The sequence below is a fragment of the Prinia subflava genome, chromosome 12, assembly GCF_021018805.1.
Source record: "Prinia subflava isolate CZ2003 ecotype Zambia chromosome 12, Cam_Psub_1.2, whole genome shotgun sequence".
Taxonomy (NCBI): Eukaryota; Metazoa; Chordata; class Aves; order Passeriformes; family Cisticolidae; genus Prinia; species Prinia subflava.
Genome location: NC_086258.1, coordinates 2825468 through 2968674, shown reverse-complemented (window position 1 = coordinate 2968674; position 143207 = coordinate 2825468). Strand labels below are relative to the sequence as shown.

At 46.6% G+C, this 143207-nt stretch overlaps 1 protein-coding gene across 6 annotated transcripts; it reads left to right on the top strand.

The window, feature by feature from the left end:
• Positions 1-40434: 40434 nt before the first annotated feature.
• Positions 40435-115477, top strand: TNC (tenascin C). 6 transcript variants are annotated; one of them, XM_063408839.1, is made up of 27 exons: positions 40435-40741; positions 64411-65003; positions 65960-67180; positions 68391-68654; positions 71046-71161; positions 71242-71398; positions 71960-72229; positions 73258-73443; positions 74182-74271; positions 75566-75829; positions 84851-85123; positions 87072-87344; positions 88401-88673; positions 91256-91531; positions 93076-93348; positions 94755-95027; positions 99515-99637; positions 101443-101586; positions 102738-102857; positions 103406-103549; positions 105541-105671; positions 106617-106749; positions 107132-107283; positions 108435-108531; positions 110030-110191; positions 112786-112949; positions 114159-115477. In XM_063408839.1, exons 2-27 carry the CDS (start codon positions 64541-64543, stop codon positions 114267-114269), a joined length of 6153 nt encoding a protein of 2050 aa, XP_063264909.1. In that variant the 5' UTR covers positions 40435-40741; positions 64411-64540; the 3' UTR covers positions 114270-115477. The 6 variants fall into 6 exon arrangements, with proteins under 6 accessions (XP_063264909.1, XP_063264910.1, XP_063264911.1 ...); XM_063408840.1 differs by lacking the exon at positions 88401-88673 and having other exon boundaries at positions 40438-40741; XM_063408841.1 differs by lacking the exons at positions 88401-88673; positions 91256-91531; positions 93076-93348 and having other exon boundaries at positions 40448-40741.
• The last annotated feature ends 27730 nt before the right edge of the window (positions 115478-143207 follow it).

The window sequence follows — 143207 nt, the reverse complement described above, 5'->3', positions numbered from 1 at the left end:
ACAACCAATGAAAACCCAGACCCAAAGGGAAACTATAAGAAAAACTTCTATTAATCTTCAGATGTGGAAATAACCACAGTTGTTCTTTGGCCTCCTGCAATGGGATTTTCCAAGTGGTTTGTTTTGCCTGATGGCTTCTTCCTGTTGGCAGCAAGATTTTCAAAATTTCCCCTTGAAATTCAGCAGGAAGTGTCAGTGCTCAGTTTCCCAGAGTCCAGCTGCAAACACTGCTGGGATTCTCCAATAAACATAAAGCTCACTTTGGTACAAGGAGTCATTTCACCAACAGAAGAAGGCTGAGGGGATGATTGGGAGCTTTCTAAAACCTTGGTAGGTTTCCAAAGCTGTTCTTGGAAATGGAGGAATTTTGATTAAATGTATCTGGAAGAGATCTTTGTCCCTAACGAGAATCAGTGGTGGAAGTCAAGGGAAGGGAAATGTCCCAGGCTAGAGTGGATGAAGTCACTTTCAATCTCTTCTTGGAGAAGTGAACTGTGGTAACTCAGTCCCATTCAGGAGGGTGACCAGGTCAGGTTCAGCTACTTATCTAAAAGTGGTGCAGCTCTGATAAGAAAGATTTGCTGTCTTGCTGATTAAAATGCTCTCCTGAGATGGAGTTTGAGCAGTGAGTTGTTCCCACTTTAGCACAATTCTTGGGAGTGCAATGACCACTAATTTCTTAGTGATGTCTTGGGCTTATATTGCACTGTATGAATGGGATGAAAATTATTTGATTTCATTGTCTGAATGGAGTGAAAATAGTTTGATTTCATCCTGATGTGGCAAGAAAAAGAATCCCTTTGAAGTTTTACCTTTTCTCTGAGATGAATCATTAATTTTATATATATATATGTATTTTTTTTAATGTCATTTTTGTAATGGAATGTTCTGATGAAGCTGCAAGTTCCAGAACATGCCACAGAGCACAGGTGAGCAATTACCTTTTGGCCTCCTGAACCCAGATTTGTGCAGGTCCAGGTCCAAGTGCAGGGATTTGCTGGGCAGTGTGACCTGCACTGGTGGTGTCAGAGCTGCCCCTGCTGCAGGCACACTCTGAAGACCTTCTGAGGAAAGAGAGCTCCATTCCAGCAGCTGCTTTTTGAGCTTTAAAAAGGAAATTAAAACCAAAGGAACCGTCCTACAGAGCAGAGGTGAGGGTGTGAGATATGGTGCATGTGGTGATAAATGCAGGTCAGCCCCCAGCCTGTACTGGTGGGTGGGGTTGTTCCTGCCAGGTGCAGGACCCTGGGTTTGCCCTCGATGAAATTCAGACAGATTTTCTCTCTCTGAGCTTGCTGAGATCCCTCTGAAGGACTGCTCCTCACTGGGGGTATTGGCCACTCTTCCCAGGTTTGTGTCATCACCGAGGTGCTGAGGAGGCACTGACCTCTCATCCAAGCCTTTGATACATTAATTAAACAACACTGGGCCCATCATGGAACCCTGGGGCATTCAAACAGGCCTCCAACCTCACCCTGTGCCACTGACCACAACCCTCTGGGATCTGCTGTTCAGCCACTTCTCAGTCCAAAATAACAGCTCTGACTGTCACTGCACTGATGCAAGGTCACCCTCACAGAATCACGGAAAATCCTGAGCTGGAAGGGACGGCTGGGATCACCCAGCCCAGCCCCTGTCCCTGCACAGACCCCACCAACCCCACCCTGGGCATCCCTGGCAGCGCTGTCCAAAGGCTCCTGGAGCTGTGGCAGCCTCGGGGCTGTGCCCATTCCCTGGGGAGCCTGGGCAGTGCCAGCACCTCTGGGGGAAGAACCTTTCCCTGCTCTGCAGCCTGAGCCTGCCCTGGCCCAGCTCCAGCCATGCCCTGGGTGCTGTCCCTGTCCCAGAGCAGAGCTGGGAGCTGCCCCTCTGGAGAGAGTTGAAGACCTGGGTGAGATGTTCCCCTGATTCTGTCACTGGAACAGCAGGCCTCGTGTTTCACTTTCATCTGTGTCAGGATTGCCTCACATCACTGCTTGGAGCACGGATGGCAGATGTGAATTTCCCTCCTCCCAAGGTCCCACTTGCACTCCCAGAGAAGTTCCCGTCTCCATGGGATCCCTGCCATGTGCAGATGCAGCCCTGACTTGCTTCAGCCCCGATGCTCTCATGTGTTAAACATCCTGGTTTTGGCCTGGGTTTTGCTCTGAGTCGGGCTCTGAGAAATCTGCAGTGACGTTCATTGCCCCTGCAAATCATTCCTGCCTGCCTCGTGTGGAGAAATGGGCCAACACTCTGCTCGGCACCAGAAGGGAGCAGAGCATTTTGGAGAATTAATGCTGGACTAATTTGGTTTACAGATTTGTAAGTTCTGAGGTATTTGGCAGAATATTTTGTGAGTGTTGCAACAGTCTAGTTGGTTTTAACACCATTTTTATGAAATAGGAAAAATTTTCAAGTATCTTACAGAAAGGACGTCAAAAGAAATTAAATCTTTCTGCTCAAAATTTTGCTTCCAGACTACCTCAGTGAACAAGGCAGAAACAGGCTGTAAGGACAAGGAAATGTAGAAGGAGCAGGATTCCTCCAGAAGGCAAAAATAATCATCTGATGCATAGTTTGAGGGAGAAGAGGAACTTTTTAAATATGTGGATCCAATTAAAGTCATGATGGACTGTGCATCATTTACTGGAACACACCTGACTAATACTGGGAATGAGGGTGAATGATTAAGGCAAGACTTTTTTTGTTTGTTTTAACAACCAAGAATATTTCATTTAGGAGAAAAAGATATGTTGCACAGGCACACCAGATCTTCCCTGCATTTTCACTCCTCTATGAAATTAAAACAGGGAGAAGGATTAGCAGCCACATGAACAATATGAGGAAGATGAAACTGTTGTAAAAATACAGAGACAAAAATCTTATTTCAGAAAAGTTTTAGGATTGTCCCCCTCATAGCAGAACATTGCATTGGTTACAGTCACTCTAAATGGCATTGTTCTGTGAGCTCTTGAGTGGGATCATGGCTTGGTTGGGAAAGACAGGTATCTGTCAGGGAAAACTGGAGTTTCCCTTGGAATGGAGAATGTAAAACCCCCTCCCTCCAAATTATTACAATTTTGCAATTAGGAGCTTTCAGGCAAAAATATGGGAATAGGAATAACAGTTCTTTACTAGGAATATTAGAAATAAAAATGCAGTAATAAAAAAAAAAACCAAGAAACAAGCAAGCAAACAGAAGTCCTAGAAAACCCTGATGGAGTCAGGAATACGACCTGACACCCTGTTGGTCAGGGTGTTGGGAGCAGTCCAGATAAATCCTCCTGGAGTGACAGATGTGGTTCTGTTGGAGCAGAGATGATCCTGCAGACAGGTTCAGTGGTGGTGAGATGAGTCCAGTCTTCCTCTGGGAATCCAGTGGAAAAGAGGAAAAGGTCTGGGGTCCCTGTGTCCCCATTTTTATCTGGGTAGGAATGGTTGGCTCCTCCCCCTGGGTGCAGCATCTCCCAATGGATGATGGAATGTGTCAGTCACTGGTGAGCCTCAATGGCCCATGAACAGAAGATATCCCCGAGGGTGGGCAGTGGTGACAGAGATCACAAACACTGCCCCACCTGGTTTAACAGCTGGGCTGTGATCAGAAGGCATCCACCCTCCTCACCCTGGAGTTACAAGAGATAAAGAAAAAAGAAATCATCCCCCAACTGCTTTCAACAGATGAAATAGAATGCGCTTTTTTTTTTGTCTGCTTACATAACCCAAGACAGATCAGCAGTGAAGGAAGATGAGTTCTGCTTTCCTGAGCTCTAATGGGCTCAACCAACAGCAGATGAACCTCAGACTCCTGAAATGACAAAAAGTCATAGTAGGGGCAGCCTTTGAGTAATCCTCACCAAAGTGACTTTGACAACCAGCCGTTAATGGAAAACCTTACTGGAAGTAATTTTTTGCTGTTTCAATGAGAGGAGAAATAAGGCTGAATGTGCACACTGCTGTACCCCTTGAGCTCAGGGTTTAATTTAGGAGTGCTAAAGATCACTTTGTCTCTCTGTTTCCTGAAATCCATGTTTTCCTGCATGTCTTTGCTCCATTCCCTCCAGCAGTTTGTTCTGCCTAATTACCCTGAGTGTCAGAGCAGGAGCAGGTGGTGAGTGCTGCACAGAGCTCTGCTATCCATTTCCCTAACCAGGAGCTGCTCTTGGTGTCATTAGGATTTCCACAAGGTTTGTTCTGCAATGTGCTCGTTCTTTCAGAGCTAACATTTTCTCCCCAAAATGCTGATTTTTCTTTCTGTCAGCCCTTCAGTTCAAGTGCAATAGCAGCTCAGAGGAAACTCAACCCAGTTTTCACAGCCCTTCCAGGGTTGTGCTGAGGCCTTTTGCACAATTTGCAGATTTCCACCTTTAATTTATAAATGACTTGGTTTGGTGCACTCAGCTGCTGAAGGCAGGTGGATGTTTACACCTCATTAGAAACCTTCATGGTATATCTTAAAATCATGGAATGCCAGGCTGGTTTGGGTTGGAAGGGGCTTCAAAGCTCATCTCATTCCAACCCCCTGCCATGGGCAGGGACACCTCCCACTGTCCCAGGCTGCTCCCAGTCCTGTCCTTGGGCACTGCCAGGGATCCAGGGGCAGCCACAGCTGCTCTGGGCACCCTGTGCCAGGGCCTCCCCACTCTCTGACACCTGATCTAAGCCTCTCCTCTTTCAGATTAAAACCATTTTGCATCTTTGTGCAGTTTTGCAGTCCTGCTGCAGCTCAGCCTTGCAGCTGTGCCTGTTCTCAGGCAGCAGGGCCAGAGCCCAGGGAGAAAAGCCTGCGGCAGGTTCTGGATAAGTCACCTTTGCTGCCTGAAGCAGGAGGCTGCTTCCTCTGGGAAACAAGGACTGGTGGCTGACCCCAGGGACTGTGCCTGATGTGGCTGTCACTCCTTTTTTCTCCAACTTTGCAAGCAAGCCTAAGTCTTTGCAGATTTCTGGGGTCTGAGGAGGGGGTGTGGATTAACCCAACAGGCAACGAGCACCATGCAGACATTCACTCCCTCCCCAGAATGGGATGGGGGAGAGAACTGGGGAGAAGAGTAAAACTTACAGGCAAACATAAAGACAGAGGGAAAACGGAGAGGGAGAGGAGAGGAGAGGAGAGGAGAGGAGAGGAGAGGAGAGGAGAGGAGAGGAGAGGAGAGGAGAGGAGAGGAGAGGAGAGGAGAGGAGAGGAGAGGAGAGGAGAGGAGAGGAGAGGAGAGGAGAGGAGAGGAGAGGAGAGGAGAGGAGAGGAGAGGAGAGGAGAGGAGAGGAGAGGAGAGGAGAGGAGAGGAGAGGAGAGGAGAGGAGAGGAGAGGAGAGGAGAGGAGAGGAGAGGAGAGGAGAGGAGAGGAGAGGAGAGGAGAGGAGAGGAGAGGAGAGGAGAGGAGAGGAGAGGAGAGGAGAGGAAAATCAAGCTGCAAAAGAATACACAAAGCAAGTGATGCATTGCAATTGCTCCCTGCTCTCCTGAGGGATGCCCAGCCAGTCCCCAGGAGCAGGCTGGCACACGCAGCAGTTGCCCCAGCTGCAGATGCTGGGCATGGCAGATGGCATGGAACATCCCTGGGGCCAGCTGGGGTCACTGTCCTGGCCATGTCCCCTCCTGACCCCGCGCTGGCGCGGCAGCGTGGGAAGATGAGAAGTGCCTGATTTGGTGTAAGCACTGCTGAGCAGCAACTGAAACAGCAGTGAGATATCAGCATCACTGCCCCCCTAAACCCAAACTAGACCACTGTACCAGCTTCTAGGAAGAAAATGAACTCTGTCCAGCAGAAAGCAGGAGAGTTTTGTGGTTGGTGTGGAACTCGTATGAGTAACACAGCTACCACGGAAAGAACCACCTCTTTGCAGTCCTAAATTCAAACCAGTCCTAAATTCAAACCAAATCTTGGCTTTTTGTTGTGCTGAAATACATATTGTTTGTATTTTATTTGTATGTTCTTGGCACATTTGTGATATGCTGGGACCAAAAACTAAATCCCAATCCTCAGACAAAACAACTTTCTTCTAACTGAGAGAGGATCTCCTCTCCTTGGTAAGTGAGCCACTATTTAATTTTCTCCATTTGAATTTTGACTGATGTATAAAAGGAGGTTACACAACAAACCATGTTCTTGATTTACAAATGAATCAACATCTTGTTAAGAAACAGACCTCGTAAAAATCCAGCCAGTATATTGTTATCCACCAGCTTTTATTGTTGCTTTGCTGCTACTGAAGAAGTGCCCAGGAGTTCACTGCCCTTTTCTAGATTTGAGGAGCAGCATAAAAGTGGGACCTTCACTACAAGAGAATTTTTCTGTTCCTTTTTTACCTGCTCAGTCTTGGATGGTGTCAAGGACACACTTTTCCCACTTAAATTCTCATCTGAAATAAGAATTAAAAATGTGTATGCAGTATTTCTTAGAATCCTGAGATGGTTAAAATTAGACCAGATGATTCTGCAGTTCTCACAATACTGTAATAGAGAAATCATGAGAAAGCTGACTTTGCACACCCAGGAGAACCTGATTTTACAATTCCAGGCAGGAGAGGGAGGTTTCCTGTAGGACTTTGTGTGCCTCTCTGTCCCTCTGAACACAGAAATCTACTGCAGTTATTCTTTATGCTCTCACTGAGCTGCCAGCTTACCCTGATGTACCTCAAATCTCTGAACTTTATTTCTAACTCCTAAAATCAACAGTGATTAAATTTCTGCTAATTTCTGCTCCTCCTTGACCACACTAATGAAGCTGGCAGCTCTTTCACAGGTAAGTTCTGGTATTTTCCACACCAGAGGTTTTGCCTTCTCTTGTGTGTCTGATTCAACAGCTGAACTTAGAGAGGGCTTTGACCTGCTGGGAAAAAGGTTCAGGTGAAAGTTTTCCATTTTACCCAGTGTCTCTGTGGCAAATTCTTCTGCCTGACTTAAAGACTTGGATAGACTCTGGTCTAGCAGCTCATCTGGGGTGAGCTTCCCTCCCATTCCAAATGCTCCACTTGATATGAAATATGATAAAAGTATGGGAACAGCTTCCTGTCTTTGCTCCAATAAATATTTAGCCAGTGACACAAAGCAGAGCAAGTTCATGAGGAGAAGCTGAGAGGCTGCCAGCCAGTAATTAGTGGCTGCTGTGGGAGCTTGGGCTCCAGGGTTCCCATCCTTGCTCCAACAGCAAGGGGTCCTGGTCCTGAGTCTCCTTCACCCTGAATGGCTTTGGCTGTTGGTCTTGAGTGGAAGAGGACAGCACAACTTCTCTCCTCGGATCTGTGGGAGATGGGATTCACCTGCACTGATGGCCTCTGAGAAATAAACATCTCCTTTCAGACCAGAAATTTTTAAAAAAATTGAAATTAGTTTCAGTCCAGAATTAAACACTGGATTTTCTTCAGGCTTCACATCACTCTTGTCGTTTTTAATATCTCAGTGATCTGCTGCTTGATACAGTTGGTGTCCTCCTGCAAAACCTTATGAGAGGCCTCCTTTGTCATGGTGCTAATTAATGGAGTGTTTGCATTACTCACTAATCCCAAATGGCTGGGCATAGGATCAAGAACCTGTCCTTATTTACTCAGTTCTTTGAGGGTTTTTATTCTAAATGTGCAGGTTTTCACCTCAGCTGCAGCATGAGACATGAATAGATTAGGGGTAAATGAGGTGTTGACATGAGTGGAATTGAAAAACTATAGTTGAGACAGAAGTGGAATTTAAAGGGATATTTTTAAGCTGATCCAGAAGTTTGCCTGCTTTTCTTGCTCTGAAATCAGGATATAAATCTCATTAGGTCTGAAATTAAAAGAGCATCTCCTAATGTTGAAAACATTTTTCTTTGTGGCACCTTTGTAAGTCAGGATGGAATTTCAGGGTTTCCAGGTGAGAAAGAGTGGCAGGAAACCACAAGGGGTTTCTAGCTGGGGAGATATTGTTGAATACAGACTTTTAGCTAAATACCCTTATTATTACCCCTTCATTTCTGCACTGAGGTCTCTGTTTGGAAGCAGAGACATAAGTGAAGGTTAAGCAAGGCTGCTAAATGTCCTTCTCAGCTAAAGTTTTCCATCCTTTCTAGGGTCATCTATCGATATTTCAAATTGTTATTGGGTTTAGAGTTGGGTTTTCTTTGCTCTTTAATATTTTGTTAGCAATGGGGGTATCACTGAACTGACGACAAGTATGAAGTGTGCTCAGCAGGAAAGATGTGACCAAGGCTGAAATTAAAATCCCTTTTACTCCTATCCTTGTGAAAGAAGAGAGGGAAAGGTCTCCTTGTGTCTTCAAAAGTGCTTCACTGCAATGAAGTGAGAGACTCTGAGGTGTCCTTGCGGGAAAAGCTCCACCCTGTGCATCGGGGCAGCATTCCTGGCCCAGGCAGGACCAGCCAGGAAGGCTGGGTGGCTCACGGAGGCACAGGGGATGGCAGCACTCCCAGCGCCGTGTGCCACCGGATGTGCAGTTGTAGCAGTGCATTTCCACACCCGAGCAGGTGTCTCTGTGCAAGGGAAAGAGTTTCAGCTTACCTTGGAACATGTAAGGGAGTTAAACTAGAATTTTCTACAGCCTCCTCATTGTAACTGTGCCAGCACAGAGACAGTGACTGGGCTTTGGAAGTGCACCTCAAATCCTGTTGCCAAGTTCATTGGGCAGGGTGCCAAATAGCCCACCTCAACAATCAAGTACTAAAGGGACAGCACAGGGGTGCTCGAGGCTTTTCTGGAACACCTTAGCCCATGGAACAGTGTTTTCTACACTGTGTTGGGCTTGTATTTCTTTGTTCAATAATGTTTTTTATCTTTGTCATTATTAAAACCTTTTATTTTACGAAGCACGTCCAGAGAAGCCGTCTCGCTATTATTAAGCCATTTCTCAGAGGTATTGGGAACCCCAACACACGGTCACACAGAAACATTGTTCAAACGCCGAACAAAACCTCCTCAAGGGCCCAGACTGCCCAGTCCCGGCCTGGCTGGAGCCCCAGCTATGCTGGGGTGTGATTTCCCTGCCCTGCCAGGCCGAGCTCCAGCTGCGTTTCTGGGACAGAGCTGTCCCGTGTTGCCCGCGCGGAGGTGGCGGAGGTGGAGGAAGCCAGCAGAGCACGAGGATCATTTCAGAGCAGGGCTTGGCCAAACCCTGCGGATGTGATTTGGCCTCTGGCCACGCAGCAGCTCGGGATGACCTTAAAAAGCAGTGGAAGCTGTGTTAGCATGTGCTGCTGGAAGGCGGCGGGACGGCTCCGGGTGCTGACTCACGGGCTGGGAGCTGCGGGGGGAAGGTGATGTTGGGTTATTCATCACGGGGTGTCCGTGCCCGCCTGCAGGAATCCACACGTCCCGAGGGGCACTGCGTCAGAGCCGGTGTTTCTGTGGAATAGGGAGCCTTGGCAGAAGGCAAATTCAGCTGGAATCTAGCTCAGGCTCGGGAGGTGCTGCTCAGTGTCTGGGCGGCAGCCTGGAGGTTGTTGCACCCACAGGAAGTGAAAGAAAAGAAGGAAAACAATCTTGTTTTAATGTGGCTCAGCCAAAACTGGAGCTGGTTATGGATTTCTCCAGTAATCATTCTGATAAACAGCAGCACTTGGGTTTGCCCCTCAGGGAAACATGCCAGAAGTGTCTCCAGGTACTTCTCCAGAAGCACCAGGGCTTGACCCTACAGGGGTCACCAAAAGAGAGATGGAGGACTGCATCAAACCTCTTTAAATCATTAGAAAATCACCAATATTTGTAGGCTTATCTCTGCTCTTGGAGCTCAAGGACACTTGAATAAAATTCTCATGGCTGGGACTGAAAAATGAATGAAAAATTTTAATGAGGGATCTCCATGGGCATTTCCATTTGTACAGAATGGTTGTGCTTTGGGGGAAAGACCCAGAACGAAAAAAACAGCTGCATTTAAAATAAAGCCTCTGAAAGTGTGTGTTGGATGCTCAGGGCAGGGTTAAGGTTATGATTTAGGTATGGGGAGAGTGTGGGGGTCTCTGTGGGGACAGGCCAGGGCTGCCCCATGCCAGGCACAGCCTTTTCAGCCTCCTCAGAGCAGGGCACTGCTGGAGCTGGGAGTTACATCAGGGGTGCCTCAGGGAAAAACGGGAGTTGAGAAGAGCCAAAATGTCAGCCAGGCAGTGAGGATGAGGAGAAAGGGGTGAGGAATCAGCCCTGCAAACACCCAGGCCGGCAAAGGAGGAGGAGCAGAGATTTTACTGCAGCCTGGGGAGAGGAGCCCAGCAGAGCAGGGACCCTGCGGGGACCCCAGGCTGCAGCAGGGAAGTGTTTGGTGTTTCCTGGCAGGAACTGTGGCCCGTGCAGGACCCACACTGGAACAGGTGTAACAAGTGGGGAGGGAAGGGTGTCAGGGAGGAGCTGTGCACTGCCCATCACCACCCTCCATCCCCTGGCTGCCGGCCTGTGCAGGGCCCGGGGGGAGCAGAGGAGCCAGGAGTGAAGCTGAGCCTGTGGATCCAGGGGTGGGGTGGGCAAAGATATTTTAATTCTTCTTTCTCAATCTATTTTAATCAGCAATACATTTTTTTTTTAATACTTGTTTTGCCAGTGGCTGCAGTTGCTAAGAGATCTCCCTGCCTTTATCTCAACCTACACATTTTCCATCTCCTGTGTTCTTCCCCTGCCCTGTTGAGGAGGGGGAGGGTTTTTTCAGTTTCCTGCCATGTAACCAGAATCTCTTGAGGAAGAACTGATGCATCAGCATCTTCCTCAGTAGAGCCACCCCTGCCCACGGCCCTGGCAGCTGCTGCACCTCCCCGAGAGCCTGGGAGGTCTGTGGGAAGCACAGCTGGAAGCCTGGTGAGCACCATCACAAACACCAGCTCTGGAGGAGAATATGTTGTTACCTTGGGCTAATAGTTTTAAACCACATCATCAGCATCAGACACCTGCCCAGGTAATCACCATGGTGACATCAAAACAAATAGTAACCTTGAAATGATCAGCCTGAGGAAAACCAGGAGCTGGGCTGCAGCTTTTGGGGAGTGTTTAAGATTATTCCTGTGTGGTTAAATAGGAGCTTGTTCAGCACTGAAGTGACCAAAAGGCACAGAACTGTGTAGGGCTCTGTGCCTGAGCCAGCACATGCCAAATCTCTGCAGACCTCATTAGTTTGGACAAAAGGAGCAGGGATATCAAGATGATCAGAGAGATGGAGAACCTCTCCTGTGGGAAAAGGCTGGGATAATTGGGAATGTTCAGCCTGGAGAAGAGACCAGGGGTGACCTAATTGTGGCCTTCCCATGCCTTAAGGGAGCCAAGAGACAGAAACTATTGACAGCAGCCTGGAGGGACAGGGCACAGGGAATGGCTTCAAACTGGTAGAGAGCACAATTAGATGGGATATTGGGCAGGAATTGTTCCCTGGGAGGGTGGGCAGGCCCTGGCACAGGGTGCCCAGAGCAGCTGTGGCTGCCCCTGGATCCCTGGCAGTGCCCAAGGCCAGGCTGGACATTGGGGCTGGGAGCAGCCTGGGACAGTGGGAGGTGTCCCTGCCCATGGTAGGGGTGGCACTGGATGGGCTTTAAAATTCCTTCCAACCCTTCCAAGCTGTGATTCCATGAACAGTCCATTCCTGCAGAAGCTCTGTCTGACCTGAACACAGGCAGAACAAACTCCTATCACTGTGACAACACATCCACACTAAATCAGGAGCTGTGGTCCACGGGCTATCCATGGATCACCAGTCCCTGAGTCTCCCTGGCATCCTCCCTGCTCAGTGGATGCTCAGCCCTCATGCTGGGCAGGGAACCACTCCCTAACTCTGTGTGTACATACTTTTCCCCCAAACTCATGCAAGCAGCTGACTGAGCTGCTTGAAAGGATCGTTTGGCATAAAGGGGAAAACAATAAACAGGATTAAATGAGTATTAAAAGGAGTCTGGAGGAAGGAAAAGGGCACAGGCACCCATATATCTCACTCTGGGGTATCTGCATCAACAAAGCCAGGAAAGCAGCTGCTGGGATTGTTTTGGGGAGCTCTGGAGTGATGATGTTTCTGCAGGAAAATGTGCAGTTAGATCCTGCTGGGAGAGGATCAGCAGCTGCCGGGAGCTCAGGCTGCACATGCAAACCAGCTGAGCTCTGTCTGCATCGAGGGGGGAACACCAGGCTCTTGGACTGCTCTCACTGCTGGAAGGATCTGGAAGAATTAACGAGTTCACAGTTCAGGAATGCTCCCAAGAAACCACAACAAGGGAATCTGAGCAACTGCAGACATGGAAAGTCTGTGAAGCACAGACCAGAGCTCCCTGTGGGGAAGCAAAGAAGAAAAGGGAGGTGAGGATGACCCAAAGAAAGAAAACCTCTGGGATTTCTGACACAGCTCCCTTGAGGGCTCCTCAAGCAGCTGCTCAAGTTGCTTCCTCTGGAGAAAGTGGGGCTTCCTGGTGGCATCAGTGCCAGGCTGGGCAGGGTCTTGCTCCTCCAGCCCTGCTGTTGCTATCCATGAGCTCTGCTGGGTGTGGATGCAGCTCTGGAATGGCTCTGGTGGCTCCCAGGTGGCCTCCAAACACACATGGCAAGCACAATTGTCACACACCTGTGACTTATGAAAGAAAAAAACCACCACCACCACCAAACCCAACCATAAAACAGAGAGAAAAGAGGAAAACCCTGTCTTTAGAACTGTTGGATGCCAGTTTAATCTGGTTTTAATGGTGTCTCTCCTCCATCCATCTGACAAAGCAGATGGGGGTTATTTTGCATGGGAGAAGATATGAGCTATAAAAGGTAGTTAGGAGAATGTTTCTGATTATGCAGATGCTAAAAATCCTGCTCTGAGTTTTGGTTATAATATTTCACCTATTTTTATTCCAAAATGATGCCCCAAACAGGTACAGTTGGTGCAGGTGCAGGTCTGTACAAAACAAAGCATTCTGTGGTTATGTTTAAATCAGAGAAGAAAAATAAAACAGGGATTTTTATACATAATAGGGATCGTGTAATTTTTCCAATATGTAACAGACAAAAGACCAAACAACAAAAAGTAGCAGCATAAAAGATTTGCAGATATTATTTTAATACCAGCCTCACACAGCTTTGATTATTTTTTTCCAGTCAGACATCCCTAATGGAAAATTACAGTGTAGCATCAAACAGCTCAGAATAAATAAATGTGAGGAGTAATGCTGAAGTGACAAACACATGTTTGTAAAGCATGGTAATGATTAACAATTGTAAAAATTGTGGAAATGCTCCTTCTAATGCTTTTTGGCCTGGTGCTGTAAGTTCCTCTGAAGGACACAATCTTTCAGATGGGTCATGGGGAAAAATTCTCACTTGGCACCAAATATTGCTTTGGGTTATAAAATAGTAAACTCTGGGTTATAAAATAGTGAACTCTGAGTAATAAAATATCAAACTCTCCTTTCATGGAGAGTTGCATTTCCACCGAGGGTTTCAACAAGGGCTGTCCCAGCTTGCACAATCTTCTTTTCAAACCCCTCTTTCCCCAACATTCCCACCTGCTCTGTGAGCTTCCAGAGCAGTTCTGGACCTGCACAGCTTCCTCAGGTTCAATAACCCAGCATTCCCACCTGCTCTGTGACCTTTCCAGAGCAGTTCTGGCTCTGCAGAGCTTCCCCAGGTCTGATAACCCCCCTGGCTCCTGCCTGCAAACCGTGCAGGAGGATGTTGCTCCTGTTCACCAGGTCCTGCTGTGTGCCTGAACACTTTCACAGCCTGGGGTATCTCCACGCCAGTGCCCTCCAAGGCTGATTCTTTTAGGGAAATGCATTCTGCACATTCCTGATTGTCTGACTCACAGCCCTGGTGCCAGCACTCCTCATTTCTATTTATTCACCACGGGAAGCCTGAAGTACAAACACACTGGATGAGAGCCTGGCTGCAGTGGAGTCAAGGACAGATTTGCCATTGATGTCTGATGGCAGAGAACTTCACTTCTGTGCTTTTGGTTGTTCTTTACCATTCCTGGCTCAGGGCTAAAGGGCCATTTGAAAAGGCTCTGTTGCCCAGAGTGATGCCGAGTCCCAGTGGCACTTCCAAACACAGCCCCTGTGCACAAGAAGCATCTGTTTGCATCCTGGAGGCTTTGTAGCTTCTGAACTGAGGCACATTCGAAGGAGGGCACAGCAAAGGTTTTTTCCACACTCTCAGACTCTGAGTCTGTTTGAAGTTGTCCCTCAGGCCAGGCCAGAGCAGGGGATAAAGGCACTTGGGGCTGCTCCAGGTGTTGTTCAGCTTTTGGAAACACACGGAGTTGGGTGACAAGGACAGGATGGAGCTTTTGCCCACCTGTCCCACCAGCCCCAAATCACGATTTTGATGGTTCCCTCAGAGCTAAAACAGCCCCTTGGAGTGTAACCTGTCCAGCACAGAATGACAGAATCGTCTGGGTTGGAAAGGACCTGAAAGATCCTCTAACTGCAACCCTCCCACATGAACAGGGATCCATTTCAGCAGAACTAATGTGACTCTAATTTATGCAGCAGTACCTAATTCTATTTCTTCTCTACAGAAGTGAAAAGAATTATTTTGTATTTTACACTAGTTAGGGAGAGAGGCTTGGCTGTAGCCTTATTAACACATTGTAAGGGCTTAGTGTGTGCTCCATCAAGTACAAATTCTGATAAAGAACCTCTAAGAAAAAAGAAAACACAAAAGTAATCCTAAAAACTAACTAAACCCACAGCATACCATGCTCTTAGGAGCATAAAATTTCCGGAAAAAAAAACCCAAATACCTCCAAGTACTTTGCATTTGTGTTGAGGAAAGTCCGTTAAAAAATAATAATAATACTGACAGCTCCCCGGCGCTCAATTAATCATTTGCTTTTGACAACAGCGACTCAGAGGCAGCCACAGAAGCGGGAGAAATGAAATGGGCCTTTGTCTTGGGGCTGAACTCGGTGCCCTGGCCAGGACACAAACAGTTCATCTGGGGAGAGGAGCCCACTGGCCCACTTGGCACCCCGCAGCTCCTGGCACGCGCTGAACAGGGCCGTAGGTGGTCTGGCACAGCCCTCCTGGACGGGCTTTCTCACCAGGTCCTTTGCCCTGCAGGCAGGGAAAACAGCTCCACAGAAAGGGCTTTTCCACAGGACTCGTAAATTGGTCTGTGGAGCTCTCGATGAAATATGAATTCTGTGAGGCTGTCCTAGTTTTTTCAGCTATTAGAGTGTTTCATGCTACCCCATATAATTCGTTTGGAAACCTGTTTGGTTTGTCTCAGTGATCTATTCAACCATTTAAGCAGAGGAATTACACGGAAAATGCAATTTCTGCATTTGGAAATCATTAAAATTATCAGGTGAAATAACGTGGCTGAAATTTTCAGATGAAGCGATGAAGAATCCCAGTTCTTCTCTCTGCCTTAGGGTCTGACTGTATTTTAGCTCCAAAGGTTATCACATTTTCACTTTCTTACTTCAAATCTATGGGGGAGTTGATTGTGCTGGTAGCTGCAAGTGTCTTTTAATGTTTTACTGTTTGTATATTATTATTATTATTACTACTACTACTATTATTACAGGAGCATATTCACCTTTATATAAAGGATGCCTGACTTGCACTAAACTCTTGGAAAAAACATTCAAGTTTTAATTGGGGAATCAAATGGAAAAAGGAAGAAAGAAGAAGAAAATTCAGAGCATATTGGCTCAATTTGTCAAGGTTTTCTGTCAGTTTAGTGTTATCTCTTAGAGCTCCTGTGTTCAGGGGTTGTGGAGGGGATGCCAGGCCATGATTTCTGAGGTTGAGACAGGGACACATTATTTACTTTATAGCCTCAGCAGAGTTATTGCTTAGCAAAACTTCCCCAGCAAAAAAGAGACCGAAGGTGGAAGATTGTTTTCCACTGGTGTTTATCCCAACAGCTTAAATTGGTGCCTTTTCCATGAAATACAGAGGACTTATATGTGCTGATGGCCTCAGGAATGGGCAACTCCTTATACAGGTGCAGTTTTATTTAGCTTGATAGAATTGTCCCAGGTTTTTTTATTTTAAAAATTCGAATTAATCTCAGTTGGATATAAATCATATAAGTTATGGCCACCCTTCCTCTGTCAACTCAAGAGCTGTTTGGTTCTCTTCTCACAGGGATGGTTCCCATCAGTGCCAAAGCTGAGAAAAGCCCCTTCCAGCACAGGAGCTACATGAACTCTCCTGTAAGACATGAAAAACCTGGATTTTAGACATCAAATGAGTTTTGGTGGGAAAAGTGTCAATGACCACAAAGTTAAAAGGGCTTTTGAAGCTGTTTGAGACCCCCAAATTCAGTCAACATCCCAGTTCAATATTCCTAGACCTTAGTTTTCCTTTGTCTTGTACAATTAGTGAAGGCAAGTTGCCTTCTTCCAGGAGGAATATTGGGAGTTCACTCTCTTGGGAGCTGTCAGTGCAGGAAAGGGATTCCTAAAATATAAATGAACAACAGCTTTCCATTCAGTCTGTTCTGTCTTCCAAATCAAGAAGTTGAATGTGCTGCACAGCAAGACAGAAAAAATTAATTAGATTTCTTTTTTTTTTAGTAGTAGTAAATGCAGAGAGTCAGCTTTTATCTCATTGGCAAGCACAGTTGTCTCCATGAAATATGAAGGCCCTGTCTTTAAAGCATTGAAGATTTCAGGGTTCCACCAGCACATGCAAAGCCAAGTCAGCAGAGTATTTTTGGGAGATGTTCCCACTCTCATTCCAGCTAAGTGTGGCCACGCTGCTGGCTTGGATTGGTCTCCTGAATCACCCAACATCTGCATCCTTTTCCATGTGAATTTCTGCCTGCCTGGTTTTTGTACAAGTCGATAATACACTTTATTCCCTAAGAATCTGTTCCTCTGGAGGGAAAAAAAAAGAAAAAAAAAAAGTGAAAAAAAAAAAGTCACTCTTTTCCAAACAATTGTCAAGAGCTCCTAAGCCTTCTGGAGCATCACACAAAAGCAGCTTAATCCCCCTCTCTACAAATGTCACTTTGCCTTGATCCCTCAGAGCAGGAACTTGTTAGGTTGCTGCTGCAGCACTTGCAGCAGCGGTGCCCTGTGTCACCCCCCGTGGCACAAATCACAGGCAGGGGGTAACAAAAACACACCCAGGATGGAACGGCTTAAGCCCTGTCCGAGGGATGCAGGGCCCTAATTCCAGCTCCTTGGTTTGTCTCTGTTTGCTTCTGCTGGAGCCTTTGAGGCTGAATTAGGTCATGGATCTGTAGGGGGGGTGGAATTTGCTGTGTAGAGCAGAAAAAAAAATAATTTTGAGTTGAGCATAGCTGGGGCTCGATGCCTTCATAAGGATTTACTGGAAGTGGTTTTGTGGTGTGACCTTGTCCAGAGAGGCAGAGCAGGCCCAGGGAAGAGGAGTTTGTGGCTGCCTGGCTGCTGGGGCAGGGAAGGGGACAGAGGAGTCCAGGACTGGTCAGTCAGGGTAGAATTAATGCTGTTCAAGTTAATTTTCCTGTTGTTTCCAGTGAGGACTCCTGTGGACGTTCTGCTGAGTGCCTCCAGAAGTTTCATCTCTGGTGGTTCCCAGCTGGCTGAGGGGGGCCTGGTGGTGGCTGAGCAGGAGGAGGCACACACGGACCCGGCCAGGGTGAGCTCTGAGCTGGCCCTGACAGCCCAAGGCCTGCAGGGCAGGATTTGTCAGCTTGGCTTTAGTGCCAGTCTGCCCCACTGGGGATTTGCTGGGTTGCAGCCTTTGGCTGGCTTTGGAGGTAAATTGTAACAATCATGGGAGGGATATTAAAGCTCATCCCATCTCACCCCTGACATGGCAGGGACACCTCCCACTGTCCCAGGGTAGTACAAATCCTGTCCAGCCTGGCCTTGGGCACTGCCAGGGATCCAGGGGCAGCCACAGCTGCTCTGGGCACCCTGTGCCAGGGCCTGCCCACCCTCCCAGGGAACAATTCCTGCCCAATATCCCATCCATCCATCCCTGCCCTCTGGCAGTGGAAGCCATTCCCTTTTCTTGTCCCCCCAGACCTTTGGAAATTGTCTCTCCAGCACCTCTGTTGTGAGGAAAGGCTGGGAGAGCTGGGGTTGTTCAGCCTGGAGAAGAGAAGCCTTGGGGTGATCAAACTGTGACCTTCCAGTACCTTAAGGAGCCTGCAGGAAAGATGGAGAGAGACTGAAAGACAAAATAGGACTGAAAACTTACCCCAGCCCTCAAGTGAATTTGTTGCAGATCTATTCTCCTAGAAGGAGAACTCGACTGAATGTGTGATCCCTCTGCTACAGCTCTTTTATTCAATAAATTGCTTTTCACATGGGAATTCTCCTCACTTGTCAGTGACTGGGTGACACCAGCTGTGTGACAGTGACAGCACAGAGCCTCTGGAGGGGACACTTGGCACTGGATGGAGAAGGAGGTGCAGGAGCTGGGCAGGAGCGTGGGTTTGTTCATGGAGTTATGGCTCATTAGTTGCCACTCAGTGAGTTTATTTTGGTGGTTTGACTTCTCCAGTGAAAGATACACAAAAGGTGTGAGAGGAGCCTTCATGCCCGTGTCCTGATGGAAGTGTTCTTCATTCCTGGGAGAGTTAGTGGTAAAGGAAGCACGTATTTATGTGGGAAGAGATCCAGTTCTTCTAAGACAGCTTTGACAAAACTGTCAGAGGGGATTTTCCTCTCCATCCTGCCCATTGAGGATTTGCAGAGAGCCTGACTCTTCTGTCAGAGGGATGTGGACTCCTGCAAATTAATAATGTTACTGATGGCCAGATACAACTGCTAGATGCAGCAGCCCACCAGCACTGGGGTGGGAAAAATAATTTGTTTTTAGACAGGATTAAAGGAAAGCAGTTTGTTCTTATGAGGTAACAGCCAATTTACACTTTAAAGAGACCTTTGGAGAGAGGGAATTCCCCATCTGGAGGGAAGATGTGTGTGGATTCAGGTTTGCTGTTGTAAAAACAAGCTGTGGAGGGTTCTAGCTGATTTTTGCAGCTGAATCACTGAGCCAAGGGTTTTGAACTGGGTGAGGGAAGGCTGATCACGAATGGCCCATAATGTTCTTACAAGATTTTCTCAAGGGCTTGCATTACAGATTATTGTGTCATCACAGCGAAAGGGCAGCCTGGAGGTCAGCTCTGGTACGGGAAACCCCAGGCAGGTCTTTTAAAATAGCAAGGGCAACTCAAAATGATGAAATAATGAGGGAAGACCAGCTTGTTACTCAGCATGGCTTCCCCAAAATCTGCTGTGCTGTGTCAGCACAGAGACGTGGCCCTGAATCCCAACACGTGTGCAGTACATTCAGCCTGGAGGATGTCGCATCCTCAAAAAGTTCAAACCCAAGCAGGGGTTTTTTCCTACAGACATAAATAGCCTATAAATACAGGACTTATCAATCTGATCACTCACAGGAGTACAGGTTGATATTTGCCCCACAATCCCACGTCTGATCCATTCCCAGCAGGGCTCTGAGACACGGGAAGGGCGGTTCTGCCCTGAGGGGTTTGGAGGTTGCAGTGCCCGTGGCTGAGGAGCAGCAGATGTTTCTGTGTGCATCTCCACACAGTTTGGGAGCATGGTGTGGCCTCTTCACCCATCCCTGTCCTGTGTGACATTGCAGCAGTGATTCCTCCCCTCCCCACCAGGCCAGGATGTGCCTCCAGCCAGCAGAGCAGGACGAGCAGCATCTGGCGTGGGATGTTTGGAGAAGAGCAGCACAGGACACTTCAAAGCAAACAAAAGGTTGAAACAATCAGGCTCCAGGCAGCTCGAAGGAGAAGGACTGAGGCTGAGGCTGTGGAATCCCAGCCAGCACATGCTCCAAGCCCAGGCTGGTGACGTTTCCCAGCAGCAATGTAAAACAAGAACTCTTTCACACTTCAGTCCCCCCAGCTCTGGGGTGTTGTGCCGGGCTAAGTGTGACTCGACTTTGATGCTCTCCAGGCAGGCCCCATATTTGTCCATGTTTACGTATTTTGACAGGAAAGGAACAGCTCTGCTTAATATCCCCTGGGCTTCCTCACAGCAGAGTTAAACACTGCAGGGCAAAGAACAAACCCTGCAGAAACCAAACTCCCAGGGGCAGGGGTGGTGTGGGGAGGGAGCAGGAACCACTCAGGGGGTTTGGGACCTGTGGTCTCTCCTGCATGCAGGTGTTTGGAGAGCTCCCATTCCCTCCAAACAGGGAGAGGAAGGTGATGGAGAGGCTGTGCTAGGCCAGCCGGGGAGCTGCCTCCTCCTCCTCCTCAGAACACCTCGGGAATTCTCCTCACAGGAGCTCCAACACACCCATGGCAGGGTTAGGCTGGAATTCTGTGTGCAGTCAGCATTCCCTGCCTTTAAACCCATATGTGAATGTGTCACTAAATCCATGGGGGGTTTATAGAGTTGATTCTTTCTTTTTGACACTGAATTTAATTCTGATTTGATCCCTTGTATATGAGAACTGGGATGGAGCACATTTACTGAACAATCTTGGTCTGATTTTTGTCCTCAATTCCACTGGTGTTACTCGCTCCTTGTCTTACTACAGGCCCTGTTTTAATCTGTTGTGTTATGGGCAGAGGACCTCAAAAGTTAGAAGAAATAAAGGACAGATAGCAGTGGATGAGGAAACTCAGGTACACAGAATATGAAATTATTTTTCTGCGTCTTGTGGGTTATCAGGGCATTTATTACTAGACTGCCTCTCCACATCCTTCTGAACTTTGATCATATTTAATATATTCTGTTTTATTGATCTGTTCTGCCTCTTGATTTAACAAGGAAAAGCAACAAAGAAAGCACAAGTAAACCTGCAATGGATAAAATCTGCACACTGAAGATGTAGCATGCCATCCTCTGGAGGACCTTTCATCTAAATCCTGGGAAGCTGGATTACCACTACAGGGAATAACAAAGAAATACTTTTGTCTGAAAGTCAAGGCAAGGCGAGGGGTAGATACACATGAAAATGAGTGACCCCTTTCAGGACAAAGCTTTTTCTTGGAAAAGCAGCAGATTTGGTTCAAGGAATTCCAGCACTACTTTTCTCTTCATCTTTTTGAGAATTCACTCATTTCTTGATTTCTCTCCTCTCTTTCCCTCTCTGAATATTGTGAAACAGAACATTGTGTCACACTTTCAACTGGAATCCAACAAGCTGAAACTTTATTTACATTCAGGATCAATGAGAATAAATACAGCAAGCCAAAACCTTCATTAAAAGGGCAATTTCTGTGTCCAGTGGGCAGAAACACAAAGCAGCAACTGGAGGAGCTGCTGAAATTACATTATTTATATTTAATAGTTGAATTAAAAAAAAATCCAGTCTTATCAGTAATTAGAAATACAGGACAAAACTGAGAAGGGTAGAGTCTCGTTGTCTCTAAACAGATACTGTGGATAAACCTGGCTGCTGCTCCTGCAGTAGAGTCAGCAATGAGACCTCAGGTCTGTTGAATTTTCTGTGAGGAAGATTAAATGAGAGAAGATTCAGAGCCTTCCCCTTCCCATCCCAAAATTCCTTTCCATTTGTACATGATCCAGGGGGAAAGACCTAAAGCCCTGGGCCAAAAAGTTAATCCAGAGCTGTGTTTGAGCTGTGCCCTTGGAGAAAGCTCCAGGTGTGGCACTCAGGAGGGGTGAGAAGCTGGGTGAGAACCCCCCAGATTCAGGAAGGGCTTTGAAACCAAACCATGAGAAAACCTCAGCAACTGCACCAGGCACAGCAGGTCCTGCAGCTCTCACAGGACACCAAGGAAACAAAGCATGTGGTGAGGTCCTAAATGTAAAATACACACAAACCCTGATCTGCAGCTGAGGAAAATTGGCTGAACTCTCTTTGAGCACAGTTGAACTGCGTTGCTTTATATTTGATGGAGTTCTCTGTATTTTGGCAGGGCAATGGTTTAGGCTCTCTGACACACTTAAGTGTGGATGGGTGGATGGAACAAAGTATGATTTCATTCAGCCAGTTGTAAATATTTATGAACACAGCCATCATTGGTAGGGAATGCACGGTTACTTGGCATTAATAATAATGGAAAGGGCAAACGTGGCTGAGGCTCATGAGGCACATCTGGGGCCACTGAAATTTGTACGGCTCCCCAGATTTCTGATACCTTTCTGAAGCTCTGGACAGGTGAGCAGCTTGGCAGTGATGTAGATGCTCATTTTAGGCTGGGGATTATTCCTGTGTTGATATGAGCATATTGAGGAAACAGAGGAAGTGTTTGGGTTTGCTGAGGGCAGGAGTTTGATTTCAGTGATGTGTTTGTTCCCTGCTGGATCTAATAATCCAGAAGATTTGTTCAGTCTTGTACCTGTGGCCCCAGTGGGTCAATGTGAGACCAGTGCAGCAGATTTGGTGGTGTGGTTGTAGCTGAATGTGTGTCTGCAAGCTCAGCTCTGACAGACACCATGAGCTGATGCCTTGGGAAGGCTGGAACAGAGACTGGACAGAGCTGGAGAATAAAGGAGATATTTATTAAAAGGCCTTCAGTGTACACCTTGGGCAGGACAGGGCCTGACCAGGGCTATATCCAAGGTGGACGCAAAATGGTCCAAAATGGACAGCCGGTCACAAGGTCTCACACTTTTATAAGTTTTGTTCTATTTGCATATTGGGGTTTAACTGTCCAATTATAGCTTCAGATTATGAAGTCACACGTTTTTGTTTTCTCTCTTCAGTCCACCATTGTTTGTGCTTTTGGATCTGAAAAGTTTTAACCATTGTCTTTGTCTCCAGCAGGAAAGGATTTTTTTTGTGTCCCTACTCTGTGAAAGGAGCTGAGTGACCCTGACTGTGAGCTCAGAACTGCACCCCTGGGCAGCACAGAACCCGAAATACATGAAAGATAAAACTTAAGGCATCAGAGTCGTTAGGAAAAAGTAACTTTTACCTTAAAATGTGGGAAAGGATTGTTAGTTTGGTTCTTCTCCTTTTTGAAAAGCCGAAATGTTTTTTCCCCAGATATGTCCATTCCAAAGAAAGTTTCCTTCTGGTTCTGCCTTGCCCAGAGGCCACACATCCCAGTGCAGCCTTGGGAATTGGCAAAGGGTTTAGTTTGGCTGAGGATCCTCCTGGGTGCTGGGAGACCTGGCTGCTCCTGGCTCTGTCACAGACACCCCGTGCAGCCTTTTCTGTGTCACAGGGTGGGCACCAGACAGAGGATTTTGAAAAGACAAGGAATAGATTTATACACAATTCATTGTTTTTCAGGTACAACTTTCAAACTCAACCCTGACTTATTGCAGGAATGATTTTATGTTGTTTGCTGCACCAGGAAGAACAAGATTTCACTTATTCTTCAGGTCACTTCTTCTTTCTCCTTTATGAACTACCTCTACGAATATTTCCATCCTTCCCTGCACGACTCCAACACTTTGATATCTTTCTGCAGGAAAAAGCTGCCACAATAACCTGAAGCAGAAGAAGCCCAAAGCAAACATCTTCCCTCACACTGCTCCAGCCTGGCACCTTTGGGGCCAGGTTTGTGGGCACAGCTCCATGTGTCAGGCTCTCCTGACTGCCACCCCTGCAGCTCCAGATGTGTTCAGCTCCTTGCCTCGGTGTCCCCTGCCTTCCAGAACTGATTCTTGCAATGGGAGCCCAGGAATGTCACCCCCCATCACCCTGCCACCTTTTCCACAGCCATCCTTCAGCTCCCAGCCTGTCCTGCAGCACCTTCCTGAGCAGCAGCTGATTCCTGGACTCACTGGATGAAGGCTTGGCCAGAGCCTGGCCTGCGGGAGTCAGGGGTAAACATTCTCACGAAGGGCTCGCTGTCTGTCACAATAATTTGCTAATCTGTTTATAGCTGGGATTCCTACAGAATGAAATCAGTCCCCCACATAGCCTCTGCATCCAAATGTCTGCAAGAACCAGACTTGGTGCCTTTGATGAGATCACTGTGCTTGCTGCTGCTTGACCGCGTGGCATTGAGCAATATCCCGCCAGGATTCATCCTACCTTGGAGAGGTGTGAGGATGATTAAATCCTACATCCTGTTTCCTCACAGCAAGGGAACTCTGAACTGAAGATGGCACAAGGTTCTCTGTCAGACACTGGTTTGCATTAATGCTGGTCAGACAGTGGAAACAGCGGCAAAGTCAAATTTACCAATACATCTGAAATTTGGGAGAGTTGGAGAGTTATGGAGGAGGAACCACTGGGAGAGGAAGGGATGGAGAGCAGCCCTGGAGAGGCACCTGGGGGTGCTGTGGGTGAGAGCTGGACCTGCCCCAGCCCTGAACCCCTGCCCTGGGCTGAGCCCCAGCCTGGGCAGCAGGGGAGGGGATTGTGCCCCTCTGCCCCTGTGCTCAGCTGAGACCCCACCTGCAGAGCTGCCCCAGCCCTGGGCCCAGCACTGCAAGGACCTGGAGCTGCTGCAGAGACCCAGAGGAGGCACAGGGGGATCAGAGGGATGGAGCAGCTCTGCTGGGAGGAAAGGCTGGGAGAGCTGGGAGTGTTCACCTGGACAGGAGAAGCTTTGGGGTGGTGTGGCCTTGCAGGGCCTGAAGGAGCTACAGGAAAGAAGGAGAGAGACAACTGACAAGGGTCTGGAGTGCCAGGACAAGGAGGAATCAAGGAGGCTTCAAACTGACAGAGAATAAGTGTGGATTAAATATATGGAAGAAATTCTTCGCTGTGAGGGTGGGCAGGCCCTGGCACAGGGTGCCCAGAGCAGCTGTGGCTGCCCCTGGATCCCTGGCAGTGCCCAAGGCCAGGCTGGACATTGGGGCTTGAAGCAGCCTGGGACAGTGGGAGGTGTCCCTTCCAGGGAGGGGTGGTATGGGATGGTCTTAAGGGTCCCTTCCAACCCAAACCATCCTGTTATTTTGTGATTCATTACCCACTTAAACAATGGAGGCATTTCTGTCACAAAATCTCAAGGACTCTAAAGGCAGAGTGCCTGTGGATGTCATTTGTGCCCTAACTTTGGGGACCTTCAGCTGCTGCAAAAGGAGCCTGCATTGAACTCATTCAGAGCCCACCTGTCCTGTCTGTCCTCACTTTGGCCAGCAAAAGAGAGAGCTGAAAAAGAAAAACCATCAAAGGGCAGTGTTTCCAAGTGAGCTTCAAAATGGTTGGTTTGAATAGTAAAGACCATTAAAATAAGACCAGATTTTAGCACTGGACAGTCACAGTCTCCAGCAGACCCTCAAAAGCATCTTCAAGTCATAGCCAAATCCCCAGCACCACCTCATCACAGCCTTCATCCGTGTCACTGCTGGGGCAGCAGCACAGGAAGTTTTATCCACGTTTTGCTGTGCAACTGCATCCCAAATTTGTGTTGGTGTGTGTGAACAGGACCCTTTTCAGCAGAGATCACACAGCTGCAGTGCCAAAGATCCCTGTTATTCTATGGCAGGGCTCACCTGGTGATGCCTTGGGCAGGCTGACCTGGAACAGAGACTGGACAGAGCCAGAGAATAAAGCAGAGATTTATTGAAAGGTCTTTAGGGTACACCTTGGGCAGGACAAGAGCCTGGACAGGGCTACACCCAAGGTGGACTAAAAATCACAAAATGAACCCAGAATGGTCACAAAAATGGACAAACGGCCATGAGGTCTCACACTTTGATAAGTTTTGGTCCATTTGCATATTGGGGTTTAATTGTCCGATTTCAGCTCCAGGTTCTGAGGTCCCATCCTTCTTGTTCCTCCCTCCAGCCACCCTTGTTTGTGCTTTTGGGCCTGAAAGTTGTCCTTGGTGTTCAGCAGGAGAAGGATTTGTTTTGTGTCCCTGCTCTGTGCAGAGCTGAGTGACTCTGACTGTGAGCTCAGAGCTGCACCCTGGGCAGCACGGAGTCTGAAAAACATGAAAGATAAAACTGAAGGCATCACTGGGAGATTCTATAAAAGAGTTGGTGCTACAGATCTCAAAACAACACATTAATTGTCAATATAGAGGGTTTCCAGGTTGCTGCAAATTTTTCCACAGCAAAGATTCTTAGAAAACTTCTGCTACTCTGTTATTTATATTCTTCTCTTAGCTGATAAAATCTGTTCAGAACTTTAAAATATCCATATTAATTAGCAGTCCCCAGCTCAGCTGTCATGTTCCTTCCTTTTGTGCTTGAAGTCTGTTTGGAAGTGCTCAGTAACTCGAGGAAGTCACCCCAGCCAGGCAGGAATGCTCCTGGGAAGTGGAAAATCCCTGGAAGTCAGACAGGACTGTGCCCAGTGCAGAGGTGTCCTGCCTGCTCTGGCAGGGACCCACACAGAGCTTAAGGTGCAGCCTGAGCCCCTGGCAAAAGGAGAAAGCACAGCCCAAAAATTCCCTCCCCAAAAATATTTCACTTGCAGAGAGTCTCTGCTATTTGGCAAGTACCTTTAGCTTTTATTTTCTCTTTTTATTTGAAAGAGCCAGACAGTTCTGTGGAGCCTGTGGGGATGTCTGTACTGCAGGTCACTGCTGGGAGAGGGGCTGAACCTTGGCTCAAGTGCAGACAAATAAACTCCCAAATTCTTCAACACTCAAAGAGGGCTTCGAACACTCCTGGGATTCTGAAACACACCTGTGATGTGAGGAAAATGTTACTAAATAATCTGTAAAGACATTTGATTTTCTGTGCCTTCACACCCATTCCCATCCAGACTAAAACCAGTTGGCACCAGGTGTTTTCACAATTTTTAAATTGCATTTTGCCTGCACATCAAACCATGTTACATGTTTTAAAGGGAATGAAGAGGCTGCAGCTGATTGCAAGAGCTCTGTGTGATCACGGTAGTTGGTGAACACCTTTACAAGCTGTTTCTAGCCTTTTCCCTGGATCCCAAATTCAGGTTTGATGAGGAGACAAATAGCTGGGGGAACAAGGTACCAAGGACCTGCTCCTCTACCTCTCATTTCCACTGCAGGCAGGAGGAATCAGAGGGGCTGGACTGCACCAAGAGTGTAAAATGAACGAGGAATGATGTTTCTCTGACCAGATTTTGGCAGCAGTCTGGTGACAGCTGCACATCCTGGACAGGCTTGTCCAGGCCAGGAGAGGGATGGCTGGGAGAGCTGCTGGCCCTCAGGATGACAGAGATGTTGAGCTGATTTCTAAAACCTCCTTCCCTGCTTAATCCTGCTGGTTTGAATGCAGGCCTTTCCTCCTGGAAAACATTATTTCTGTGGATAATGATGCCAGGATCTGGTGAGGGACACTTGAGCCTAATGATATGATAATAATTCTGTGATTACCCAGCATTGGGAAGCCACACTGAGAGCCCAGTGCTTTCTAACGTGGTGTTGTGCACTCAGACACCTTGGGGGTGTCACCTCCTCTCCTTTGCCCACCCTGTCTGCAGGATGGAAATTGTTGGTTTTTCCCAACAAGAATTGACTTCAGGATGGGTCTGTGATCAGGAGCTTTCATCCCTGGAAAAATAAGTCATCGTCAAGTTTATGCAATCCTCAAAACCTCTGGTGCAATTTGCATTTAGCAAGGACAAGAAAACTTTCAAATTATGCTCAGCCAGTCTCCGAGGAGAGCTGGGGGTCCTGCTGTGCCCAGCCTGCCTTCCAAGCCAAACTGACAGGGGGCATTTGGAGAAAGCTTTGTAGAACGGGCCAGACTGTTGACATTTCTCCAAACAGACCCATTAACCTGGGGGGGAATTTGAGAACCCCACGCCCCCAGCCCCGAGGGTCCCCGAGCCACGTTTCCAGCGGTGGCATTATTCATATTCCTGAGGAGGAAAAACACCCCAGCAACGAATTATGTCTGGCCCTGTGTTTCCTCCTCCTGCATGGGGGCTGCACCTCTGCGTGTCTGATGTCAAACCTGACCACACTCAGAAAGTTTCTGTTTCCAGGTGGAATTCAGTCTATTGACACAGTTGGCTTTTTACAGCGCGGTGAAACATTAACCACTTCCTCTCCTCCTCCCAAACTCTTGACCTGTCATTTAGGGGCAAAAACTCATTTACACCAATCAAAACCTGAGTAATGACATGTTTTTTCAGCGAGGCTATTTTTGATTTACACCCCCTTAAGAGCAGAATTTGCTCCTGAGTGCTCTCCTTCCTCTCAGCCTCTTCCTGCCCAGTTAAAACATTGGAGTTATTGTGGCTCCCACATTAAACCACGGCAAGCTGGAGGTCAGGCAGTCCTAGACCACTGTGGTAAATATATCAGCTCACCCTGAAACAGATCTGCCTTTCATCAGATTCTTCTTTAATGAGGTAAGAGATTTAATTTCGTGGTTAAAAAGCAAAATGAAATAACGGACATGTGATACATGAGCAACTCTATTAGACCCCGCAAGGAAATGGGAATTGCCAGACCAGGTCTAGACAGCAGCACAGGCAGCGTCTCTGAAATGGTTAATTATGGAAGAAATAGCTCACTTTGAGTGCTGCCTTGAGAGAACTCCCTCAGCCCAGGGTCTGGACAGAAAATTCCCGTTGTAGTCAGTGCATCCTATTCATTCTCACCTTGGCAAAGTGCACTCCAACAAAACCAAGGTGAAAGGATTGGAACCAGAAAGGGAAACTTCTGTTGGATTTTTCTGGAGGTTTTTTTGTTGTTGTGCTTTCTTTTATTTTTTATACATAGTACAGAAAATATTAATTCCCTGGATTGCTTTCAGAAGAGGGATCCTGAAAGGCTCCTGTTGTTCCTCTCAATATTGCTCTTATACCGACTGCATCCTTTGCAGCCAGCTTCTGGACAGGACATGAGTTAAGCTGGAAAACCCAGGACATTCTGTATGTTCCCTGCTCTCATTACTGGGCTGTTTGCTTTTGTCTGTCAGTCGATGTAAAGAATGTAAAATAATTTTTTCCTCTTTTACTGTGGGTTATTTTATTCATCTGTACCACAGCGCTGGAACAGGCATAGATGCCAAGAGTCACTTCCAAGATTATATTTTAACAACTTCCTCAAGTGTCCATTAGCCTGCAGAGGCAAATTGCTTCACCAAGGCACTGCTTGTTACTCTCTCTGTACTTACGAAATCTCATTTCTGGATCTGAGACCCCCTGAATCCAAGCTTCTGCTGTCTGAGCCAGCTGCTGAAAGGAGTAAATTCTATTATGCCGTCCTTCCTCAATTGTAATGTCTTTAAACAAACACAGCTCACAATTGAGAGTCCTAGGGAATAAATAAAAGGGATATTTTTCCCAATTCCTTGTCTGGCTGCCTCCTGAGGAGCTTCTTATCTGGATGTTTTTCAGTGTTGTAGGACTGTGACACCTCCACTAAACAGGACTTGGGCTTGCTTGTATCTGCTCACACTCCTGACTCATTAAAAACCTCAATTAAACTGTTGGAATTCTGAAAACTTAAAGATTTGGGTATATAGTGGTGTATACGGGACAAGATGGAAGATTCTGGGCCTTGTCTGGGTCCTTCTTCTTCACCTTCTTCTTCCTTTCTCTTCATGGGTTTGGGTGGTTTTCTGTAAGTGGTTGATGGAGTCTGCAGACTTCAAGTGGTTGGTTATTGGGTTTAGAGTAAAAATAATTTAAGTGGAATTTCATAATTGGACAGATTGTCCTTGAAAAGACCTTGTAGAGATAGAGAGGTGCTCCATTTTACCTCATTTCTCTGACTTGCTAGTTAGAGCTCAGGGCTGGTGAGTCTGTAAATAGATGAGAAATAATAAACATCCAAGCCTGAACATGAAACCCGCGTTTCCCGTGTATTAATCCCGACCTTGGCAGGGAAAAAGGAGCCAGAACCATCCCATCAAACCTGCTAACAGTGAGTGCTGGAGTGAGTAATGCTGCACTCACACTGCTGGCTCTGTGCAAGGGTTAACCTGCCCCTGGCAGCCCCGGGAGCGGGGTTGGGATGGGGAACAGGCAGGGGAGCTCCAGCTCCGGGGGGATCCTCTCTGTGCTGCCTCACCTGAGGGAGGAGCAGGGGCTGAACTGGTCCTGTGGCCACTCGGTGGGGCTGAGCATCCTCTGCTCCAGAGGAAAAGGTGATTCCATTGTGGCTGCTCCCAAGGATCTGAGATGCTCCAGGTCACTTCCTCATAATCCCCAGATTTCCGAGTGGGCTCCTAAAGAGGAGAACAGTGCTTTTCCTTGGAAAAGGAAACCCCCCAACCCCATTTGGCAGTTCTCTGAGCACACAGTATCATTGTAATTGCCAAATATTTTCCTCCTGGCTTGCCTTGGGCTGGGCAGGCAGGGGAGCACCTGTGGAAAATTGAGAACAGGGATTTGTCTGCAGGTAACAGGGCCAGGCAGGAGCTCCTCTGCAGAGCCCACACATCCCCAGCAGCCCAGCCAGCCCAACCGGGGTCAGGATGAAATTTTCACACCTGTTTCTCCAAATTCAATCATAATAAAAAAAAAATTCCATGTGAGCTTAAAGAAGGCAACATTCCAGTAACATTCTGCTTTTACTGACTGAAATTTCCCGTAAGATGGGCCTCTGGCTATAGAGTGGAAAATGTGTCCTCACTCTCTTCTTTCCCCCAGTCCTGGGAGGACCCACAGAGGCTCTGCTGGGGTTTTGTCCCTGCCAGGGCTCCCCATGACCATGGTTGTCCCTGGGTCACAGCCACCAGTGTCCCCAGCTGCACTGGCAGTGGGACTCTGCTCCAAGGGGTGTTTCTAAACCCCGGTCACTGCCTTACACAGCAAATTGGGAACAGGCTCTGCTCGTGGAGAGAGAAGAGAGGGGAAAAATGGAAATAGAATAAAAAACAGAAGCCATAATGCTATCAGAGAAATGTGTGTGAAGTCGCCAGGTGCTCCTGAACCTTGGCCAAAAGCCAGCTTGAAATCCCAGACTCCTGATGTGCTGAATTCCGAGTTTCCCACCCCACTGCTCCCTTGTTTTTTGTAGTTTATTTTTATTTAGCAACACGTAGTGAGATACAAACTTTGCTGTTGCCATGCTGAGGTTGTGGAAAACTACAGTAGGAGGCCATGGGCTGAATTTGGCTATAATTGACTGGAATTCATGACATGGGAGTATCTTTTGTTGGCTTTACAGAATGGAATCACTTCCTAACAGTAATGAGCAATCTTGGACAGGATCATTTTGGGATAGTAAAGCCCTGGCTGTGACACGAGAGCTTCTAAAGCTCCTTGCACAACAGGCTCTGTAAAAAGCTTTTAGGAGAGAAATAAAATATTTGAAATTTGATACCTGTGGAGGTTCTGATTTCTCTCTGTTCTCCAGACATCAGTTTGAGCCTTGTGGGAGGCACTGTCTTTGCCAGAATAAATGTAGTTTGAAACAACAGCAGTACTAAAAACCCTCATATGCAGAGATTTGTCCTAAAAATTGTTTTAGATGAAAAAAACTTAACTGCACTCTCACAAATCAGAGCTGTTCTAGAGAGGAAAAAATAAATTAGAGGTCTTATTACAGAAGCAGAAAATCTTTTTTTTTGTTAGACCAATATTTTAGTTACATGCTTACCATTTGTTTAGGACAAAAAAACCCTTTGATTTTACCCATTTATAACAACTATACTTTTCTGCTGTGTCTTGGTCATTATGGAAGCAAAGGTATTGTTAAATTATTGATACTGATGAGCAATATCAGCAGGGAAATTAAAAAAGGAAATGTCAGTTCTTTTGTGACAGAACTTGTGCATTCAGTTAACTTCAATGTTGTAAATTAAATTTAGGAGGAGTATTTGTACAACACTATCACACCACTGGCACTCAAACAAATGGGGATAAAAGGATTGTATTCAGAATAAAAGCAGCTTACATGATGTCTATTGTTGCACTGTCAGAAAATCAACCTTGTTTTAACATGCAATGATTTGGATTATTCTCTCCCGGAGGTTTGCTTTATTTGCTGGCTCTGAAACAAAGACAAACTGAAATCTGGGCTGAGAAAGGTGGTTATGAGTGAGAGAAAGTTCAAACTAAATTTGCTGTCGTGCTGTCGATGTTGAGAGAGCCCCAAGTTTGTGAGGAGGTCACAGGGTGCTGCTGGCGTTTGGAGAATGCAGGGAAGGCAGTTGGTGTAAGAAGTCAGTCAAGCTTTATCCTGGTTTAGTCTGGTGTATATTTTTCTTTTCCTGTGCTGTTTGATGGACTCTGCTCTCGGTTTAAGCTGGATGTGAAGAACAAAGGGATTGCTCTGGGCTCAGTTGCAAACTTACATGTTTTTGCTCAATTCATGACAAAATCATGACAAATTCTCTGTCTCGTTCTTCTTTTTTTTTTCCTTCCCCCTCAAAACTCTTGCTAGGCCTGGATTTCCAAAGGCCCAGCAGTGACGTCAGCAGTGAGCTCACACATCCTAGAAGTCTGGGATTACAGCTGTGTTTAATAAAATCTGAGTTAGCCATAGAGAATGTCAGTAAGCTAAATCCCATCTGCTTTGAGGTTTCCCTTTGGTCCCTGAAGAAGCCAAGAGCAGGATATGAGCAGAGGTGTCCGCGCTCCTTCCGGAAATGCTGGGGGAAAAGGCAAAGGAAAAAAGGGCTCACTCTGCTCCTCTGCTCTGGTCTGGGATGGGACCTCTGCAGAGAGCAGAGAGGGGAGAGCAGAGCCAGCTCCAGCTCCCCTCACTGCCAGGGAAAGGGGCTCAGAGCCCTGGGAATGCACAGCAGCTCCTGTCCCTTTGGAGATTCCACAGAAATCCCAGATAAAGCTCTGGGAATGCACAGCAGCTCCTGTCCCTTTGGAGATTCCACAGAAATCCCAGATAAAGCTCTGGAACACACAGCAACTCCTGTCCCTTTGGAGATTCCACAGAAATCCCAGATAAAGCTCTGGGAATGCACAACAGCTCCTGTCCCTTTGGAGATTCCATGGAAATCCCAGATAAAGCTCTGGAACACACAGCAACTCCTGTCCCTCTGGAGATTCCACAGAAATCCCAGATAAAGCTCTGGAACACACAGCAACTCCTGTCCCTTTGGAGATTCCACAGAAATCCCAGATAAAGCTCTGGAACACACAGCAGCTCCTGCCCCTTTGGTGATTCCATGGAAATCCCAGGTGAATGGGACAGAAGCAGGATCTGGGCTCTGCCCCCCTCTCCTCACACCTGGAGATGTGCAGCTGCTCAGCCCCCACATTTCTGAGGGCTCCTGTGAGCGAGGGGGGACAATCATGAGCTGGCTTTTGCCAGTATTGAACAATTTGGATGTGATGTTCCAGGTGGGCAGGGGAAAATTCAGCTAAAAAACAGAGGAGAGAGAGAGAGAGAAACTGCTTTGAACTTACCTCTCAAAATCAAGATTAAGCTGGGAAATCCAGTGGAAATTCCCACCAGTCTGCATTTCCTTGACCATGTTTTTTGTTGTATTATCAAGCAGTCAGGAAATAATCAGGAAAATTTAGCCTTGAAAACCTCCTTGTTACCAATTGAGGAAGCCAAAATTATGTTCTAATTACAATGCATCTATTGTTCCAGCCAGCCCCCTGCCCCTGCTCCCGGGGTATTGCTCTTGAACACGAGGTTCTGCATCCAGAGTTTAGCTCTTCCTTGGAAAGGAACAGACCAGTCTCAGGGTTGCTGTTCCCTGAGATTCTCCTCGGGGTTGCTGCTCCCTGAGGTGTGTAGGGTTTTCAAGCTTCTCTTGCCTAAAGGTCCCACACCAGAGTCAGAGAAGACAAGCTGAGTCTGCCAGTTTGTGTTTCCAAGGTTCTTTATTCTTCATTATCTCTCAGTTCTGTCTCAGCTCTGCAGGGCATCCCCAGCAGTGCAGGACACGTGGCAGACTGGGCGGGTCAGAGGGTCCCGGACCCTTTGTACCATTCCCTGACCCAACCACTGTCCACAATGAACTTTTTATTGACAGAATCTTACCAATACTCACTACCTATGTTAACATGTCATTTCTACTCTAAACCAATCCTTGTGATACAACTCAGCAGAAAATGGGGGAAAAGAACAAGAACAAGGAGGACAGGACCACTCCCCAATTCCTCCATCTTGCCTCTTCAAGCCCATATACTAAAAATCCTGGATTCTACATTTACACCCTGTGATAAACTAACTCATACTTATTTTGAATTCCCTTGGCTTGTGATTCTTCATACAATGTGGGCATTCACTGCCATGGCAGGGATCAGAGGCAGTGTCCTCCTGGGCTCTGTGTGAGGCTGGCTGAGCCCCTTGGACAGACCCCAGACCCCCTGTCCGGTCTCCAAACCCTCCAGAGTGGCCAGAGGGGTGTTCTAGACTCTGACAGACCAGTTCCAGGTTTCACACAGAACTCTTGTGCCAGTGCTGTGCTCACTCAGCTCTCCTGGCCCCTCCTCTCTGCCATTCCTGGGACCCCTTCCCCTCCTGCTGCCTGCAGAGGTTGAGAATGGCAGAGCAAACACTCATTTCTCCATCAGCCACATTCCTGACTTCCCCTGATGATTTATCTCCTGATGGTGAGCTTAAATATCCTTTTTTTTTTTTTTCTGATCTGTGACCATGATTTAAAACTTAAATTTAAAACTTAATACTTTAAACCAATTCTAGATTATGCTTCGAAGACCTAAGATTTCACATTTAAGGCCAACACAAACAGGTTTTTTATTATTTGGGGATTTTTCTCGTCTTCTCAACCACACCTAGAGATTTTCAGCACTTGGACAGACAGCTTCCTTCTGGGGGAGATTGACTGGTTACTCAAAGGACAGACAGACAGACAGACAGGTCCCTTCTGCTCTTATTGGAGTGAATCGAATAGAAACCATGGGATCCCAGATTGGTTTGGGTTGGGAGGGCCCAGGCTGGATGGAGCTCTGGCCTGGTGGAAGGCAGGGAATGAAATGAGCTTTAAACCCCTCTGGGATTCTGTGGATTCCCATCAGGTTTTCTATCAAATGGATGCTCAGGTGTGCTCAGGTCTGTTTGCACTGGATAATTATCCACTCTTTGGACTTCACTAGCAGCAGGAATCCTCTTCCCTGTGGGGCACGTGCTGGTTTTCATCACATTGGAACAAGTTTCCTCTGGAATGGATAAGAACTACGGATTTTTGCCTTGCTGTTTTCCTTACTTAAGCTTCAGTAGGGAAACTGTGCCTGCAAGACATTTAGGGATATATTTAACATGATTAGCTGCAATTTTGACACCAACAGTCTTAAAAACATGATTGCAGTAAAGTGCATATAAGTATTTTGGGATGTGGAGAAGCACTTGAGCATTTTTATGAACCCAAGAATTTAGAGGGTACAAATTGCTGTGGCACAGGAAAAAAACTTTTCAGCAGCTGAGTTGTTTTCTTTGTGCCATCTCTGGATTAAACACTCAGGAGTGATGATGCTAACGAGCTGATAAAGCTTTGCACCAGCCCACAGAGTGAGTTTCCCTTGTTCCCGCAGTCCTCAGGGATTTGATGTTCTCTTCCTTGTCAGTTTTCATACCTTGGTGCATCGCCAAAGCCATATTCTGCCTCATAAATTTCTAATAAATCTACTGCAAATAAGATAAAAACCAAAGAAGTGACTCTGTCTCCCCAAGTCTGACACCAGCAGTTTGCATGGAAAATATTTATGTACAAGCATAGTCGTCATTGTCTATTTATGCCTTTTATTTTGATTTTTCTCGAGGGAGTTTTGCACAGAGATTATCTTTGTAAATGTTTGTGCTATCACTAACAACACTTTTTATTTTGTGTGGTGATTATCAGTGTGCTGATGCCTGTCTTGCAAAGGACTTTTATTTCCTGGAGCAGGGAGAGAGAGGATCAAGGCCAGATGACACCCAGGTCCCACTCTCAGGTGTCCCACGGCTTTGGGACACTGATGTGATCAGAGAGCTCGAAAGAATTTTATTCAATACCAATATTTGCTCAATTCCTGCTTGTTTATCATTAAGCTGTGGCTTTCCCAGGCTGGCAAACACAGGCAGGACATTCTCAGCTCTTTGGAGAGGCTGAAGGGATTTCTGCCACAACCCCTGACCCTGCACAGCCCTGGTGGAGCTGCTCCCCATCAGCTATTCCTATTTCTCCATTCAGAGAATGAATGCAGCCCCTGGGAAACACCCTGATACAAACAATAAATACAAATAATAGAGGAAATTGCCTTCTCCTTTTTGGAGATCATCCCTTAAAAACTCCAAAATTGTTGAGTATATTTTCTTTTTTTTTTAATATTGTGGGTTTTTTTTTCTTTTTTTAGTGTTTGGTGTGATATTTAATATATCAGTGAACATTATTGAACATTAACAGTTTTTTACTTCTGCAGCAGTTTTAAACTTGCATCTTCAGTCTCTGCATTTTAATTAGCTCAGCCCAGGGTTAAGAATGAGCTTCTGCATTCTCTGATCCCAAACCTTTGGCCAGATTCAAACATGGGCTGCAATTGTCAGCATCAATCCCTCCCCAAATTAATGTTGTCTTCAGCGTGGCAGTCTGACCACTACTCATAGTATTGGAGAAAGCTTTATCAAATATATAATTATATAAATTATAACGGTATAAATTTATAAATTAGTGTTTTCACTGGAAAAGTGGCCAAAAGTCTGCAGTGTTTAGAAGCCCTTCTGAGTCATCCCATCAGAAATAACGTGAATTATTGTAAATAGGTATTTAAAGCAATAATTGAGATGTTTTCTGGGGAAGTAACCTGAAGTGTCTTGTTTAATCTTGTCGAGTGGTTGTAAGGAAATGCTCTCATAAAAATCAGTTTGTTTGCAAATAATTGTCAAAGAAGAAGCAGCAAATGCTTTTCTGCAAATTTCTGGGAAATCAACAGAAAAGTGGCAGATAAGGTGGTAATCCAAGAGCCAGAGTTTTATTGCCAGAATATTGCTCAGTATGAGCCACAATTAACTGAGCTGTATTTGGCTACAGTTGTAAAGGAATGAAGGCAATGCAGGTGGAAAGACAAAAGCATTTTGATCTTGGTTCTGAGCCAGGGAAATCTTGTGAATATGGTCTGGAAAGACAGAAAATTTAGGGAAAGGATACTCAACGAAAAAGGATTAAAGAAATTGATCTAAAATCATCAGTCCTAAGACTGGAGCAAGGAAAAGATTTTAAAGACTCCTTAAGGATCAGCCCTGTGATATCAGTCTGTCTTTAAATCCTGATTTTTGCTCTTCCTCTTGCAGTTAAAGCAATTGTTTGCAGCAGGATGATTTTCTTGGCACTCAGCTGGGGCTGCTCCCAGGCTCCTGGCTGGGCTGTGCTCACATTCCCGAGGCTGCCAGAGCTCCAGGAGCCTCTGGACAGGGATGCCCAGGGTGGGATCGTTGTGGGGTCTGTGCAGGGACAGGAGCTGGACCTGGATAATCTTAAAAAACCTGGATAAACCCTTCCCACTCAGGATATTCTGTGACTGTCTGGTTCCATTCTAACATGAGTTTTCTCTGATAAATACATTTCCTTCCAGCCACACGCAGTGAATGCTCCTAGAATTGTTCAAATCTTGTCATTTCTGTTTCAGATGTTGTATTCCAGTGGCTCACTGCATTCCCATCTGTGTGCCCCTGAAATTGGCTGCATTCTGTGCATGGCAAAAGATTCTTAGGCTCCACTAAAGGTGCTGTTAATTCACATTCAGGGCAGCTTTCACTCTCAAATATGCTGCTATAAAGCAGATTATTCCTAGGGCTGGGTGAACCAGCCCAGGTATTTAATTGGAACTAAATCTAATTCCCTGTGTTGTCAGAATTTTGTCCCAAGGTAATAATGAGGAGGGTTTTTTCCATTTCACTGATATTTCCCCAACAATTAGTTGGTCTCTTTTAGGCTTTCATAAATATCAATCTGTTCCTAGATTTGTTTATAATTTATGACTTTCCATAGATCTTTGAATTTCATCCCTAACACTGACTTACAAGCACATGAAACCACAACAACAAACTCCAGCATATTCAGCTCAGTGTTAATTTAATTTCTCCCTGTTCCTTTCATTTTTTTAAAAAATCAATTTCTATCCACATTCATCTGATGAAAGAGGGCACCGCAGGGCACAGAATCCAGAGCTGGTCCTGCTCGTTAGAGATCACAACCTGGAGCTAACTTTCTGATTAAAATACATTTTCCCTGTTCTTTCATGCTATCATTTGTTTCTGACTCAGTCGATGGTTCAATGCTTGCCACAGACTGTGATTAAGGATGGGTGAGCCCAAAAAAGATAAAACAAGAACAAGCCTGAACTCTTACCTGGAACTTATCTCCTGTGGCATTTTTTTGTTTAAGTCAGGTAAGTGGGTGGTGAATTATTGGAGAAAAAATTAATTTAACTTTTGATTCAGCAGCTGTTGGTGGAAAAAATGGCATTAGCAAATGCTCCCAAAATAAATCCCACAAGTTGCTTCCCACAGTTTGACTGTATCTTGTGTAGACTCGTATGTATTTCCCTCGTATGACAGGGAAATAAAGTGTTTTGTAAATGTTTGTGAAAGAAATAAGAAATACTGAAATAAGAGACAGGGAATGGTTCTTTGCATGAAGAACTGTCATTTCCTGAGTACAGTTCTGATTTTATTGGAAAATTGTGTTACATCTCCCATGCAGGTTTTAGTCTTAAGTGCACACTTCATTGAATTATAAACCATCCTTAAATCACAGAATATTCTGAGCTGGAGGGGACATGCAAGGATTGAGTCCAACTCCTAAGGGAAGGGTCAAACACCCTCAGGGTTATTTCACACCCTGAACTGGGGCAGAGCTGGCACAGGTTGGCTGCAGGACCAGCTGGAGAAGATTCTGAGAATTACACACAAAAACTGGAGATGTCCTCACCACTGGATTCAACAACCCCACACTGCCTCTGAGGCTGGTGGAGATGCCCAGAACAAGATGTTCTTCTAAGAAATCAGTGCTCAAGGAGGGTCCAAAGCCTTTAGCAGGAATTAAATAACATTTCTGACCCTCTTGCCAGCACAGGCTGATTTCTTCTCAGAGGGCATGACTGCCATGAAACACAGCATTTCACAAAATCAATGCAGAAATTGGAAATGAGTGCTCATATTTGGAAAAGACTAAAACTTGTGCCGTGTGCTGGAGAGGGGAGCTTGGGTTGAGCTCAGTGATATAATCAGACACAGGAGAAGGCACACAGAGGTCAGTGTTATACAGGAAAGCCACAGCAAGGGAAATTTAAGTAGTTCAGTGGGCAAAAGAGCTCTGCCTTTTATGGTCTTCTGAAATAGTCAGAAATTCAGGGTCAGGGATTCTCCCATCCTTTTCTAAATGTGTAGCATTGGTAGCGCTGTGGAGGAGCAAAAAGGACAAAAATCCCAAACCACACAATCACAGAATATCCTGAGCTGAAGGGACCCACCAGGATCACCCAGCCCAGCCCCTGTCCCTGCACAGACCCCACCAACCCCACCCTGGGCATCCCTGGCAGCGCTGTCCAAAGGCTCCTGGAGCTGTGGCAGCCTCGGGGCCGTGCCCATTCCCTGGGGAGCCTGGGCAGTGCCAGCACCTCTGGGGGAAGAACCTTTCCCTGCTCTGCAGCCTGAGCCTGCCCTGGCCCAGATTCACACCCTTCCCTCATAGAGTGATGTGCCCGTGGAGCCAGGGAAAGCCCAGTTGGGAGGAGATGTGTTCAGAGGGGAACGTGACCCGAAATTCCCGGGCAATCCGGTTTTATCCTTATGAGCATCTTTGCTCCTGGGGAGGATCCCAGGAGCGGAGGTTTGTGTTGTCATGGCCCTCAGAGAGGTTTGTGTAAGTCTTGCCTTCTAAACCATCCAACAGAAGAGTGATTTCATCTTTTATCCTGGAAGATAGATCTAAAAGTTCAAGATTAATTTTCCTCTTTCCTCCTCTGCCACCACCCCCAAAAACAGAACCCAAAGGAAACAAACCCAGAGCACAGCAGGCTGGGGTAAAGGCGGGGGAGAGCCAGGATTTCAGTGTCAGGAGGGAAATCGGTGCTAATGAGAATCCTTAACCTGAGATCTCTTTTTTTGCCACAAGCCTCGGGTTCAAGGGTACTCAGAGACAACAAAGAGCCCTGGCAGGGTCCCAGCTGAGCGCTCTGTGTGTCAGCGATAGCTCCGGCTTGGGAAGCACTTCTGAGCCTCACAGGAGTGCCTGGGTTATCTGTACACACAGACAGCCACGTAATCTTTTTTTATCTGATCTGAGAAGAAAGGGAATCCCTCCTGTGTTGTCCTCCTTGGGCTTTTATCTCTCCTACTTTAGTTTGGTTTTCTGTTTTTTGTTTTGGTTCAGTTTCTTTTTTTTTACAAAGACTCAGGCTACGACTCTGCTCACTCTCCTCGTGGATTCCCCACTCCTCTGCCTGCAGCTCTTCAGAGCAGGAGGGCAAAAGGATGCAAAAGAGATCACAGGCTTAAAAAGATGGGAATATGCCAGATCCTCTGTTTGTGTGAATCTGAATTTTGCAGTTGATTCCAGTGGAGCGGGGTCTATTTACACCGACATCAAACTTACTAATTTCCGTAGGAGTCGCTAAAATTTAAACCCTGCTTACGATTCCCTGATTTCACGTCAGCTCGCTACTATTTCACAACGTTACAATAATGGGGGTGAGGGGATCAAAACTCCCGATAATGCCCTCCGCTGATGCTGCAGGGAAAATATTCTGCTTTCTGAGTCATTTGCCCTGAGCTGACTTTCTTTTTTTGAATGGTTCAGGGGGTTTCCTTCTTTAGCCATAAATCGCATGCAAATTCTTTTTTGTGTGTGTGAGCGTGAGTGTGCCAGCGTGTGTGCGCGCCTCTCAGAAGCCACGCCAGGCACAGAGAGGCTGTTCCTTTAAAGCAAAACCGAAAAAAAAAAAAAAAATGCCTTCAGGCGTCCTATTACAGCGGAACGAGCCAAGGATGAGGATTTGCAGCTCAGCTATATAAACCCGGCAGAATCTGGCTGCCGGGGCAGTTTTCCTTGCTGTCAAAGCTCGCCGCGCTGCGCTCGCACACGGCTCCGGACGAGGCGGCTCCGCCGAGTTTTGACAGGACGGCAACAAAAGTGCGGAGCGCCCGGCGGGCTTCGAGCGCCGCGTTCGCTGCATGGAGGCTGCTGGCAGCGGGGTCTGAGCCGTGCCCCAGGGCTGAGGTAAGTCCGCTTCTCCCGGGCTGCGGAGCGCCCTCGCACAGGAGCTCGCAGCGCGCCCGAGCCGCGCATCCCCCGCGGGCGGCAGGTGAACGGGCGGGGATCCCGCCGGGGAGCGCATCGGGATCGCAGCCTGCCCGCCTGGCACTCTGTCCGTGTGACAATCCAGAAGTGTCCCTGGGACACCCGTCCCGCCAGTGAATGAATGGAGCAGGAGCTGCCTGCGTGCTGGGCATCCACGGGATGAGCGGATTGACAGGCAGGGTGGGAAGGCAGATTTGGGATTTCCTCTTGGCTCCTGGAGTGCTGGAAATGTTTCCCCCATCCTCACCTCGCAAACCAGACTGAATCCACTCGCAGGGTTTAACCCTCCCAAGCAACTCCTGTGCTCCTGTCTGTGACCTGATGACAGCCGGGCCCTTCCCGCTGGGAATTTGCTGTCCCCACACTTTTTGTTTTTCTTTGCAAAAAGCCTTTGCCACCTTCCTTCCCACCCCCACTGGGCTCCAGTTTCTTTCAAAAGTCCGGTAATATTAGCCTGCAGTGGGGAGCAAAGCACAAAGGGAGATTCAACTGGTATTTTATTACCAGTGCTTTGCTGGGTGGGTTCTGGGAGCAGGAGGGTGAAATTCTCCAGCCTCATGGAAAAACAGAGGCACTGACTCCGTGTCTCAGCCCCTTGCTCCCCGGTGCACTGAGATTTTCTGCATGACTGTGTCTGCACTTACCAGCGAGGCTCAAATTGGCTTAAAAAGGAGAAGCTGGCTGGGAGAAGGTGAACACACTTAGATTCATTTAGGAGCTAAACCCACTCACTCAAGACTTGGTGTTACATCACCTTTGCAGAGTTTTCCCTGCCTGATTTTCTGTCTGGCTACCAGGAAAGAGAGTTTTTGGCAGTTAATCTAAACTTCTGAAAAGTCTGTCTCACACTATGGAAAGGAATGTTCAGGATGAAATGATGGGGATGTGTTTCGTTGCACAGTGGAGACATAAAATTAAAAAGCACAATAAAAATATTTATAGAAGTTTTTTTTCATGGAAAAACAGAAAACAATGAGGTGGATGGGATTCTATGATCTGGGTAAAAGCCTTGCTGTTGAGCTGTTGGGTTTGGTTTTCTCTCCTGGTTTATTTTTTTTAAGACCACATTAAATACTGGGAATTCATTTTACACACTTCCTGATTAATGTTACATGTGGGGGTTGTTTTATTGTGCTGGGTTTGTGCCTTTGCCTTTTAAAGCTGTGAAATCATGGAATGGTTTGGGTTGGATGGGACCTTGGAGATCATCCACCTGCAGCCATGGCCAGGGACACCTTCCACTGGACCTGGTTGCACACTTTAGGGGTGCTGGAGTCCAAAAATGAGGTGGACAAGGAGGATTAGGGACCATCCTTTGAATCCTAGGGAGACGTGCAGAAATGTGAAGTCTTCTGGGTTGTTTCTTACTGATACGGGGAACACAGGGGCAAATCGAATCTGAAGAAGTTTGTCCAGATCCAAGTGTTTTGCCAAGAGAAATAACTGCTCTGTCTGCAGCTCAGCTTCCCTGGCAGGGAATGTGGGAAGCAGCTGGCAGAGCTGCCAGGGTGCTCCCAGTGCAGGGCGTGCACCTGAACTGAGCAGAGGGACAGGAGTGACAAGGGCTGTGCCTCCCATCACCGACCCAGCCACAGCCACTCTCCCAAATACCAAACTGACATTCACTTCCCGTATTTTTTGCTCATTAACTTCATCCTCTGGCTCCTTTCAGCCCAGAGAAATTTCTTTGCAAGTCCCAGCCCTTAATCCTGTCACTACAGGCACTTTATCAGTGTTCCCAGGGCTGTGGAAGAGCCCAAGGATCTCCTGCAAAGCCCTCAGCCCACAGATGAGAATGTCAGGTCTCATCTGGAGAGAAAGCAGAAATCCTGCTAAGAAATCCCTTCCATGGTGGTCATGGGCACATGGAAAAGACAAATAACCAGACCCAAATCTCCTGTTGAAATAGTGATGCTTAATGATGCTAAAACTTACTGGGAAAATCCCTAAATACAGGCTAAAGTGTGCTCCAAAAATTATGAGTAACTGTTAGCTGGAGACTTTCTGAAAGCCATCCTCTTTTATTATCCCAGCTCTTTAAAATGGGATCATTTCTCTTCAGTATTCACTCAAACTTAACTATCATGTTGCTATAACATCATTTCTAAAGATGTTTGACATTCGGCTTATTTTTCATATTCATGCTTTTTATAAAATATCTTTAAAAAGCCAAAGACTATTAATGGGTGAAGATGTTCTGACTTTCTATAAAGAGACTGTCAAAGTTTGTTCTTGAGCATTGTCTCAGTTTTTGATAAGAAAATGAGATTAAATGGCAGGGTCTGTGCTTTTTTGGGACTTTCTCATCATTTTCGAGAGTAAGGCAGAACTAACAAGCAGAAGTGTCTGTGAAACAGCGATGCTGCTTTAGAGCCAGAGCTTTAACCCTTCCATCCCTCCTGGCAAAACCATTTGGAAAACCAGCTTGGCCCATTCTGTGCAGTTTTCCTGGTACAGCACCACGGTGCCTTTGTCCACCCAGCCTTGTGAGAGGTGTCCAAAGGTTTAATTAGTGCTGATAGCATTGAATTGTCCTGAAATGGACATTGGGTGTCTGGTGGAAATGGATGTAAGGGAGAAAGTGTTTCCATCCAGTTCTGTGTCCCTTAGAGAGCCCTAGGATCCCAGGAGGAAAATTACCTTTGGAAGTGAGATTAATGCAAAGAGTGGTGTCTGCTTTGTTATCAGCTGCACGTTTACCTGTGGCACCTCTGTGCCATGAGAGATCCAGAGTGGTTCAATAATTACTCTCATTTGAAGCCTGTCACTTGATAAATTCCTCCTTGGCCTCGTGCCATCACAGTCTGCTAAGCTGAAGGGCCACTGACAGTTTTAAGGTCTAGTGGCTCATAAAACTCCAGGCTTAGGAGTGGATGATTTACATCCCTGGAAAGTTCAAAATCTCAGCTTTCCAATAATAAAAGGAATTTGTTTTGAACTGGGTCACTTTGAGATACAAGGCTTTGAAACTGGGCTCTGATTTACCAACGTGTGCTTTCTCAGACTCAGTTACTGGTGTGAGTTCAGCACACCCTGCTCAGAGACTGAGCTCTGATCTAACCCTGTGGTTATAAACTGCAGAAGTCTGAAACTACTGTAAAATGTAATAGCTGCTCTTAGTGGTTTTAAGGGAGCTGCTGATGTCGTATTGCTGAAAAAATCATTGTTGCTGAAGTGAGAAACTAAAGAAGACAGCAATCTAAGGGAAAGAAGTTAATATTTTGTCATCTACCAGGCTCAGAAATCTTCAAAACTGCAAGCAATTATAGGATTAGTAACTAATGAATTCTGGACAGGAAACATCATAACCTGAGGTCAAGAGCTCAAAATAAGGGATGTGTACAGATTGCTTATGAGTTTTTAAGATGCAATTCAGTTCATTAAACTGCTTGAGATTGAAGAGGGCTTATCCATGGCTTTGGTTGGTTGTTGTTGTAATTATTGCTCCAGCATTTTAGGGCCTCACTGTACTAGGAGGAGAGGTTTAATAAATGATGTTCTCTGCCACAAAGAACCTGCAATTCCTGTTATTAACTATTCCCAGAAAGTTCTTTTTATAGTGAAGAGAAAAAGGAAATAGGAAGGCAGTTCTTTGAGGAAGGTGACTGCTGGAAAGCAGAGAAATGAACAGCCCTGAGGGACGATCTCGCATCGTCGCCGTTTCCACCGAGCTCAGGGTTTCTGAAGGGGTGAAACCTCCCCTCCCTCGGTGCTCACTGTCCACTGTGTGTCTGACCCTCTGGCCAGTCAGAGCTGCAGTTAAAAGCCTTCCACATGTGGGAAAAGTTAGAGACTGGGCATTGTTCCAGCTCCTGAAATCCCTGAGTGCATGATGTAAGCCCACGGTGTGGAATGGGCAGACAGGGAGGAGGAGTCAGTGGCATCCTGCCTGACAAGAGGTGGCTCTGGAGCCTGCAGGAAGTGTCTGGGCATTGAAAGAAGGAATAGATGGGGATCCTTCTGCTAAAAGGGCAAAGTTTGAATAATTTAGTGTCACTTTTTAGCATTGAATCAATGATAGATGTGCCCTCATGACTAGAATTGTCCTTAATGTAAGATTTTGCTGGATTTCTAAATGCATGGTTTCTCTCTCCTATATGCTGCCTGCCCTGTTGCTGACAAAAAAAATCAAAAAACCTCCACCTGAAGCTTCAGAGTATATATCCAGATGTAGAATTTGAATAATACTTATTAATATAAATTATACCTCCCAACACACCCCTCCTAAACCAATGTGAGATTTTGCTGCTCAGGCTGGCTGGAAATAACTCCCCATTTATGTTCTTGTCCGGCTTATGCATGAGCCAACCACCCAAGACAAATCCATCCTGAGCTGATCCCATCGCAAGAAATTTCCCCAAGCTCCCATCCTTAATTGTCTGCAGTTTCAATTAAACTAAGGTGGGATGGTGCCAAGTTTTCGGCACTTCCAACGGGTGCCCGAATAGGCGGTGGCATTCTGTATTCTTTGGGGAGCGGAGGGCGACGTTGCCAAGTTTGCATTCAGTCATCCATCACATATTAGCCCACTGGAGGTCCATTCTTCCCCAGCAATGGGGGAGCTCTGCTTCCTACTTTGAAAGATTACTCCCACAGAAAGCCCTTTCCCCAAACCCAGCAGAAAAGAGGCTTTTCTTCACTCCGTACAAGCGCTCCCTTTCCAAACTCCCCACAGAAATGATATTGTTTCATGCCCAGAAAACATATTCTCTTCAGCAATTCAGGAGAAAGTGCAGGGTGGTAGGACAGAAACCTTAAAGACAGATTTTTTCCAAAAGTGCTTGCCTGAATCCTGGGCTCCACAAAGGTCTATTGTAGTGGCTGCCTCTTCCCATGGCAGGCTGGAGCACTGGCTATGTGTGGATAGATATTGGCCAGGAGCCTCCCAGGAGGCTCAAACTGAGAGCCTGGGGAAATTCCATTATAATGATTTTGGCTTTAACTCTGCCCAACGTGCACCAGAGCTTGCTAAGCTCATAAGCCTAAAACTGCAAATGCTAATTTTGTTATGGTATTAGGATATTTAGCAGAATATTAATCAAAACAGTCTTTATTCTTCTTTAAATTTATCTTCTTTTCCACCATTCTGGCAGCACAAAGCTAAAAGGGAACATAAATTTCTTCTGCTGCTTATACATGAAAATTAAACTGTGAGATCCTTTCCTTGTGTGCCCACTAGAACTGGCTAAAGAGTTATTTCCACCATTAAGGAAAGACTGGAAAAGGGCTAAAAAAAGCTCTATTTCCAAGACATAAGTTCACTTTCCATTGCCAAGGAATCCAAAGGCCTGGCAAGAGGCAGATTTTGTCGGTGAGTTTGGGGTTTATCTCAGGCACAGGTAAGAGAGGCTGTGGGCTGAGGTCTCTGGGGACTGTGGTTTTGTGCCTCTTTGCTGTGATGAAAAGCCTTTATTTGCACTGGAAAGGGTCACTCTCAGTGTGTGCTGAGCACTTCAGCACCGACCCTTGGTGGTTATCTCCCTCCTCAGGATTTCATCTTGTTTGTTGGCCTCTCAAAAGGAGCTCAGTGGCCACTTTGCACTGGTTCTTTGTCTCTCCTGGTTCCTTTGGAAGGCCAGCCTCTTTTGGATATGCTGAATCCTCCTAAATAGCTTCTCTGTGCTGCAGGACAAAGGTCTGTGCCAAGAAAGATATAAAGGTAGCTTGTGATCTGCAGGCAGCCCATTCCTCTTGGCCAGAGCCAGTGTAATGCATATTTTCCCTTTGCTTGTGGCTTGTACTTCCCTCCTGCATTGCTTGTACCACAGTAATTCAGGGCTGACTCCTGATGAATGCTGCACACTGTGGGCCACAAGGCACGGCAGAACGGGATACATATGAAGGGAAAGTTCTCAGATCATTTTTCTTACTGAAGGATTTTGGCCATGTAAACAGTTTCCAGGAAGAAAAAAAAAACCAAAAACCGCTGGCATTTCCCATGGCGAGCACTCCTTATGAATGTCCTATCTATTTTTTCAGTTTGGTGGCCAAGTGGAGTGCTTGGAGGAGGATATACCACCTACAAGCCAGGGAATTTATATTTCCTCTGCCAAGTGTTAATTATGATGTTGACTTAGCCACTTTGCAGGTTAGCAAGTCAATCACGGGGAGCCAGCACTCCTTCTTCAGCTCCAGGCTTGATGGAAAGCCTGCAGCACCCAGAGAGTGCCATTCCCAAACACATCAGCATTATTTGTTGCCTGATTTGTCATTCTCTGGCTGTTACTTCATATATTGTTTATTTGTCTTAGCAAAAGTACATTGGGATTTGCCAGGGTTGCTGTCAGAAAGAGGGAAATTGAGCTTATTACCACCAGCCATGCGGCAGAGGCACCTTTTTGGTTATTCTGATCCCTGGCCCTGAACAATTCCAGGGATGGGGGTTTCACAGCCTATCTGTGTTATATATCTTATATATCCTGTAATCCTGTATCCTAATATCCTAGTAATAAACTGAAAAAGGGGTTCGGGGCTTAATTTAACTAAAAATTAAATTAATTTAACTGAAAATTAAGTCTGTAGTGTCCAGCTCCACCTGGGATAGAGCTTTTCTTGCTGACAGGAGCAATTTGAACTCCCTTTGGTCCGGGGTGTTGGATGACCATGGAACACACATTGCCTTAATGATGTCTTTCTGCACAGGATGCCTTGGGCTGCTCCAGTTTGCTCTGTGCTCATATAGGTCAGGAGCAGCATGGGGACAACCCCAGGCTGCCAGAGGGGAAATCAGAACCCAGGGAGCATCTTGCATGCCCAGAGTGGCCCTTCACTGCCTGCATTGTCCCCTGTCCCCTCCAGCCTGCCCTGCTGAGGGCATGGGCTTCTCCTGGGCAGACATCAGGGGCTGCCAGCCAAATTCTCATGTGACACAATGGCATTGATTTCACTGGGGATCTGGAACTGGATAATTGAGCTCCACGTCCCTCCTTTCATCATCCCATGGCTCAAATTGCTGCCAGCCAAGGCTTCAGCACAGGCAGGGCTCAAGTCACTGTGGGTTAAGAGAACGAGGTCAGAGCTGTGCTGGTGGAGGTCTCTCAAGCCTCCCATTCCTGTGGCACTGCCCAATTTGCTGACATTTGAGGCAGCAGGGCAGATTTCTGTCCGAGTTCAGTCACTAATCACTGCCCAGGGCTGTGTTCACGGCTGTAATTTCCATTACATTACATAAGTGTCTCTGCTTTACATCAGAGCCCTGCAAAACATCCCCAGACTGGACTATTCAGGAGCAGCCTCCTCTCTTTTTCCAAACACCAATTTGCACTCAATTTGTTTCATATCTTGTGCCTCTCGTTTATATTTCATTTTGCCTTGCCAAGCCATGGCTGATTTCATTCCATCTTCTCCTCATGATGTGTTCTGCTCTGCTCTGAGTTTGCTACTCTTCCCTGGGTTGCCAAAGATGCAAATTCTTGATGCTACCACATGTGACAGAACTAGGCCAGGCAGATCTGCAGCCCGGGGGCGATTACTGGAAGTCAGATTTCAAGGAACTCCTTCTGTGGTCTTGTGAGTTACAAAAATGTGCACATTCCTGTGTGTTTGAGGTGCTAGTACCAAGGACAGAGGAGCTCCAGCAGGGAGGAAAAGCTGCCCAGGGAAACGAACAATTGGTTTAAAAGCAAGGAACTGCCTGGTGAAGGGTTACCCATCTGTTTCCTCAGCTCCTTTTAAAACCATGCCCGAAGTCTGCTAATGACAGGAGGCAAGGAATGATAATTCTGGTCCCCAGGAACAGTGCAGGCTTTTATGGCTGAGTCCTGAGTCATTTTTAGGGCTTGAATAAGTATATGGTTAAATGAAAGTAAAATTATAAAGCACATGCAAATATTCAAAATGAATTCTGACAGTATCCCGCTGACCAATATCATCTGCAGCAATCCCTACAATTAAATACTTTCTGTTATTCCAGACCAATATAAATGTAAATTGTTCATGCTCTTGGTTACAGCAGAGCCATTAAAAGAGAAGAACTCTACTTCTCTTGCCTCTGTACGTGACATTCCTCCAGCTAAAATGATTTTAAATATGGAAAAGTGTGGGGCTGGGTGTGTGGAGCAGAATTTTGGCTCATCTCTTGTCCCTGACCTCCAGGAGAAATTTGAAAAACAGCTTCCTCAGAGGTGCTGTACAAAGCAGTGCTGTCTCAGTGCCTTTTCACTGTGTATTTGTTTAGTATGTCAGTAGTTTATGCTTCTTATAAATGATCCTTATTTCTATTGCACACATTTCACCAATATTTTTGGTAAATGTATTAATTTGGCATCCGTTTTTTATAGCAGATTAGCTATTCCTTCACCTATTTTTATTATATCTATCAAGAGTATTAATGGCTTATTTCCTATCTCTCATTATCAGTAAAAAAGGTGATGTTGGATACCTAAATCATGAATTTGTAAGACAAATTACACCAGCCAAGTTCCCGTCTCCAGGCCTGGCTGCTGCTTTGTTCTCAGCAGCTCCTGCTTGGCATGAAAGGAGTGGGAAGAAAATTCAAAAGTTCTTGAATTCCTGCTCTTCCCATCTCATCCTGAAACCACCTAGAACTTGGTGAAATGGAAAATTTATAGGTGGTTTTGGAAGCACCAGTGTGGAGAAGGGCGTGGAAATGAAGTGGAGCTTTGTGTGTGGAAGGAGCACGAGTTGCGGTGATTCATGCGAGCGAGCACACGAGCCTCATGGTCTGAAACTGCACCAGCAAAGCCCTCAAAGTATTTCAAAGCGAAGCCTCCAGCGTCTACCCAGAAAATAATGAGCTCCTGACAAAGTGTAACTTGGCAGAGAAACTTTCCAAAGACAAGTTTAGAAAACCGTCGATCTTTTCCAGCTCCGCGTCTTTGCTGCGAGCAGGGAGAAGCCAAGAGCCCGAGCAAATGCTTTTGCTATTAGCAAAGGCTTTATTAAAAGGTACAGGACGTACTTCAGAGGCAGGAGTGCTTTCTGCTGGGAGATTATGCACAGGAGCTGCTCTTGCTGTGAAAGGGGTTTTTTTTATATTGGGAAAGGCGCTAATTGAGGCTTCTGTGTCAGTGGCAGCTCTGCCATGGCCCGCATTCAGTGCCCCGAGTGCTGCTTGTGTCTTCAGAGAGTGAAGGGTAAAAGTCACTCCTGTGCTGGAAATGCAAACAGGGCTTCGGGCAGAAACAGGCAGAAAAGGAGGGTGTGACCCATCTGTTCTGCTTTCCCCAGGTCCCTGGGACGTGCCCGTTTCTACAGCTCTGCTCCTGTGTTCAGAACTGCACCAGCTTTCTGAATCCATTGCTGTCATTGCTCTTCCCATCTCTGCTGTGCCCGGCTGTTTCTAATCCACACTTTTTGTCCAGGCTGTATCTGCCATGGGCTTTTTCTTCCCCCTCTGACAGCTACAGCAAGAACACAGGTTGCTTTGCAGATGGGAGAAAAAAAAGTATTTAGTAGGGCTTTTCTCTCCCCCTCCCGAGTTTGTAGCAAATTGCTCCACTTGGCTGATTGCTGTGCCCCCTGCCAGGAGCCTGAATGCAGCTCCGGAGCACCCCACTGACCTGCTTGTTTTGTTCCTCTTTTCTGAGCTCCCATTTCCAGAAATTGATGCTCAAGTGTTGGAGACCTTAACAAAAATCCAAACTCCAAGGGCAGACTGAACTCCCTGTGACTTGTGCCTCATCCCAGTCCCTGTGAGTTGGACCAGCTGCGTTTGGTGTGAGCTCTCCCATGGTTACCTCTTGTAATGCTGTTTCTATTTTTTTTTTAGCTTATATACAACACATCTGAATGATCTGCTCTGTGAAATAACCAGGCTGTTTCTTGTGGCTGGTGTAAAATTCCTTCTGTGGTGGGAGCTGGATGAAGGCTTCTCCTGCCTTCATCCCACAGGGGTGAATCACTGGGGTTGTGTGACAGCAGCAAACAGTGGCACACCAGGCTGCAGCAGGACCCTGCACATGTGTGGGAATGAGCCCTCGGATCCCATCAAATGTCTAGAGAGGAGAGGGCCTCCAGTTGATGTAAGAGAATGAGCTGGACCCCTGCATTTTGGGTCAGTTGCAGAGTTTTCTCAAATTCTTTGGTGTCTTTCTCTGTGGGTTTTGGTAACCTTGTAATTTATTTCCATGGATTCATCCTCTCATTCTGGTAATTGGCCTGGCACATCTTCTTGGCTTCAGAGTAAGGCTGCAGCCTTCTGTTGTTACCCCAGAATGTCAGGCAGTCCAGTGTCTGTGCATTTGTGCTGCACATCTGGTCAGAGTTTCTTCTTGAGAGCAAAAGATTTCAGAGAATCAGAGAATGACAGAATGGCTTGGTTTGAAAGGGACCTCAGAACTCATCCCATTCTACCACTTCTACATGGGCAGGGACACCTCCCACTGTCCCAGGCTGCTCCAGCCTGGCCTTGGGCACTGCCAGGGATCCAGGGGCAGCCACAGCTGCTCTGGGCACCCTGTGCCAGGGCCTGCCCACCCTCAAGGGAACAATTCCTGCCCAATCTCCCATCCAGCCCTGCCCTCTGGCAGACTAAACCCATTCCCCCTTGTCCTGGCACTCCACGCCCTTGTAAAAAGTTTCCTTCAGGTCCTGGAAAGCTGCAATTACCCAAAACTTTCTCCCCTCCAGGCTGAGTAATCCCAGCTCTCCCAGCCTTTCCTCCCAGCAGAGCTGCTCCATCCCTCTGATCCCCCTGTGCCTCCTCTGGATCTCTGCAGCAGCTCCAGGTCCTTGCAGTGCTGGGCCCCGGGCTGGGGCAGCTCTGCACATTTCCTTTTCTCTCCTACATTGCAGGGATAACACTCCAGCCCTTCACTTTTTAATGGTGTGTTTCTGACAATTGCACAGCACTCCTCAGGAGGATATTTAATGATGGAAATGAGGATTTGACAGCACCTTTCCTGGGAGGTCCTTGGACACTTAATTCCACAGGGACACACACTGCCCTGTGAGGTTCTACCAGGGGTTAAACAAGGCACAGCAGATGATTCATGAAATCCTTTCAGAGCAGGATGCCTGAGTTTCAGTCCTCAGTCCTAGCCATGGGGCCACACCATCAAGCCCAAGGCTTTGGGTGCTTTCTGGAATCCCTGCTGAGAGCACAAGGTTTTGTGGCAATTCCATAGGTCCAGCTGTATTTAGCTCCATTTGTCTTGGTATAGAAGATTTGGAGATTGCAGACTCTCAGTCAGGAAGGTTTTATCTCAGCCTTTTTTGCTGAGATGTAGTTTTTCCAAGCCTGAGGAATCCATTCATTGGGAGAGCTGTTCATCCCCACTTTGCAATGACACCTTGCTTTGTACCTCACCATTCCACTGCACTCTAAGTCCAAGGTGAACATATTCCTTGGCTCCCCTATTGGTTCACCTCAATCTTTATTCCAGTTTAGATTTCCCCATCATTCAGCAGACTCCTGGTAGGCCAATCTGGCAATTTATATTCCCAGGTTCCATAAAGGGGAATTTGTCCTCTCCAGAAAGTTCCATCCTCACAGCACCGCAAACAGGGCTCTGTGGTAAAGCACAGGTGAGCTCTGTGCCCCCTTCCCTGTCCATCACCTTCCCCAGGTCCCTGTAGGATAAATCCAGAAGGAAAGTCCTCCCTTCCTTATGCTGCACGAGAACCAGGATCAAAATCACACCCACACGTGTGCCACTGTTGGAAATGTTAGCTGAATATATTCTGAAAAAATAAGATTAGTCCAAATGAGCATTTGTTTGGCTTTTCCAGCTCAGCATTCCGAGTTTCACCTCCTCACATCCTAAAGGGAATAAACCTAATTTGTAAGAAAAACCCTTTGCTTTTTATAGATGCAGCTTTTTCATTTCCTGAGCTTTGCACCTCTAAGAAAGAGCAACATAAACAATGAGTGAGACATTACTTCAGCCAACCTACTCCAGGCTGCATTATCCCCTTGAACTCGTTCAGCAGCATCCTTTTTGCATGCTCTTATCCTTTTTTTGCCTCCAATAAAAACAGGATTTTTCACAGCATAATACACAGACATATTTTTAGCTGCTGTGAATCCCTGCAGCGACGTGGGTCAGATCCACCAGCTGGTCTGACATGTTTTGGAGGCAGAGGGGAAGTGGAGTCGTCTAAGACACCAGAGCAGCACCATCAAATCCCAAAGCTGAGAAATCCCAGTGTCTGTCTCCCCAGCTCTGCTCTCTTCCCTTTCCCCACTCTCCCAAGCTGTTTGTTTTACACCTCGAGCCAAGCTGACTCCCAGCCAAACATCCTGGGGGGGCAGGAGAGTGTTATTTATCCGGAGTTACAATCCTTTGGTGGATAACAAGCAGAATTTGCCCAGGGAAATGGAGAATCCCTGTCCTTGGTAACAAGCTGAAGGTAATTGGGCAGAGCAGGCAGCCATAAGGAGCCCTCTGGCTCCTGGATCAGGATTTTTGAAGTGTTTTACTGCCTGAAAATTCAGTTTGGTGTTTGAAAATGAGCTGACATGTTTTACTCCCCAATGGGCACAATTCTGAGCTTTTTGAGGTGGGAGTGAACATGAGATTAATTCTCTTTTTTCTGTCCTGGGGTACAGGAGAGCACAAGCACTGTGGGTTCACTTTCATAAATTTTCACTTGGTAATTGAAGGCCAGGCTGCTCCAGCTTTTATTAGAAAAAGGAGCAGGAATCCTTTGAAGAAATGATTGAGGTGGTTATTCTTTCAAACAGGCCGTTTGGTTCAAAGCAAGCCATTACTGGTTTCAAAGATTCACAAAAAAGATTTGTCAGGGAATTTTTTTTCTCAAGGAGAGGAACTCCTGAAATGCTGCTGACTTAGTTCCCTTCTTGCTGAGTCTTCAGAATCAAATGAAAAATGGCACCTTTCAGTGTGCTGTGAAAAACTTTCAAGCAGTTGTACCTGTTACTTTATCATCACTTGGCTCCAGTTCTTTTATGGAGACAACTTTTAACTTTTACACTTCTTTTTTTTTTTTGACATCCAGTGGAGAGGACATCCATCCATCTATCCATCCATCCATCCATCCATCTATCCATCCATTTCCCTCCATCCAATGGAAGGAAAATACTGAATGAAATTATACAAAATGAGAGAAACAAAGAGAAATATTTTCTTCTAATATAGGGGACCATTGATGCCCCCAATAACTGATTTGAAATACTGTCATTCTTGTAAGTACAGTAGATGTCATTTATAAATATCCTTGAGTGCTTACAGAGAGATCAGTGCAAATCAGCCAAGCCTTTCTTCAAGTCAAATAAAAACTGGAGTCCAATTTTATTTTACCTCCTCCATAATGGAGCAAAAGCCCAGTTCTGGTGTAGGGTTTCACAGCTGAGGGTGGGTCACTCCAGCAGGGAGAGGTGTGAGATGGTTTGTGCTAAATAAATATGTAAAAATAAATGTATTTTTCATATGGGTGCTGCATTGTGCCCTTCCCAGGTGACACTTGCCAGGTGTAACTGGTGTCTGCCACAGGTCTGGCTCTGTAGGAATCTTGAAAGTAGATGAAGATCTTTGTTCTGTCACCTCAGAACAAGGAATCAGTTTCTTGTCACCCTTTCCCATCTTATTCCTCTTCCCTTTGCAAAATGAAAAAAAAAACCCAAAAAACCAAAGAAATCCCCAAACTCAATTTACTTATTCACTTCTCAATCCTGCCTGAGCCTGTATTTTAAAGACCCTTCTTTTGTGAGTTTAATCAGATGCTTGATAAGAGAAAAAGCGTTGCTAACTAGCGGGCTACAAAGCAGCCCCTTCAGGGAGCTCATGACCTCATCCCCAGGATTACTCCAGCACGGGAATTCAGCCTCCAGCACACCCCAAACAAGCCTTTGCAGGGAAGGGCTTTATCCTCCTCCCCTTGGCCGGGCTTTGCCACTGTCCCCCTGCTTGGCTGGGACTAGACACGGATGGAAATCCCGATTTTCCTGCTCCCCAGCAGCCTGCCCTGCTGGATGGGACTGTCTGGACTGTCTTTGGGCCCCTGCCCTGCTGCAGCAGCCAGCCCTGGCACAGGGATGCAGCCACGGAGTCTCAGGGTTGATTTTCCCTGAGGTGTGTGAGTTTTGAGTTTTTCATCCCAAAAACCTCGTGCCCACACCAGAAAAGAAGGACAGAGTGTGCAAGCTCGGGTTTCCAAGGGTGTTTATTCTTCCTGATCTCTCTGTTCTCTCTCTGCCCTGATCAGAGTCCCACTGCAGAGCAGGGCATGAGCAGGCTCCCCCCAGGTCAGGAGGTCCCAGACCTTTTTCTACCAGTTCTCTGACCCAACCACCTTCTATACCGTATTTGTATTATTGTATTATTTACAATTCTATACCAATTAATTCATACCTATTCTAAACACGTCAGTGCTACCTAAACCAATCCTGTGTGCCCTGTCACAGCAGAAGATGGAGTCTGGAGAAGAAGAGGAAGAAGAACAGGACAATGCCCTGATTCCTCCATCTTGGCTTCCCAGCTTCCATTCTAAAAATCCCAAATTCTACATTTTCACCCTGTTACAAACTTAATTACTATTTATCACACTCTTGTGGCTTGTGATTCTTCATGCAATGTTGGTAATTTTTCCGTGGGCTGAGAATCAAAGACGGTCATTTTGGGCTCTGTGCCAGGGTCCCAGACCCCCCTGCCAGGGTCCCAGACCCCTCAGGGCAGCCAGAGGAATGCCCAGGACCCCAACAATGGAGCAGGGCTGGTTTTCCCTCCCAGCTCCCTTTGTGTGCTGGGTTTTGTTGGATGCTGGGGGCCTTGGCAGGCGGGAGCAGCTCTGGGGTCATGCACAGCACTCCCCAAACCCCCCCCCCCTCTGCCAAAAGGTGACACAAATCCCCTCCTGATGGATGGGAAGTGACACCACTGTGTTGTCTTGGTGCTCTCAAGGCCTTTGGCACCCAGTACTGAACAGCACCAACACCCAAGGGTGTCACCCCTGCTCGGGAGGCTGGTGGGTTTCCAGCCAGGAGCTTTGGGATCTCAGCCTGGGTGTCAGTGCTGAGCTCCTGCTGCCCCTGTAGTGAGGAGGAGGACGTGGTGGGCATCTCCCCACCTTGGCACACTTTTGCTGGATGAGGAAATGCAGGAAGGACTGCTGCAATTCTTGAAGTAAAATGAACTAGGAGGCAATATCCTGTCACATCCCAAGCTGGGGGCCTGGTTTCAGCCCCGTTATCCCTAGTCAGGAGCTCATAACCATGCTGGAAGGCAGCACATGTGTGGCTCACACTCAGATGTATCATTTATTTGTTTCTAATTATGCACATTTAGCAGCAAATTACATGAAAGATTAAACACCTCATTACGAGTGTGTTCTGATTAATTCTGCACCATGCTTCTCACTCACTCAGCAATTACCTTCTCTCATTTTTAACATGGATAATTTTATTAAATCTGGTGGTATAAAAAATGAGTCAAGAGCTTTGGATTCCTGTTTTTAGTGTGGTCTCTTCCCGAGGCTGGCTGCCTATATATAATTATTACATAATGCCATGTTGGATGCTTCTCATTTAAACAGCAGCTTAAATAGCTGCAAGGCTCTGACACGAGCCAAGGCAAGCTGGGATGTCACAGATGCCACTTCCTTGGGCTCTGCTCCTGTAAATGTGAATTATTCACCATGCTTGGGATACCTGTTGGAGACAGAGGTTGCAGAGCCACAGGGTTTGAGTTTATTCTACAAATAATTGGCCTGAAGAGTAAGTTCTGCCCTAAACACCTCGGTGGTGGTGTCAGAGCAGCTCTGCTCCAGCCAGGTACCATTTCCAAAGGTTTCCTTTGCCCTTTTCACCACCAATTTTGTCCCCACATGTGACCTATGTAGAGGGTGACTGTGATTAAACCTTATTAAGAGTTGTAGCCACTTAGCCCCTCTTATTTAACCACTTGGGGCTTCCTCTGATCCAGGTGATACATTAAAAGAATTAAAACATTCTAGCATGAAGAGCATAGGGTTTATGCAGAAAAATTGAGAGCAGAGGAAACCTTTCCATAGGTGTAAACTGAAGGATCTTTCCAGAGCAGCTGGAAATGTAGAATTAGGAAGCTTAGTTATTTGTACTTTGTTTAGACTTATTAGAAATCAGGGTGAGAACTGGCTGGGCTGAAATGGCAGAACTGAGGGATGACCTCAGCTCTCCCAAGTCCCAGCTCGGTGCCATTTCCACATTCCTGGCTCTCCCCTGAGCTCCCTCTCCTTTGCTCCTGGTGGAATTGCAATAGCAATGGTATGTTCAGGCAGGATTGCTTTGCTTTTCTCATCATCAGCCAGGTAATTCCTAAGGAACATAAATCAGGACCCAGAGCCTGGAAGGCACCTCTTGGGTGCTGAGTTCCATATCCTGTTATTGCAGGCACCTCGTCACATAATCTGTTTTTCACTTCTGTTTAATTGTTGCAGGGTTTCAGCAGTCATTTTCTCCCAGCTGTTTCTCTGCCAGCTGATTTAATTTTTCATTTAATTCATGAGATTTGCTCAATATAGTCAATATTTCACTGATCAAGGGTGTCACTGATACTGGAATAAGACCTCCTCTGATCCCTGAGTTTTTACTCTGTTTGAAAAAGAGCCAGACTCATTGTTTAGTTTGGAAAGTTCTGTTCTCTCTCTGAGATCCTGAACAAGGATAGACCTGGAGAGATTTTCCATGGCTAAGAGGACAAAACTTCTGAAACAAAAGTGGTCTATAATGGAATAATCATGCTAATTTACCTCAAAATAGTCACTGTTCAACAGAAGGTTTAGTCTCTCATGGGTCTCCTTCTATGCTTATCATTCAGAATTTACCAGAGCTCTTTCACATTTTTATGGATGTTGGCTTCAGTAGGTTATTTCTCCTTCCCCTTTGTGGCACTGTCATGCTGATGGCTTTGAAATATGAGCCTTTGCTCAATTCTAAATTGTACACAAAGCAATTAATTAAAATTCCTTCCAAAACAGCCCTGGCAAAGCCCTGTCAGTGCTGCTTTCCAGCCAAGGTAGGAAGGGTGGAGGCTAAAATGCATCCAAGTTGTTTTATTTCAAGATGGTGCACAGCAGGATCTGTGAACCAGAGACTCTGCACCTTCCCCAGAACAGGAACATCAGCTAAGAGCCAAAGGTGAAAACTGAGCTGGAGTGAAGAGTTCAGGCTTGGCTGATATTTAATGCAGGAACTCAGGGACTGCACAGGGCAAAAAGTACCCATGAATTGTTTTAATTGCAGTTCTGTGAAAGGGTCTGAGGTACAAATGTGATCACAGGACCTCTCATAGGATTTAAGACAATCAAAAATTCCCATTGTTTTTACAATTAATTCCAGTGGCGTGAGCATGGCCCTTGGAATGGATGATGGATGCATCCTGGGCTTGAAAACTCTGATCTGTGACAGCTCAGGAATCAGTTCTGGATTAAGAGAGCAGTTCCCATCCCCGCACTCAGAGTGTTGTGGCTGTGCCTGCCCCCAGCCCCACGGAGTTTCAGTGCTCTGGAACGCTCACTGCCAGCCCCAGAGGGGACACAGGTGGCTCCAGGGGCATCCAGAGCCCTGGGCTGGGGCTGCTCACCCACATCAAACACAAACTGCTGCCTTGCCCTGAAATGAGAAGGATTAAAGTCACAAAGGCAGGCACATCCAGAGGAAAATGTGCTTTTATGTGCTTTAAGAGCTATAAATGCCTTCTGGGAGGTGTTTGAACCACTGTGGTGGGACTCAGCAGGGCTGCATCAGCGTCCTCGGGCTTGCAGTGGGTAAAATACCTCAGCAAAAAGGCAGAGGCTCCTGGGGAGCTGGGGAGTCTCAGTGTCAGCCTCTCCATGCCCCAGTTTTCCATATTTCGAGTGGAGGAGTGTGCTTTGTTTATCCATTCCAATTACAAAAGCTTTGGGAGAAGAGGCTCGGTGCCTTCCTCCAGCACACATGGATGCCATGAGGCTCCTCTTGTGGGGCTGTGGACATCACTGAGTCCCTTTTGTGACAGAAAAAGTGGATTTGTGTCACTTGTATCCCTACATTTCAACTCCTCTAGTTAAACAACTTTTATAATTTCCTTCCCAGTTGTTCCCTCTCTGCCCCTTTCTCCATGGAGTTTTTCCAGAGGATTCGTTCTTGCTTTTTTCCCTCTTTTTCACCCTCAGTGCACTCCCACAGACAGCCAGATCATTTTGGTTAATGCTTATCTCCCTTCAAAGGAAGAGCTTTAGTCTGAAAATCTGGCATAGGTGGGGTGGCAAAGGCTTTTTATTCAGTGCTTTCACATTTTGCTGTTTATTAAAGGGAGGTCACTGAGTGTGAATCCATAGTTTTGTGGGGGTTTCCAGATGTGGGATTTCTTATCTAGAAAACTGTAGAGCATTTGCAGGATGTTTATTTTTTATGACCTGACCATGGAGGTAGAAGTGAAGTTGCCTGAGTATAAATTAAAAGTAAAGTCCTCAAGCTGGAACCTGGAACCTGGATGGATTCCTGCTTATCACTCTGCACTTTATCTGTTAAAACCACTGAAAAAAAGGCAGCCAGCTTCCTTCTGTCCTCTTTGAAAATTCTCATCCTATTTTCACCTCTTCATGCAGCTGATTTAAGACTTTAAAGAGAATTCCTGAATTACGAAAATTTCCCTTTGGAGTTTCACACCCTCAGGGCCTGCTCATATCTGTGGGGTCTAACTGGGGTTGAAACAATTGCCACACCTCTTTCCACACAGTGGATTTATGAATTACCCTAAATTCAGCTGCCTTAAAATTCCTCTCTGTAGGACGGATACATTGTAAATAAAGAAGAGGTGGGGGGGAAAAAGGCGACAATTTGGCTTTGATCATTTCTGCTGTAAAGATTCAGGGCTGATGGCTTAGGACTGTGATGAATTTCTGCTCTCCACTGTAGTTTAATGTAGTTTGACCTACACTGAGTGTCCCTGCTGATTCCTTCCCCCTGTTGGAATTGGGAATGGAAAGAAAGTGACTTTCTGCAGTTATGAATGTGTGGAAACAGCAGTGAAAGGTGATGAAGTCAGAGCTGTTCATGTTTTGGCCCAACACATCAAAGTTCCAGTGTCTCCCCATCCCTGGCTTTGAGAGAATTTCAATTGATTTCAGACTTAATCCCCTTCTGCTGGAGGAGATTCCCTGAGCCTGGGGAGTGACGTCCTCTTGGCAAACCCACCCCAGCCCTCTGGCTTTGGGAGGGTGCATCTTTGGAGGCCTTGCCTTGTGAAAATGCTCTCTGGCAGACGGCCTCAGTTCAGGAGTCCTGTGGGGCAGCACTGCTGGTGTTCCTTGCAGAAAAGGCCCCAATCCCCCATGTCTGCAGAGAGGGAATGGTCCAGGTCAGCTCAAATCTCTGCTGTGGCTCTTTTGTCTTTGTGGCAGCAGATAAGGAGAGGTGGCAGTGATAAGGTGGTGTCAGTGCCTCCACAGTGCCCCGCTGCAGGGAGCACAGGATCACCCCGTGGTGGGAACTCTGGAAACACGAAGTTCCTGCAGTTAACAGATCACAGAAAACTGGTTTTGGGTTAGCAATTTACAAACCTCAAAATGCTCCTTGTTGTGTTCCCCAGAGAGAGCTTTGGCTCTTCTCCAGCCGACTCTTCCTCCCTGTCAGAATCCAGCCCACTGCTATTTTACCCACATTTTAACAAGATGTGCTTGAATCCAGTTTGGCGCTGACAATATTTGATCCCCTCCTGCTGAAATGTTGGAAGTATCTGCTTAGACAGGAATTGCTCCCTCTCCTTCCCCCCCTGCCATTTTTATGTCTAATTTCCAAGTCATGACATGTAGAGGGTGTCTGAGCAAATCTAATCAGCCTTCTGCCTTCGTTAGGAAGGACAGCTGAGATGGGTTTTAACACCTCCATTCCTTCCTTGCTGCAATCTGTTTTGATTAAAATTGCACAGGGCTCTCATCTGCATATTTATCATCCCACATACCCACAAATCCTCTCACAACTCTGCCACTCCTCAACATTCAGGAGAGACTGGAGTGCTACACCAGGACTTTAAAGTATGCAGACATTAATTTAGTTTCTCACACCTGCTGCTTTCCAGCAAATATGGCTTTGGGGAAGGGAAATATTCCTGCATTACTTTTTCTTAGTATTCCCCAGGAGTCAGGATTCCTGGGGGTTTTTTCAAGACTGATTGAAAATTTCCTATTAAGAAACAAATTTCTGATTAAATGGAAAGGTCCTGAAAAAGTTCTAATGCCGGGAGGGGGCGAGGGGAAAGGGTTTCTTCTAAACAAAGAAATAACCCTTTTTAATAACATTTTTCAGCTTTTGACAGCCAGACTGTGACATGCCTTCAGATCTTCAGATGAAAGGGCTGCAGTGGAAATGAAAATTATCCCTTCCCTTTGTGCTATTGACAGTCCATCTTACCTCCACCACATATTATTATGTATATCACCAGAAAACAATCAGGTTTTTAAAGATTGTTTTCTAGAAATAGCCCTTTTCTGCTCTTTGGTTAAACTCTAACTTTTAAAGTTAATGTTCATATAAGAAAATCCTTCTTACCTGAATCTCCTTTTGTCCCAGCTGGTACTGCAGAGATGCTATGATTTGTTTCTCAGTTCTTAATCTCTATTTTTTAAATAGAGATTTAACACCTTTTCTTATTTATTTTGAGATTGTGCCTCAGGGAGCAGGAGAACAGGAGATAACTCTTGCCCAAGACGGGTGGGAAGGTGCCAGTGACCAGATGGGGAGAACACGAGCTCCCAATTTATTGTCCTGCATGACAAGCAGAACATTTTGCAGATCATCCACATCACAGTGTCCAGGATTTTTGTAGTCAGGGTGGCAGAAGGACCTGAGGGCACAGCTCATTAGGATGAGAGGTGTTCCCTATTAGACAAAATATTTGTAAAATTAGACACACCCTGAGTCATACAAACCTCTCAAAGTCCCCGAGAGATGTCAGACATCACCCAGCTCCTCTTACAGACCGCAAGGCCAAGCTCATGCTGGGAAGGATCATTTTTTGCCAACCTTTCCTGCAAGACTTTCAGATGTCCCTAAATAATCCAGCAGCTGATGTCTGCAAAGAACATATCAAGAGGATTTCTCCAAGAGGCAGGTTTAAAATACAATCTACACGAGCTGTTCTGAAGGGTAGAAGAGGGAAAATGAAGGGACAGCAGAGCCTGGCAGTGGCTGTGGCTTCATTTCTCCCCTGCTCCCGGGTGGTCGATTGTGGTCAGAGCTGTTGTTTGGATATGTTTGAGGAACTGGGGTTGGAGGGAAGGATCTCCTCTTTGTTCTCCCAGCCAAGACCATGGCTGATGTATCAACAACTGGAGGAAGGTGTCTTGTTTTGTGGATGTCAGATTCAGGAGTGGAGCTCAGCTAATCATGCTGGGCCCTTGGCAGACGGGATGGAAACACCTGATGGGGGTGAATTAGCTCAGACATCACACGAGGTGTCAAAGCACAGGGGTCACACAGCAGGCATGGAATGCTGCTCCCAGACCACCACGATGTTTCTCCAGAAACCTCAAAAGGATGTCAGCCAAGACACATTAATTCTTCCAGTATCATCTATGAGCTGAGAGGTTTGGCTGCCTCTAATGCAGCAAGTGTCCACTCAGAGTCCTGCTTTTCATGTGGCTTTCATCAGTAGTGAAGGGGACAGTGACAGTGGCTCTTGCCAGAGCAGGTTTTTCATTTTCCAGGCATATTAAAGAAATCACAGTTTGTACCATGATTAAGTGATTTGTCAACTTACACCGGTCAACAGAAAGAAGTGCAATTTCCTTCATTTGAGCAAGGCCCGTATTCCTGTAGGTTGGGATTTACAGAAGCCATAAGGAAATGGATGCTCAACTTTCACTAAAATTCAGTGAGAATGAGATGCAGAGCTGCCTGCAGTTTGTTCCATTTTCCACTGGTGATCCATCTGTCAAGCAGCCTGTCCCTTTAATGAGTACTTGAGGGTTAGGCACCAGTTTTAGCTGTATGACCTTGTCCTGGGGCAAAAAGTGCATAGCAGCACATGGGAAACACTTTGCAAAGCCCAGGTGGGAGTGCTCAAGACTAAAATCCCATTTCAAATACAGCCCTGAACACATTTCATGAACTGGCAACCCAGTTTAGGGATTGAGTCAGAAATGAGACCTGGACCATGTCTGTCTCTGTTATTCTTTATTAACAAGCTTGTGATTTCTTCTGGTGCAAGCAGAAATATTTGAGCAAATGGGGTAAGTGTTAGAAATGCCTTAAAGCTGAATGGTTTTCTGTAACAAGGAAAAAGCCTTCCCTGCTGCTTGTTTACTTCTGATTTATTCCCCAGTAAAAAGGGTTGAAGATTGCCCTTTGTGAGCTCAACATTTCCTACAAAACCCACTAAACTTCAGTGAAGTGTCTCATGTGCTATTGTCATTCCCTCACAAAAGCAGCTGGGATAGCATGGGAAAAACAATCCCTCCACTTTGGGGGAATCAGAAGGGTGGAAGAGGCTGGTCTCTCGTCTGACAAACAAATTAACATCAAAACTATGACGTTTAGAGAATAAATTGCTGTTTCCTCCATTACTGGCATTTCATAGCATGCAACCACTGAAAGCACAGTCACTGATCTAACCATTAAACCAAGCTCATCTGGGAGAGGGAAGGAAAACAAATGCTGAGATGACATTTATTAGGTGTGCTTGTTCAGGGAGTCCATTACTGCTTTGGCTCCTCACCCTACATGCTGAGGGGCTGATCCTGTGTGGAAGTCAATGGATGTCTTTCCACTCCCCTGGCTCACTCCATTGAAAAGGAACTCACAGAGACTGAGGAGGAAGAGGAAATATTGGAGCTAATTGAAAAGAATGAGTTTCAGGAGGAGCTGTAGAGCCCAGCCAGGTGCTTGTAAATGTACATGAGTTACTGTGTTATAGCTGAGGAAAGATCAGTGGGAAATGCTGCCTGATGGAAAGGGATATTGGCTGCTAAATAGGCATTTTTACACATGTGGTTTTATTGCTGTCTCTGTTGTTGGAGTCTCTGCTCCTCTTGTGTCTCACCACTTTCATCCTAAAATATCCCTGTGATACAAGCACTGACACCAGAAACTTCCACCTGCAGGGAGCTCCATTTATCTTCATGCTCTTGATAAACTATCATATAGTGGAACTTCTTATGGAGCTACAAGCCCTGGAGTTCAGATTCCACAGCAATCTTGCAGTCATTTAAAACCTAGAGAAAAGGGATGGAATGAGCTTGGTGGTGTTGATGCACCTCTTGAAATGTCTCGAGTTTCTTACATGGTCCAACCTTGAGCAGCCCTCAAGCAGTGGAGGAGTGAAGGAAATACACATTTTGACATTGCTTAAATCATAACAGAACACATATTTATTTTATCTACCTCTGTTTTCAGTTGAGATGAGACTCAGCAGGCATCTTTGCCCCAGTATTCTGCTTGAGGGAGTTAAACTTTCCACAACCCACTGTATTTGCTCTAACCTGGAAAAAACAGCAGCTTTCTTCATGTCTGGTGACATTTCCTTGAGAATCACACTGAGATCCTGGAAAACCACTGTTATTATACATCAGAGCAAGCTTGGGTGAACTGTGATGGTCGTATTCTCTGAGGATGGAGCACACGAGCAGTGTCACACCTTTGGAGGGTGATGTAGCTGTTAATCCCTCACACTTTATTCTTTCTTTCACACTTTCTTTCTTTCTTCTTTTAGGGAACAAACACACCAGGAAAGAAAAGGATCTCCAGTTTGGTTTGGCTTGGCTCTCCAATTTCTGCTGCAGATTACAAAGGCCAAGCAGACCTAAGACTCTCCCAGCCTCAAAAGGGAACCGGGCACCACAATGGGACTCCCCAGCCAGGTCTTGACCTGTGCCATCCTCGCTTTGCTGTCCCAGCATGTCACTGGGGGACTCATCAAGAGAATTATCCAGCAGAAAAGGGAGACTGGGCTGAACGTGACCTTGCCAGAGGATAACCAGCCTGTGGTTTTCAACCATGTCTACAACATTAAGCTGCCCGTTGGCTCCCTCTGCTCCGTGGACCTGGACTCGGCGAGCGGCGACTCCGACCTGAAGGCGGAAATTGAGCCCGTCAAGAATTACGAGGAGCACACGGTGAACGAGGGGAACCAGATTGTCTTCACTCACAGGATTAACATCCCCCGCCGGGCTTGTGGCTGCGCAGCTGCCCCAGACATTAAGGATCTGCTGAGCAGACTAGAGGAGCTGGAGGGGCTGGTCTCCTCCCTGCGGGAGCAGTGTGCCAGCGGGGCTGGATGCTGTCCTAATTCCCAGGCTGTAGAAGGTAAGGCAGGCTGGGGAGCCGCTCTTGGGGGAAATTCTTGTGCTGGCTGTAGACGTTGTTTAGAGTGATACTCCAGTCTGCTTCAAGAATGAGCACAAGTCAACCTGTTAAATTTGAAATGTAATCAAAACTGGGAATGTGTTTGGCCAGCGTGCAAAGTACATTTATTCACAGTTCCACGGCTTTATGGATCTGTGGGTCAGGAGTCAGCCTTGGGGCTCTTTGTAGCTGTGGAATTGAGCAAGGACAGCACTTGGGCATGGTGATAATCTGTGTCTGAGTTAAGATTAAAACTCACACAGTCCAAGCTCTTGGCTCCACTTTTTGTCCCCTTGAGGAAGCTGCCAATGTAACCATTTTTGCTTCCAAGTTTTCTTTAGTAGAGACCAATAAAAATACAGCAGGACATAAGGCAACAGACAAGCACAAATAGTTATAGAAGAGGGGAAAATGTGTCTGTCTGATTGATTTTTAAATTGAGGGAAGGGGTTGGTCATACAAGAGAAGAAGCACAAGTCTTCTTCAGAGCAATGTGTCCCTCTGAGCTCAGAGCAGCCTCCCGAGTTGCTGATACAGCAATGACACAATGTGCTGCCTGACTTTTTGTGTTCTGGGGTGAATGGATGAATGAGCTGCCATGGTGCATGCCCTAATGAAGCAGTCAGGAAAGCTGCTCAGTCAGTGGAAGAGGATTTTGGGAAAGGAGGAGGAATTCAGCATGCTCAATTACCAAGTCGTTGGCAGGGGCTCTTCCCTGGCATTAGAGCGAATTAAAGCTTTCCCGGTAAAGTAAATCTAACTGCAGAAAGAAAGAGAGATTCTCACATAAAAGTTTTAAAAACCGATGTTCCGTAGAGAACTTGGAAAATCAGAGTCCTTTTGGGTCATATGTGCCACGCTGGCCTAAGGCATCCTAGTGCCATGGCAGTGATGAGTTTTTGGGATCGTTGGTACAGGCCGCCTGGACACCACACCCTACTGCAGCGGGCACGGCAACTACAGCATGGAGATCTGCGGCTGCGTCTGCGAGCCCGGCTGGAAGGGCCCCAACTGCAGCCAGGCCTCGTGCCCCTCCGACTGCAACGACCAGGGCAAGTGCGTGGACGGGCTGTGCGTGTGCTTCGAGGGCTACACGGGCCCCGACTGCGGGCAGGAGCTCTGCGCCCAGGGCTGCGGCGCCCACGGGCGCTGCGTGGGCGGGCGGTGCCTGTGCCACGAGGGCTTTGCGGGCGACGACTGCAGCATGTCCCTGTGCCCCCACAACTGCCACGGCCGCGGGCGCTGCGTGGACAGCGAGTGCGTGTGCGACGAGGGCTACACCGGCGAGGACTGCAGCGAGCTCATCTGCCCCAACGACTGCTTCGACCGCGGGCGCTGCGTGAACGGCACCTGCTTCTGCGAGGAGGGCTTCACCGGCGAGGACTGCGGGGAGCTGGCCTGCCCCAATGACTGCCACGGCAACGGGCGCTGCGAGAACGGGCTGTGCGTGTGCCACCAGGGCTTTGTGGGCGACGACTGCAGCGAGAGGAGGTGCCCCAGCGACTGCCACAACCGGGGGCGCTGCGTGGGCGGGCGCTGCGTGTGCCACGAGGGGTACCTGGGCGAGGACTGCGGGGAGCTGCGGTGCCCCAACGACTGCCTCGGCCGCGGGCGCTGCGAGAACGGGCAGTGCGTGTGCCACGAGGGGTTCATCGGGGAGGACTGCGGGGAGCTGCGCTGCCCCAGTGACTGCCACAACCGCGGGCTGTGCGTCAATGGGCAGTGCGTGTGCCACGAGGGCTTCACCGGGGACGACTGCGGGGAGCTGCGGTGCCCCAACGACTGCCACGGCCAAGGGCTGTGCGTCAATGGGCAGTGTGTGTGCCACGAGGGGTACACAGGCGAGGACTGCGCCGAGCTGCGGTGCCCCCATGACTGCCACAACCGCGGGCGCTGCGTGGAGGGGCGCTGCGAGTGCGACAACGGCTTCATGGGGGATGACTGTGGAGAGCTGGCCTGCCCCAACGACTGCCACGGGCGCGGGCGCTGCGTCGACGGGCGCTGCGTGTGCCACCAGGGCTTCGTGGGTGAGGACTGCCGGGAGCGCTCCTGCCCCAACGACTGCAACAACGCAGGGCGCTGCGTGGACGGGCGCTGTGTCTGCGACGATGGCTACGTCGGGGACGACTGCTCCGATGGTAGGTGCAGGGTGCCTCTGAAGTGCTTCCCCTTGGGCCATCCAACACTCCGTGGAGCTTTTCCATAGAGCTGGGCCCTGTTGCTGCTTTTCCAGCATAGTCCAAACAGCGGGACCAGAGGTGTGACAACACCAACATCTGAAATATCAGGGCTAAGTAGTGTAGGAGTTTGTGGTGACTTTTCGTGGTCACCAAGACAAGTTGGCTGCTGATGGTGTTATAGTGCCTTTGTCAGCTCCATTTCTGCTCCCACCACAATGTCACTGGTGCCATAGCCAGCACTGGCTGGGATTTGTCACCATGACCGTTCAGTTTCTCAGAGTGCCTCTTGATGCTAGGAAAAAAGTCTGAAATAAGCTGTTCTAGCTAAGGAGGAAAGAGAAATGTTCCAGAGTCTTCTTACTACACATATGTGTGTGTATATATCTATCTATCTCATAGAAGCTTAAGAGGAAAATCGTGGGATCAGCTGGAGTGGAAACTTAGCTATAAAGTCATATGCTTGGTTTCCCAGGACCACTGACTCTATGGAAATTGATAGAAAATTTTGGCAGCCTGCTAATGACAGGCAATACACCATAAATGAGGTAGTTTTCTTTAGTAGATCCCAGGGGAGAAACTGTGAAACAAAATTTTGGTAGAGTAATCAAAGAGTACTTTGGGGTTGGGAACATTATAAAAGACAATGGATACCCATTAAAAGAAATTCCCATCTTTCATCTCCTCCTTCTGGAAGGTGCCTAAGCCCCACTTTGTGATCTTGCACAAGCAGATCTGTTGCAAGTATTTACTCAAATAATAATGTTTTATTTTACTTTGGAAAATCTGTGCAAATTCCAGAACTTCTAGCTCTACAATCACTGGCAGTTGAATTAAACATCCGAATCCCTCGGGACCCAGCTATAGCAGTCTTGTGCTGCAGCCATGAGAGGAGCAGTTGGAATGCAGTCAGCCAGAGGTTGTGTGCAAGTGTGAGAGCAGAAATTGGCCCATGGCTTCTGGAAATGTCTGTAGTCTCCATCAGCTGAGCATTCCTTTCCTCAGCAGCTAATTTGTAGGACATGCCTTCCCCATTCCCTGCATGCGAGATGAGCCTTAGGAACCGCTCCTGGGAAAATACGAAACTGGGCAAATCATTATTTCCTCAGCCTTGAGAACTTTTTATAACTTTGGCTTGGCTTTTTTTTTTTTTTTCCCACCCCATTCCCAGTGTCTCCTCCAACTGAGCTGACTGTGACCAACGTGACGGATAAAACTGTCAATCTGGAGTGGAAGCACGAGAACCTCGTCAACGAGTACCTCATCACCTACGTGCCCACCAGCAGTGGGGGCTTGGACATGCAGTTCACCGTGCCAGGAAACCACACAGCTGCCACCATCCATGAGCTGGAGCCGGGCGTGGAGTACTTCATCCGTGTCTTTGCAATCCTTAAAAACAAGAAGAGTATTCCAGTCAGCGCCAGGGTAGCCACATGTGAGTCTTAATATTCCCTGTATTCATCCTTTTGTCTACTCCATTTGCATGACTTTTTGGGGCATTGCTTATTTTGTGTTTTCTATTTTCACTTCGTATGTGTTGATTTGCATCCTTTTTTTGGAAGGCATTTATTCTGCATGTTCTATTTTCAGTTCAGACGCATTGATTTACATTTCTTTTTGTGGGATATTATTTCTTTTGTATTTTCTACTTTCAATTCAAGTGTTGGCCTGGAAAAAACAGCCTTCTTCACTTCCATTTTCTACTTTTTTCCAATACCATGGACTGTGTTAAAAGCACAGTTCACAAGCTCTTCTGCCATCAATGTCTCCCAGTATGAAGTCTTTGTAAATTAAGAACCTTGGCTTCTTTATTAAAATGCACATTTCTTTATTATAATGTACATTTCTTTATATAATGTTCATTTTAAAAATTCTGGCAATTCTTCCTGAGAAAAAAGTTAAAATGTAGCAGCATGTAAAAGAGCAATATGAAATCACTTGAATTCAAACCATTTTGGCTAAAATGGAGGTTATATTTGGTTTGCACCTTTGCTGTGTTTTACTACATCTTACCTTTTATCTGCCTGTCTGTCCTTTTGTTGTTCATCTTCCTTTTAATTTTGTGCACATCACTGTCATATCTAAACATCCCAATATCAAAAGATGCTCTTTGACCTCTGCCACTGAGCTCATTTCTGGAGAGCTGGGGCAGGATTCAGCAGTCCTGACTTCCAAAGTCAACACCAGGCTTCTTCCAAGAGGGCACAAAAAAGAGATTTTGAGGGTAAAATTCATTTTGTTGTAAGGTGACATCTAAACCAGCTCAGGAAAGTCTCTCCAAAGCCACAGTGTCATGGGTTAGCACTGGCCAGATGTTAGTGCACCCATGAATATATGTTTTTTCTCTAACAACTCCTGTGGGATGTGATCAGGAACAGAGCAGAGCAGGCTTAAATCTTGAAAACAAAAAAACCCACCAAAACTTTATTAATTACATAAGAACAGGGACAGAAATACTCTTAAACACACACAGAGACAGAAATAAAAACTTCTTAGAACATTTCTTCTCCCAGTTTCTACCTCCCCACCCATCACTCTTCACAGACCAACCCCTGGGTTTTAGATCAAACAATCACCACTCAAAAACAAACTAATCTTCAATTCAGCAAGGGAGAGAGGAGTCTCTCTCGCACCACAGACTGTTCCTCAGAAAACACGGGTCCACCCCTTATGTGTTTCCATGTCACCCGTGGCACCACCTGGAGAAGTCTGCTAAGGTGACACTCTTTTTCCTATGTCCAGCGCTCTCACCGCTGTCTCATAGGCCAAAACTACATACAGGGCTTTTTAAGGATGCTGCATGCCGAGCTCTCCCCTTTTCACCCAGGGGCCGGGGTTCCAGGAGCAGGTCTGCCCTGAGGGCAGAGGGCACCACCTCACCCTCCCCCTCTTTTTTCTCTGCTCGCTCCAACTCTTCAAGTGCCAGTCACTGTAGCAAAAGCAAGGGGCAGCTGCATCCACCCAAAAATGCAGTTTATGTTTAAAAGAGACTCAAGTTCAGTCCATGGCTGACATTATGCAAGAAAAGTCCAGCTCCAAGGCTACTCCTCTCATTCTTCCATCGAGTTCTTTCCAATCGTGCTTTATCATCTCGGTCCCAGGCCGCTTCCCTCTCTCCGAAAACCACCAGTCATGAGAATCAATGTCTAAGAAAAGTTTCTTTCTGCCAAGCAAGGGTTAACAGTTTCTTCTCAGCAGGGTGCTGCAGGCAAGGCACTCCCAGGCTCGGCAACCCCCACGTGGCTGAGCACCTTCTCTCGGAGTTTGGGGGGGAGGAGGGGGTGAGCACACACAGCAGGCACTTCCACAGTTTTCCACCCCTCCATCCTGGACGGGGCAGCTCAGTTCCAGTTCTGTCCCCTCTCTTCTCCCCCCCCCCCCCCCCCCGGGGGCTCCGGCTTACCTGAGCCGACCACGTGTTTCCCCTCCCCCACCCAGCCTCGTGGCCGGGCAGGGGAAGGAGACTGGAGACGTCTCGCTGCTGAAACCCGGGATCCGAAAAAGAGGCCGAGCCCCTCAGACTCTTGCTTTTAACTCTTTGTGTCCTCAGAGGCATGTCCAAACCTCCGAGTGACCAACCCAGGTGCCAGCAGAAAAGCTGATCACTGATTGGACTGCCCACATCCCCCTGGAGGAATTCACCTCCCCCCCCAACCACGACACACAGTAACTGGATCTGAGGAGAGTTTAACCATGAGAGTTTAACCACCTCAGCTGCAGATCCCCACCTGGTAGATATTTCTAGAGGTGGAAAGATGTCCCACCCCAGTGCCCTATGTATGGGAATTTGCCACTCATGTCAGAATATCCCTTTATTCTGCCACAGATCTGCCTGCTCCAGAAGGTCTGAGATTCAAATCTGTTCGGGAAACGTCCGTCCAGGTGGAGTGGGACCCTCTGAACTTTTCTTTTGATGGCTGGGAGCTGGTCTTCCATAATATGGTGAGGAAACAGTTTAACGTATAGAGTGAAAAATCCTGGATTTTTATGTTTGTACTCACTGATTGTCCCATGTGTTCCAGAAAAAGGATGATAATGGTGACATAACCAGCAGCTTGAAAAGGCCAGAGACATCCTACATGCAGCCAGGTTTGGCACCTGGACAGCAGTACAATGTGTCCATCCATATAGTGAAGAACAACACCAGAGGACCAGGACTGTCCAAAGTCATCACCACGAGTAAGCACAACCTGTATTTAGTGGCCACCAACAAAACATCTGCTGTTCGGGGGTTTTTAAACAAGATAAAGTGAGATTCTACGCTGTGAGTTGATGGGGGGGAAAGGAAATATGGAGTTATTAATGAATACATGAGGAAAAAAGTAATTCCTCTCCACATTACCTATTTGAAGCAGAAAAGAAATTTATGTCCAGCTAGAAGGCAGTGGGGAGTTTGCACTTTTATTCCTTTTGCAAGATGTACCTCAGCAGGAACTAAAATTTCTCACTAGAATTGTTTTCAACTCGGTGATATTTTCATGAAGGGTGTGTGAAGGTGGGAAGCTCTTAGGGTCCCTTGTCTTTCTTTTGGCAGTTTCTGATTTGATGGAGTTTTGATGGATTTGCCTCTGATGGATTGATTCCATTTGTAGTCTCTAGGAACCAAAGGAAGAGAGTAAATGAGGATGCTAATTTTAACTTTGTTCTTAATCACCCATTAAAGGCTTAAGAATATGGGTGTTTTCCTTGGCAATATTTCTTTTTAAAGCCCCTTTGCCCCTCTCTTTTGCTTGGTAACAGAGCTTGATGCCCCCAGCCAGGTGGAGGCCAAAGACGTCACGGACACCACGGCTCTCATCACGTGGTCCAAACCCTTGGCTGAAGTTGAAAGTGTGGAGCTCATTTATGGCCCCAAGGACACTCCAGGGGACAGGACAAGCATTGGCCTCTCTGAAGATGAGAACCAATATTCCATTGGCAACCTGAGGCCACACACGGAGTACGAGGTGACGCTCGTCTCCCGCCGAGGGGACATGGAAAGCGACCCTGTGAAGGAAGTCTTTGTCACAGGTGAGGGGCTGGGAAGGTGCCACAGGGACCTCCCGTCCTCCTGGTCTGTTTGTGTCATGTTGCTGGGGTTGGAAGTTACTGGTCAACACAAAATCAGCCCAGTTTTAGAGGTACAGGAAAGTAGAGCATAATTTCCTGTGCCTTTTATGCTTTGTTGGCTCACCAAAATATTTAGAACCCCAACAAGAATCTAAATGCATTTTAAAATTAGGAATTGGGTTATTGTGTCGCTTACCCTAAATCCCCACTTCAAAAAGCAAATTCCTCTGGATCATTTGTCTGCCTGATGAGCTAAACATCTTCCATAGTCCCTATTCCATTTTCTTTCTCTTTGCCTAATTAGTTTAGAAGCAGAGAACTGTTTTTTTTCTTCTTCAGTTCAGCAAATATTTCCTGCCATTCTTTTTTAAATTTACTGTGCTCCTCGGTGATTCTGGGCATGTTTTTGGAAAGTGTGGGCCCTTTAGCAGGTTATCAAGGCTTGATGCATTAAGAGAGCTGCAAATTACATCCCTTTTCATCCTAAAATACAGTTGTTATTTTGGAACAGGATTTGAGGTTACTGTAGGTGTAAAACATGAAAGCTCATTGAATTTCCCTATAATATTCACTTTTTTTTGCAACTTAGAGTTCCTTCCAGCCATGAATGCAAAATGCTACTTAACAGAAATTCTAGAGATGACCAGTTCTTTGCTCTTTTATCCTTTTGAAAGCTGAAGTATTTCTAAAGGAAAGCAGTATTTTCATTCAAATACGGTTTTCCACAAACAGATTTTGTAATAAAAACTAATTATTAGAACTGAAAATGTTATTTTTGTCTCAGGAGACAGGTTAAATTTCTTGAACTGAAGCTGGTGAACTCTGCTTTTCATGCTGGAAGAACTCTGGTTTTTGTAGTTAAGACATAACAGGATCATGTGAGAGGAAACTTTACGGGTCATTTCACCTTCTAAAAAGCACTGTCACAAGAGACTGCTGTCAGAAGAGAAATATTCCTAATTATTTATTTATGGCCTGGTTGATTCCAGACCTGGATGCTCCAAGGAACCTGAAGCGGGTGTCCCAGACTGACAACAGCATCACCCTGGAGTGGAAGAACAGCCACGCCAACGTCGATAATTACCGAATTAAGTTTGCCCCCATCTCTGGTGGGGACCACATGGAGATCACAGTGCCCAAGGGCAGCCAGGCCACAACCAGGGCTACACTCACAGGTAGGGGAATGAAGAGACTGTCACTAATGTCACCTTGGTTTTTGTCACGCCAGGGCACAGGACATGGAGGAAAAATGTCCTTTTGGTCACTGTACATTAGAGGTACAAACAAATTTTGAGTGATCTCGAGCACATTTTTTTTGGGACAAGAGGTTATGAATTTGAAATAAGTTGTTAGGAAGGAATTGTTCCCTGTGAGGGTGGGCAGGCTCTGGCACAGGGTGCCCAGAGAAGCTGTGGTTGCCCCTGGATCCCTGGAAATGTCCAAGACCAGGCTGGACAGGGCTGGGAGCAGCCTGGGAAGGTGGAGGTGACCCTGCCTATGGCAGGGGGCGGAATAGGATGATCTTTGATGTCCATTCCAACTCAAACTATTCCATGACTGTATGAGTTTGAGTAGACCAAATTGAATTAAAAGCCATGTGAAATGGATTTACACACCTGCCGATGGATAACCAGCCAGCTGAAGGTATGTAACCATTTCCACGTGCATCCCTAAGCAGCTTTGTGGAAATGGTTTCATATCCCGAGTTCAAAAGGCATTTCCGTGTGCTGGGGGCAGAATTCACTGGTGCCAGTCTGCAGCTTGTCAGCTGGAGAGTCAACAGAAACCTCACTTCTCTGTGTAGAGGAAAGCAGATCTCTTACTTTGCATCCATTCATCCTTCCTTATTCCAACAAATGCCTGCAGGCATATCCCATGGACAGGAACTCATATTTCTTCTCCTCATCTCATAGGCCTGAGGCCTGGAACTGAATATGGCATTGGAGTGACAGCAGTGAGGAACGACAGGGAAAGTGCTCCTGCTACCATCAATGCTGGCACTGGTGAGTGTCCTGATCCTGTCTGAGCTCTGGAGGAGGCAGCACCTCAGTTGGAGCCAGTCTTTCATTTCTAAGAGATGTTGGAAGAGATATTTTAGAAAGTTCTTGATTTCATTTTGCTACATTTCTGCTCAAGGAAATGGAAAAAATTCCCACAAAGATCATGACCTCTGAATCTGACTTCTTTTTCCTGCTCCTGTTAATGTTCTGGGAGTTTCATCTCCAGGTGAGCTCCTTAATGCTAATTATCCTACACTGATCACTCTGGCCATCCTTGATCTGTGAGGGTTTCTGGCAGGTGTGGTGATGGCCAAAACGTTGATGTGATGAAGAGTGGTTGCAGTACTCCTGACTGACCTTCCAATCCAGAACTTTTTCACACATACCCCCTTTTCCTAGGCAAATTACCTGAAGGCTTTACTTCTGCCTCTCGAATGTGTGAGAAATTTGTTCTGATTTTGTCTGTTGTCCTGGCTTAGGGCAAATTTGGGAGGAAACCCCCAAATGGGGTCCCTCGGGAGAGCAAACCCAAATGGCCCCACCCCCAATGGGTCTGGGAAAAAAAATCTCCTTAGAGAAAAGTGGAAAAACTCTTTATTTAACAAACCAAGGGCCCACAAGCATAAAAAATGAATAATATGAAACAATAAAACCTCTTGTCATTCCAAAGTGAGATGGTAATTTCAGAGAGGTGTGCTGTGGGTAGCTCAGCTGCTCAGTCTCTTATCAGTCCCTCTGATGCTGGGAAATGCCATCCTGGACCCCAGTGGGCCTCAGGTGTGAGATCCTGGTGTCCCTCTGGGGTTTCAGTCCAGAGCAGGGTTAAACACTTCCAAAAAAAAGGAAAAGATAAAAAAAAAAAAAACAGTCCCAGGGAAATTCTCTGCCTCAGCTAAAAACTAACTGAAAGCACAAGAGATCTCTGTCCTGCTGTCTGTCCATGCTGCAGACAGCACAGTTCAGGAGCAGAATGTGGAGGAGGGAGTGCAGCTTCTGCAAACAAACTCTGCACTTTTTTTTCCCCCTGACTTGCTCTCAGAGCCAGTCTTAATGGTGTAGAACTTAATATACAGGATAAACAGAACAGACAATGGGGGATAGCAGCATCAAAAAGTCACCCAAGGACATCTATAAAAGAGAACATCACCGTCCCCTACACACTTCAACAGGTCCCAAAGGTGGGCAGACCCTCAGCTGCTGCCGGACCGCCAGTGGAGATGTTCCTCTACAGGTGCCTGAAAAACTGTCTCAGGGCAGCTCAGAGACACCTCAACTTTGCTTCTGTTTCCCCCTGTAGATCTTGACAACCCCAAGGACCTGGAAGTGAGCGAGCCCACGGAGACCACCCTGTCCCTTCGCTGGAGACGGCCGGCGGCCAAGTTCGACCGCTACCGCCTCGTGTACTCGGGCCCCGCGGGGAAGAGGGGCGAGCTGGAGATCCCAGTGGACAGCACCTCCTTCCTGCTGCAGGGGCTGGACCCCGGCACGGAGTACACCATCAGCCTGCAGGCAGAGAAGGGCAGGCACAAAAGCAAACCCACCACTGTCAAGGGTTCCACTGGTGAGTGACAGCTTTTGGTGGTCACCAGGCAAGGACAAGCCCAGGGGTAGCTTCACCTGATCTAATCCATGTCTGGGGAGCCTCCTGCAGAGCAGACAGCTCTGCCAGCAGGAGAGAGGGAAAGGTAGCTCTGTATTTCCCTCCCTGCTGTGTTCACCTCCATGTTCCCAATGATTTCATGCTCGTCCTTTGAGAGGCCTCACAAAGAACTCATCCACTGGTGCTGCACAGATGTAGAACTCATTCTTTGTTTTAGGTGAGGGTGGGTATTTTCTTACGTCATGTCTTCTAACATGTTTTGCTTTCTACAGACAAAAAACTAAGAGGAAGAGCAACCGGAATGAGTTTAAAATTGTTTGTTCCTGCCTAATGGATTCTCTTCACAGCAGGCCATCCTCTCTCAGCAGGGCCAGTGGGGCTCTGATGTTGCCCTATTTCACTTTTCTCATCCAAAAGTGGAAAAGGCTCCGGCCCCAATCTGGTTCCAGCCACTGTTTCCACTGGGCACTGTGACTTACATTTGTCTGTTTCTGCCATCTCCATTTGTGCAAATCACTCCCACTGACCAGTATCAGATGACTTACTGAACAAGGTTTTATCCTCTGTGAAACGTTTTGAGCCAAAGCTTGTTGCACAGAGAATTATATCTCAGTACAGAACACAAATAAGTCCTGAATCTTTAGGTTTCTCAGCCTAAATCCTGTGAGGCAAAGCCTTAACTGCTCTAAGCAAGCAGAGGTGGTGAAATCAGAATCAACTACAGTTATTGTCCTTAGCAGATACCAAGGTGTTCATCCTTTTCTCCCCAAAGACTGTCTGTGAGGTGAGCACATGCCAGACATTGCGGATTTTACAAATTAATAACTACACAGCTGAAATTATCAAAGCTGGGTTCATGTTCCCTGGCAGTGTTCACACCAGCACAACCTCTGAGTTCTTTCTAGAGGCAGAATCCATCAGAGAGTTACATGGTCTGGAAACCATCTGTCCTGAGTGAGTTGTTTGATGCCAAAGTCAGGCCTGTGTCCAGTGCAGGGAAAAATTGGGAAGCCTTGGGGCACATACAGAAAAAAGGAAGCTGTAGCTTTGTGTGGCAGGAGTGAGCAGGCTTCAATTTTCTAACTTTCTCTTGGAAAAGTTCTCAGTTGGAAGACTGAGAGGTTTCAAAGAAGTCTGCAGAGATGGTGAAGAGGCAGAAACAATGTGCTGTGGAATCTCACAGCCTGATCTTTTCAGCACCACCTCCCAAAGCTCCGCAAGGTGACCTCTTTTTCCTGGTTTGCCTTTTTTTTCTTCTTTTTCTTTAGAACAACCTTCATCTGGCGGCTGTATTTGTTCTATGTCTTTACTCAGAGCACCAGTAAACAAAGAGGGCTCTGCAGTGGGCTCCTGGGAGCAGCAGTTGACATGACCTGGCTCTGTGACCTTTCTCCTGCTTAGGAATGGACAAATCCAAACACAGCAGAGGGAGCAGAAATTCTCTGGAAGCCTGGGCAGTACAAGACAAGTGGTCTCTTCAATTTGCTTTCCCATCTACCCTCAAGACACTCCTCTTTATCCCTGTTCCAGCACTTGGGAGGTCCCAAGTCCTCAGGCTAGAGCCAAACAATCTTGTTTTGCCCTCTCTGGCAGAGGCAAGCTGAAACACTCAGAGCTCATGAACCTCTAGCAAAGGACATCACAAAATCTTGCAAGTACACGATGGAAGCCACTGTTGCTTCTGTCTCTTTACAGGGAGGAAGTGCAGCTCAAGTGACAAAGTCTTTTTGAACTGATCTCCCTGATCCTGCACTCAAGGGATGGCAAAGATTACAGAGTGTAGTTTGCTAAATTTTGCTGGAAAGGGAGGACTGAATATTTCACATTTCCATTTGCTTGTTTGTCTCTTGTAGTTTCCTGTAGTGTAACCCTAATGCAAGCATTGAGTCCTGACCCAGAGGAGCTCCCTGAAATGAGCATTTTTGCTCCAGAGGCTTCAGAAATACAGGAGAATTCCATGAGGGACCTTGTGGTCCTAGGGGAACAGACAGGGGAACAGCTTTAGGGTCTTGCGGTGTGTGAATACAGAAGCCTGCAGCACTTTGGGGCTGGAGTACATGGAAGTGTCACAGCAGAGCCCTTCCTGCCCAGAGAACCCCTGAGAGCTGGGACTGACAGCCTCCAAACCAGCACTTCCTATAAAATCAAGGTGTGTGGATTGGCTGGAGAGCAGCACTCTGCTCCCCTGGGAGCTGGGCCCACAACAGGAGACTCCTTTCTGTTATTAGTGAAAGTATCACCAGGGTCCCACCTGGCATTGCACCAAGGTTTGACTCAGAAATTAAAGAAAATGAGCCATTTTACTCCTCGGAGGGACCTTGCCTTGAGCATGTCCCAGTAGCTCATCTGTAGGGTGAGCACATAGCCCAGCTCTGAGCAGCCCAGCACTCAGACTGGGCTTTGTTCCCTCCTGCTCTGCTCCTGGAAGCCTGCCTGCAGAGCACAATGTGGGGCCTGGAGCAGGATGGATGGCAATACATCAGCCATGAGAGGCCTGGGGAGATAAATGAGTGAGCATTAGAGAAACCAAGAGCCAGGCTCAAATTCCTCTGCTGGAGGACGCAGATTGGGCAGCAACTGTTGATGAATCGTGGATGTGATACTGTCCTGCCTCTGGAAGTGAGTTTGTACAGCAGAGCGTGGCTTGGAGAAGTAACTTTTCCGTTCTGCTGAATGTTTTTCAGGAGATTTATGCTGTTTACCAAAGGCCCTTGTGCACGTTGTGCGTCAGTCCCTCTTCCTCTCCTGGCTTCTCCAAGGCTCAGATTGCGCCACCCTTTTTTATACAAACCCAAAGAAACATTAGCAAGAATGATTAGGTGAGCCAGTTCCATGGGAAAGTGCAGTGCTGACCACCAGGAAACTGAATTTGCCAGGGAAGGTTATCCATTTGTTCAGCTGAATCCTCCTTGGAGAGCACCTGGCACCGGAGCTCAGGATGAGGATTTTCAGTGGTAACTACTCCAGTATTTCTGGCTTTGTGATGTGCTGCAGTGGTTTCTTCATGAAATTCAGAGGTGCACAGGCACTGCAAGCCCAGTTTAACCAGCTGGTTAGGAGAGGAGAAAGTGGTTTATCCAAAGGGGACTGAAAAGGAAACCTTGCTGGGTCATCATGTCTCACATGAGGGACTGGGAAAGATTGGCTGAGAGCCCGCTTGGGGAATAATATAAAATCCCAGATTCAGAAGGAAGAAGTGATACAGAATACTGCTTGCTCTATCCCAAGAAGCTGGGGAAGTGTCCTGGCAGCACATAAGCATCCTTTTTAGTAAAATCACCAGCAAAACATTTCAGTGGAATTCCTCAAAAGGCCAACACCACACCACAGACATATTCAGGCCAGGCTCAGCCTGCAGATTTTACCAAGAGATACTGAGCTATTTCCTAAGCTGACAGTAAGAAATATTCCAGCCTGGGAAGGAGTGTCTGCTTCTTATCCATCCAGTTTCCCTTTTAAACAGCTTTCATCTCTGTTCATTCATCTCACCACTGTGAGTCATTCTCTGACTGTCACCCACCCACCTAAAGCTCTCAGAGCTCTCTTTTTTCCATGGCCATCTATTCCCCTTCTTCTTAAATCAAGTGTTTAAGCTCCATTGCTCTTGTTATTTTACAGTTTGTTTTCCAGATTTTCCATTATGTGTTACAGCATTCTGCCTGCTAAACAAAGAACACTGATACTGACTGTGGTATCAGAGTATTTTCCATGTACTCATATCATTTGCATTTTTCTATCTCCTGTTTGTACACAAAGCCACATATTCCCCTGATACACATGAATTTAAGGTGGGATATATCTGTGGTAGAGGGAAACCACTCTTTCTCACCCACAAATTCATTTGTGGAGTCATGAAGTCCAAAGTAATATTCAGAATTACATTCCCTCTGTTCCATGGGACAACCTGTACATGGCAACCTCCAGGCAGCTGCCAAAGTTGGCACAATAAAATAAAATAAAATAAAATTCACCTGTGAATCCAGAAAATTTCTGGATTCAAATCTCACACAGGTGGTTGCTCCCTCAGGGTTTTTATCATATACTTGAACTGCTGCTGCATTTTCCATCCAGACTGGAGGAACCAAATCCTTGTGTAGCTGTGCTAGAACTGGCAGGGATCTGGGAGAAATGTGGAGTGCTCAGGTAAAATGAGGGGCAATGAGGGAAAATGAGAGGCCAGTTTTGGCTGATCTTACACAGGGTTCTCACACACCCTCAGTACATCAGGAGTGTAATGCCACCCTAATTTTATTTTGCCTCTTGTAATTTTGAATGTTTTACCTTCAGTTTCCAGTCCAGGGTTCAGGGCAGGGTTTTGTGCTCAGTTTCCCAGGGACCATCCAGGCATGGGGCTGTCTCTGTGGGATGCACTGCTGCCATCTCCTCCCCACTGGGCTGCCCACTCTTGCCTTCAGCAGAAACCCTCCCAGTCAAGCCCACCCACCTCTGTGCCTGTTATCTGGACAATTTTTAGATTAATCAAGTGCCAGTGCTCTCGATGCCATAATTTTTTGCCTGTTGCCAGAGTAGGAAAGACCTGCTTGGCACCTGCTGATGCACAAGCAGCTGGGAGTTGCAGAAGGCTTCCAAACCTTCCTGCTTTGTTCCATGAGCTCAGCTGGAGCAGTCAGATATCAGTTCTGACAGTGGCGTACTGGGGAAGAGGGGATGATGACAGTGGTGACCATTGTAGCTGTGCTGGTGTGATGGAAACATGGTTCTCTCCAGGCTGCAGTATGGATAGGGCTTGTTCAGGTCATGGCTGGCCTGGTTTAAGGGCAGCTATCACCTAAATCAATAATATCAATGACATATGTAAATATAAATATGTATTTTATATATATATATATATATGTAAATCACTCTTTGCCTTACAGCCTTCTCTTCTTCCTAGAGGTGAGCAGAAAACAATGTTTTCACACCTGCATCTGACCCGAGAGAGTATTTACAAGATAGCATTTCTACATCTCTTTGAAAACATTTCTAATTGATTTTGCTCCTCTGAAAATGTATTTCTTTGTGATGGATGTGTGAATTTGGAGTCATGTAATGCATCCCGAGTACATGTTTGAGCTGAGCTGATGGATGGTGCTCCATGACTTGCTCTCTCTTAATTGAATGCAAGTGGAGCATGAAAGCAAGGAAGTCACTGAGGTGTGAAATGATGTGGGTTCCCACTAATGAGGAGATAATTCTGCATGTCAGAGAAATCCCCTGCCTGGGGCCTTGCGGCTGGGATCACAAACACGTTCCCTGTGATCTCCACAGCTCTCACGTTTCCAGAATCTGACTGTTCTACAGGATATATGCATAGATCATTCAGCTGAAAGCCAGGGCTTTCCCCTTTCCATTCCTTGGGATCTCCTATAGGAGATATTTGTTAGGTTCTTTCTATCCTAGTTTCTAGGCAAGAATGTGTGTCCCCTCCACTTTTTTCTGTGTGTATTACAATGGATAGCTCCTCCAAGCCTGTTTTTGGTAGGATGTGAGGAGCCTTAGCATGTTTCTGCTGGGATTTCTCAGCCTGGGTTTGGATGTCTTTGTGATTTTTGGCATGAATTCCCCTCATGGTTTGTGTTAGCAGCATTCACTGATGGGTGTAGGAAAGACAAAGGGCATGTTTTGTTGCCTAGGGTGCCAATGTGATGTAAATGAGCAAAGTTCTTTGGAGGTAATCAAAGAGAAGTGATTTCCACCAGCAGAGGATGTGCCAGCTCCCTGCTGGAGGCGTTCCAGCTCATCTCTGTGTGTGCTGGTCCAGCTCTGGATCTGCTGCTCAGGGTGGCTCTGTGAGAACCAGGCTGTCCGTGCTGCTGCTCCCTCTGCTCGAGGCCTGGATTCAGTCTCCAACACCAGGAGAATTCCTCTGTTTGCTTTGTTTTCAGAGCTCCTAATGCACAGCACACGGAGTGTGTTGGAGCAGCTGTTGGCTGCTGGTTTGGGGCCATTATCAGGAAATTTTATCTCTAAATTTACCTTTATTTAGCACTTCTGGCCACCACACCTGGAGAATCAATCAGTAAACACCATTTGATCCCCCCAGCCCTGCACCTCCCCAGCTCAGCTCTTTAACACCCCCAGCCCTGAGCCTCCTGCTCTGCTCCTGGAGCCCCCTCACCTGCCCAGCTCAGGAGCCACTGGGGCTCTTCGTGACCTTAACGTCACCCACAGGACTTCCAGTGGTTTCACCCTGTCCTGGGCAGCACAGGATGAGGTATTTGATCAGTTCCTTATCATTCTGGAAGGCCTGTCCATTTTAAAAAGAACACAGGAAATATTTATGCTGGGAAATCTCCGAGAAACAGAAATTCCCGATCTCCCAGCTGGCACACAACTCCAGATTAACCTCTGTGGAAGCACCCAAAGCCAGCTCTCTTGGTCCCTGGGAGCTCTAGTGGCTACAGGTATTTCCCATGGATTCACAGCCATGTGTTCCTTTTCTGCTTTGAAATACAGAACTCCATTTCCATATGGCTTTGGTCTCTATTTTAGGCTTTGTGAGAGATGCTTTTCCTCTCCATTGGTTTAGTCTTCCTTTTGCATGGGATGAAACATTTACAGGTATGGAAAGAGAGCCTTGGGTGGTGCAGGACAATGCCCCATGCAGTTTTGAAGGTGCTGCAGCATCAAATTTCTCTTTTCAAATCACATGCACAGAGAGACATGGATGCATCTGCTGCTGCTAAGGAATGTGGGAACAGAGAGATGCTGCAGGTGCTTGTCTGGATTGTGCTTAAACACAGGAGGAGTTTGCAACATTGGCGTGGAAGTGGTGATGTCAGAGAAGAAAAAAGGTTGTGACACCCTGGGAGTTCACCTTTCCAAAAACTCCCACCTCTTGCCCCTATTCCATGAATTTCATGAGGTGACAGGGCTGAGTTCAGTAATGACCAAATGAGCATTAGCAAGAATGATTAGTGTGAGCTCACATCTGGAGACCAAGGACTATTTGAACATCCCTCAAAATCAAATTCCAACATGAGGTAAACTATTTATGTAGAGACACAAAGATTGTTCCACAGAGGCAGAACAGTCTCACCTCTCCATGGTGTGTTCTCTCTGTTTTGGTTTGGATTTTGTCTTAAATAAGAAACATCATCCCTTGATCTTTCCCATGACACTGTGACTGCTTTGTCATCTGTGTTGGGTGCTGGATGGCTGAGGATTTTGGAGGTCCCCAACAATCCTGTTTGGTGCATGGTTCCACGGGAGAATCCCTTGGTCCCTGGAGAGCGTGAGAGGGTTGTTTGCTTTTCTGTCTTGGACGTGCATGAGAAACAAATGGCAGGAAAAGGGGCCCTGCATCTTGGAGGAGACTGAAACAGAGCATTTGTAGAGAAATCAGAATTGCTCTCAAGCTGTGATGGTTCCTGCATTACTCGTTATAACCAGGCTTCTATGTAAAAGATTTAATCTTACTGTAACTTTAGTTTCACTTTCATTTTAAGGAAATTTATTTATTTTATTTGTTTCTGTTGCCACCAACAGATTGTGATCTCTGATACAACCAGTTCCCCTTCTGTCCTACTTTCTCTTTTCTAGATAACAATCTTGTTTTGGCAGAATTCGTATTTTACCTCAATGAATCTCCTTTCTGTTCCTGATAAGGGAAGACAGCTTTGGATTAATGCATTTTTTTTATTGTTGTTGAACATCGTCATCGTGTCATAAACAATCTCTTTCCTTCTAACAGGATGGGAAAAGCTCAGCAGAACTTGTGTTCCTGAATAGTAGTAATTTACTGATTTGTTAATGAATTTCCCTGGAGATCATTATGATCTATGAGTGCTCAACCTCTGAAAATCCAGCCCCAGCTGCCTGCCTAAGGCTTTGAGCAGCCATGCAGTAATCACTCTGGTTTTACAGGGAGAAACTTTATATGAAGGATGCTGCTAAATTCATTCATGCTCCTAAATTTCATTTATTCCAGGCCCCCCTTAACTTCTGTATTACAATATGCATGAAGTTGAAGTTTACAATTGACAAATCAGATCCATTTCCCTTCATGCAGCATCTCCTGTGAATTCTCAGTTGTGCAGAATGGGATTATTCAGAGACACCCTGTTCTTACTGTAGCACGTATGTGTCAGCAATTCAAATAGGTCAGCAGGGTGCTAGAAAATCATCAGAGGCCACAGGTCAGTGACAGAGCACACAGGAATTTCCAGGTAGAAAAATCAGGCATTGCTCTCTCATTTTCCCATCTGACTGTTAATTTTAAGGAATCAGTTGTATCTCCTTTATAACAAAGAACTTTCCATTCTTGCTGAGCAAATTACCTCAACTTTCAGATTTAACAGCATCAGAGTTACCTCTGATGGCTCCCAACTTCCCCCTGTGGGGAATGAACATGTTAATGTCTGTGAATGAACATTCTGATTTTAGATTAATATCAGTAACTCTGGAAGGCCTGTCTCCACCCCCAGGAAGGTTTTGTGGGTAGAATAATATCCTAAAAAAAGACAAATCCATTAAAGACATGCAGACATGGGGGCATTTTCCTCTTCTTTATTGTTTTGTATTGGAAACAGTTTGGAAGCATAAGCAGCATCCTTCAAGTGGATGCAACTAAAAGCATAAATATCTGAATCCTGACTACTCTAAACCCTTACAACACAGTTACTTCAGAATGGCAAACACCGAGTAAAGTTGTCACAGTAATACCTACTTATCTCATGGGGAGCTGGAATTAACGTTGGCAAAACACTCACAGCTGTAAGATCCTCTATGAGCAGATGTCTGTGAGCAGCCTCTAAACATTTATTAATTATTACAGTCCTTCTCTCACTGTTCTGTTTTGCCACATCTCCAAAGTGGCTTTATTGAAGTGTCTGAGCAGCTGATTGTGCAGATATGGGCAGGGGAGGCACCTCAGGGTGCCGATCAAATGTGAAATTCATCAACGCAGACCCTCATCAAATAACCCGACATCAGCACCGCCCTGCAACCCAAGTAACAGCCTGACTCTCTGTCCTTCTCCAGAGGAGGAACCCGAGCTGGGGCAGCTCTCGGTGTCCGAGGCTGGCTGGGATGGTTTCCAGCTCACCTGGAGCGCGGCCGACGGCACCTATGAGAGCTTTGTCCTGCAGGTGCAGGTGTCGGGCAGCGCCGAGGAGCCCCGCGGTGTCACAGTGCCGGGGACACAGAGCTCTGTGAATGTCACCGGCCTCAAGGCCAACACTCCTTACACCATCACCCTCCAGGGGCTCGCTCAGGGCTACAGGAGCACCCCCCTCTCTCTTGAGGCCACCACAGGTATCTCTCTGGCAGCCCCAGGTTCTTTCTGACAGAGATGAGCCGGAGCTCTCGCGAGTGCTGGGCAAATCCTGCTCGCTGCTCAGCCCTGCATGGCATTTCCCTGAGCTCGGGAGAGCTTGGCTGAACATCTCTGCCATGGAAATGTCTCGTGGTCAGGGTTTCCAGCCAGGGCTTCAGTGCCCTGGTGCAGCCCTTCCCTCCCTGCTTTACCCCAAACCCTGCCTCAGAATAGTTTCTTTTTGTTCCCTTCCCTCACTTACCTGGCTGACACTAACAGCAAAACCCAGCTGGATGTTGTACCTGCTAGGGAAAGGCCAGGTTGCCTGGTAAAATTATAAAAATCTCTCCTCTATTAGTCCAGATAATCAAAGCCTGAGAGGGAGTTCAGTTTTTACCCTCTGCCTCTGAAATCCTGCAGCAGCTTCTGTGTGAATTCAGACTCAGCATGGTAAAGTTGTGTGTACCTGACTCAGGGCAAGGACAAACACCTTCTATATGTTCTCATATAGGAAAGGACACAAATTAATTCCTGATATGACTAATAAAATACATTTAGCCATCTAAGATCATGAAACAGTCTGATTGGTCTGAAAAAGATATAATGCAAAAGATTAAATTCGGCAGAACTACCCTGGCGTAAAACTGGCCTGAGAGGAGGCAGGTGAGCTCTGTGCTATCAGGAGCTTGCATGAAACTCATCAAGGGCCCCAAACTCATTTTTTGGCTGATCATGTGAAAGGCAACAGTTTGAAATAAGAGCTTATCACAGGCTTTGACCATGAGAGATAAATGTATATTTACATGTGTGCTGTGAGGCTCTCTGATCCTCCAGGTGTTATGATAACTAATGAGCAATGTGAATTAATTGGCAGTAAAGGGGCACCAGTGGCCTTTCCTTCAGATAATTCCTTGTAGACAATTTCTGCTGCCTCTGGGCTCCCCCCCAGCCCTTTGCAACCTCCTGTCCCTGTGAGATAGCCAGAGCTGGCTCTTGCCAGCTTCCCCCAAGCACACATTACCCAGCACAGAGAGGGATGCAAGTACCTGTGAGAACTAATCAGAATTAAAGCATGAAGTGCAGCAGGGCTTGCTTGTTTCTGTAGTGCTTTGAGCAGCCTGGCTTGGGCAGGAATGTGTCTGTGCTGCGTCCCTGTGAAAGTGCTGAGCTTTGAGAGTCCTCACCAGGAGCTGGGAGCAGATGCCTGTGGAGAACAGAGCCATGTGCAGCACAAAGAGACAAAGCAGGAAACACATCATGGGTGTCCTGCCTAAATATGCAATGTGCTCCCTTTCCTTTGCCCTCATGAAAACAGCAGAAAATGCCCTGCTGAGGTTTTCCCTTCCCTTTCTGGGTCAAGCTCAGCACCCAGCTTTTCAAAATCTTCCCTTCTGGGGACTTCCAATTGTTAGAAATATCTGAACCTTCCTGTAACGCTACGGGGATGTCTGCAGAGAGGAAGAAACCCCAAGGCATCTCACCCTGTTTTGCATTTTGGCTCCAGCTCCAAAATTACAAGCCAGCTTTCATAGACTTAAGCTGAAAGGGAAAGTAGAAGAGTAAACAAAACACAAGATTTTCCTTTGGATAAAGCAACAGCTTTGGTTTTAGCTTCTCCTAAAACTGGAAGCCGTCTTTTCCAAATGCCCCAGGGGCATTGAAAAAAGTCCTTTTGCATCTGCTTTCATGCTCAGACCTCAAAGACATGGCTGCTCCTGCAGGGAAAGGGAGCTAGCCATAGTTTTATATGTTACCTTAATTTTTTTTCCTTATCTAACATTTTGCGACACTTTCATTTGGTTTACTCCCCGTAGTAACTGTCTGCTTGTAGCAAGCTTTTACTCACACCCTCCTCCCCAGCTGGGAGTGCTGCCAGCAGGGCAGAGGAGCCCTGGAGAGCAGGAGGAGCTCAGGGGCCCTTCTGACGGGTGTTGTTTCCCTCCCCAGGAGAGCAGCCCCGCGTTGCTGAGCTGACGGTTTCCGACATTACCCCCGAAAGCTTCAACCTCTCCTGGACAGCCTCCAACGGGGACTTCGACGTCTTTACCATTGAAATTATTGATTCTAACAGGTTGCTGGAGCCCATGGAGTTCAACTTCTCAGGCAACTCAAGGACTGCTCATATCTCAGGGCTTTCTCCCAGCACTGATTTCATTGTCTACCTCTCCGGGATCTCTCGCGGGTTCCGCACACAGGCAGTCAGTGCCGCAGCTACCACAGGTACACAAAACCTACCTCAGTGCTAACTCTGCTTTTCTGAGCTCTTCCTTACAGGTTGTGCCCCCTTCCCTGCCCTCAGCTACCCCACCAGCCCACCCATTTCCCCATCCTCTGCCTCTAGGCCTTCCGAGGAAGAGCAGCCGGGGACATTGTGAGCTGTGCGTGCTGAGCCACCATCCCCTCCGGCAAAGTCAGGCAATCACACCCTGCTGGGATCTCGTTCACACCATGAGTCTGAACATTAGGGCTGGGGCAGCCTCTGAGGCAGATGAGAAGCAAAGCAAATATCCCAAGAACCAAGCAGGAGACAACTCCTTATGTTCAACCTTTCAACCTGTGTGTGCACCTGCCCACAGCACAGAGCAGACAGAGTTTCTCTCAGATCAGCTCATTTCTAGACACAGATTTACCCTGATTCCCCCAAAAGATGTCAGGCATGTTTCAGTCTGTGCCAGCACAATTCTGCAAGGCACATTCACTGCTTCAATGATTTAGGTTATGTTGGGTGAGAGATTGAAAAGTTCATCTGAGTTGATGGCAGAGGATGGAACAGGCAGGCACTGAGTTGTTGGCACATTGCACATTTCAAGGTTTTACAGCTGACAGTTTCCCCAGAAAAGACAGAGAAGTCAAATGTTCAGGATGAGAGTGGGAAGTGAGGACTGGACTACAAAAACAGAACATTGTTATTGTAGGTAGATAATGGCTCACGCTGTGATTGTTTCACACTTCCACCAAATTTTGCCTTTCTAGGAAAAGTTGCCATAGTGATTTGTCATAGGAGTGGAGTAACGTGGTCAGTGAAAGCAAAATATCAAATCTCAGCTATCAGATAATATAAATCAGTTTCCAGCAGCAGCAGACTATGAATATGCTCATTTGATGATGCATGGCAGGGTCAGGGTGATGGCAGGGGTATGGGGAGCATAGGGAAACACAAGGCTGGGTGACCCTTGTGACCTGTGGGCATGCAAATTCAAACTTCTCTATTAATTTATTTTATTGCTTTGGCTTTTAATAACTGTGATATATTTCCATTTGTTTTTCTTCCCGTAGTAGAGGAACTTCTCCTTAGCAAACTCAGTGTATCAAATGCTACCTCAGACAGCCTGTCACTCACCTGGGAGGCACAGGACAAGGCCTTTGACCATTTTATTCTGGAAGTCAGGAACTCTGACTTCCCCTTGGACTCCCTGGTGCGCACAGTGCCGGGGGACTCCCAGCACTCTGTAGTGACCAACCTCAAACCTGCCACTAATTACACAGTCCAGCTCCATGGGGTAATTGATGGGCAAGGTGGGCAGACCTTGACAGCCATGGCAACCACAGGTATTTCACTGTTTCACCTTCCAGGTTTGCTTTTTATTCTCCTCTCTCTTGCTGTCCACCAAACTGCTCTAAAACGTGGCTCCAACTCATCGTCGTTCCCTTGGGGAATTATAGGAAGATCACCTTGAGGGAAGGCTGAGAGGGCTTGGAAAAAGATCTGCAGCAGTGGAAAAGGCTGGAAAAGTGCCCCCAGCATTAAGAGAACCAGCAGTAAACCACAATGGTTTCCTTATATATACACACCTCTCTGAAGTTCAGTGTATATATAATTGCCTTGCTCCAGATGGTTGATGTTTCACTCAGCATCTTTGCACTTGATCTTGAATGAGGTTGTTCATCCCACCCTCACTTGCTTTGCTGGGAGTGGGAGAGAGGCCCCTGGTGTCATTCTCAGCCTGGAGAGCCACCTGCATGTCAGTTTTGTCCTCCTGAAACCCAAGTGTCTCCCAAGGCATCTGCATCTCTGGTGGGCGTTTCGTGCCGCATGTGAAATGACCAACCCAACCTGCATGGAGTGGTCTGGCCACCTTCTACTGGTTCTGATATTTTCTCTGCCCCGGATTTTTATGTTTTCAGCACAGAGCAAGGCTCAAAAAACAAATTCTCCTTTTTCTTGGTGGTCAGCCCACCACTCTGTCCCTTGCATTGCTCCCTTTGAGTCTCCACGGCCTGTCTTGTTTCCCTGGGTGTCAGAGCTTTTCCCATGGTGGTGATTCCAGGATGGCAGGAGATCACTAAGACTTGCCTGAGGATATGATTCCAGCTCATTTTGCATGTAGCATTCCTGAAGTCAGGCTGTCATGATGGGAATGTGCCTGACCATGGATGCAGGTGGCATGTGAAGGAATGTGACCATGCCAGGATGAGGCTGGAAAGGCTCCATTTGCCCTCTCTGAGCTGCATGTGGGGCTGAGGGCTCAGTTTTCCTGGATTTTCCACCCAAGCCTGTTTGCTTTGTGGATATTTTCTCATCTCCTTGCCTGTCTTCAAGAGCACCATGGTGGCACTTTTCACTGCTGGCCATGAAGGCATCCATGGTCACTGGTTGATAGCATGACATCTGTGACATCTGTGACATCTGTGACATCTGTGACATCTGTGATATCTGTGTCCTTAATCGGGGCCACTTCATTCACCTCTTCCCAGACAATTCCAAAGAAGGAGGTGGATTATTATTTAAAAGTCTTACAATGAGGGATGGGACTAAAAGTTGGAGCATCTTGCAGCAGTTCTTGTTTTAGCAAAGAAAAAGGTTTCACTCTCTCACTACTCTCTGTAGGTGGGATGCCTCTCTCTCTCTGACTTTTCTCCCAGCATGGATCACTTTTCCATTGTTATTTTTCTGTGTCTCACTGGCTGCATTTCCCAAGGTGTTATCGGTTCCTACTCAATCGGCAACATAAAAAATGGAAAATCAGCCCAGAGAGCAAACACAGGATTCTCTGACCCTCTGACTGCTGGGTCGTGTTTGTTCTCTCTCTGGGCTTTCATGAAACTTTAATGATTTTTGTACTAAGTGTAAGATGTTTAAAAGAGAATGGGTAAGGAGCTCTCCCTCTCCTGAAGGACAAGTTTCTCTCCTGGCAGGGCAGAGATGTGAATTTGAATTTCCTCCAGCAGAAAAGAAAAGTCTTTGCTTCTTAAGGAGGTGCCCTGACCACAGAACAGTCAGAAAGGAGAGCAAGAGCAGAGTTGTGGGGTTTATTGTTTATTAGATGTTCTCTGATTGTGCCTAATCAGAGGATGAGGAACACCTTATCTGTGAAGACCAGGGAGGTTTTGGCCTGAGATTAGTGCTGAGATAATCCCTGTTAGGCCTGAAATCCCTCATGAACCTCAGGGTCCAAAAATAGAAGTAAATACAACTCCAGGCAACAGAAACAGCAAACACAACCTGGGCTGTGATTTCCAGGATTCCTGCCTGAATCCTACTTTCTCTATTTTGGAATCACTGTGGGTCTGTATTCCCATCAAATTCCCAGTGTGGAATTCCCGCAGTTTGTACATGTGTGTCCTTGGTGCTTTTGTAAACCAGGCCCACGTTTCCTTAGGCAAGCTGAGTTTATTTAAGAAAACTTAATGAAAAAAATATAAATAAATAGTAAAATATATAAATAAATAAAAGTCAGCACTAATTTCAGCAGCTTCTTTCCAAAACCTGAGAAAATACCTCTTGCAGTGCTGGTTTTTCAAAATTTTGTTTTATTTTATTTTATTTTATTTTATTTTATTTTATTTTATTTTATTTTATTTTATTTTATTTTATTTTATTTTAGCTTTATTTTATTTTATTTATTTTATTTTATTTTATTTTGCTTTATTTTATTTTACTTTATTTCATTTTATTTAAAATTTTATTTTATTTTACTTTACTTTATTTTAATTTTTATTTAATTTTATTTTACTTTTTTTTTTAATTTTATTTTATTTTACCTCTTTTTTTAAAATTATTATTTTTATTGAACCACAGCAAAACAAGGTTAAAACAATATTTTAGAGCACCTGCAGCCCCCCAGCTCTGCTGATTCCCTCACCCCCCTTGGAGTAAAGCTGCGTGCTCACCTGTGTTCCTTTCTCCCCAGAGGCTGAGCCACAGCTGGGCACGCTCACCCTCACAAACGTTACCCCCGACAGCTTCGCCCTGTCCTGGAGCGCCCACGGCGGCCCCTTTGCCACGTTTGTGATCCACATCCAAGATTCCCTGGCGGCACACGAGGCGCGGGAGCTGGCGGTGCCGGGGGGCTCCCGCAGCGCCCACATCTCGGGCCTCGCTGACAGCACTGCCTACAGCGTCCGCCTGCAGGGCACCACCAAGGCAGGTGTCCCCACAGAGCCCCTCACTGCTGTGGTCACCACAGGTACCTGCTCCCAGCTTTGGAGCCCTTTCTTGGCTCAGGGAAATGCGTGTCCCAAAAGGCTCTCCCCCAGCAGCGGCTGTCCCGCCAGCAGCGGTGGGTTTGTTTGAAAAGCCGGCGCAAGGAGGGGTCAGAACAGGAATGCTGACCTTCAAAAAGATTCCTAGGAGCAGGATTAGTTTAAAGGGAGTTAAAAGGCCAGGTTGGAGGAGGCTCTGAGCAGCCTGGGATAGTGGAAGTTGTCCCTGCCTGTGGCAGGGTCGGAACTGGATGAGTTTAAGGTCCCTTCCAACCCAAATTATTCTGCGATTCCATGATTCTGTTATTAAGACCCCTCTGGAGCCTTTCTCCCATGTCTAATAATCTTTTATAGCTCCTGAAGTTTGAGGGAGAAATTCGGCTGATGCTCAGCAGTTCATCAGGCAGGACTGGCCCATGGAACACCTCCTGTCCCAGGATGTTCCCTTCCAGAGGCCTACACAAAAGTGAATCTTGGGGATTGCTTGATTAGAAGTAAATAAGATGCAAAATATCTCTGAACTCAGTACTCAAATGTGTAAATATTAATACATAAGGACTTCCAAATTATAACTCTTCAGGGGGGAATTTTTATGCCAAGTTCTACCAAAACCCATTTCAGCGTTCGTGAAACATCAAGAGCAAACCCAAAGCCCTTTTCAGGAGAAGGCTCTGCCTTTAACTAACTGGTGTTTTCTGAAGTGAGTGGAATTTTGAGTGGTTGGAAGATTGGCTGAATCAGCTCCTGAGCCAACAGAGCAAGGTTGAATAAATACTGTGGAGAAACACAAGCAAAGCCTGGGCTTAGCAGAGCCACCTGATCTTCCTATTTGACTTGTACGTTTTGGAGTGAGCAAAAATACACTGAGAATCTTGTGAGACTTTGGCCTTTTTTTTTTTTTTTTTTAACTTCGTGGATAAATTTTGAAGCGTTTTCCACATCTTTTCACTTTGACAAATGTCACACTGATGTGAAAAAGGACCCCTCAGTGGAATTTCTTTAGGTTGTCAGCTGAGTGCAGCAGCAGCTGATTTGCACTGGCTGTGCCCCTGAGTGATTAATGTTCCTGTTCTGGAACCTCTGACCCCTCCAGCACTGAAAACTAAAGCTGGAGATATTCATGTGAAATAGATAAAAAAGCAAAATACAGGAGTTGTGAGTGCCCAAACTGAGGCTTGTCCCTGTCTACTGACAGTAGAGAGAAGTAAAAAATAATTGAAAGCTTTATGTGTAGCATTTCAAAAGCAGTTTTAGTTCTAACTTTCTTGCAGTAGCAGCAGAAATGTGCTTTACACAGGGAGCTTGGGAGGGGTTTCAATGGAGTTTGTGAGAGGAGGGGCTGAGACATCCTCAAGGAAAATTCAAAATTGAGCTCCACTGAAAATCCTCATCTTGTGGTCCTGGCTATTAAATCCACTCTAGGGGTAAAAATGTGATTTTTTTGTTCGGTGGAATCTGTGACACTTCTCTAATTTGCAATGTTTTTTTTGTATGTGTGTGTGTGTTTTTGCACCTTCCCTTCTTTTAGAGGCCATGCCCCCACTGGAAAACCTAACAGTGTCTGATATGAACCCCTATGGGTTCACAGTGTCCTGGATGGCATCGGAGAATGCCTTTGACAACTTTCTAGTAGTCGTGGTGGATTCTGGCAAGCTGCTGGACCCACAGGAGTTCCTCCTTTCGGGAGCCCAGAGAGAGCTGAAGCTTAAAGGCCTAATTACTGGCATTGGCTATGAGGTTTTGCTTTATGGGTTTGCCAAGGGGCACCAAACAAAGCCCCTGAGCGCTCTGGCTGTTACAGGTATTTCAATGTGAGCAAATTGTTCCCTTCCACTCTCTTCTCTCTCACTTTCCTTCTCACACAGAGGTCATTTCATGCAAACTTTGGCTTCTGCATCCTTCTGTGCATCGTGGCTCCACATAACTCCTCGTGACTGATGGGTTCACTGGTGGAATTGTGTTCCCTTTAACTTGATGTTTCCTTCTGAGGGATCCTGTGGAGGAGCATGTGGGGGGCTGAGGGGTGAAAGTTCCTTACGGCCTTGCAGGTACCTCTAACAAAGTCTTGAAAGAAGAATGGCTGCATGCAGAGCTCATCTTGTTAACAGCTGGGCACGTCAGCATTTCCCAACAGCGTCATTCTCCCACGTTCCAGCCATCAGCACCTTCAGGAAGAGCCATGGACTTCTTCCCATGGCCTCCTCTCTTTCCCTCTCCGTGTGGGTTCCACCCACAGTGGGATCACTGCCACCCCGAAGTTGGCACCTCTCTCCTCAAACCAGCTCATGCTTCCAGCCCCATCAGAGCTGCTGTTTTCCAGCAGCACCTGAGCTTTCTTGGGAAATCATTGCAGGCTGATTCTCCAGCCCCAGGACCATCAGTTCTCATCTGCACATTCCTGTCTGGGCAGCAGTGAAGCTGGGAAGGATCTGGTGGGAGGTTTGAGGGGAAATAAATAGGAATGGCTGTGTGTGGAAGGAAGGATTGCATTGGAGGTGCTGTAGGACTTAACCACTCCAGCAGCATTTCTCTAGGTAATGGTGCCTGACCATACTGAGTTAGAGGTGTTTTGCAGGTAATTAATAACTTACAGCCCTTGGGATCCTTCTGAATGGGTTCATTAAGGCAGCAGCTCTTGCATTTAGATTGAAGGGTGCTGTTTAAGAGAGGAATTTTCATGATTCCCCTTTGCTGTTCAAGAACACAGTAAGGGATTCATTGAATCAGAAGCATCACAGATGCCAGAAGTGCATGAAATAAGGGGTTTGCATGGAAAAAAAAGAATTTTCAGTGGCTTGTATGTTGTTCTCTTAGGAGAGGGAGGCCTGACAATGTTCCAGACATGCAGTTCTGTTACAAGAGCTTGTTTTTATTTGCCATAAAGATGTCACACAGGTAGGGAGGGAGAAATGCCCAGGAAACTCACCTTTAGCATGTGTAACTCTGCATGTGGGAGACAAACCTGTGTGTCCATGCAGGGGTTTGCTGTTCAAGAGTGAAAGTTGGAATGGGCCTGCACACACTCACATTCATCCTGTTCTGTATAACACTAATATTTATTTTTTTTTAATAGCTGGCGGATTGTTCCCCTTGCTTTGAACTGTGGTTGGATTCTTGCAGTGTGCTATATCCAGACCTCAGGCAGGTCTCTGATCAACTGATTAAACAATCATTTATTTTCCCCACTGCTATCTTCTCCTTTTTTAGAAGCAGAACCCGAGGTCGACAACCTCCTGGTTTCAGATGCAACTCCAGATGGATTCCGTCTCTCCTGGACTGCAGATGATGGGGTTTTCAACAGCTTTGTTCTAAAAATCAGGGACACCAAGAGGAAATCTGACCCCCTGGAGCTGATAGTGCCGGGCCATGAGCGCACCCAGGATATAACAGGGCTGAAAGAGGGCACTGAATATGAGATTGAGCTCTATGGAATTAGCAGTGGACAACGCTCCCAGCCCGTAAACGCAGTAGCATCCACAGGTATTGTCTTTGCAGTGGGAGGAGTGTGACATTCCCTGCTCCTTTCAGCAGTTCCTTTCCTTTCCAGCTGGTGCTGTTCCAGAGGCGTCCTGAACTGTCCCCTGCATGTCCCCTGTCCGAGTCACTGGTTCAGCATGGTGTGGTTATTTGTAATCAGTCGTGGCTTCCCGAGCTTCATCACTGTCTGTTTAATATGGTTTAATTGAATTACGTTAATGATCAAGAATTAGGCAGCAGAGTGTGGCAATTAAAACACTGTCTTTGAAGGCCAAGAAATATTGTCTGTGCATCAGCCTTTTTCAGTGATTTTCTGTGACTAATTACATCTCAGCTCTGCACAACAATTTACCTCCTTGGGAATGAGTTATGACAAAATGAATTTTGCAGGGCCATTGAGAAGTTTATTTACGGCTTGGCCAGCAAAGGTCTAAGCACCATTAACTTAGACTGATCTTACCAGGAGCAACATGTACTCGAGAATTCAAATTGACTTGAGTTTCTTGGCAAAATTGAAGCAGTGATTCAGGTTCATAATTGAAGCAATTCATTTTGGCAGTTTTGAATGAAGTGTTTCAATCTATTTTTTGCACCAAAATGATGGTTTCATTCTGAAACATATTCAGACCTGAGGCATGTGATGCAATGTCTCATGAGCCGAATTTGGTCTTTAAAAAATGTTGAGCTTGCTGATGTGAACGTGTGGTAATTTGAAATCAAATTGATTATGGGAGGAAAGGAAAAAGATGGGTACAGGAAAGTGAGGGCAGAGCTCCCCGGGGCTGCAGCTCCTCCCCAGGGGCAGCTTCCATCTCTGCTCTGGGACAGGGACAGCACCCAGGGCATGGCTGGAGCTGGGCCAGGGCAGGCTCAGGCTGCAGAGCAGGGAAAGGTTCTTCCCCCAGAGGTGCTGGCACTGCCCAGGCTCCCCAGGGAATGGGCACGGCCCCGAGGCTGCCACAGCTCCAGGAGCCTTTGGACAGCACTGCCAGGGATGCCCAGGGTGGGGTTGGTGGGGTCTGTGCAGGGACAGGGCTGGGCTGGGTGATCCCAGCCGTCCCTTCCAGCTCGGGATTTTCTGTGATTCTGTGAGGATGACCTTGCATCAGTGCAGTGACAGTCAGAGCTGTTATTTTGGACTGAGAAGTGGCTGAACAGAGGGTTGTGGTCAGTGGCACAGGGTGGGGTTTGAAGCCTGTTTGAATCCCCCAGGGTTCCATGCTGGGCCCAGTGTTGTTTAATTAATGTATCAAAGGCTTGGATGAGAGGTCAGTGCCTCCTCAGCAGCTCAGTGATGACACAAACCTGGGTTAGGATATCCTGTGGGTCCCTCCCAGCTCAGGATACGATTCTGAGTTCCATGAGTGAGGAAACCAACAGGAATGCCTAAAAGAGGCATTTGCCAGCCAGCACCCAGGAAAAGGGCAGAAACAACTCAGTGTTGAACAGTTTCTCCTGAAGCAGCCTCATCCTCCCCCCTGCTGCCTGTGGGCTCAGCTGCAAGCACAGAAGGGCCCCAGCTTCACTGCTGCCATCACATCCTGGGATAAGCAGCCAGGCCACCCTCACACTCCCCGGGACACTCCCATGCAGCAGAACATGCATCAGCAGCCCCCCTTGGCCGGGGTCCTCACCTCGACTCCTAAAGGAGAGGGGTGTTTAAAGTCCTCTGCACTTTTAGCAGCATGTCCCCATCCCCTCTGACTCCCAGGATTTATGGGGAGCCACTGAGAGTTATCATTTTCCTCATGGCCATGTCCCTGTGCGGCCCCAGCAGGGAGATTTAGCACATGTCACCTGCTGGAGCCAATGGCCCAGGAGATGTTTGTCAGCTGTAAATAGCCCATGAATAATGGACAATAGAGCCACAAAAACCCAGCTAAATAATTTAGGCTGCAGGTTACACCACAATGGGTGGGTGGCTGCCAAGGCAGCCAACTAATTTCTTTTTTAGGAGTGGATTATTGCACAAACATATGAGTATTTATAGCATTTCTAGTGTGGTTGTAAGGAAATATTTCTATCCCTGAAGAGGAGATTTATCCACTGCTGCTCTCAGAGTTGGTGCCCTTTAGAAATTTATCTGTAAAGTCTCAGTTAAGGTGCAATTTAACTCCCAGTGGGAGATCACAACACATCTATGGACCAATTAATATCTTTGTGGGAAGTGTGAGCCTCAGGTTGCTCCTCTCCCCTTCTTCCAGTGGTGTTTTGCCACTCTGTGACAGCAATTTTTTTTCCTGAGATGATCACAAAACACTTCACATGCTCTTGATATGTGATAAATGCAACCTGCTGCTTCCTGTTGATTGGGAGAAGAAAGCCAGGGAAGATCCTCTTCTAACCTGCTAGGAATGAAAGAACAATTAGCAAAAAAAAAAGGCCCTAAAAAAATAGCTGCTCCAAAATACCATGGGTGATGTAGCAGCCTCTCAGGAAAGTTCCCTGTCTCTCAGACACCTCTTTGGGGATGATGATAAGATAATTTAGATAATTTACCTGTGCCTGCTCAACAGGTGACCTGAGGTCTCTGTGAGTGCCAGGTCAGGAGCACGCTGGCTGCTTTCTATGCCTGCTTAATTCTGGCTTTCAGGTAGCCCAAGAAGATGATTTCATTTGCTTCTTTTTCATTTCCCTGTGCTCAAAGGTGCAAATCTCTCCCATCTCTGGGACTCATTCCAGGACAGATGCTCTGATGGTCCATTATGTTTCTACCAGGTTCTCTCCCAGGAAAGCTGCAGCTGGGGATGTGGAAAACTCACATTAAAACTCTTCTTACTGCTCTTTGTCATGCAGCTCACCTGGTGCAGAAAACAAGCCTGGGGCCCGTGGAAATGTGCACAGCAGAGTCCAAGTGGGATGGATTGGGGATTTTATTTTCTGGGAAAGGCTGAAATTCTTCATGTGTATGAAAACCAAGTGCTGGTCCATCTCTTTGGTCTCCAAAATCACCACTGCTCTTTTTCTTCAGCCACTCAGGGCACCTATAATATAAAGCAAAACCAATGTGAATTTTCTTTCTCTTTCCCACATTTTCTTTATTTTCTCCGATTTCCTTCAGCCTGTATTCAAACTGGCAGCACCTTTTTGTTTCACGTAGCTTTTCCAGCCCCACCTTGCTTCCTTTCTTATCTGCAATTCTTCCCTTGGTTTGTCCATGTGAGCAAACCCCACCAACACAACACTTGTAGTGAGCTCCAGAGACAGAATTTACATTTCTCCTGGGAGCTCAGTTGTTTTTCTTTCCTTGCCTTTCAGTTGATTTAGTGCCCTGCTGCTTTGGGGACACATGGAACAAACAGCCTCTGACTCCTTTCCTGCAGGCACGTTCTTTCCAAGCTATTTCAAGCCCAGGCCCTATTTGTTTTTTTCTTCCTCTTGCCCCCCTTCCCTGCCCTCAGCCTGTCTCCATTCCTTTTCATGTGGCTGGTGTTTGGGATCTCTCCTCTTTGTACTAGAGTTCTGCTTCTCTGTGTGCTGTTCATTTTTTAATACCTCAGTGTTGTTTTGGTTACAGCCAAAAAAGCTGGAAACATTGGAATTGGGATGCTCAATGTAAACCTGGAAGTGGCAGCTCTCTTAGCCATGTCCTTCCAAAGCCTTTTCCATGCTTGTTCTACAGGATCTTAATTAAGCCTCCAACTGGAATGTTTCAGAGACATGTCTGATTTAAGTTTGGGTTATTTTTGGAAAAGTTTGGGCTTTGTTTGCCCAGCTGACTGATTTAATTTACATGGGCAAGTGCAGAGCTCAGGTTTTGACAGGGAAAAGCTGAGTTTTATGAAAAGAGCTGCAGTGGAGCCACAGGTGCCTTGCTCATGATGGTTGTACTTGGATGTTCTCTGGATGGATGTGCTTGAAGGAAAAATCATGGGCTCAGAGAGAGACTCCAGGAGGAACATCTTGTTGCTTCTGGTTTGAAGCCAACAGAAGTTCCAGGAGTGAGTCCTTGAGAGGAGCCTTGATTGACTCCCACACCTGAGTCCAGGTCTCCCTGGAGCATCCTGCTTTAGGAACTTTATGCTCAGGAAGAGAGTTCTGTCTGTGGCTGTCATTGCTGCGTGTCACAGAGGGCTCTGGGACCTGGTGGAAGGTCTAAGAACCCTCCAAGTGAAACTGGGGTAGAAAAAATCTTAAATACAGCATCCCATGGATAGCAGGATGTCATTTCTGTGCATGTTCCTCCCTGCTTTTCTACAGCACTGAAATCTCTGTTATTTCTATATATAGTTAAGTGTTGGGTATTTCTAACATGCACAATACTGGAATGGTCCTGAAAAAAAGGAAAATTTGGACAAAATAGGTTGTTGCTGTAATAAAACCCTTCAGTTTTGTACCCCCTGCATTAATGCTGTTCAGAGCAGAGCACTGACAGCACCAGCTCGTGGTTTAGGGTGATAAAACAAATCAGTTTTCCAGCACTAAGGACTCACAAACAAATGATTTACCTTCTCCTCCCGTGTGGTGTGTTCTCTGCTCTCCCCTGACAGTGGTTGGCTCTCCCAAGGGGATTTCCTTCTCGGACATCACGGAAAATGCAGCCACAGTCAGCTGGATCCCGCCTCGCTCCCGCGTGGAAAACTTCCGCATCTCCTACGTCCCTGTCACGGGAGGTGAGCAGGACAGGGGCTGGCAGGGACAGCAGGGGGGGGTTGCTGGGTTGCCATCCCTCCTTTCAGAGCATCCTCCAGGTGATCTTGCACAGATCGTTGTACTGGTTGGAAAGCAAAACCAGTGAGACTCCAAGTCAGAAATAACAATTTAATAGAGAAGAAACAAACAACAAGAAAGACAAAAATAAAATAAAATAAAAGCAATAGTACAAAGGACCATTGACAGAGTCAGAATGCAAACCTGACACCCTGTTGGGCAGGGTGCTGGAAGCAGCCCTCAGTCAGTCCTCCCAGAGTGACAGCTGTGGCTCCATTGGAGCAGAGATGATCTTTCTAGAGAAAGGGTCCAACCATCCTCTGGGAATCCAGTGGGAACAGCTCCCTTGGTGTTTGGGATTGCTGTTTTATCCTGTGGAAAGGCTTTGGCTCCTCCCACTGGGTGGAGCATCTCCCAATGGGATGAGGTGATGTTATCAGTCCTGTGAGAGCCTTCAATGGCCCATTCACAGGGGATGTCCCTCAGAGGAGGATGGGTGCAGGAAGAGATAAGGAGGCCCTGCCTTATCTGGTGTTATCAGGTGTCCCATTAACAGAAGGCATCGCCCTCTCCCCCCCTAGAGTTACAAGAGATAAAGAACAATATCTCTCAACCGGCTTCAACAGGTGAAAATAGAATACACATTTTTGGTTACATTTTTCAACCGAAGACAGTCACCTCGGTTTTTTTTCTCTGGAATGAGGGTGTGTAGCCAACCTTTGTCTGGACACCGTGTGCACATCCCACAGGCAGGGTTTGTAAGGCAGCCCAGAGGTGGATGCTGGAGTGTTTATACTCCTAATAAGTCTCTGTCTGAACCTCCTCAGCATGGATTCGTTTCCAAACTGTCGTTATTTTGTAGGCACGTCACGAGCTGGGCACACTGGAAAATATGGCCCTTGGAAATAATAATCCTAATCCATAATTATAACAATTTTTCAAAGCTGTGATTTACTCAGTGCTCCCCAACATTGTTTCATTCTTGTTAATGTTCAACTTCAAAAAATTCCTCTATTTCAACACATTTTTAACCTAATTTAGGGACATTTCTGAAGGAAAACAGATAAAGAAGAAACACTAAAAAAATAAAGCCCTACTGTTGACTGACACAAGGAAAGATTTAGGTCTTTAGACAATATAGCCTGGAAGCACACGTGCAACTTTAAATACAGAGGTCCAACAGAAGGAATACAGTCCTAAAGTTAGGCACTTGTCTAAGTACGTCCCTGGAGTAAACCCAGAATTTGGAGCAAATATGGGTGCTAAGTCCTCAGCCACACACAGAGCACCTTTTAAAATAACCTGTGCTATTATCTTTATTATAAATGAGGAGGGTAAAGGAGAATCTTCCAGCCTCACCACAAAAAAAGGCAGATCTAAACTGCAAGCCCTCTCCTCAAGGTGTTTGAACTCCCGTGTAGAGACTGCTGGGGTTTCTGCTTACACCTTGTCTGGGAAATTGTATTTTTCAGGATGGTTTGCATAGGAAAGGACCTTGAAGCTGATCTCATTCCAACTCCCTGTCACAGACAGGGACACCTTCCACTAAAAATGTTAATTTTTCTTACTCAGTACAAACCAGTGATTTAGATTTAGGTGTTAAGGCAACAATATTTAACACCAGTGGTTGTAACTAACTGGGGAAAATTCATCTCCTGCTGTAGAAGCACATCCATGGTGGCCATAATGTCTTTAACTTGAAAAACACCCTTCAAGCATTTCCTGGAGTATTGTGTCACTCACCCCTTGGCGTTTGGCCTCATCCTAGGTACTCCAAACGTTGTCACAGTTGAAGGGAGCAAGACGAGGACCAAGCTGGTGAAGCTGGTCCCAGGTGTGGACTACAATGTCAGCATCATCTCTGTGAAAGGCTTTGAAGAAAGCGAGCCCGTCTCTGGCACCCTGAAAACAGGTAATAATATAAAAGCAGGAAATAGCAGCTTTTTAAATAGATCATCTGGGCTGCAGGAGAGACTCAGGGACTGGAGCTGCAGGCCCCCATGTTTGCTGCCCACACAGACTGTAGGAAACTCTTTTTCCCACTCCTTCTTTTGTCTTTGCCTTTTACGTGAGGATGAAACTTGTAAATTTGGTCAGGCTCCCATTTGCTAAATGCTAAACCTCTAAGACAGAGACATTTCACGTATTTACAATTCTAATTCATCAGAAAAAAACCAGAAGTTTGTTTGGTTCTATTTTTTAATTAATGCTGGTTTTGAGATGAGGGAGCAAAGGAGCAGCTCAGCTGAGCAGTTCAGACCAGTTTCTGTTGTGGATTTCACATGGTTCCAAACTGTTCTAAGCATAAAAACATTCTCTCTCCTGAATTTTTCATCAGTGTTTTCTCAATATTTTTCTCAGTACTCTGTCTCCAGATGTTTTACCTTTAAATATTCCTGCAGGAAAGGAGGGTCCTGCTTGTATTCTTCTTGAGGAACCCTCTTTGTATTCTTTTTGGAGGCTAACAAACGTTCAGAGACATGAGGCAAAGAACAAGATGATGAGTATTGGATAACAATAAAGGAGATTTATAACCCATTCCAGCTGTTCTGGAGGCAGAGATCCATCTTAATTCAGGGAGAGCAGAAACCTGTGTGAAAAGCAGAGTCCTGTGAGGAGGCAAGGCAGGACGTGTGGGGATTTTGGATGCCTGGCTGGCCGTGGGATTGGTTTGTTCCAAACAAGCAGCTGGAAGATCACAGTGGCCATCAGCTGCCGTCACTTTGGTTATTTTTTCCAAGCTCTGTCTCCTGAATTTGCTCTAAAAAAACAACCCAGATTTGAGGGTGTTGAGAGGAATGTCAGAGCTGTTGAGATCGATGGTATCAAGAGTGATCAGAGAACATTGTCAGTTCTGTTTGTTGCCAGACTTTCATCTCTTCCAGCACTGACCTCCCTTTCCAGTTGGTGCTTTTGGTGTCTCTTCATAGGCATTGACGTCTTTCCTGCAGAACTCCACTGCTCCAAAGGGAGTCATGAAAGCTGCACTGAGTTTGGGGAATTTTCTCTCATGAATTTACAGCAGAGCATTTGTCAAATTCCTTCAATCTGTTTTTCTTGCAGCTCTGGACAGCCCGTCAGGCCTGGTGGTGGTGAACATCACAGACTCTGAGGCTCTGGCAACCTGGCAGCCAGCAATTGCTGCTGTGGACAACTACGTGGTGTCCTACTCTTCTGGGGAAGGTGAGGGGAGCAGGGAGTGGGTTGGGGAGCTGAAGGGTTAAAGGTCTCAAGAGGTGCTCATGGTAACTCCAGGAAAATCACAGAATATCCAGAGCTGGAGGCACCCACAGCGATCACCCCAGACACAGACACCCCAACAATGCCACCCTGGGCATCCCTGGCAGCGCTGTCCAAACACTCCTGGAGCCTTGGAACCATCTGGGCTGATACTGGGAGGAGAAGGCTTTGCTGGATCATTTAAAAATGGATCCTTTCAATTCGGTACTTTCGATGCAGACGTGAACAGAGATAAGGGAGATCCCTGGGAAGCGGATTCCTGGCGGTGTTATAATTCCTGTGAACACTAGAGAGAGCTCACACTTTTAGAGAAAGGGCTCTGGTGTAACCCAGACCCAGCAGAGGTGTCAGCACAGGCACGGGCTCCGGGCTTTCATCATTTTGCGCTTACACCAACGGGGAATGAACTAAACCAGTGAGTGGGGCACGGAGCTGAGCACATCACTATGTGTCTGAATGACATCAACACCTCTCCTGTGTTGTGTTCTCAGAGCCAGCAGTGACTCAGATGGTCTCGGGGAACACGGTGGAGTATGACCTGCAGGGGCTGCAGCCTGCCACCGAGTACACGCTGAGCATCCACGCACAGAAGGACGCGCAGAGGAGCGAGAGCCTCTCCACCCGCTTCACCACAGGTGCCACTGCCACCCCACAGCTGCCCTCCCTTCCCGTCCCACCTGCCCTGTGCTCCCCTGGTGCCTTTTTCACTGGAAACCCGAATTTCCACAGTGTTTGGAACCTCCCTGTGGTGGGAGCCTGGTGTGGCTGAGTTGATTTTCAGTCACCAGTTTAGCAGATCCTTGTCGAGATTTTGGCAAGTCTTCATTGCAGACTAAAAGCTGGGTAGTTGTAAAAGCAGAAGTCTTTTATTGCATGGTTAAATCAGCCTCTGTGTCAGTATGCAGGAAGGCTTTGGCAGCATTTTTATCAGTAGTAGTAGCAGTGACAGCACCTGTAATCTGTGTCCCCTGTGTTGGAATTCTGGGAGCTTTGGGCTTTCTGTGCTGAAAGCCCTCAAGCAAGCACTGCATTTAACCTGGGGCTGTGGAACAGGTTCCCAAAATTGAGTGATGGCACTGGGGTTGTGGGTGTGTAGTTTGAATGGTATTGTGTGATCTCACAGGGTGAAAGCTTAGAATTTAAGGTTTTAGTATATATGGGGCAATATGGAGGATTTAAGGCGTTGTCTAAGTCCTTCTTCTGCACCTTCTTCTTCATGGTTTTGGGTGTTTTTTTCTAATTGGGTGGAAAAGGTCTACTTTGTGGACCTTGGGTGGTCAATTATTGGGTTGAAAGTATAAATAATAGAGGTGTCATCTCGTTATTGGGTAATGAGTGCTTCAAATACCGTGGGAAGATTTAGAGGTCCTCCATTTTTCTACCTTGTTAGCCAGGACTCACAACCTGTGAGACTGTGCTATAGATAAGAATTAACAAACACCTGAGTCCAAACATGAAATTTGTCTCTCAGCCGTTCAATCTCTGCTCTGGCAAGGCTGAAAGAAGCCAGAACTGTGACACTGTGAGCATGCTAGCATCCTCAAAGCAGTGCATTTTATTCTATTTTTAGCCAATCAGATAAAAACACAAGGGTTCTACAGTCTTGCTGGACCTATCCTAAGCTAAGATTGATGTGTGACAGTATTTGTATTTTTTTACACAGATTCTACACCTATAACTCTATCTGTTCCATCTAGGAATGTTTAGCAAGGTTACATTGTTTTCCTTATGTCAAGAGCTTAACTAACTTTGCAAAAGGCAATGCTACTGAACTTTAAACTAGGTCTTAGGTCCTTTTCTTACTAACTAGTTCAATCTCTTATTTGCTTAAAAATTCTCTACTTATTTAAAACTAAACTTGCATTTCTACCTCATGCCTGTGTGGATTTATGTATTTTAGTTTCTGTGAAGGTTTTAATTCTTCCCCCACATCTCTGGACACCCCTGGGCCTGTGTGGATGGGGCCCAGGGGGATTTTGTGTCCTTACAGACCCTCACACAGAGCTGGAGCAGGAGCTCTTCTTCGGCGGCTGGTGTCGGCTGCTGAAGGTGCCCAGTTGGTTTCATACTCGTGGCTTTCCATGAGCATCAATGAAATCAGGGATGTTTCTCATTTTCTTGCCTTGGCTTGTCCCAGGGTGTTAATTAGGGAGCCAGTGGCTGAGCCACACCAATCCAGTCCTATAATTACACAGGGGAACGGAAGCTGGAGCTTAGAGCCAGACCGAGCAGGAAAAGTTCTCATGTTGTAAAAAGTTTTCCTATTCTAAAAAAGCATCATTGGAACCAAAGTTTTATTTCCTGGGAATATTTAAATACGAATCTGTCTCCTTGTGAGAAATAATGAAACACACAGTTTTGTCTCAAGACATTTCAGTGCGAAAAATAAAATAAAGTGCCTGGAACAAGCCAATATTTTAACTTAGAGAAAGTTAACACCTTTATTTTAAACTACCAATGGGAAAATTAGTGCTTAACCACAAAATTTAGGTTGAAGTGTTTTTTCATTTCAGATCTCAGTGGAGAGGTTTGTTTTCCTGGCTTGTTTTAATATATGGCCCACAAGATAACTTCTGGAATGAACTTTGTATGGATGTGATTGTAATTGCTGTGGTGCCTCCTGCAGGGCTGGATGCTCCAAGGGATTTGAGTGCCACTGAGGTGCAGTCAGAAGCAGCTGTGATGAGCTGGAGGCCTCCCCGTGCTCCAGTCACTGGATACCTCCTGATCTATGAATCCATTGATGGCAGAGTCAAGGTAAATAAACCTGAGGGGCTGTGCCTCAAATCTGGGCAGTGGAGATGCTCTGAAGTGTCCAGCAATGCAACATAATCATGTGTCTTAATTTAAACACTTGATCTAAAATTACTGACTGCCTCTTTCAGTGCTAGACTGAACACAAATGCATTGGAAACATGCTAAGGCACTTTCTTACATTATACCCTGAAACAGAAGCTCCATTGCAGCCTGAAGGTTGCCTTTCATCCCTCCACAAAACAGATAAAAGCACAAACATTTCCCTTCATTCCAAACAGGTGGCATGGAGTAAGCTCACACCCACAAAGGATGTGATTCACTCTCCTAAACTCAGGGGAATCCCTGTGCAAAGGGATGTCTAAGGAAGAAAGGAGTGCCTGTGGAAGTGCCTCTTCTTCTGCTATAACTTCATTTTGTTCCTACATCATTAGATTACACTAAATGCTTAAATATGAATCTGGGGAATCCCAGCAAAAAGAAAATTTGGGATGCCCACCCTGGCACATCAGAAAAAGTTCTGATTTTCAGGAAAGCAAATTGCCCAAGCACACTGAAAATCAGTCTTTTAATATTACAGCAAAACAGCCTTTTGAAGCCTGGAGAGCAACATTTCCTTGTCCTAAAGGAAGAGTTTCCCAGTTTTTTGTGAAATTCACAATCTGTATGTTCAGGGCATGTAAACATTTATGCTGCCTTGATTTTAAACCCCCCAGTTTGTACATTATCATGGCAAACACTCATTTCCAGGCAGCCTTTACTGAACTTTGAAAGATTAGCTTGTTAAAAATCTTAGAGGAGTAGCTTTCTATTAACTAATCTAGATAGTTAAAGATACCATCAATAGTTATGACAAAGAAATAATGTGACAGACTAAAATATGTGACCATTCTGGTCATTATGATTTATTTCTCTGAGATGTCCCTTTATTATTTCTTTTCTCCACAGGAACTCATCCTAAACCCCGAGACAACTTCCTACAGCCTGACAGAGCTGAGCCCCTCCACGCAGTACACAGTGAAACTGCAGGCCCTGAGTGGGGCCCTGAGGAGCAAAATCATCCAGACCATTTTCACCACCAGTAAGGACATTAGAACACAGCTCTGCTACCAAAACAATTGCAAATAATTTATTTTTGATTGAAATCCTATCTCTGTATCCCCCCCTCCCTTTCCTGTCACGTGATCAGAGATCAATAGATTTGGTTTGCCCACAAAGTTAGTGTAACACAGCTCCTGAATTTCAGTCTTTAGCTGGAAGATGCACTCCCATCCTAGCAGGGAGTAGTTATCTCACATTCCATCACTTCCAGAAGTGCAGACAGATGTGAAAAAAGCACATTCAAAAGAAGAATTCACCTCATCAGCTGTATCCTGAGGATGTTCTGTATGCAGGATGCAATTACAAACCTGTTCCTGGGATCTCATTTCCTAAGGAATGCTTTCTCTTCCCTGTGTGTGCAGCTGGGCTCCTCTATCCCTACCCCAAGGACTGCTCCCAGGCCCTGCTGAATGGAGAAGCCACCTCTGGGCTGTACACAATTTACCTGAATGGGGACAAGGCTCAGCCTCTGCAAGTGTTCTGTGACATGGGCGAGGACGGGGGCGGCTGGATCGTGAGTATGGGGACTGGGGCAGCACATCCATCCCTGCACATCCATCCCTAACATCCCATCCCTGCACATCCCATCTCTGCTCATCCCATCCCTGCTCATCCCATCCCTGCTCATCCCATCCCTGCACATCCCATCCCTGCACATCCCATCCCTGCTCATCCCATCCCTGCTCATCCCATCCCTGCACATCCCATCCCTAACATCCCATCCCTGCTCATCCCATCCCTGCTCATCCATCCCTGCTCATCCCATCCCTGCTCATCCATCCCTGCTCATCCCAACCCTGCTCATCCATCCCTGCTCATCCCATCCCTGCACATCCATCCCATCCCATCCCATCCCTGGATCCCATCCCTGAATCCCATCCCATCCCATCCCATCCCAGGTATCCTCAGGTTGTTATTATCATGGGGCTGTCTTGTCTATACATTTGGGGGGTTTTATCCTGGCCAGGACACCCCAGTGCCCAGAACAGGGTTGCCAGCTCTCTGTGTGTCTCCAAAGGATGGGTCACACCCCTGGTTTCAGCCCTGATCCCTCTCCGCTGGTGTAAGGGCTGCTGAAATGACCATATTGGATAACACAATTTCTAAATAAACAACAGGGAGAGGGGACGGTGAGCTGGTTCTGTGTGACTGAAAGAGGGAGTGAGGGAGGTTAAAGCACAGCCCAGGGGACAGCGTTTGTTCAGCAGCCACACAGGGCAGTGGCTTCCAAAGCCACTGTGCAAGGGACACATCCCACACAGACAACAAAGGAATGGCACCTTTGTTGTCACCTCTCTTCACTGACATCCCCAAATTTCAACATGCCAAAGGGACCCAGGGCACAGAAAGGCAGCAGGAGCCAGAGGAATGCTTGGGTGGGACATGAGACGGGATGGAGAAAGCCTTGGCTGAGAAATCCAGAACTGCTGGATGGGTTTAAAAAGGCAAAGAGCAGGAGCCAAGAGGCCACGTCATGCAGAGGAGCCTGGGAACCCAACAGAGAAATTGGAGACTTCAAAAACACAGGGAGCATCCAACAGCCTGGGTGCAGCTCAGTCCCTGCAGTGAGGGGTGAAGGCAGGGCAGGAGCAAGGCTGAGCTCTGTGTTTGTAAAAGCTCTTTCCTTCTGACCAGGGTAATGTCCATAACATTTCTTGCTTTTAGGTGTTCCTGAGGCGTCAGAATGGAAAGCAAGATTTCTACAAGAACTGGAATATGTACGTAGCAGGGTTTGGAGATCCTAAGGATGAATTCTGGATAGGTAGGTGCTGAGAATTTGTATTTTTGAAAAAAAAAATAGCAAAACAGAAACACAGCCCATAACTCTAGGAGCCACTTGGAGACGTCCGTTTAGTAGGCAGGAGTATTTGTAAAGGGGAACAGGAGAAAAGGGGCTGGGGACACCCTCTGTGAGGGAGACTGAAAGGGCCAGGCCCAGCCTCCCTCCAGCCTCAGTTCAAGGGTGCCGTGCTGGGGGCACCAAATGAACCCACCCAATGCTCCCTGGGGCCCTGGGAGAACTCAGAGGTCAGCTGGGATGCAGGTTCTGCTTCCTGTCCTCCTGGATCACCCCCAGCAGCAAAGGTTTATCATCCAGAGAGGAAAGGCAGGGTGAATAGAAGTCATAAACACACATTTTGGTAAAATAGAAGTAAAACCTCCACTTTTTCAAAGGCTGTACTGCATTTTTCTGATTGTAAATGAAAGATGATGATGATGATGATCACACTGCAGAACTTTGGTATATATGTGTTATAAATACACATAATCATGTGCCTTAATTTAAAAACTTTAAAATTACTGACTGCCTCTTTCAGTGCTAGACTGAACACAAATGCATTTAAAACCTGCTAAAACACTTTCTTACATTCTGAAACAGAAGCTCCATTGCAGCCTGAAGGTTGCCTCTCATCCCTCCACAAAACAGATAAAAGCACAAACATTTCCTTTCGTTCCAAACAGGTGGCATGGAGTAAGCTCACACCCACAAAGGATGTGATTCACTCTCCTAAACTCAGGGGAATCCCTGTGCAAAGGGATGTCTAAGGAAGGAGGGAGTGCCTGTGGAAGTGCCTCTTCTGCTATAACTTCATTTTGTTCCTACATCATTATTATTATATATATTATATATATAATCCTACAGATTACACTAAATGCTTGAATATGAATCTGGGGAATCCCAGCAAAAAGAAAATTTGGGATGCCCACCCTGGCACACCAGAAAAAGTTCTGATTTTCAGGAAGGCAAATTGCCCAAGCACTGTGCCATTAAAAGACCAAAAATCAGTCTTTTAATGTTACAGCAAAACAGCCTTTTGAAGCCTGGAGTGTAACATTTCCTTGTCCTAAAGAAAGAGTTTTCCAGTTTTTTATGAATTTCACAATCTGTATGTTCAGGGCATGTAAACATTTATGCTGCCTTGATTTTAAACCCCCCCCCAAGTTTGTACATTATCATGGTAAACACTCATTTCCAGGCAGGCTTATTGAACTTTGAAAGATTAGCTTGTTAAAAATCTTAGAGGAGTAGCTTTCTATTAATTAATCTATATGGTTAAAGATACCATCAATAGTTATGACAAAGAAATAATGTGACAGACTAAAATATGTGACCATTCTGGCCATTATGATTTATTTCTGTGACATTTGTACTGCCTCGCTTTTAAACCTCCCAGCTTGTACATAAGAGAACACAGAAAAGACAAAAAGGCAAAAAAACCCTTTCGCATCAAGACAATCATTCCTTTCTGCTCATACAGGTCTGGAGAACCTGCACAAAATCACTTCCCAGGGCCAGTATGAGCTGCGGGTGGACCTGAGGGACAAAGGGGACACGGCGTACGCGGTGTACGAGCGCTTCAGCGTGGGCGACGCCAAGAGCCGCTACCGCCTGCGCGTGGACGGCTACAGCGGCACGGCAGGTGAGAGCAAACAAACACCCCTCTGCCCCTCCTGAGCACCACTGCCTCCATGGCACGGCAGGTGAGAGAAACAAACACCCCCTCTGCTCTCCTGAGCACCCACTGCCTCCATGGCACGGCAGCTGAGAGAAACAAACACCCCCTCTGCTCTCCTGAGCACCCACTGCCTCCATGGCACGGCAGCTGAGAGAAACAAACACCCCCTCTGCTCTCCTGAGCACCACTGCCTCCACAGCACGGCAGGTGAGAGCAAACAAACACCCCCTCTGCTCTCCCTGAGCACCACTGCCTCCATGGCACGGCAGGTGAGAGCAAACAAACACCCCCTCTGCCCCTCCTGAGCACCCACTGCCTCCATGGCACGGCAGGTGAGAGAAACAAACACCCCCTCTGCCCCTCCTGAGCACCCACTGCCTCCATGGCACGGCAGGTGAGAGCAAACAAACACCCCCTCTGCTCTCCCTGAGCACCACTGCCTCCATGGCACGGCAGGTGAGAGCAAACAAACACCCCCTCTGCCCCTCCTGAGCACCCACTGCCTCCCCGCTGGCTCAAGGTGGAACACTAGTGAGTACACCTAAAAGAAAGGAATGTTATGGTCAGGCTGCCCTGCTTTTACAAACACAGAGCTCAGCCTTGCTCCTGCCCTGCCTTTACCCCTCACTGTAAGGACTGAGCTGCACCCAGGCTGTTGGATGCTCCCTGTGTTTTTGAAGTCTCCAATTTCTCTGTTGGGTTCCCAGGCTCCTCTGCATGATGTGGCCTCTCAGCTCCTGCCCTCTGCCTTTTTAAACCCATCCAGCAGTTCTGGATTTCTCAGCCAAGGCTTTCTCCATCCCTTCTCATGTCCCAGCTAAGCATTCCTCTGGCTCCTGCTGCTTTCTGTGCCCTGGGTCCCTTTGGTATGTTGAAATTTGGGGATGTCAGTGAGGAGAGGTGGCATTTTACTGCCATTCCTTTGTTGTCTGTGTTGGAATTCTGGAAAATGAGAATTTGGGATTTTAGTGTTTAGTAATACATGTGAGTCAAGATGGAGGACTTTGGGCGTCGTCTGGGTCCTTCTTCTTCACCTTCTTCTTCCTTCCTCTTCATGGGTTTGGGTGGTTTTCTGTAAGTGGTTGATGGAGTCCACATTGCAGACTTCAAGTGGTTGGTTATCAGATTTAAAGTAAAAAAGGTTTAGGGGGCATTTCATAATGGGACAGATTGTCCTTGAAAAGACCTCGCAGAGATAGAGAGGTGCTCCATTTTACCTCATTTCTCTAACTTACTAGTTAGAGCTCAAGGTTTGTGAGTATGTAAATAGATGACAAATAATAAACATCCAAGCCTGAACATGAACGTCGATGCTCATGTATTAATCCTGACTTTGGCAGGGAAAAAGAAGCCAGGACAATCACAGGATGTGTCCCTTGCACAGTGGCTTTGGAAGCACCTCGTGGCTGCTGAACAAACACTTCCCTTTGTGAGGTGTTTGAAAATCAAACATATCAATGTATTTTATGTTTCCATTTTATATCCCCCAGGCATTTTGGTGCCATATTTTATGGCCTGCTTATGGCAGGATTGAAACAAGTGTATTAAACCACAATATATCTCATTTGGCCAATCTTGGCTGTCATTTATACAGCCAATAATAGCCTGGCACAGCTTCTTTTCTTGTCAATAGAGTTTGCAGCAAAGCCCTGCTGTAATGTGATTTATAATTTTGCTGAACAAATCGTCTGCCTTTTGTAATCATACTGGGGCAAACCCTGCAGCCCTTGGTGACTCCTCTTCAGGGCTTCAAAGGATTAAGAGATAAATCCAGTTTAACAATATGTCTTTAAAGGAGATAATTTCACTCTGCTGGGTGCAAACCAGAGCAGAGATGTGGGCTCTACCCTGTGACCAACACAGGAGCTTTTACCCAGACTACAGAGATAAAAAGGAAATGCTGCAGCAGAATTAATGTCTAGTTAATTTAGATGGGATATTAGGAAGGAATTGTTTCCTGGGAGGGTGGGCAGGCCCTGGCACAGGGTGCCCAGAGCAGCTGTGGCTGCCCCTGGATCCCTGGCAGTGCCCAAGGCCAGGCTGGACAGGGCTTGGAGCAGCCTGGGACAGTGGGAGGGGTCCCTGCCATGGCAGGGGTGGAATGAGATGAGTTTTAAGGTCCCTTCCAGCCCAAACCATTCCATGATTCTGTGATTTAAGGCATTCTCTGGTGCAGAGTAGTAGTAGCTATTGCTATGAGTAGAATTCAGTCAGTGAGGAGACTCCCTTGGTCTTGATTCCTTCCATGTGAACGTCTCTTTGGTCTTGGCTTGTCCACACTAAAATCCAGCTTTTAGCAAGAAGTGCATAAATTGAGCTGCATGAAAAGAAACCACTTCATATATTGGGCATTAGAGACCACCTGAAAAGATACTTTGACCTGCTTGCAATAACAAAAACTGTGCATTTCCTTCTGTATTAAAACAAGTAAATTTTTAAAAATTTAGACACAGACAAGGCATGGCACAGTCCAAATATTTTCTGCAGAATGGACACACCCATGGAATCTAAACCAGGCAACCCACTGACCTTGCTCTTTCTTTTGTCCCCCCACTCAGGTGACTCCATGACCTACCACAATGGAAGGTCCTTCTCCACCTTTGACAAGGACCACGACTCTGCCATCACCAACTGTGCCCTGTCATACAAAGGAGCTTTCTGGTACAAGAACTGTCACCGAGTCAACCTGATGGGCAGATATGGTGACAACAGCCACAGTCAGGTGAGTTTGGGTCTGAAGGCTTCTCTGAAGCAAGAGAGGAAGGGGAATTGCAATCATGGGTTTTTCTGATGGTTCAGTCAGCCAAAAATCGCAGCATCCCCTCCTCCCACTCTCAGGGAACATAGGGAAATGTACAGGCAATTGCTCACAAAACAAGAATTTAACATCAGCTGGTGAAATCTTGTTGGCTTTGTCTGATTTTCCAAGACAAGTGTGCAGAGAATAATTGTAGTTTTCAATGTGTGAAACAAAAATGTCCTTCCTACCATGAAAGCCAGGGAAGGAGGCCAGCCACAGTTCTGGGGGACAGAGGTTTAACAAGACCAAGCTCAAGGTGCTGCCCCTGGGTCAGGACAACCCCAGGATCAGTCCAGGCTGGGCTGAGCAGAGGGAGCAGCCCTGGAGAGGCACCTGGGGGTGCTGTGGGTGAGAGCTGGACCTGCCCCAGCCCTGAACCCCTGCCCTGGGCTGAGCCCCAGCCTGGGCAGCAGGGGAGGGGATTCTGCCCCTCTGCCCCTGTGCTCAGCTGAGACCCCACCTGCAGAGCTGCCCCAGCCCTGGGCCCAGCACTGCAAGGACCTGGAGCTGCTGCAGAGACCCAGAGGAGGCACAGGGGGATCAGAGGGATGGAGCAGCTCTGCTGGGAGGAAAGGCTGGGAGAGCTGGGAGTGTTCACCTGGAGAGGAGAAGCTTTGGGGTGACCACAGTGTGACCTTGCAGGGCCTGAAGAAGCTACAGGAAAGATGGAAAGAGACAACTGACAATGGCCTGGAGTGCCAGGACAAGGGGGAATGGTTGCAAACTGCCAGAGATTAGGTTTAGATGAGATACTGGGAGGAAATCCTTTCCTCTGAGGGTGGGCAGGCCCTGGCACAGGGTGTCCAGAGGAGCTGTGGCTGCCCCAGGATCCCTGAAAGTGGCCAAGGCCAGGTTGGAGCACCATGGAATAGCGGGAGGTGTCCCTGCCCACACCAGGGGTGGAATGAGATGATCTTTAAAGTCTCTTCCAGCCCAATCCATTGTATGTTTCCAAGATTCTGTGACCTCATGTGGGTGGGTTTGTACACGTTGGCCATTCCACGGCCCCTGTGCTTCCCAAAGCTTCTCCACCTTGTGGTGCCTCTGTGCCCAAATCAGAAACCTCCCCAGTCTGAACCAGGAGCAGCAGATGGAAGTGTGACCTCCCACCTGTCCCCTTTGCCTTCACAGGGCGTCAACTGGTTCCACTGGAAGGGCCACGAGTATTCCATCCAGTTTGCAGAGATGAAGCTGAGACCCTCCAGCTTCCGGAACCTGGAGGGGCGGCGGAAGCGAGCGTAGAGCCCCGGGGGCTGCGGGCAGGGCTGGGGAGGGCAGGGACGGAGAGGGGCTGTGGGGAGACCCCCTGGCATCGCTGGCCTGGGGTGTGAGGAGCTGGGACTGGTACCAAAGCATCGGTGACCCGTGGCCCGACAGAGGCTTGGCAGCATTCCAAACAAAAAAGCCTTAAAGCATCCCAGAGTTTCCGGCAGAGCAGCTCCAGCTGCCCACCAGGAACGTCCTCCACACCAAAGACAACGATCTCAAGGGTTCTGTGTTGTTCTATTTTTTTTTTTTTTTTTTAATTTTATTTCTGCCAGAAAGCGTCTGGGATAAAGTTCTTCCGATGTCTGAGAATCTCTTGGGTGGCCCAGGGGAGGGGAGGGAGAACAGCTTTGTACATTGGTAGTTTGTTTTAGAACCAGCCATATTTTACACACAGAAATGTGTAAGCTTATCATTATTATCGTTGTTATTATTATTAGTTATAAGTGAAAATAATCAGTGATTTGAATGCCTTTCTTTATATATATATCGAGTACCCCAGAGAAGGAGGAAACAGGAAGGGAAAGCAGTATGTTTTTAAACTTAAGCATAAGATTAATATTATTAATATAAAGACAAAGTAATAATAATAATAATAATAATGATAATAATAATAAGCTCATTTTGTCATTTTTAAGAGAACCATGCTTTTGGAAACACAGCAGGACAGTGTCTGATTGTAAATTTTTTTTTTATAAATAAAAGCACAATTACTTTTAAATAAATTTCTACCTTTTTTTTTCATCCATGTGGAGTTTGTGCATGTCCAGGATATATTTACTTAGATGGGGAAATAAAGACAGACTGAGAATAATTAGGCTGCTGAGCCCCTACTGAAAACTGTTCCTTTTGTCAGTGACTGGTTGTAATTATTCTGGTGGGTTTGTTGCAGTGAAATGCCCGTGAGGATTTGGGTTCCTTCAGAACATTTTATTTTTTTCCCTGCCCAAAAGCTTCACCCATGTTTTTCTAAGTGTTACTGACCAATGCTTGCTCCATCTAGGTGGGAAAAACTAACAAAGCAAAACAAAGAGAACCCAGAGTTGTTGTTAGGTACCATGGGCAGCTTTGAACACTTGTGTAAATAAAGGGCTCTCTTTTTTTTTTTGATATGAATGAAAATCCATGTAGTTCCTCTGTATCAAACTCTGCAGTTCAAGACAATAAACGATCTCTTGTTTTAATCCAGTCTCTCTGCCCTACTTCAAGGTTGCACTTTGCAAATGTTTTGCAAATGTTTTGTAAATGTTTCTTGCCTCCCTCCTGGCTGAAGTTACACTCCTGAACTTTGTTTGTGTTGCACGGGGAACACAAATCTCCTTCGACCCTCCAGAGCACTGGCAGCACTATATTAAATTAATTCTCTGTAATTAATCACCCTTCATGGAGTTTATCACAGTAATTGATAGGCAGCATAAAGGAGAACAAATCCAGTAATGAAGAAATATGCTCTGCTCTCCAGATGCTTTCCAAGCTATTAGGAAATGGCACTGGATCTGTGTTTCTGGGCGCTGGAACGCTCTTGCAGTCTGTTTGCAGACAGTCAGGGGAAGAAGTGACATTTATGGAATGATTTCCTCATTTCTAGTAGCACCCCAGAGCTGCCTGGCTCTGCCTCTGGTGTCATTTACCTTGGCAGCTCCAAAGAGCTACTGGAGACAGGCTCAGGTTTGTGCCTTGCCCCAGAGAAGACTCGAACACCCTGCACAAAAGGAAGATGATATTTCCTGTAATTACTCACTGACAGATGCCCTGCTTGGTATTCTCTGTGATCCCCACTGTGAGAGGCAAGCTGGCAAATCCTCGGAGTCAGACCTGCCAAAACTCCCTTCAGAGCTGACACAAGCTTGATTTGGGACCAGCAGCTCCACCACGGGCTCCTGGAAGGGAAATTCACTGCCTTTCCCTCCTTTCCTGTTTGTAATTCATGAGAAGCATTTAAAAACACGCTCATATTTGAAATCTGTTCATGAACCTGCCAAACCTCAGTGCTGGTGTTCATCCTTAGCGTGATGAAGCAATTTGGGAGCCTCCAGGGGGCAGGAGAGGAAGAGCTTCAAAAAATATTTCCTCAGCCAGATTTAAGGTCCTAAAGGCACTGAAGGAGATGACTGGGGGCATGAGAGGGGTTTATGGGGTTAGGACTGTATCCATGAGGTATTTTTGAGACAAGTGGGTTGAAAACTCCTTTTCCAGTGTCACTGTCCTAACCTTAACTGCAGTCTGAGTAAGAGTTCAGGCTTGGATTTCTGACTTAAGTTTGGGTGAGGTGAAAGCTTCAAGGCAGGTGGGCAAAAGTCAGCTGGATGCACAGTTCAAGGGAGTGAGGCTGAAGCTGATGGCAGCTTTCAAGTTATTAAATCCCCTGGCTTTTGGTGAGACTTGGACTGCTGTGGTTGTTTCTGCCTCCAGGCATGAGTGTGCAGTGATTAGAGCACTCCAGGGTGATGTGGGAGATGACAGATACCTTAAATTCTTCCCTCTGCCAAAGTAATACCTTGGTGTCAGCTCAGCAGGAGCACCCACATCTGCTGCATCACCTCTGGGTGCAGCTCCCTCACCTCCTCTGCTGACGCAATTCCAGCCGAGGGAACTGATCTCACCCATTGCTGGGCTCAATGTCACCACAAAGGCAGGGATCTCACCTGAGCCTGCAGCAGTGAATAAGCAGCCTGCCCAGTGATTTGTGACAGAAAACACAAATTTCCCATCTTTCCTGCCCAAGGATGTCCTTTCAATCAAAATTACAAGTTTGGCTTGGTTTGCTTTAAGAGCAGCTGAGCATAACAGAATCAGAGAGCATGAAAAACAAGAAATTGGGTACACAGTGATCCAGAGGCTGCCCCTGCTACTTATTTAGTCTCATTCTTCACTACCTGAATCCAAAACTGCAGCCTTGAAAAACCTTCTTGCAGCTGCCATGTTAATCCTGGGGCTGTTAAAGGGGCAATACCTATTTTTCTTTTTTTTTCTCTCTCTTCTTTTTCTCCTTCTTCTTCTTCTCAGCCCTCTTTGTGGTTGACCCACTGAACATTCTCTACCAGAACTTGGTTAGAAAAGAAAGCAGAATAGAAATGTTTAGGTGTCATCAACAAGCAGCAGCTTGACCCCAGCAAATGGCAAGGAGAGGGCATCAGTCTCACAGGTACCTTCCACTTCCTATTTCTGACTTCCAGGGATGAGGACAGGATGACCCAGAGCCCTGGAATAGACCTGGGATTGCTGAGATGGTGCTTGGCTGGTTCCTGCTGGTTCTCTGCACTCCATCAGGAGCTCAAGGCAGAGTGGAATTCTTCACAGAGTGTTACAATTAACTATATATATATATATATATATATTTATAATTATATATATATTTATAGTTAGATATATAACTATAATTAACAAAATTATAACATTTATTTAATGGGAAGTGGGGAAAAATAATGTAAAATGAAAATAAAAAAGAGACATGAACCTTCCAGTAGCTTTGGAGCCCCTGTTCAGCACTGTTTTAGCCTTTTCTTTGGAAAACATCTGCTCCCTTTGTCCCTCCACCTTTTCCTAGGTGATTTCCCCAGCAGGTGCAGAAATCTCAGCCTGCAGAGCTCCAGCAGCTCTGTGTGTGTACAACATATGTTGGTCCTGATAAACAAGGAGTGGTTTGTCAGCAGGAGACTGCGAGCAAAGCTCAGCCAGAACTGCACACATGATCTTTATTCTTGGAGGGCCCTGGAAAAACACACATCCTGATAAGCCCTTCAATCTAAAGGTGAAGGAGTTGGTGTAGGTGAGAGGGAAAGACAATTCTTAGCATAAAAAAAGAAAAGGAAAAAACAAAATAAAACCAAAAAACCAAAACCAGAATAAAAGATGATGTAAGAACCGCTCTGGCTTTCTGGGTCACCCTCGCCTGCTTACAAGCTGTTCCTGGCTCCATCCCAAAAGGTTCAGGAGTAGAAACAAACCTGATGATTGTACAGAGAGGTTTTCACTTGACTTGCAGCCTTGGGGAGGAATTTCCACAGGGCTGAGAATGAGTCTCCATCCGGGCTTGCATCAGCCGTGTTCCTGCTGCGGAATGAATCAGGCCTGTCGCACTCTGCAGTGGAAATGAGATCCCGAGTGGAGGCTGGAGCGGGCAAATGTAACCGCACACAGGCATTTCAACAGCTCTGTGAGCTGAGGGAAGGTTTCCTGCAGGGGGTGGGAGTTATTGGACTGGGGAAGCTATTGCATAATAAAGAGGCTGGTGCTGCACCCAGCTAGGCCATCTCTGTATCCCTTGACTCCCACATTTAGGCCCACTCAGCTGAAAAATCCACTTCAGCTTTAGTCACCCATGAAATGTGGGGAGCTCGTGAGATGGTATCTGCAGGGTTACTCACTTGTGCCCTTTCAGCTGTCACTGAGGATAAGGCTTTGGGGTTTTGGGGGACAATAGTCCCCTTTCAAGACCTCTGAAATTTTGGAAGTCTGGGCTGAGCTTTTCCGAGGGGTCCTGCAAGGGAAAGGGCCCAAGTGTCCCTCCTTAGTGCTGCTGTTTGGCTTTCCCAGCTCGGCTTCTTGGCAGCCTGTGGGGAAGGGACAGGTTTGGAACGGCAGCTCAAATGTGCCTGTTCCTCCCTCAGTGCCCTTTGTCCCTCCCTGGGGCCCTTTGTCCCTCAGTGCCCTTTGTCCCTCAGTGCCCTTTGTCCCTCAGTGCCCTTTGTCCCTCCCTCAGTGCTCCCTTTGTCCCTCAGTGTCCTTTGTCCCTCCCTGGGGCCCTTTGTCCCTCAGTGCCCTTTGTCCCTCAGTGCCCTTTGTCCCTCCCTCAGTGCTCCCTTTGTCCCTCAGTGCTCCCTTTGTCCCTCAGTGCTCCCTTTGTCCCTCAGTGCCCTTTGTCCCTCCCCAGGGCCCTTTGTCCCTCAGTGCCCTTTGTCCCTCAGTGCTCCCTTTGTCCCTCAGTGCCCTTTGTCCCTCAGGGCCCTTTGTCCCTCTCCAGGGCCATCCTCCAGCCTCACACTGGATGCACAGAGGGGCATCCACAGCCACTGTGGGCACAGGGGCTGTGGTTTGGAGGCGTTTGGTGCACAATTAGTGCCACTAATAAATAAATATCTAGCTGTTATTCACAAACCACCAACAAACTACGGGCTCTGTTTTCTGGGATGGCCACAGGGGGAAAAGCCAATCCGCCTGTGCCAGCCTGCCTGACCTGGCAGAAGCCTCCTCCGAGGTGTCTGGTTCCACAGCAGCACTGAAACCATCACTGCACGGGCAGGGATGGCGCAAAGCGCCTGCTGATGACTCTGCTCCCTCACCTCTCCATCAGGTACTTTCCTCAGAGGAAATCATTCAGCTTCCTGTGTTTTTACTGTAAATTCTGTGCTGCAAAGAGGAAAGAGAGAAAGAGACCAACACAGATGGAGAGATTTGGCTGGGGGGGAAAACCAACACACAGTGGTTTCAGTGCAGATAATCCCTTTCACTCCCACTTTCGTGGCTCTCTCTGCCAGAGGCATCCCCCTGTTTTAGAGCAGCAGAGAGGGTTAAAAGCAATATCTAACCTGAAAATTGGTCCCCTGCTTAAACTGAAACTACTTTCAGGACTCAAAGTGCTCATTTCCTCCCCACCCTTCCTCTGCCTCTTTACTTTTACTTTATTTCATGCCTTGTCCTTCTGTTTGTGTGATTCTGTGAAAGTGAGAGGAGAAATAATGTGAAAAAGGCTGGGTTTTGTCCAAGTGAAAGAAAAAATGCCTGGCTGTGTCACTAGAGAGCACAAGCACTTAGATTTATCTGAGAGATAATTTCCACTTTGTCATCACACCAGTTGCAAAAGTCACAGCTTTAGGAAGAGCTGGGACTTTTTTATTAACAAGATATTCTAGGCTTTCATGCAAATAGAATGCTGCTTGCAAAGAAGGTATTCAGAAAAAAAAACCAAAAAACAGGTCTTCCCTAGAAAAAGGTTTTAAAGGACAATTACAAAGGTTTCAACTCCATTATGACCAACCAAAGAAGTGTTAATTGCCTAGAGAAATTGGAAACAAAAGTAAAAAAAATCATATTCTGAGCTGCCTTATATCCTGAACCATTTGACTTTTCCCTAGAAAATAAATAGTGAAAATCAGATTATACCCCTGAGATTATTATTTTTATTTGTTTTCAGTGTAATCAGGTGCATCCTCTGCTTTATGGTAACCAGACTACCTGGAAATTACCCACACACACCACAGCACTGACACAGCAGTCAAATGAATTGCAATGTTTTCATGATAAAAAGTACATAGAGGTGGCAGCTCTGTGTTTTGGCAGTCTCACCTCAGCCCTGAGGAGTCTCCTCTGGAGCAATTTGTGTGAATATATCCCAGCCCTGGCTATACCTGCATTCATGGGTTCTGCTCCTGCCTTTCCACAAGGCTTTCCAAGCACTCACGGCTCCAGCCACTGCTCTAAACTCTTCTCACTGAAATGGGGAAAAGCCTCTCAATCACCAAAATTTCAGTGTCCCTGGGAATTCTGAGCCCATCTCCCCCATGCCAAACCCATCTCAGCTCACTCAGTCTTGGAGGGAAAAGCAGCTCTTGGATGTGGTGATGCCTTTTCAGACTTAGCTAAAAACAGAGGCCAGACAGGATTAAGGGAATAAAAAGCAGGTGTATTTATGGAAGGGCCTTCAGGTACATCTCAGGCAGACAAAGCCCCCCAGGGGCTGCACCCACAATGGACAAAGGCTCACGGGTTTCACACTTTTATCAGTTTGGGTCATTTGCAGATTGGGGTTCATCTTCCAATTACAGCTTCAGCTAATGAAGTCATTTACCCCCAGTTTGCTGCCCCCAACTCACTTTTGTTTCCATCTCTCAGGCCTGAGGCAGTGAGGTGTCCTTGATTGCCAGGCCTGGAGAGGAATTGCTGTGTCTGCCCCAAATGGGGAAGCAGCAGCTCACACTGTGTGTGGAGTTTGGAGTTACACACTAAAGAACTGCAGGGTTACAAATATAGAAATAGATAAAAACTAAACTCCTGAGGGATCAGTGGTGCTGAGCAGGGGGTCTGTCCTTGTTCCCAGGGAACAGGATTGCTGTGAGTGCACCAGCCCCACAGCAGAGCTGCCACAGGGGTGTCTGTGTGTGCCAGGGCCCCTCAGATGTGCCCTCCTGCCACCAGACCGAGGGCAGGATGCAGCAGGAAACTGCCCTGGTGCAATTCCTGAACCACAGGAAATGCAGCACATTGTCCTGTGCCGGAGGATGGAAGGAGTCACCTCGAGTGATGGGAAAAACGAGGTTCACTTGGTAAAATTTAAAAGTTTAATAAAAAAATACAAATAGAAAATCAGGAGACAATAAGAACAAAAGTATTCTTTTACAGGCGCCTGGGTACCTTCACATGGGATTCACCATGCGGGTACCCTGCTTAACAAAAGAGTCATCCCTTAAAAACACTAGTGTTGAATGTTCATACATTACATACATGATCCAAACATTCCTTTCAAATCTTAGGTGTTTCTGTTTAATCTCATCTCCCCTCCTTCTCCCATCTATAAATCTGGCCTTCTCATGGCTCCATACTGTCGCAAGGTTTTTGATAACAGATGTTATAAATCTTTTTTCTTTTAGAGCCTCTTTTAGAGTTGTTGCTGCCATCCCTTATCCAGCTAGGATACCATGAAAAAAAATTCCTTGGTTATCTTCTCCATTTCTCGAGCTAATTACAAAAGCATCTTTACAAAACATAGTTTCTATTTTACTATTAAGCTATAGCCTAAAAACTACATTTACCATATCACTGAAAGAAACTATATGAATACAGCATAACTTCCCAACATAACACATGGGATGTTCATTTTAATATCTATGAAAAGCCAATTACATAATATGCATTTATAACAGGTGACATAGCCCTGATCACTCCTGCAGAACATTCCCTTTGGGTTGTTTTCTTCCTGCTCGCCTTGGGACAGTTGCTGTGGGTTGGGAGGGGCCCTGGTGATGCCTTAGGACTTTAGCTTTTATATTTTTTATATATTTGTAACTCTGCAATTCTTTGGTGTATACCTCTAAAGGATATATGCAGGTGTGTATATACATGTAAAAACTATCCATGGCTGTTTGCCCACAAACACCCACATATCAATATAAAACTAAATACAAATATAAACAAGAATTATAAAAAATATAGTGATTTCCTGGCTGGAAGCATCGCTGGGACTCAGGCCCCACGGCACTGCCAGCTCACCAGAAATGTCAGCTTAGAAAGCGAGAGGAAACCACCGAGGTTTCAGGTGGCAGCAGGTGCTGATCTGAGCTGGCAGCACTGCCTGGGGCTGCTGTGGCCCTCAGCCCCACACTGAGGCACTCAGGGATCACCAGCACTCCCAAATATTGTGCTGGATCCCTCCTTCCACTCCATTCTAGTGAGTGAATAAAGTGCAATGTTCTTTCTTGTTAAGGTGTGATTATGAGTAGGAGTTCTGTGATTCCTGTAGAATCACTGATGTCTGTGCTTCAAAGGACATCAGAGGAAAAGAAAGGGAGAGCCAGAGAGTGTCTGTGCCCTGGGAGGGATTCAGCCCAGATCAGACCCTGTGTGTGTGCCTCAGGCTCGAGCAGGTGGTGAACAAAGTTAAAATAAAGGAACAGCAATCATGTACTCCCAGCTTTAGTGCTCCTGTCTGGAAAGTTCTGCATCTCCCACAGAAAATTTTCATCATGTGCCCTCAGACCTTCTTTCCTTGCCACAGTTTGGCAGTTTGGCACTTCTCAACAAATTTCCCACCTCAACAGAGCGTTGATTTGGGAGGTTTTGTGACACCCAGGCTGCTGGAAAAATCTATTTTTTTCCTCTGAGCTGCACACTGAATAATCACCACCTGATCAGGGTACCTCTGTGGGTACCCAGGGAATGCTGCAGTGCAGCAAACCTGGGGACACACAGCACCTCAGGGACAGGAAAAGAGCAATTTTCATCTGCAGTAAAAATGAGGATTTTCCCTCAGCTCCATCCCAAAGGCAGCAAAAGCAGAGGCAGCTGCCAGGGCTGGGCTGTCTGGAGTTGGAACAGAGCAGAAAAACAAATTGTGGGCATACTCAGCTGTCTGAGCAGCAGGGGCTCACCTGAGAGGGGTAACTGTGTGTACACCTTGCATCTGGAGGAGAATTAGCAACCAGGATGCAGTGGCTGGCAAGGGGCTTTTATTCCAACTGCAAAGTGACAGCACATGGGGATACTTCAATGTTTCTGTAGCAAAAAAAACCTCTGAGTTTTGCATCTCTCACTGGCCCAAGAAATCCTTCAGCTGCTTTGTTTTTCATTTCAAGGCTGCATGAGCAGCTACAAAGCCAGAACCTTTGCCAGGGCTTTGCTCCTCCCAGGTGGTCAGACTGCTCAGGTACTGCAGGTACAGCAGATTTCTGGGGGCTCTTCTGCTCATGGAATTTCTGCACAAAGATCACCCTGTTAACCGGCCATGAAGAGATTTGAAAACCCTCACTGAGAATTCTGCTGTGTGTTAGCTCATGGAATCACAGAACCACAGCATGCCAGGAGAGGCCAGGTTGGAGGGGACCACTGTGGGGTCTCTGGTGCCACCTCCCCGCTCCAGCAGGGCCATCCCAGAGCACAGGGCACAGGATTGATGGTTGTGGAATATTCCCAGTGAGGCAGACTCCACAGCCTACCTGGGCTCTGCTCAGGGCTGGCACTGCCCAGGACAGAAGTTCTGCCTCCTGTGCAGGGGAATTGCTGGGCTCAGCCCCTGCCCGTGGCTCTGGGGCCATTGCTGGGCCTGGAGCAGAGCCTGGGGCTGCTCTGCTCTCCCTGCACACAGGGACAGACCCAGGGACAGACACAGGGACAGACACAAGGACAGACACAAGGACACACAAGGCTGAGGATCCTTCAGACATCTCCTGAGATGGGTGTAGATGTGCACACAGACATGGACTCAGGTTAAGAGTGCACATGAACTGAATATATGACAAGGGTGTTTTGATTCATCTCATAAATCATTTCTATTTCAAACAAATACGAGTTTCTAAAGATGAGGTTTAGATCTTTTATTGGTGACATGACTACATGGATCTGTGTGGGTATATATTTTGAGTGTGTGTATATATATGAGAAACTACAAAAGCAAGTAGTGACAGGACACAGGGAAATGGCTTTAAGGTGGCAAAGGGGAAATTTAAGTCGGATATTAGGAAAAAATCATTCTCTGTGAGGGTGGGCAGGCCCTGGCACAGGGTGCCCAGAGAAGCTGTGGCTGCCCCTGGATCCCTGGCAGTGCCCAAGGCCAGGCTGGACAGGGCTTGGAGCAACCTGGGACAGTGGGAGGTGTCCCTGCCCATGGCAGGGGTGGGATGAGATGATCCTTACTGTCCCTGCTGAGCCAGGCCATTGTGAGCCTGCAAGGATGTCACAGAGAGCTGTTCTCTGTCTCCTGTAAACAGCCCAAGAAATGCCCCATCAGCACAAAAGTGAGCAGCACCACCGCCAGCCACTGAGCCGAGGACACCGTGTGGAGTGCAAACATTTCACAGAAGGCTTTGGTGATGGTTGTGGTTATCTCCCCTGCAGAACTTCCTAGAAGCCCTTGTCATCGGGAAGATGAAGTTGCTCAGCAGGGCGGCTGTGGGAGCTCCTCACACCCTGCCTGGCACCGGGCCCATCTGCCCCTTTTCTCGGAACTCAGCAACTCCCAAAAAGGATCTGAGTGCTCTGTCCTTCAGTGCCCAAGGCCATCTCTGCCCAGTTGTTTTTCCACTGAGAAATCACCCCAATGCCTGGGCTGGTGTGGCACTGCCACGTTTCTTTGAAGAACAACCTCTCTTCTTCAAAGCCCAGTGATGTCACGGGTCAAACCTGCCAGAAAAACCAGTGGGCCAAAGTTGTTTGTGGGATCCGAGTGGAGAAACGTCCTGTGGTCATCCCCACTGACCCCAGCAGAAAACAGCAGAGGAGCTGGCAGGTGTTGGAATCTGCAGTGAGCAGAGTGATAAAATAATAAAGGAAGGCAGGCTGTCAAAGAGGATTTTTAGCACCCGGTACTCACGTTAATCCCCTGACCTACTTTCTGAAAGACCTATATAAGGAAGAATATTCTCCACTGAGCAAGCAGCTAATAAGCAGTGCCAGCATTTAAGAGTTGGGAGTGCATCAGTTCTGAGATTCAGTTATCTCTTCCTGGAAGAAATTAAAGCACAGAAAACAAACACTCTTAAAGTAGAAAAAAATCCACCTGCCCATTTATTTCTATCAAAAGCCTTGCACCTCAGCAGGGCTGTCAGTCAGCACCATGGTCCCAAAGGTTGCGTTTGTGTGTGAGCTGCCCAACAGGCCTCACAGAAAGAAGAATTCCTGCCCTCAGATTGCCACAGCTCATTTTAATGGAGTTGCTGTAAACATCCTTTGAGCCACAGGCAGCCACGGTGCAGTCTTGGCACCAAACTCTTCAAATTCCCTCGTGGGCTTGGAGCAGGTCCAGAGGAGGGCAGGGAATTGGTGAGGGAACTGGAGCACCTCCCCTATGGGGACAGGCTGGGAGAGCTGGGAATGCTCATCCTGGAGAAGAGAAGGTTGTGTGGACACCTCCCAGCACCTGGAAGCCAGAGAGGGACCCTTCATCAGGACCTGCAGTGATAGGACAAGGAAGAATGGGTTCAAACTGAAAGAGCGGGAATTCAAGTAGATATTTGGAAGGAATTCCTCACTGTGAAGGAGGTGAGGCCCTGGCACAGGGTGCCCAGAGCAGCTGTGGCTGCCCCTGGATCCCTGGCAGTGTCCAAGGCCAGGCTGGACAGGGCTTGGAGCAGCCTGGGACAGTGGGAGGTGCCCCTGCCAGTGGTGGTGGATGGTTTTTAATGTCCCTTCCAACCCAAACCATGCTAGCATTTTATGATTCTATTGCTCTACTATTCTATTACTCTTTCCTTTTTTTTCTGATTTCGAGCTGCATACAGCTCTAAGCCTACAGATCTATGGGGGGGACAGTCAGGCAGCCCCTGTGACCACACCTGGCATTTTGTGAGCCTTCATTTCCACTTGGTCAAGATGAGATGCTTCAAGGGCTCATTCTTCAGGCAGTCTTAGATACAGGACCTCCCCTTTGACTTCCAGTTGGGCTGAAGGTAGTCAACACATTATTATGATAACGTTTATTGGACTTCAACCAGCAGGATACATAGAGCTGTTGTCACAATCAGATAATTTCTGGATCGTTTTCATGTCTGGCTGTTCTGATTTCACTGCTAACACTGCTTCTAGGGAGTGGACAGCATGTTACTGATGTTATCTATATTTTAATAATTTGAAGGCTACACCCTTAGTCGTTGCAAGAGTCACAAGATTATTTTTCCCATCTTCATCCTTTCAAGAGTTGTTTCACATGTTGCAGTGTAAGAGGTGCTGGAGTGTTTCAAAGCTGCTCACCATCATTCAGAGAAATACCAGAAACTCTACAGAAGTGCCTTCCCTGGTGAGAGCCCAGACCCTTTCTGAGTGCAGAAACATCAGCTTGAAGCGGCCTGGCCCTCAGGATGAGGATGCTTGGGAGGCCCCTGGGAGAAAGTGAAAGTCCATTGTGTGGTGCTGTGGTCGGGGCAAGGCAGACGGGTTGGTTCATTAATCACACATTGTGTGTCATTGGCTCTACACCTTTCTGGCATTTTGCATTCTCCTTGCTCTCTTCCACCTAGGGAAGAGGGTTTCCTTTATGGAAAAAGCCTTCCTCAAAGCTTTGCTTGTATTACTACAAAACAGCACAGCCAGATAAGAGGTGTCCATGTGGGCATGGCGAGGAAGGTAAAATAAATGTTCCTAATCTTTCCTCTTCTTCCATTAAATTTTTTCTTCTCACAGAGAAATCTGCCAGAAAACACTTCTTATTGGAACTCCTCAAACACACCAAATCCTGGGGATTTCCATTTCACCTGTGTCAAAACTTGAGCACAGAGACACAAAGCAGTTCAATACACAGAGACAATCACTGCCAGAGCATCATCCCCTTCCTTCCTGCACTCCTCATTCCTTCACATCCTTGAGGCACAGGAGTGGGCAGAGCTCAGCACACTGACAGAGCCTGCCTGGCTCCTGCTGTAATAATTTCCATCCGATGTCCTCAGTGAAAGAGAAAACAAAAAAATAAAAAAAAACCAACAGAAACTACTTAAAAGCTTTTTTTTTTTCTTTCAAAACTGAACTCGCCAGCCCCAGGGGAACATCTGACACAACCAGCTCCCCCCTCCTGTTCTTTCTGCATCATTGTGCGCACACAGGGTGCCCTGTGGGAGGCTCTGAGATGAATTTGCCACAGGTGCTGGTAAACACAAACCACATTCTCCTTGCAGCTCCAGAACTTCATTGGCACATCCCAATCCCTGAGAGCCACCAGGAACTTCAGCGTGGGTTTGTGCCAGGGGCCAGCAGGTGAGCTGACCAGGGCACAGCCACAATTTGTGCCCCTGGGTAACCTCTCCCTGCACTGACCTGTTTGTTAGAGCACCACAGCACTCAGGCATTTGTGGGTTTTTGTAAAGCTGCAAAACAAGAAATGTCCCCTGACTCTCAGGAAACCTTACAAAACCACACCAGAAACCTGTCAGGCAGCCTGAGGTGTGTTCTCACTGTGCCTGCATCTGTAAGGATGGGAGAACTAACACACATCAAAATTAAAAATGACCTGGCATCCGCTGAAATGAAAACAAACCTAAAAAGCTGCCTCAGCTCTTTTAACAAGCAAATGGTGTTTCATTTCAGTTCCTCTTCATGATTTCAGAGTTTTCTGCTCTCAGATAAACCAATCAAGGCAAAGCAGAGCTGCTCAGGCCACGGATGGAGCTCTCTCATCCGATGGCAGCGGAACGTCTGGAGAGGGACAGGACATGACCCATGCCCTCCTTGACATGGGTTGAAAAAACGTAAATAAAAATGTGTATTCTATTTTCATCTGAAGCCGGTTGGGAGATATTGTTCTTTATCTCTTGTAACTCTAGGGGGGAAGAGGGCAGATCCCTTCTGTTAATGGGACACCTGATAACACCAGATAAGGCAGGGCCTCCTTATCTCTTCCTGCACCCATCCTCCTCCGAGGGACATCCCCTGTGAATGGGCCATTGAAGGCTCTCACAGGACTGATAACATCACCTCATCCCATTGGGAGATGCTCCACCAGCGGGAGGAGCCAAAGCCTTTCCACGGGATAAAACAGCAATCCCAGACACCAAGGGAGCCGTTCCCACTGGATTCCCAGAGGATGACTGGACCCTTTCTCTAGAAAGATCATCTCTACTCCAACGGAGCCACATCTGTCACTGTGGGAGGACTGACTTCAGACTGCTTCCAACACCCTGCCCAACAGGGTGTCAGGTTTGCATTCTGACTGTCAGTGCTCCTTTGTACTATTGCATTTATCTTATTTTATTTTTACCTTTTTGTTGTTTGTTTCTTCTCTCACTATTAAATTGTATTTCTGACTTGGAGTCTCACTGGTTTTGCTTTCAAACCAGTACAGTCCTGAACCAGATGCATTAAATAAACTGAACAATCCCCTTTGGAAAAGTTCCATTTCTCTCTCTTGATTTCAAAATAAAGAGATTTCAAAGATCCCTATTAAATCTTGACTGAGTGGAAGCAGAGAGACAGAGATGAATCCAGGCCATAATCCAACAAACCTGAGGAGCATGCCAGGAAAACAAACCCTTCAGCATTTAAAGTAAATGAAAAGTATGTTTGCTTTCTACATTGCTCTATTAAATCACCGACATCACTGTCACAGGGTATATCTGGACTCGAAGAGGAATTCACTCAGGTGAATGCCTGCTGTATTTTAGCTGTTGCTTTTCCTCTCTCCCAAAGCATCTTGTACTCAATTATTGCTGGAAGTGTCCAGGGCCAGGCTGGATGGAGCTCTGAGCATCCTGCTCTGGTGGAAGGTGTCCCAGCCTATGGCAGGGGGTGGAATCAGATGATCTTTTAAGGTCCCTTCCAAACTATTCTGTGATTCCACTGATTAGGTGGCTCTGGACAATCTGCCCTTGCTGGGCTCCAGAATGATTTTATTTACTTATATAAGTATTTATCTATGTATGCATTGATTCATTTATTATTTTAAGTATGTATAGAAGGCACCTTTCTGTCCCTATTGCTGCCCCTGGCATAAAAATAAAGATAGAACTTTAGGCCAAGAGGGAGTTTCATCTTTACTCAGCTAATATTGAAAGGGTTGTTGATCTCCTGTTGAGTCCAGTTCATCACTGGCTGAATTCACAGACTCCTCTAATACATACTCATTCTAGGAGTCCCAGGAGGGAATTTTAGCTTGCAGTTTTCATGGAATTGTTATCAGGTATTTTCCTGTGCTTTCATTCAGATTATGGTATTCTAATTTGTGCTCTCTGTCACAGTCATGATTTCTTGAAGATGGGGGAAGATTGCTAAAATTTGTGCTCTGAATTACTCAGAGAGGAGATTACATCTGTTATTATGGCACCCATTGATAAATCAATCAGCCTGGTAATGCATGAGGAAAAATACCTTCATCATCTGTCTCAGTCTTTGGCAAAAGCCAAACCAAGCAATCAATCTTGGATCTAAACCACTGCTTTATCTCGTCTAATTCTGATGTTTCAGCACTTCCAAAACTTGTGGTTTCACCTCAACCATTCAGCAAAACCCAACTGAAATTCATGAACAGACTTGGTCAACCCGAAAGTTCCTTTTCTAATGAATTGATGAGTCACTGAATGATTTTCTCCCAGTTTTGGAGCCCCAGCATTTCATGGCAAGCAGTTCTTTGCTCACAGAGATGTCTATCACAGCCCATTCTGCAGTGGGAGTGTTGAAAGCTTGGGCTGTGGGCTGTGCAGCTGTCTAGGACTGTATCCTGTGCTATCCTGAGCTCTTGGGGCACCTCCCCCTCTCCTTCTCAATTAATCCAACAGATTAATTGCCATTCAATGGCTGCACCCACTGAACTCCTCACCAGGGTTGAGGTCACCATTCTCTGCTTCTGACTGGGATTTGCTCTGACTCGCAGGACCACAATGTGCTCTGTCATTTTGGTTTCCACCTGGCTGCTTTCCTTCCCTTTGTTCTGCACACGCAGCTGGAGGCCAGGCTAAATATTTAGATTTTGACATTATAAGAACAGAGATACAGAAGTCTCAAAGGCTGACTATAGAAAATTCCTCTCTGTGTGGAGAATCCCTGATCCAGCTGCTGACTTTATTCAGAAAAATGGTGAAGAATTCCCTAAAGAAATTCAGTGTTGTTCACCAGTGTTTGTTTGCTGCTCTGCTGGAGCTGCCTGACCTCTGGCTCCATCCCCTGTGACAGTGCCCTGCAAGGATGGGCACTTGTCCCATGGTCCCATGAAACCTTCATGACAATATCCTTCCCATTCCCTTGGATCCACAGGTTTAATCTTTAAGCCATCTAATCTTCACTTATCCCTGCAGCTCTTTCCTGCTCCACCTCTTCCTATAATCACCTATTTTTCCTGCCTGCAGGTCCCTGTCCCCTCTTGTCCATCATCACCCAGTCCTTGCTGCACTGAGGAACATTTTGTTTCTTCAGGAGACAGAACAAAACTGATCCTTTTCCAAAGTGTTACAAAATCCATTAGACTGGCAGTAAGGGAAGGCTTCCTGAATTGCTGAATAGAAGTGCTGACAGAGTTTGCTATCACTGAAAAACTGCCAGCGATGTAAATCTTTCATCAGGAATTAATTAGCTGCTGTGTTTGGTTTGTAACAAAGCAGTTTAAGAATAAATTCTATTTACAAAAAAAAATCCTAGAAATGTATCATGAAGGAAAAGTCCCTTTCTCCACCACTAAAATATAGCAAACATAGATCAAAAGGCTTAATTTTCCCCACAGTTTCAAGCTGAATAAATTGAATAAATAAATTAATAACAAGTGGAGAGTTCCAAAACAAAACATTATTTTTATAGAAAAATGAAACCATTCTATTCCCCAAATGCTGAACTCGTGTCTCTTAAGCTCATTAAAAGAAAAGGTGCTGTGTGTTTTTTGGTTGTTTTTTTTTTTTTTAATTTCTGAGTAGTTTTATCAGAATGATCACCTTTCCAAGATCCAGTTTTGCTTTTAGTGAAATGGAATTTCTGAGAGGAGGGGAATCCACTGCAGTATTTCATAGAATCCCAGAATGGTTTGGGTTGGTAGGACTTTACAGCTCATCCAGTGCCACCTCTGCCATGGCAGGGACACCTTCCACTGTCCCAGGCTGCTCCAGCCCCAATGTCCAACCTGGCCTTGGGCACTGCCAGGGATCCAGGGGCAGCCACAGCTGCTCTGGGCACCCTGAGAAGCTCCAGCTGGTTTCAGACCTGATGGTTAAGGTTGCCCTGAGGGTCACTCTAAAGTCTCACTGGCCAGATGTATCCCCAGGACATCTCAAATATGCCATGGCACCCACAGGGTTTAGGGTATCTTGGGTTTGCTGATGCAACTGGCACAGATTTACCAGCTGGCACTTGCTGGGACTGTCCCCCATGGCCACAACCCACCTGGGCATGCAGAAATGCCTTGGGTGCCTCAGAGCCCCAGCTCCAAAGGTCTTCTCTTTCCCTCTCCCCAAAGGCAGATCTGTGCCATGCAGGACCAGCACTGAAGGCTTTGCTGCCCATCCTGGGGATGCTCAGGAGATCAAGGGCAGTCCCTGCACTCCAGACTGGGACATCAAAACCCTGATAAATGTGCTGTGCTTCTCTCCATCCTCTGCACTGATCAGGCTGCACTCACCAGACTGCCTCAGAGTGTGTGCAGTACACAGAGCACAGGTCTCCAGTGCTGGCTGTCACCACCACACCAGCAAGGCTTTGCCACGGCTAAAACACTTCCCCAAGTGCTCTGCTCGCCCTGTCCAGCTGCTCGTCAATGCCTTTACGTCTCATTTCTGGTTTTTAGGCTTTGTGCCTGCCTAAGGTATCGTTTGGCAAGAAAAATGCTGGTGGGGATATAAACAATATCACAAAGCAGCAATAATCACAGCCCAGAGCAGCAGTGTGGCTGTGCCCTCCCTCCCTCACCTATATTTGGTTTGTGGTGAGCCCAAATCTGGCTCATCTCAGCCTCGGCCCCTGCTCTCCCCTGCTTTATATTGATTATTAATAACAACAACTTCTCTGTGGGCTGTTTACCACCCACAGTTATCCACCCCCAAAAAGCCCCAGAGGAAATAACACGGGGTAACTTGTTGTGTTTTTTCCTATTTATAAACACAAAAAAAAAGACGATTCCCAGCCATAAAAGAGACTGAGATGTTTATCTGCTACGGCAGAAATGTCAAGTCAACTTCTTGAAATTCCAAATGTGACATTTCCTCTGCTCATGTCGAAGCTGCTTCATGTTCTCTCACAACCTACACCACCACCTCCTCTCGATCTTCACCACATCCCTCCCTCATTCCTTGCCTTGCCCAGCTCGGGCTCAGCTGGGACAATAGGGACAAGCCCCTGTCACAAATGCTCTTGGAACTTTCCTCTGGTCAGTGATTCTGCTGGAATTCAGGAACAAACTCCACTACAGCTCCACGGGCCTCACTTGCCCAATTCATCCAGCAAAGCTTTTGGGGAGTCTCTGCTCCATTTTTCACTTCTCCACCCCCTGCCTGAGATTTTCTCTCTGTAAAAAATGGTAAAAATCAAGAAGATTTTGCTTCTGACAGGATTTGAGCTGTGGGATAAACAAAGCTGGATTTAGACACATAGATTTTATCATTACCAGGTGCTTCTGCTCAGAGCTGGGTTCAAACATCTCCCTTCCCAAGGTGTTCATGGAGCAGCAGGGAAGTGCAGAGCAGAGTGGTCACTGCTCCTCTCCAGCTCTTTTCCCTTGGGCTTCTGGCCTAAGAAACTCGAGGCAAAGCCCTGGATACCTCCTCTAAAATGATGCTGACACCCTCCCAGGTGGTCATGCCCTGCTCCTTTCTCCCAGAGCCACTGGGGTGGGACACGGTGGTGACACAGCCCTGGGCAGGGACCAGATGTGGAACCAGATTTCCTCCCAGCCTGGGTTTTTCCCATGGGCCAACCTCCTCTAGAAAATAGTTCAAACCCAACCAAACCAACCAAAAGCAGTGCATCAAGACACATCCTGAAACTGTCTCATTACATTTAGCAGCGGCCACAGAGAAAGGGGATATTTTTTTGCATCTGAGTGGGTGCCTCAAACTCTCAATTGTTTGCTGTGTTTTTATTTCATTCATTCAAAACACTGTTTGAAGCTGCATCTTCCCATCCTGCATGTTTTGAGAAGTCACTCTCTCTGCTGAGCAGGGGGAATTTGGTACAGATTTACCCTGCTCAGCAGGAGCAGGAGTGAACAGATGATTTGGGATCTAGAAAATACCTTTACTGAGAGAAATTTGAGCAATTTGGTTTGTTTATTTATTTATTTGTTCCAGCTGGGGATAGAAGGAAATCTGAACCTGGGTTCATGTGAATTTAGCTTCAAAATAATAAAGTTTTGAACAGTGGAAATGAGAGTCAATGACAGCTGAGAGAAAATGATCCACAGAGTTTTTCTGTTTTCGCTCTGGCTCTGACAATCCAACAGAAAAGAGAAGAAAATCCGTGAGACTGGAGTTAGTCAAACGTTGTTGTGTCCTTGGAAGAAGTGGTAAGTCCGTCCTGACTGGACGTCTTTGAGCTGAAACCTGGCTGTCTTCTAAAATGAAATCTTCCAGTCTAGTTGAGTTTCTTGGTTCAGTTGTGCTTAATAAGGTAATTTCTAAGGAATTCGGCAGAATGGATTAGTACTGATGGATCCTGGATGACAGAATTGGCTCAGTAGGTGAGACACAGCCTTTGGAGGTGTACCCAGGAAAAATACACACATTTGCTTGTGTATCACTAAAAATGAGATATATTTCAAGACAAATTTTCTACAGATTTTCTCCAGTATTGCCCACCCTCCATGTCACTCATGTTTTCATTTCTCTGCTATTTGATTGTCACAAATTCAAGGCTGAAGTTGTGGTTCATGTCTTTCACACGAGTGTGAAACCCTGAGTTACCAAGTGCTTGGTCACTTCCCTGACTTAGAAATGATCCAAATTTTAATCTCTGCTGGAACTATCCCCTGGTAATCAGTAAGAGAGAGCAACACCAGAGTCTCAGCATTTTCTAAATCTCTTTAAACCCTGAGATATAGAAGATGTAGGCTTGGCTATGCGATGCCTGCACTGATTTCCCACCATGACAAATCATTGATGAATTTTGTCTTCTAGACATGGACTGAAACCACACCAAGAAGACCAAAGCAAGGGCCAAAACCAAGCTCAAATCTCAGGACCCAAAGAGAGCAAATCAATCAGTCAATTTTCACTTAAAACCAACTGGGGAACACAGAAATGTCTCTTTGCAGCAAAGATTTCCATTGCCAACCATTATATTCTCAACAGGCAGAAGTGGACAGGTCACCGTTCAAAAATTTGTGTCTATTATATTTCAGACTCCGTGAAATTTTCATAATGAAACCCCCCCCAAAAAAGGTGAACTGCATGGTTTGGTCTGGAAACCATGAGCAATTCTGTGGTTTTGCTTAGGTTTGTACTGAAACCAGTCCGAACTGGGGAGTTTCTCCGAAGACCTGAAGATATTGAATTCATTCACACCTGAAACTGAGAGCGAGATTTAGGGGGCATGAACCCACGCAGACTAAAAGAAGGAAAAAGGCTTTGCATGAAACCGCAGGCCAGGTTTGCTCACCAGCTTCAGCATCACCTTGAGCTGCCCAGGGAGGTGTTTGCTGCTGACTCACCAAACCACAGCTCCTGGACCCACAGGGCTTCAGCTCCTTGGGAATTGTCAGCTCTGGGAACACACAGGGCCCAAGCGCTGCTTGGTGGCACCTCTGCAGGCATGGCTGAGCTTCCCCTTGGGGCATTTCTTCCTCTGGGAGAAGAGAAGGCTCTGGGGAGACCTTGGAGCACCTTCCAGTGCTTGAGAGGACTCATGAGAAGTCTGGGAAGAGACTTTCATGAGGATAGGTAGTGATGAGACAAGGGGGAATGGCCTTGAGGTAAAGGAGGGCAAGGTTAGATGGGATATTGGGAATAAATCCTTCCCTGGGAGGGGGATCAGACTCTGGCACAGACTCTGCCCAGAGCAGCTGTGGCTGCCCCTGGATCCCTGGCAGTGCCCAAGCCCAGGCTGGACATTGGGGCTTGGAGCAGCCTGGGACAGTGGAAGGTGTCCCTGCCATGGCAGAGGGTGGGGACCAGGTGATTTTTAAGATCCATTCCAACCTTAACCATTCTGTGATCCATGTAGGCTAGCAGGCCTCCAGTGTGGAATGTATAAGGAGAAAGTTTGGAAAAGTAGAATTGCCAGAAAAACACTTGCATTGATTGCGTGTTGATGGGTTCTCTTCAGTGTTCTTGAGGCATCTCAGTGCCCAACTCTTCTGGACAGGGGAAAATCCTGTTTTTCCACCAGCAAAACCTGCTGTGTGTGGTGTGCCCAAGGAGCCCCTAGACATTTGCACAAAGGCATCAAAGAAAGGGATAAGAGGCAGGCAGAATTCAAGAATGGGCAAGATTAAATTTTTCAGCCTGCATAAACTGAGAGTGACATTGCAAAGATTCTGGGGTTTCATTAATTCAAGGGAAGCTGGAGTAGAAATGATGTGAATATCAATGGGAATGCACAGAGCTTTTGTATGCCCTGACTGGAATCAAAGAAAAATGTCAAACTTAATTCCACAGAGGGCAAACCAAGCAGGATCCAGAGTGGATGTGTCCTTCCTGTGGCAAAGAAAAACAGCTCTGAAAAGGCTTTGGATAATTTCAGGGTAACTTCAGGTAATTTCAAGGCATGTTCCAGAGAAATTGCTGGCAGATGCAGAATTTTACCTGCAGGATTCTACCTGACAATTACCTCTCCAGGGACAAACAAAGACTGTCACTCAAGGCTGAACATTTTGATTTTCCTTCTTCCATTCTCCTGTGATTTATACATTTTGTGGCTTATGTAAAAGAACAGGCAGTGGCTTATGTAAAAGAACAGGCAGTGGTGCTGCCCTGGCAGTCACGGCTGTTGTGTGACCCAGGGATGCCCCGATTCCCTTACCCCACTGTCACTGCTCCTCCCTGGATGTACCTGACTGTGATGGCTCCCAGCCCCTGCATCATCCCTGTTCCATGATAGTCTTCCATGATTTCATTCCCAGGCAGGCTGCATTATGCTTATTTGATGACTGCCACCCTCAGAACGGTGATGGCAAAAGCTGGGGGTGATTTTTCACAAGAACCATAATAATCAACCTCCCAGCCTCTGCCTGTTTATGAGGCTCCTGCTCCCAAATGAGCTCCTTCTCCCAAACGCCCTCAGTAATTTTCCCTGCCTTTAGCTATCTCAGAAATATCTACACCAAAGAACTTGCCTGGGCTGCTTCTGTAATCAGCCCTGGTATTGGTAATTATAAACATTACCAAACTGATCTGCCAGATATGCCTGGATGAATCACTTACCAAGAAAGCACCGTCGATTTGCACAGATGCCACCTTCAGAACCGGCCTGGGGAGCTCACAATAATTTAATCCTACATATTTTTGACAATCTCGCCCCTGGTGATGAGCAGAGCCTGTGAGAAGCCCAGCACGTGTGAAAAAGCCCCACAGAGCAGTGCTGACCCAGAGCTGTACATTGGCACAGCCCAATTAGCAGGATCATTAATTGGTGAGGGCTGGGATCCCCAGGGCTCTCTTTGGAGATGTGGGTCAGCCAAGTGCTGCGCTGCTCCCAGGAGGGAACTTCCAGCTTCCTTTTGCCTTTTCTGGTGATTTTTGTCTTTAGCTGTGTTGATGGGAGACCAAGAAAGCAGCCACAGCTTGAAGGTGTCCCAGGCCTCAGTTCATAACCAAAAGCTGCCAGCAGCTTTCAGCTGAACTTGTTCAGTCACCATGAATAGAAAGCTCGAGGTGACTTCCATCCTTTAAGGCATGTTAGAACATCATTCTCAAGAGTTTTACCAGTTTCACATCTGGAGAGAAAGCTCCTGTCCCCCTCAGGAGACAGGTTATGTATTGCCTTCATTTAACATCTATTTTTGGTGGTCTATTTTGACAGGACTCCATCCTTAGCTGCAGCTTTTCCGTGTTTGCTCGTGCTCCTGAGTCATTTGCACCAACTTTGCAGAGTCTTGGGAACTGCTCCAGGGAGCCTTGAGGGGCACAAACACCTAAAGAGTGTCCTCAGACTGGAGGGCACAGCTGTGTTTAACTCCCGAGGTTAAACAGAGCCACTTCCACCTTGTGATGCTTCATCTTTGTCTTTTAATGGGGAGGTAGAGGAGGACACTGACCCACCCCAGCAGCTGCTGTGAGGATAAATCCATCCCAGGCTGAGCAACAGAAGGTGACCCTGGCACCTAAGGCACTCTGCAGTGGGAATCTTTCCTTATTTGCCCTATAGGGATGGAAAAAATAAACAACTTCACAGTTTCTTGCCTGAGCAGCAGAGTGATGGAGCTTTCTTATTTTGAGAAAGGTGAACTAACAAAGCCTTTCAACCTGCCAGAATTATAAATAGACTTTCACCCCACATTCCTGCATTTCCCTTGATGTACAGACTGCATCTCAAGCTGGTGAAACTTTGATTTTTCACTGGTTCCCATATTATTGCCCAGTAGGGTTCAGTGTATGAATGCCATGCTGAGCAGACCCTGTTTGTGGGACACAGGGAGATTTAAGAGCTGTCAAATGCTGAATGCCAGCTTTGGGGGGGGTTATTTCTGATCTGGGTGTCTGATGCTGCCAGGTGAATTCAGTTGTAACTCTGCTCTCCCAGTGAGGTCTAACCAGAGATGATGTGGTCCCTAGAGAGGTTTGGTTGTTTGCAATCTGACCTCAGATCTCCCAACTCTTTTATCAAAAGCTTGTGACTCTTATGCACAGGGGACACAGATACCAGCTTCTTCCCTAAATCAGACTGATCATCTTTAGTACATAGTTCCACTTCTCTCCTTGGCCAATGATTAATATTTCATACTCACACAGGGAAAAATTCTGATTATTACAGATTAACAATTCTAGAGCCCTGCCTGTCCTAACCCAGACCCTCAGATCTGTGTCTCAAAGACACCCAAGCTGCCCTTCCCAGTGTCATTGTTTCCAAAACCACTGCTCATCCCCACCCCTGGGTGCCCACCAGCCTCTCACTGTCCCCTGGGTGGGTGACAGGGCCACATGCAGGTGCAGGGTGCTGCTCCAGTCTGATCCTGCCCCACAGCTCAGCCCCCATCTGGTGCTTCCTTGCCTGGCTCAACAGCATTCTCATTTTCCAGGGTTTGGGATAAAACTCTGTGCCCTTTCTGACTAGTGCATCAATGACATGATCTAAAAGGCCCTTTCTGGCTTAAATTCTGTTATTCTCCTGACCCAAATCCACCTCATGCATTTTCTCAGGCCAAGATTTTTAGGTGCACCCAGAGACTTTAAGAGCCACACTCACACCAGGAAGTGTAAATGTACTTTTTCTCTCTCTTAATGAACTTGAAATTGATACAATCCTCTTTTATCTTCTTTTTTTTCTTTTTTTTTTTAATTAGATCCAAGACTATCCACTGATATACTTCTGTATGGCTCATTTTTTTTTATTATGCTGCTGAAATCACACAGAAATAGCCTGGTTTTCAAGAAATTAGGAGATTCTTGCGGGAAAAAAATGTCCTTCTGGCATTCCATAACAGAATAACTGAAATTTCAGTGATTTGAAATCTTTAGACATGCCTGAAAATCTCATTCTGAATAACTCTGTGTGTTTTTCTATTATTATTTAAATGATATTAATTATTCCATTTCTTCCAGCTTTGCAATTCATATTTTATATTCTTCTGGTTGTTGAGCAGAACACAGAGGGGTTTAATACCCAAAAATGAGTTTTCCACTTGGATTGACTCTCTTGAGTGCTGCTGAAAGGCACCACAGGATTTCCAGCTCTCCAATTTGGGGATGCCACAGGGGAAGGACTCTGGGTGTGTTTGGGCAGACAATAATTCCCACCCAGCAAACTCTGCCTCTGACAAATTTGTGGAAGTTATTGCACTTTTATAACTGTTCCATTTGTATTGTTTTATTATTGCATATATTTATTATTTATTATTTATTACCTCTCTTAACACCTCTGCTTCCTACCTGCACTCCAAAGCAGATGGATGAGGCACATCCACTGCAGCATTGAAGTATTTTTTTTCCCATAACCAATTTTCAGCTAATTTAATAGACCAGATTTTCCATATTCTTACAAGACTGAGTGATATAATTCTTTTGAACAATGGAGGCAGCAGCACAGCATGAATAAACCCTCTGCAGCTTCCCAAGGAGATAATACTGCTCAGTGCAGCTTTAACCTTCCCTTTTCCCCCTCATTTTCCTCCTGTCTGATGTCTATTTTTATCCAGTGATCTTATGTGAGAAACAAAATGAGTAAAGAACGTTGCTATTCTTGGGAAGCCTCCAAGAGGCTGGATGAGAGATGGGAGATAGGCAGCATCTCCCTCAATAGAGAGTTCTGTGTTGTCAGCCAAAGGTGTCCTCACAGCACTGTTGGGAAGGAGATATTGGGGTGTCATTTCCTTCAGTCAGAGATCAGCTTTGCTCAGGACCACGTGAACGGGCAGAGATTCAAATAAATGCAGTTAAAAATTAAACCCAAACAACTCTTTCAGCCTTGGCCAAGGGCTGAGATGTGGAGTACAAACACGACCCTGCAGTGATTCATCGGAGGAAACACAAAGCCTCCGACGAGGTGATTCATCCTCTCAGGGCTCAGGGTGTTTTGCAGCCACCTCAATTTACTGATTTTGCGTTTCCATATCAAATGCTCTCCACGTGTGCTCACACGTTCATGTGTGTGCCATCAGCTGCAGCTCAGAGGGGCTGGAGAACCCTGCAGCCACTGGGGTCTCTCACTGAAAAAAGAGGAGCTTGGAAATCATCTCATTTCAGGCTGGATGGAGCTCTGAGCAACCTGGTGATGCCTTGAGTTTTGGCTTTCATGTTTTCAGAGTCTGTGCTGCTTAGGTGTAGTTCTGAGTCTCACATTCAGTGTCAGTCAGATCTTCACAGAGCAGGGACACAAAACAAATCTTTTTGCTGCTGCACACCAAGGACAACTTTCAGCCCCAAAGCACAAAGGTGGGCTGAAGGGAGGAATAAGAAGGATGGGACCTCACAGCCTGAATCTGTAATTGGGCAATTAAACCCCAATATGCAAATGGAACAAAATTTATAAAAATGTAAGATCTCATGAGCGGGGGGCCATTTTGTGACCATTCACTTTTTGTGACCCTGGGTGAAGCCTTGGTCGGGCTCCTGTCCTGCCCAAGGTGGATCCTGGAGGCGTTTAAATAAATATCTGCTTTATTCCCTAGCTCTGTCCAGTCTCTGTTTCAGGTCAGCCTTCCAAGACATCACTGGGATAGAGGAAGGTGTCCCTGCCCATGGCAGGGGGGAGATGGGATGATCTCTAAGGTCCATTCCATCCCAAACCCCTCTGTGATTCCCTGATCCCATAAAAAGCCCCACAGCATCCCTGCTCTCAATGACCCTCAATTAGGATGATGGCAGGAATCACTCAGGGTAACAAAACAGACATTATGGATCATTTGGTGTCTTAGATCTTGGATGAGGTTCTGGGAGTCAACTGTGTGGATGTAAACATGGCTGATGGCTTTGACAAGGGGGACACAATTCATAGAAACCCAGGAACTCTAAAGGCACCTACACTCTTCACCCCCCTGGATTTCAGTGGCAGCTGGGTGCCCACACAGGTCTCAAAAATTGGGCATCATTGTCTTTGATAAGGGTTTCAGATATCACAACTTCAGTCAAGGGTGAATTTCCAGTGACCCCATGGACGGGTTCTCAGCTCTCAGTTCATTTCCTTTCAGCCGAGGAGTAGAACAGTATGTACCAACAGTGGGCTGGGATATTTTGTATTTCTCCTGACATAGGCAATCACTTGCAATACCTACCAGGAAATAATTAGAGCTGCTGATTTTGTGGTTCACTTGTTTTCTGCCTCCCTGCCCTTTTATGCAAAGCTCTTTGCTGCAGAGGACACAGCTCCTGCTGATGCAAATTTGGGGGAAGCACCTGCTATTTAACCTCTTGAACCAGAGCTGGGGAGAACTGATGCAACACTGGCCAGAAGACATGAAACAGTGAACTGTGCTCTGGGAATCAGCATCATCAGGCAGGTGAGAGCGTGAAAGGTGTGCAGGGTGATGTTGTTATGTTTGAAAGCACATCAGCACCTCCAAGCCAGAACATACAGCCAGAGCACCCCAAAACTCCTATTTAATGGGGGGTGCCTCACCCCTGGCAGTGTCCAAGGCCAGGCTGGACAGGGCTTGGAGCAGCCTGGGACAGCAGGAGGTGTCCCTGCCCAGACAGGGGTGGGACAGGATGAACTTTAAGGTCCCTTCCAACCCAAACCAGTCTGGGATTCTGTGATTATAGGACCTTCCCAGATCCCAGCCTTTCCAGCTCACCCTGTGGGTTTGCAGTGCTGTGCTCGTGGGCTGGCCAGATTCATCTTAGGAAGCACCAGAACTGTATTTGTTTGCACAAACTGGTCCTGTTTTTCCTCACTGATCTCTTTTCCTTTTGCAGCCATCACCAGCACTGGTTGTTCTTACACGAGTTTGGCACAGGTGTTTTTCTGTTTGAAGAGCTGACCTGCAGTCCAGGTGTGAGTGTAAAAGCCTAAGAGCTTGCTGAGAACTGGGCCTTCCCCATGACACCCCACGAGGTGACACCCTACAAACGACACCACCATTATCCTCTGGAATATCATCTACCCCGGTGAGGGATGTGTCTGCTCAGTCAGGAGCAGCAGTTGCTGCACTGCCTGCTCTAGAGCCTCTGCAGGACCTTGGAAATTTGAATTTTCCTGCACTTCAGAGCTGTCACATTGTTGAGGAGCCCTGGGGAGAAATCACCTTGGTAGGGGATCCCCATGTGCTGCTTCCCAAAGAGTGGATCTGCTGCTCTGCACTTGCTGCCTTAAGGGGTCAAACGAACTCTCACGGGCAGGAATTTGTAAATCTTGCCTTTATAATAAAGACTGATTTCCAGAACAAGAACCTCTGCTGCTCGTGCCTGTCCAGAAGTTTTGCATCCACCAAGAAGGACCCAACAGGTGAGGATCCCCCTCATCCAGCCTGCCAGGGCTGACCAAGTGAGAACATTTTCTCATCCCTTTGTCTCTGGTTAAAAGAGGTTGTGCCTGTTCCCATGGTGATAAGGGATGCTTTGAAAAACACTGCTTTGCAAATCTGTAGAAGTCTTTGTAGTGCTGTGCTCCAGTGATTTTATTAAAGATAGTGGCAACGACAGGAAAATGCCACAACTCTGCAATGTCAGGGGTGTAAAGAGCAATTGGATTAAAATTGAAAAGTTCTACCTTTTATCTGGGAGACCATGAGCCCAAATCAGATGAAACTGGAGAAATGCACTCCATAAATGCCTGGTTTTTCTGTTCTGATATTCTTCCTTCCTTTCTTGTTGCTGTCTACTGAAGGTAAGGTGCTGAGCTGGATGGACCATTGGTAAATCCTCTTTGCCCTCTCTGATGTCCTTGTAATATCAAATTGGGATTATCTGAGATAAATAACTCAGGATTTTTTTTCCTGTTAAATAAATTAACTGGCCTGAATGGATGTGATTCAAAGGGGACACACATCCAGCTGGGAACTTGTCAGGAAAACTCAGGTGTCTTTTGACTTGGACTGGCCAGAAAGTCAGGAATCATCCCACAGAAAACACGCAGGGTCCTTTAACACTGAAATAGAGAAGGAATGTTTCCAGATGAATCTCACTTGAGTTCTGTGCAAAGCCAGGGTGGTAGTCCCGGGCCAGGACAGGACAGAAGTGAGCAGGAATTCCCTGGATGCAGATAAACCTGGGATTACAGACCCCC

Bases quoted from the DNA above. Each gene is read 5' to 3' on its own strand.
- TNC (XM_063408839.1), top strand. From the start codon at position 64,541: ATGGGACTCCCCAGCCAGGTCTTGACCTGTGCCATCCTCGCTTTGCTG. The intron at 101,587-102,737 runs GTAATAATATAA...TTTTTCTTGCAG, and splicing joins CTCTGGCACCCTGAAAACAG to CTCTGGACAGCCCGTCAGGC. The intron at 110,192-112,785 runs GTGAGAGCAAAC...CCCCCCACTCAG, and splicing joins CGGCTACAGCGGCACGGCAG to GTGACTCCATGACCTACCAC.